At 37.9% G+C, this 144,179-nt stretch overlaps 3 protein-coding genes, 1 non-coding gene and 1 pseudogene across 18 annotated transcripts in view; 4 read left to right on the top strand and 1 right to left on the bottom strand.

Annotated features, from left to right (window-relative positions):
- Positions 1–22,131, top strand: part of FGD4 (FYVE, RhoGEF and PH domain containing 4) — a 206,440-nt gene extending 184,309 nt beyond the window's left edge. For 6 of the 7 annotated variants that reach the window (XM_027129272.1, XM_027129275.1, XM_027129276.1 and 3 more), the window contains 5 exons: positions 305–430; positions 4,972–5,112; positions 7,856–7,996; positions 10,114–10,291; positions 12,784–15,690. In XM_027129272.1, coding sequence (XP_026985073.1) covers positions 305–430; positions 4,972–5,112; positions 7,856–7,996; positions 10,114–10,291; positions 12,784–12,899 — 702 coding nt within the window. In that variant the 3' untranslated portion in view covers positions 12,900–15,690. Of the gene's footprint in view, positions 1–304; positions 431–4,971; positions 5,113–7,855; positions 7,997–10,113; positions 10,292–12,783; positions 15,691–21,733 lie in introns of those variants that run through there. The other variant, XM_027129273.1, reaches the window with a different exon arrangement.
- Positions 21,755–22,938, top strand: LOC113632298 (60S ribosomal protein L10a-like; annotated as a pseudogene).
- An 8,038-nt stretch (positions 22,939–30,976) lies between these two features.
- Positions 30,977–31,083, top strand: LOC113632444 (U6 spliceosomal RNA). Its single transcript, XR_003437813.1, has one exon. It is a non-coding gene; the product is annotated as a U6 spliceosomal RNA (small nuclear RNA).
- Positions 31,084–40,179: 9,096 nt separating this feature from the next.
- Positions 40,180–98,624, top strand: DNM1L (dynamin 1L). 7 transcript variants are annotated; one of them, XM_027129260.1, is made up of 21 exons: positions 40,270–40,443; positions 69,329–69,476; positions 73,274–73,312; positions 74,782–74,828; positions 75,237–75,308; positions 76,551–76,637; positions 79,740–79,902; positions 82,308–82,428; positions 83,819–83,950; positions 84,878–85,084; positions 88,593–88,713; positions 88,945–89,100; positions 89,348–89,437; positions 90,825–90,917; positions 93,613–93,669; positions 94,342–94,419; positions 94,715–94,747; positions 96,883–97,059; positions 97,218–97,327; positions 97,456–97,615; positions 97,909–98,624. In XM_027129260.1, exons 1-21 carry the CDS (start codon positions 40,342–40,344, stop codon positions 97,963–97,965), a joined length of 2,250 nt encoding a protein of 749 aa, XP_026985061.1. In that variant the 5' UTR covers positions 40,270–40,341; the 3' UTR covers positions 97,966–98,624. The 7 variants fall into 7 exon arrangements, with proteins under 7 accessions (XP_026985066.1, XP_026985063.1, XP_026985064.1 ...); XM_027129262.1 differs by lacking the exon at positions 73,274–73,312 and having other exon boundaries at positions 40,184–40,443; positions 97,909–98,163; XM_027129261.1 differs by lacking the exon at positions 94,715–94,747 and having other exon boundaries at positions 40,289–40,443; positions 97,909–98,163.
- Positions 98,625–98,927: 303 nt separating this feature from the next.
- On the bottom strand, positions 98,928–109,587 carry YARS2 (tyrosyl-tRNA synthetase 2). 3 transcript variants are annotated; one of them, XM_027129267.1, is made up of 5 exons: positions 108,728–109,587; positions 107,708–107,875; positions 102,237–102,392; positions 101,756–101,926; positions 98,928–101,146 (listed from the first exon to the last, which is right to left on the bottom strand). In XM_027129267.1, exons 1-5 carry the CDS (start codon positions 109,507–109,509, stop codon positions 100,987–100,989), a joined length of 1,437 nt encoding a protein of 478 aa, XP_026985068.1. In that variant the 5' UTR covers positions 109,510–109,587; the 3' UTR covers positions 98,928–100,986. The 3 variants fall into 3 exon arrangements, with proteins under 3 accessions (XP_026985068.1, XP_026985072.1, XP_026985069.1); XM_027129271.1 differs by lacking the exon at positions 101,756–101,926 and having other exon boundaries at positions 108,728–109,535; XM_027129268.1 differs by lacking the exon at positions 107,708–107,875 and having other exon boundaries at positions 108,728–109,535.
- Positions 109,588–144,179: the final 34,592 nt, after the last annotated feature.

Raw genomic sequence — 144,179 nt, 5'->3', positions numbered from 1 at the left:
TGCAGTTGCAGAAGATCTATCTAGTTATTTTGTTACCCAGTCTTTTCCCTTTGCATTGCCAAAACTGGCTATTTGGACAGGATCTCATTTCTTCTTAGATGAATACAATAGAGTGCCTTTTCATGCTGCTTCAATGTCTTTGAACTTTTTTTTTTCTCTCTCTTTTTCTGGATCTTGAGTTTCAGAACATGGTATGAGCAATGTTGTTAAAATTCTTTTTAAAATAAATAAATGAATGAACGGATGGATGGATGGATGGAAATGACAGTTTTTGCCATTAAAATTGAATCTCTTTCCTTTTTAGACTGCTGAGCTAGGAAAAAGAGCCCCAAGATGGATCCGAGATAATGAAGTTACAATGTGTATGAAATGCAAGGAGCCTTTTAATGCCCTGACGAGGAGAAGGCATCATTGTCGAGCATGTGGACATGTATGTGAGCTTTCTTGGTCATTAAGGTTGTTAGTCACTATATAAGTGTTGTAAAATCATTAACTTGGAAAAACACAAAGAAATCATTCAATAAATCACTTAGTTGATAAACTTTTGTTGGTGATAACTTTATGCAAAGCACTGTGCTGGGTCCTGGAGAAAAACTGGTAAGCAAAATGGTAGCCAGCTTCACAGAGCTCACATTCTAATGGAGAAAACAGACCAGATTAACAGACAAGCATTTCAAATGACTATAAATGCAATAAGAAATCAAGAAGTTAAAATGGGGAATAACGGTAATGGAAGAGGATTTGGAACCAATTTTAGTTAGAAAAATGAAGACCTATCTGAGGCGTTTGATATTTAAGCTGATGCCTAAAAGGTGAGAAAGAGCTAACCATAAGAAAGAAGGCAGGGGCTTCCCTGGTGGTGCAGTGGTTGGGAGTCTGCCTGCCGATGCAGGGGACACGGGTTCGTGCCCCGGTCCGGGAGGATCCTGCATGCCGTGGATCGGCTGGGCCCGTGAGCCATGGCCACTGAGCCTGTGCGTCCGGAGCCTGTGCTCCGCGACGGGAGGGGCCACAACAGTGAGAGGCCCATGTACCGCAAAAAGAAAACAAAAAAGAAAGAAGGCAGGAAGAGCATTCAGGCAGTGAGAGTTGTATGTCAAAAGCCCTGAGGTAAGATAGAGCTTCATCTATTCTTTTTAATTTTTAAATTTTTCCTTCCTTCCTTCCTTCCTTCCTTCCTTCCTTCCTTCCTTCCTTCCTTCCTTCCTTCCTTCCTTCCTTCCTTCCTCCCTCCCTCCCTCCCTCCCTCCCTCCCTTCCTTCCTTCCTTCCTTCCTCTCCTTTCTTTCTTTCCTTTCCTTTTCTCCCTCCCTCCCTTCCTCCCTCCCTTCCTCCCTCCCTTCCTGCCTTCCTTCCTTTCTTTTTGCGGTACGCGGGCCTCTCTCTGTTGTGGCATCTCCCGTTGTGGAACACAGGCTCTGGATGCGCAGGCTCAGCGGCCATGGCTCATGAGCCCAGCCACTCCATGGCATATGGGATCTTCCTTGGACCTGGGCATGAACCCATGTCCCCTGCATCAACAGGCGGACTCTCAACCACTGTGCCACCTGGGAAGCCCAATTTTTTTATTTTTAAAAATAACTTTATTTATTTATTTTTGGCTGCATTGGGTCTTTGTTGCTGAACACAGGCTTTCTATTTATTTGCAGTGAGTGGGGGTTACTCTTCGTTGTGGTGCATGGGCTTCTCTCTGCAGTGGCTTCTCTTGTTGCAGCGCATGGGCTCTAGGCATGCGGGCTTCAGTAGTTGTGGAACGTGGGCTCAGTAGTTGTGGCCCACGGGCTCTAGAGCACAGGCTCAGTAGTTGTGGCACATGGGCTTAGTTGTTGTGCAGCATGTGGGATCTTGCGGGACTAGGGCTCAAACCCATATCCCCTGCATTGGCAGGCAGATTCTCCACCACTGTGCCACCAGGGAAGCCCTGATCTATTCTTGAGACTGCCAAAAGGTCATGTAGCTGGAGCATAATGAGCAATCTAAGAAATAGAAAGATAAATAATAACCAAAGGAGTCAATGACTTTGAGAAAATAGGAGATGGAACCTATAGCTTAAGTAGAAGTTCAGACTTTTGATGGGGAGAGGGAAACTTCCCTCCATTATAACGGAAAGGATAAAGGGAAAGATGAGTGGAAATGTGGGTGTGTTTTTGATTTGGTGGTGGGAAATGAGGGAATTTAGGTCTGATAATATCTATATATTCATTGAAGTATGAGGAAGAGTCATCATCTGAAAGTGAAGGGGGAAGTAAGAGGGAGGGGGGAGATTTGAGAAAGAGAGCTAAGTATGTACTAGTTGTCTCTGGGCAGGAAAAAATGAGCCTACCAAAGAAACAAAGATGCCTATTAGAGGTTTATGGTTATAAATTTAAAAGGACACACTAGTCCATTTAATGGAATGAAATATCTCTAACAAGATTCAGCAACTCAAGCCAGCTAAGGCAGTTGACAGGTTTTCAGGGATTGAATTGTTTCATATGGAAAGAGTGAGAAGGAAGAAAGCATGACCTGAAGTTGGAGAGAAGTAGCAGTAGGTTTTGGAGGGCCTTGTAAACCAAGTTGAAGATTAATACTTTCTTCTAAAAAGCAACACATAAGCATAGAGAAGGGTAGGCATTGTAGTGTCATGACTGAATGTATTATTAGTATGCTTTCGTGCAACAGTTTTTATTGATAGTACATTCAGATTATTCTCAATTACATTGCAGATTTATTCTTCCTTTTTACCTAAGTTTTGACTCAGTGAGACAGTTTTATAATCAAAATCAAATTGATAGCAAACATCTTTTTTTCCCCCCCTCAGTGTAAGACTTTTTTAAATCTCTCATTGAGTTTGCTTGAAATGATTTCAGATATTGACATACTTGCTTTCAGTAAACAAACAAAAATATGAAGGTACTGTGACATACTTTGAAAATAAATATTAGTTGATATGAATTTGCAGTTACAGACATGTCTAATTTTAAATCCTAGTGTAATTTCATTGGAAGTATGAGAAAACAATGAACAATTTTTTATTATGAATTTTACATGATGTGAATCTAAACCGAAAGTTTTACTAATATTTAATTTCTTAAATATAGTTTGTCCACTATAAATGAGGGAAAATATTCTTCTAGAAGCAAGAAGATAATTTTATTTATTTATGTGGCTGCATCAGGTCTTAGTTGCACCACGCGGGATCCTTGTTGTGGCATGTGTGATGTTTCATTGCAGGACGCAGGCTTCTCTCTAGTTGTGGCATGTGGGCTCCAGAGCATGCAGGTTCAGTAGTTGTGGTGCACGGGCTCTCTAGTTGTGGCACATGGGTTCTAGAGTGCGCAGGCTCAGTAATTGCAGCGCGCAGGCTTAGTTACCCCACAGCACGTGGGATCGTAGTTCCCCCACCAGAGATTGAACCCACGTCCCCTGCACTGGAAGGCAGATTCTTAACCACTGGACCACCAGGGAAGTCCCCAAGAAGATAATTTTTTAAACTGCAAGGTTATTTTTTAAACAGGTACTATAAATAGCAAAATACACAAGGACAATTTCTCATAGAGCTTACAGCCTAGTTAGGGTGACAAACATTAATCGAAAAATCACACAAGTATATGATTACAAATTGTGATCAGTGCATGCAAAAAGCACACGGAGGGCTTCCCTGGTGGCACAGTGGTTGAGAATCTGCCTGCTAATGCGGGGGACACGGGTTCGAGCCCTGGTCTGGGAGGATCCCACATGCCGCAGAGCAACTAGGCCCGTGAGCCACAACTACTGAGCCTGCGCGTCTGGAGCCTGTGCTCTGCAACAAGAGAGGCCGCAATAGTGAGAGGCCCACGCACCGCGATGAAGAGTGGCCCCTGCTTGCCACAACTAGAGAAAGCCCTCGCACAGAAACGAAGACCCAACACAGCAAAAATAAATAAATAAAAATTAATAAACTCCTACCCCCAACATCTTCTAAAAAAAAAAATAAAAGCACATGGAACTTTAATAGCACAGTGATAAGAGATGGGCTGTATTCTGGAAGTTGGAGGAGTCTTCCTTGAGGAAGTGAAATTTGAGTCAGTATCTGAAGGATGAGCAAGAGTTAACTCACTGAAGCAGAGATGAGAGAGGGAGGGAACAGAGCACTCTAGGAGCTGTAAGAAGCCAGTGTCACTGGAGATAGAGTAAGAGAGGTAAATCATGCAGGACTTTATAGGCCATGGTTAAGAATTTGTTCCTTATCCAAGAGCAAAGGGAAGACTTTAAAGAAATTTAAATAGAAGAGAAATATATCAGATTAGCATTTTTAAGGAAGCATCTGATGCCATTTGGAAAATAGCTTGGAGGGGATCTTAGAGTAGTGGCCTGGACTCCAGTAGGAATGCTACAAGGACCAGTCGTGAGGCTATAATGGTCCAGACCAGGACATTGATAGCTTGGACTCAGGTAATTGTAAGGAAGATGTAGAAAAATGGACAGATTGAAAAAATATCTAGGAGATAAAATCAGCAGGACTTTATAACATGGTGAATCTATGGGGTGAGGTAGAGAGAGGTATTGGGATGACTCCTAGGTTTCTGACTTGCCATAACTGGTTAGGAGGCTGTGCTATTTCCAGCGATAGAGAGTACTCTGAGAGGGGAACAGGTTGGGAGGGACGAAGTGTGATAAGGAGAAAGCTGGGAGCAAGGTAGACCATGAATTCACTTGGGGAAGATATAAAACGTCCAGAGGTATGAAGTGTAATGGTCTGGACCAAGCCTTTGAAGAGCTCCTACCTTTAGGGCCAGGAAGAGAAGGATGAGCAAGCAGAGCCCATCACAAACAGCATTATAATACATGACAAATACTCCAAATGTTCATGGGGATATTGTTAGTCTGATAAAAATTTGCCCTTTACATTTAACTTTTTCTCATTTATTATTACCTATAACTGATTATTGCTTAAATCTTGTTATTTTTAAAATATGATTATTCACTCTTCTTTATTTTTTCTTAATTTAAGGTGGTTTGTTGGAAGTGTTCTGATTATAAAGCTCAACTTGAGTATGATGGTGGTAAATTGAGCAAAGTTTGTAAAGACTGTTATCAGATAATAAGTGGATTCACAGACAGTGAAGAAAAGAAAAGAAAAGGAATTTTAGAGGTATGAAATATTAAATATTGGATATCTTTCAGATTTTTATACTAGAAACAGAATTTTTTTAACTCTGAAGAATACAAATAATATATTTTGTTATTTCTCTTAGTATTTAATAATTTGGACTATGATGAGCAAGATTTATATTTTTGTTCTATTGCTGACTCTTGCGGTCATGCTCAGTTGTACAGAAAGATGAGGGACAGTGCTATGTTAACCAATGTGCATTTGAGAGTAAATCCAGTCCTTCCTTGGCATCTGCGGGGGATTGGTTCCTACAGGGGTTCCAGGACCCCTACAGATACCAAAATCCGCGGATGCTCAAGTCTCTTATATACAGTGGCGTGATACAGCCAGCTCTCCATATCCTTAGGTTCTACATCCACAGATATGGAGGGCTGATTGTGTATTGATTTTGTGAAGGTAGCTGTAGTCAAATATTAGAGTATTAATTGACATCTCTTCTAATGCCCAACTTACTACTATATATTTTTTTTTAAGAGGAAAGCTTTTCTCTCAGTTTCATCATATTGGCTTTGAAAATACTGTATGATGTTATTAAAATTTAGATTAAAGTCTTATTACCTGAAAAACTCTTCCAACTTATTGCATTAAAAGAATCATTTAATGGCCAGTGACAGTAATCTGAGAACTACGTTGAAATATTACTGAAATGTCTCACAAGTAAGTTTGATTCATGTTTTAGATAAATTCAGACCTCCCAAACCTAGGAACTGTAATGCGACTAGTATCTGAAATAAGTTTTACACCCAAAGATATTAACAACATAAGTAATAAACTACACAATAAGGGCTTTTTGACAGAAAGTTCAAGATAGCCTGGAATTATGTGAAGAATAAACTCATGATCAAAACTCTTATGTATCAAAAAAAAACTCTTATGTATCTAAAATCATAGACATACTTGGTTTATTAAGAATTTCTACAATTTATTTAAGAATCAATGAGTGTTTATTGAACCCTACACTGTATAAACATACAAAAAGTCATTTCTGTTAACTGAAGAAGGATCATAAACTTCAAGGTCCACTTGAGGTTAAAGTACAGGCCCACAAACTATAACTGTGCATTCTTCTAGGATATAGATGTTGCTTGTATGGCAGACCAGAGTGGACTTTCTCTGGCAGGGAAGGTGGAAAGACATGCTTCAGTAGCTTCCAGAAACACAGTCTCGAAAGACTGAACAGCAGCAATGGATGAGACTGGCGTAGAATAATGAGTCAAATAACTTGTTTTAAGAAGTGCATTTCAGGCTGTATCTATGAAATAAAAATCTCTAGGTAGTTTTCTAGAAAAACCTGTACTTAGAGGAAAATTAATCAATTACTTTTTAGGTTAACACATTTAATCAAATGTATTTATAGTGTGAAGTCCGTAAGTAGAAGATAAGTGTGGATGTGTGCATATGCACACACACATACATATATATTTGAAACTTACTCATAACAACTAGTTTGTTATGTCCTCTAGACCAAGGATCAACAAATTTTTTCTGTAAAAGGGCAGAGAGAAACTATTTTAGTCTTTGCAAGCTGAAAGGCAAAACTGAGAATATTACTTCTAAAACAAGAGAGAAAACAAATTTTCTCAAATTTTTATTGACAAATTTAAAAGTAATAATTTAGTATAATTTTTGTAATATGGTAATAAGAAGTATGGAATTCCTTTGGGGGAGGGGAGATAACATTTCACTTAGTTGGAGTCCAAAGTTTTCGTATTCTAGATCATCAGATTGATTTTAAATGGTCATCTGTAAAAACTCTGCTTACCTCACAGGCCATATAAAAACAGGTGGTGGGCTAGCAGTCCATTGTTTGCCAGTCAATGCTTCTTAAACTATCTGTGATGAAGGGCCAGTTTTACTTTCTAAACCATCACAGCTCAGTATTTTTGTAAAATACACAATTATGTGCTTGGGTATCATCACAAGTCAGATTGCTATAAAAGTTTCTAAATGCTTACTCTTGCTTTCTGTGCTTATCTCGAACTGGTAGCAAAGCAGTTTGCAAACCAGCACTGTTCAGTGGATGACACTGGATTTGAGAGATAGAAAATAGATGCAAACCAGTTGCTTTCCATGATATGTGTAATAGAAACCATCATTTAGTCAAAGGGTTTTGTTCCCTTTTTAGCCAGTGATTTACGTATTTGGAGACAAAGCAGAAAACCGTACATGGCTCCACAAAGAGTTATTGCAATTTAAAAAACTTTAAAATTATCTCAGGTATAGAACAAAGGTTGCTGGTAAGTATTTGCCTTTTTGCTATTGCATTCTTACATAGTGACGTTGCTATAGCATTGTGGCTAAGAGTTCAGACTCTGGGTCCAGACTCAAATCTGAGCACACCAATTCCTAAATCTTAGGAAAGCTATTTCATCTCTAAACCTCATAATAATGCAAGTAATAACGTTTTGGTGTTGGTGTGAGGATTAAATGATATAAGTAGTGAGCTAAGAAAAATGCCTTCATAGTAAGCAGTCAATAAATGTTTAATTTTATTTAAATTACAGGTCTGGTAATACAGTTAAAATTGACTTAATTCATCATGGATCTAGATGAATGTTTAAATAATAATTGCAGATGAACCTTCTCTAGACAATCCCAGGAGACATTTTATATAAACACATTGTAATTTATGAATGTTACCTTAAGTTGAATTACCTCTCTGTCTGGTTCATTTTGTGTTCATTCACTCTCTCTCACTGTTTCTTTCCATCGTATTTTCTAGATCGAATCTGCAGAAGTATCTGGAAACAGTGTGGTGTGCAGTTTTCTTCAATATATGGAAAAGTCAAAACCTTGGCAGAAAGCTTGGTGTGTGATCCCCAAACAAGACCCTCTTGTGCTGTACATGTATGGTGCCCCCCAGGTATCTAAACTTCATCTTTCTGAAGGGACGGAGGGAGGCCAGTAGACACTGAACTTAAAATCCTTCCATTACTTCTCTATAGAACAAGAGAATTCACACAGTTTCACTATTTTTCATTATAATTGAAAAATAATAAATAACTAAAATTCAAGTTTATTTAGACTGATTCCTTCTATAGCCAATAATTTCTTCAGCCTGTGAATCATTTGCCCCCTTCTCTCATTCCTATTTAGTGGGTTTGAGAAAATGTGAGTTGAATTAGGAAAGGGCATGGGGAGAAGAGGTTGAATCAGAGGGAGAGGCAAGAAGAAGGAGCATTTTTGATGATGGGAAATATTAGTAAGCCTTTTTTTTTTTTCCTGCATGGAGGGATACTTGAAAAAGAAAGGAATGTGAGAAGGTGAATTTAAATCAACCTTGGATTAACATTATCCAATAACAATTTTTTAAGACCTTATGTGAATGGATCTGAGATAAATATATGGGAACGGCAGACATGCACCAGGCACTATGGATTGTGTTGTGCTTAAAAAACCAACAACACTTAAATCAATTGTGCACTCACCTGGAAACATATAAAAATTTTCATGTACCTCTTGTGTTTTAGCCTATATCTACATTAAGTGCTAGTAAAACTTTATTTTAGAAATAGACTAAAAATGCTGAGATATGTGTGTGTGTGTGTGTGTGTATGTATTTTTAATTGAAATATAGTTGATTTACAATATTGGGTAAGTTTCAGGTATACAGCACAGCTATTCAGATATATATATATATATTTCTTTTTTAGATTCTTTGCCCTTATAGGTTATTACATAATATCGAGTATAGTTCCCTGTGTTATACAGATCCTTGTTGGTTATCTATTTTATACATAGTAGTGTATATATGTTGATCCCAGCCTCCTAATTTATCCCTCCTCCCACCCCCTTTTCCCCTTTGGTAACCAAAGTTTGTTTTCTGTGTCTGTGAGTCTCTTTCTGTTTTGGAAATAAGTACATCTGTTGTCTTTTTTTTTTTCTTTTAGATTCCATATATATCATAAGCGATATCATATGATATATGTCTTTTTTTAAATTTATTTATTTTATGATATATGTCTTTATATGGCTTACTTCACTTAGTATGATAATCTCTAGGTCCATCCATGTTGCTGCAAATGGCATTATTCCGTTCTTTTTTATGACTAATGTTCAATTGTATGTATATATACCACATCTTCTTTATCCATTCATCTGTTGATGGACATTTAGGTTGCTTCCATGTCTTGGCTACTGTAAATAGTGCTGCAGTGAACATTGAGGTGCATGTATCTTTTTGAATTGTGGTTTTCTCTGGATACATGCCCAGGAGTGGGCTTGCTGGATCATATGGTAGCTCTATTTTTAGAGCTGTTCTCCATACTGTTTTCCATAGTGGCTGCACCAATTTACATTCCTACCAACAGTGTAGGTGGGTTCCTATTTCTCCATACTCTTTCCAGCATTTATTATTTGTAGACTTTTTGATGATGGCCATTCTGACCAGTGTGAGGTGATACCTCATTGTAATTTTGATTTGCATTTCTTTAATAATTAGCGATGTTGAGCATCTTTTCATGTGCCTTTTGGCCATCTGTATGTCTTCTTGAAGAAATGTCTGTTTAGGTCTTCTGCCCATTTTTTGATTGGGTTGTTTGGTTTTTTATTCTGTTTCATTGTTTTTCCTACATTCTTTTCCTGTCCATAAGTAAATTGATGCATGAATGAATGAAACACCAAATAGAACTGCATTTGATAATGAAATCATCATTAACATTTGCTGGTTTTGTACAGTAAGATGACTATTCTTCCCTTTTACACTGAATGAAGAACTGAATGGGCTCCCTCACAGGGAAAGAGGTGTGGGGTCAATGAACTCTAGCTGATTTAGGTGTCAGCACTCATTCATCAATTCACTCAGGTGACGTTACGGGTGGCCTCATACACAAGCACTGTGCTAAAAGCACTGGATCCCCATCTCTCTCCATGGAGAGTTCACAGTGCGAGTCTGTGGAATGGTTGTAAGAAAGGGGGTTTAGTGGGCGCCGGATCACATCTCACCATGTTTTTTCTTTATGTACCATGCTTTTTTCTTAGGATGTCAGAGCCCAGGCCACTATTCCACTCCTGGGCTACATTGTGGATGATATGCTGAGGAGTGCAGACCTGCCACACAGTTTCAAACTGACCCAGTCCAAGTCTGTGCACAGCTTTGCTGCAGACAGTGAAGAACTGAAACAGAAGTGGCTGAAAATCATCCTTTTAGCTGTCACAGGTGAGACACCAGATGGCCCTAGTAAGCATCCAGCCACTTTGGACGATCATCCTGAACCTAAGAGAAAATCAGAATGCTGAGTTCCAGGGCCTACTGCAGTATGGAGGGGGGTCTCAAGATTTACAGCTCAAAACATTCTCAGCTCTCCTTTTTCATCTCTTAGCACTTTACGTTGAAAAATACAGGCTCATAAATGCATCTTTGGGGGGACTATTTTCCTATGTTTATGTACTCTTACTGAAATTAATGTGTAGAGCCATTCTACCCATAAAGTTTGAAATAATGTGAAAAATAGAGCATTTTTTAATGAGCTATTCCTTGAATATGTACTTTTGTCTTGGAAAAAACTGGTATCAATTCTATCACTTCAGGTTAGAAAAGGCCACTTACATTTAAGAAATCCTTTAATGTCTTCACTTACACATGTAGGATTTATAACAGTTTGAAAGATATACCTCCATGTTGCCAAAATAGATCCACGTTAAAAATAAAAAATACAGGGACAGTTTAGGCTATTAACTTATTTAATTTAGTTTATAAAGCTCAAGCTGCATAAATGATGTACATTCTTTTAAAACAAAAGAAAAAGAACAAATTGTTGGTATTCAAACTTTCAACTTATTAAGATACTTGTTTTGTAGAAATACTTCTAAGAATAAAATATCTTAAGTATATAGCAATTATGTATATATAGTATTAAATACAAATATATATATATATATATATATATATACACACATTATACATGCTTTTCTCTTCAACTTTAGGTTCATATTTGTCTCTAATTTATTTTTTAAATACACAGCATGTTTTATCTTGGAATTGACCAGTGTTCTAAACTTAAGAAATGTTTTTGGTGATTTATGTTTAACTGATTGACATCTAAGGGTCTTGATATTTTTATAATAAAAAGCTGTAATTTATGTGGCATGGGATATATTAGTGAATTCCAACAGTATTTTTAAAGTACTATTTTTCTTTGTTCTGTGCCTATTTAAAACAGTGCCTCTCTTTGAAGGTGCTAATAATACCTACTTAAATATAAGATGAGGGTTTAATTAATGCTTCAGTCTTGATTATTCTGAGATAAGTGCATTTTGGTCACTGGGATGGTCAAGTCATACAGGTTATTTTACCTTTTACAATCCTCTAATTGTTGCAGCAGTTAATATCAGCATGTACAAGATACCTGACCTTACACAGAACTGGGACATATGGAAACTACATTTATTGTTATGTTTTTCTTTCCCATAAGACTGTTAATTGTGGTTAAATGAGGACTATATATAATTAACACTTAAGATAACTGTGTGGGCCTATTCGTTTGTCAGATATGAAACAAAATTCACATGGGATAACCTATGATTGAGGGGGATGGATAGGTAATTAAGAAAGTTTATCCTCAACTCTTTAAACCACCTCATTAAAGAAGAGTGGGGAAAAATACAATATAAAAAAGCAATATTTTAATGGCAGGTTTTTCTGGGGGGTACAAGATGATTGACGACAGTTTGAGCATTCTTTTCCCTTTTATCCTCTGGGGAATTTTAATAGACAAAATGTGATTCCTTGTCACAAAGGCTGCTTTTTATTATATTGTAATTGTGATTAAAATCTCACATTAAGTTGGCTATTTAAGTTCATCCTTTCCTCAAAATTAGATCTCTCTCTCTTTTTTTGTTTTTCTCATTTACTCTGTCATTTTCCAAATATTGTCACTTTTTAATGCATCTGTCTGCTAGAAATCAACAAGAATGGCCCCACTATCCTCGGCCTTTGAGGATTACACCTTAAATGTAGATTAGCTTCACTCAGAATTTGAGATTGCCACACATCTATTCAGGCCCTGTTTTTTTTTTAAGATATATTTGAAGTATCTCTTTTCTTCCCCCCACACCCCTAAGGAGCAGATAAACTAATTATAGTGGGCATGATTAGGTTGCCTTCCTCTGTAAAAGGAACACCAGCCATGATCCATCAACATTAAACCAAATACTTAGAGCCAAAAAAAGATAAAGGTAGCTTCTTAGGCCCTATTAAATTAAGGACAAATTTTTAATTTTTTACATTGATTCTCTTTTCTAGTTGCCAACCGTGTGTGTGTTTGTGTTCAGGGGTGGTTATTGAGGTTGAACTACGGCTCTAGGTGATGCTTTGGTTTTCTTAATCTCAAGAAAAGAGAAGCAATAAAAATGTAGAATGATTAACAGGAGAAGGTGACTTCTGTAAATGTGGATAGAAAAATGGAAATGTAAAAGCCAATTAGAAGATTTACGAGCCAGATTGTTTTTGAAAACTATTTTGAACAACAAGAAGATTACACTTTCCCTACAAATAAGTTCTGCTGGAATGGAAGTAACATGAACACATTCAAGCTTTGGCTCAATAAATATCAAATGTTATTTAATTTAGATTATTTAAAGAATACTCATGTTAAGAGAATATTTATTATCATGCTCTTAACATTATCTTTAATTTGTTTTAAAAAATAGAAATATTAGTATTAGAAGAGAATTTCTGCTTGTCCAGTCACCATCTTCACATTCCACATGTTCTTTTGCCAAGCACAAAGAGAAGCAATGAAGCAGCCTTACCTGTTTCTTATTAAAGAATCACGAATGCTTTTACTTGGAGAAAGGCAAAGGAATACTCTTAGCCATTTAGAAGCACTCAACCAAAAGACCTCAAAATGTGATTGTCTGGTTACAAGAATAATCTGTCTTTTGCTTTCTGAGACACCTGAGCAGTCATGACAAATTGAACCTAGAAAAATAATTGGTTGTTTTACTATTAAAACCAACATTCCATTCTGGTCTTATTCTTTATTTTCTCTAAATCATCTTTTTTTTAAAGTGCCCTTTCTCTAAACTTAACAAAATACTTCTTTGATAAAACTGCTATTTTTTTATAAAACATTCCAGTTTTCTCAACATAAATTCTGCTTTATTGAAAGTCTACCAATGAAATGTAGTGCAGACTTATCTCCAGGTTTTAAGTGGGACCCAATAATGAAAAATGCCACCAGCCACTTTTGTAATAATGGCATCTATAATGCCATCATGTATGCAAGCAATAAAACTCTACAGGGTAGGTTTTACACTGAACTTTTAATGTGAATGTTCCTAGCCACAAGGGTATAGAAAATTAACTCCTAGGAGTGATACTGTGATTCAAATTGCTCAGTACAGGGAAAAGAACATATGTGTGGCGGGGGGTGGGGTGGGGGAGGGACAACATTATTCCTTGGATTCAAGTAACCATCAAAATCCTTTTTATTTTACTTTAAAGTTTTTTAAAGCCTTTTTTTTTTTTTGCAAAGGGTATGTATGGGTGGTTAAAAACAGTTAAAGCACATCTGCACTACACATTTCATTTTCCATGAAGTTTAATATAGCTTGGTGTACTTATACTCACTGGGTAAGCTACCCAAATTAAAACAACAACAACAACAGTTTTTTTAAATTACCACACTTTTTATTGTCTTTGTGGAAACAGGAAACAGATCTAAATTCCCCTATAAATTTTAGATCTCATTTCTGGTTATACTCAAAGCCTTAAGTTCTTATTCTGAGCATATGTAATAATGATTTTCCTGAGCTGGATATATCCTGAGGAAAAGACACCAACAGGAGCAAATAAACTTCTAGGGAACAAAGGTCTTTTTTTCTTTTTTTTTTTTTCTTTTCCAGGTATCCTTGCTATAATGCACAGTAGAAAATACATTAAATCTTTCTACATCACATAATGTTCCTGTTAGCGGATCTAAGATTAATCACATGGTATTTATAAGCTAAAATTAATTCAAAAGGCAAGAATGTCGTAATGTCTTCATTCTTAACTTTTGTATTCTTCAAGAATATATTAATATAAAATCTGTGGCTAACCTGTTCTTATTCTTAGGACTATACTGGACATCTGTAGTGGATCATGTTACTTTTTCATTCTCATCCAATTTTAGTAAAATCAAATTGCTTTTTATTTTCATATTACTATCTACTATACAGTCTCCAGATTTAGAAAATAGGAGTATGATATATAAAAGACCACTAGATATACTTTTAAAACCCTTTCTCTGACTTTATGCATACATGTATATATGTAAAAGCAATGTTGATTTCCAATTCTGTTTTTCCATAGGAACGAAATTTTTATAGAAAGTATTCTTTTTAACTTAAATATTTTAACATAAATTATATACATGGATTTTTAGTATAATTCATTCTTATGTATGCCCTGTAATCATGTTGTCATGAAAGGGTAACTTTGCTTTCTTTACTGATGTGGTAGAGAGGAATAAGATTAGGAACTGAAACAAGCAAGAACAGACAGAGAGGTGGACAGAAAGAGTCCCTTGGACTCCAAATCAGAGCAATATATGCTAAGATAAATGAAAAACACTTAAACTGCAGAGGGATATAAACTACAAGATGTAAATCTATGTAATTGCACACTGATGGGATCCATTACACCTGGGCCTTTCACCTTGCCCTCTAAATTATACCACTAGTATCTTGTCATTACTTTTTCTTTAGACCTAAAAAAAAGAAATAATTCTATTGGACTATTTTCTGCACTGTTTACTGACATAAAAAATCCCTCTAAAGTCAATCATGGTCTGTATTCTACTTTATGGACTGAACATTTGGCAGAAAATAGTGTCTTTTCTGTCTTTTGAGATGAAATAGCACATGGCTTCTACAAGATAGTTTTTAACTCATTGGGGGGTCACTGAGAGTTACATGATGTTTACCCCTTCCTAAAATTCATTATAGATTGAATTAGTGTGATTAGGTAGATTTAGTGAGAAATTAAATCAAGAAATATTGTAGCATATTTGAATAAGTAAATACCAAATACATAGAGTGAGATATATATATATATATATGTGTGTATATATATATATATGGGTTTGGGAAGAGACATAATAGTCTATGGGGACCATTATGATAACAGAATTACATTATATATTACACATTATATGGATGTTGAAATGTATCGCTTGGGGAGGGGTGTCTCCCTTCATTAGCAATCATGTCTGTATATAAAACTTTGGAGGTTCTTGTTTGTTGTACCAAACTAGCATTTCATTTTATGAGTGACAATTGACTGATATTCTTGAATAAGTGTTATCTGGGTTTTTGAATTGTTGACTGATCAATTTGAAATGTATATTAGCAAAATTTTAGAATTAACTCAAATGTGAGAAAGTATACACAAAAAGTAATTTTTCTCTTCTAGCTATATGAATGTAAAATACTTGCAGATAGTGTATATATTGTGTAACATATGTATATTTGGTCATAAAGGCAGAGAATTGGAAACATTGTAAAATTAAGCACTTTAATTCCTATTAAATATTAAATACTTGTATCTTGTAAATAAATACATCTTTAAATGAATTCGAAAGACTTAGCTGTTATTTGAGCTAGGATTATATATGTTCAGTTCACAATGATTTTGGTTGTCAGAAATTTTGGTTGATTCAGAAAAAAGTTACTCCTTAACGTACTGATGTTCCTTTCCACCTCCAATCCCACCAAAACCTGTGTAAATATTTCAAGAATAATATTATTCAGCATTATTTCATAAGTAAAATATTTCCAGAGATAATCCTTTTTAGACATTTATTACCTTTTTCAGGCCTTGAAGAACTATTTATTGATACTTACAAGCAGTTGACATCAGCTGTTGCCCTTGGTCCATCGATATAACTTGTTTGCATCCACCTTACACCAGAATGGAAATTGTGGCGGAGAGAGCCAGTGTGGCCTATTTCAGAGCTTCTAAAACTTTAATATACATAGAAATCACCTGAAGATCTTACTCAAATGCAGATTCTGATTTAGCAAGGTCAGTGATGAGGCATTTGTTGTTAACAAGGTCTCTGGTGGTGTTGATGCTCCTCAAATCATTCTTGGAGTAGCAAGCTTATAGTGGAAGGGACTTAGTCATAGACAACTGGCTAGAAATCCCTGGCTCTGTCACTTACTGTTTGTCACTTCAGGCACGAACTCCTCCTTGAAAAGTTGTGGCCCTTAAATGAGATAATACTATAGTATATTGCCTGGCCCATAGGAGACATTCAGTAAGTGATTGTTAGTATTATTAATAGAGATCATTTAGTTAACAGGCAAGTTTGCTACCCTGACTATACATTAGAATCACCTGGGGAGTAGTTAAACCAAGCCATGCTCCGGCCTCACCCTCAGAAATTCTATTTGTGGGGGTTGGGCTGTGGGCATGAGTATTTTCAAAAATTCCCCAGGTGATCCTGATGGGAAACCTCACCTGAGAAACTGATTGCATATTTACTCAGTGCTTGGTCCTATGTTAAGCATTCTATAAACACATTATCCCACGTAAGCCTCACAACAGCACTCTTAACATTTTCATATAAGTAAGCAGGTTTAGAGAGGTTAAGTAATTTGTCACTCAGCTCTTGATGTCCTCTCTTCCTCCCTTAACCCTCCCTTACAGTTCAGTCATTACAGTCACTCCTTTGCATTCAGTTCACTCTCTAGCTTTGTCTTAACTTGTTTGGCAAAACCAAAACCTGGTTGACTCAACTCTGTCTTCTCCATGCCTACAGCCATGCAGCTGAACAAAATGAACAGCTATACTGATTGGTCTCATTTTAAATTCATTACTAGGTTACCATTTCACACCTCCTTTCTCCTCAAACCTCCAACACCTTCTCCCTCATCCTCCACCCAGCTGATGACCTTCTTCCCTACTTTACTCAGAAAATTAAATTGTCAGGGAACTTCCACAGCCTCCCACAACCGAATCTACCCATCTACCAACACAGGTTCCACGTAGTCTATCTTCCTGCCCATCCATGTTCTTGCTTAAATCTGGTCTCTACTTGAGTGCCATATCCTACCCCCACGCACCTTCTCAAGGATGCTGCTCTGGCCATTATCCTTTTCTTATACGATATCAGTTTTCCCTCTTAACTGAATATGCCCATCAGCAAACACATCTGTTATAATTTTTCCCAACCTAAATAAACCTCTTCACTTCACTTCCCCTGCCAGCTGCCATATTCCCCTCCCTTTTGGAGCAATAGTTGAATTTTCTATATCTGTTTCCAATTCCTCTCTTCCCATCCTTTCCTGAATGTACTCCAGTCAGGCCAAACAACCGATCTTTCCCCATAAAACCTACTCTATCCATAATTTTCTCCATCTCAGTTAATTGCAGCTCTGCTTTTCAAGTTGCTTAGGCCAAAAGCTTTCATCTTTGACTCCTCTTTTTCTGAGACTACACAGCCAGTACATCAGGAATTTATATTAGCTCACCTTCAAAATATACCTAGACTCAGATTCTCTTTCACCAGTTCCTCCGCTATCTACCATTCTGGCCTAAACCATCATCATCTCTTGCTACATTATTTCAGTAGCTTTCTAATTAGTCTCAAGTCTTCCAGTCCTCCCTCCACCCTTCCATTGTTAAATAGGCAGTCAGGGAGTCTGTTAAAACACAAATCAAATTATGTTGCTTCGGGCTTCTTTGGTGGCGCAGTGGTTGAGAGTCCGCCTGTCGATGCAGGGGACACGGCTTCGTGCCCCGGTCAGGAAGGATCCCGCATGCCGCGGAGCGGCTGGGCCCGTGAGCCATGGCCGCTGAGCCTGCGCGTCCGGAGCCTGTGCTCCGCAACGGGAGAGGCCACAACAGTGAGAGGCCCGCGTACCGCCAAAAAAAAAAAAAAAAAATTATGTTGCTTCTTTACCCCAGTCCCTCCAGGGGCTCCCATTTCACTCAGAATAAAAGCCAAAGTCCTTTGCCCTCACATGGTTCTATGTCTCTGCCACCCCCCACTCTCCTACCCCGTACCATACATTTTGCTTTTACTGAAGCAAGCCAAGTACACTTCAGCCTTACATCACAGACACTGTTCTTTCTTCCTGCAGTGCTCCTTCCCCAGATGTCTGCATAATGAACAGCTTTTGCAAGTTAAAGCCTGCTCGGATCTCACCACCACCTCATTTAACTGCCTCTGCTGCAACAGCACCGAATGCTGCCCTAATCTGATCTGTTTTTTTCCCATAGCTCTTAACATCTTGTTATGAATTAGATAATTAGCTGTTTATTTTTTATTGTCTGTCTACACCTGCTAGAACATAAGCTCCATAAAGGTAAGGATTTTTATGTTTTGACCACTGATGTCCCCAATCCGCAGTACTTGGGGTTGCTTGGCACATTGTAGGCACTCAGTAAATACTTACGTGGTGGGACTTCCCAGGCAGTCCAGTGGTTAAGACTCTGCTCTCCCACTGCAGGGGGCACGGGTTCCATCCCTGGTCGGGGAACTAAGATCCTGCATGCTGCACAAAAGCTAGGTTATATAAAATTACAAAAATGAACAGAACTGTTCTTCCAAAACATCAAATTGTTATGGGTATAGACCTTTGGAATAGAGGCTGAGAGGAAAAGAAATCAACATTTTATATAGCTAAATTGTTTTAATAACAAAGCTAGATTCCTGATAGCGTTTAAAACATAGTCAAGGACTTCAAAATACAATGGTGAAAATCTTAGTTAACCTTCACACGACGGATTCTTGCTTTTTAAATAATGTCTCAGCCCACTCTCACCACCACTACCACCACCACACCTGGTCTGTGAGGCAATTAGAGGCAGCTGGTTACTGTTCCAGAGGAGCCAGAGGTGATGAAAGATACATGTCCTGAGGAAGTGGGGCCGGCAGAGTGGACCTGACACAGGGTTTGGATAATGAGCTCCCAGTCTGGAGTCACTCTTTTATAGAGGAAATGATTCATGTGTTGTTTTGGTCTTGTATTTAAGTAAAAACAAATCCAGGTTGCTTTGTCTTAATAAAGGAAACTCTGCTTTTATACAGTGAGATTGGACCATGTAGTCCATTATGGTGTTTTCACAAGAAAAATTATTTTTAGATCACTTACATATATGGTTATCATACACTGAACAAAATTAAGTATATTGTTTCTATATAGAATCATGTCCAAAGTTGGAAGAAACATACCTCATCCTAAAGATCATCTTGTAGTTTTTCAATATCTTTTCCATCAGTTTGTGTATATGTATGTCTGTGTGTGTGCTTCGGGAGTGGAAGGCAGGCAGGCACAGACTACAGGGAGAATGAACCAAAGGGTCCAGGCTCACAGTTGTAAATACAGGAGAAGGAACGCTCAATAAAGAAAAAATATTTGCTAAAAAATCTTGATACTTTTCTGAGTATACCTTTTTTGTTGAGTTTTGACTTTTGAGCCATCTTAGTGTTTTATATACACAAACACACATAATAAAAAATGAAAAAATCTGAAATGGGGCTTCCCTGGTGGCGCAGTGGTTGACAGTCCGCCTGCCGATGCAGGGTACACGGGTTCGTGCCCCGGTCCGGGAAGATCCCACATGCCGCGGAACGGCTGGGCCCATGAGCCATGGCCGCTGAGCCTGCGTGTCCAGAGCCTGTGCTCCGCAACGGGAGAGGCCACAGCAGTGGGAGGCCCGCATACTGCAAAAAAAAAGAAAAAAGAAAAAAAAATCTGAAATGGAATATAAATACAAATGAACATATGTCAAATAATAGCAAATGAATAACATAACCACTCTGAAGGTAAAAATTAGAACTAATACACACTTTTGAACACAGTATGTTGACTATACATGCTTAAACTAAAGGCAAATCGAATTATAAATACTGAATTCTAGGTCATTGGTTTGTTTTACCCAGTGGTATGACTTAGCATTTCTAACATTACTTTTACTGAGTTCAACTGAGCAAATAATAGGTTGAGCATAATGGGAGCCAAATTTCTCAGTGTCAGAGAAGGCAGTTTCAATATGGAAAAGGAGGAACGTGATACTAAATTCTGTGTTGTTGGACTAGAATTACAGGTATCAGTATGAACACATGATTTTATAAAGTTAGCTAGCTAACTGGGTATAGATAGTTATAATACATTTATAGACATATGTGTATGTGTGTGTGTTTGTGTGTGTACACGAGCATATATTTCCTAGCTGACTGCTGTGAGGGTCTAGAAGCAATAACAACCCTGTAGCAATGAGCATACCTATGTTGGTTTCTAAATACCACTTCCACTAAAAGGAACCAGAACTCCCTGAAAAACTAGCTGATTCTAGAGCTAGAGCAGAGAAAACTGAATTTTCTCTGCTCTAGCTCTAGAATGCCAGAAAGTGAAAAAGTACCCAAAGAATGATGGGGACATGTCAAAAGACCCAGGAGTCAGCTTGAAGAGGCTCCAGCTGGCAAAATCTGGGACAGTTGAACATGTCATTGAAGTGGGAGGGGGAAGGAGAAGGAACGATGGTAATTGATTAAAATCCATTGAATAAAATAGGAACACATGGATTCAAACTGATAATGAATGAATGAATGAGGAAAAATGAAAAACTCTTCCCTGGAATTTCCTGGCAGTCCAGTGGTTAGGACTCCGTGCTTCCACTGCAGAGGCCATGGCTTCGATCCCAGGTTGGGGAACTGAGATCCCACATGCGGCATGGGGTGGCCAAAAATCAGTCAATCAGTCAATCAACAAGTAAATAAAAATGTAAAAAGAAAAACTCTTCCCTATAATAGAATGCAAACAAGTAAATGTAGAAGGAATAAGAAAGTTAAAAAAATAGCATTTGACAAAACATTGTAATAATTCAGGTAAGAATCATCAATGGATACTATAACTAACGGGTAAAAAATTCTTGAAGACAAGTATATCTACATAGTCTCAAAGTTGTACCCACAAAATTCTTATTAATTACAGAAGGGAAAAAAAATAACTTTACAATGGAAAAACTTGGTGGACAGCACCTTAACCAAGTTAATATCATCAGTAAGGACAAACTGGTATCATGGGCCTCTTGATCTGAAGCACTAAGGACACAGCATCACTTCTGTGGTAATCCTGCCAAAAGTGAAGAACCTCAACCTAATCATAAGGAAATAACAGACAAACCCAAACTGAGAAATATTCTTCGGAATACTTGGTCTATATTCTTCAAAAATGTTAAGGTCATGAAATACAAAGACAGACTGAGGAACTTTTCCAGAATAAATGACTAAAGAGACATTACAGCTAAATGCAATGTGTATGTAATCCTGGATCGAACCTAGGCCAGAATATTTTTTTCTACTATAAAGTTTTTATTGAGGCCATTGGTGAGAAATTAATAACATCTGGATTAGATCATCACATTATATCTGTTAATTTTCTTGTTTCAGCAAGTTGCAATGTAGTTATGTAAGAGAATATCCTTGTTCTTGAAAATATTCAAGTATTTCAGGGTAAAAATGCATCATGTCTGCAATTTACTGTCAAATGGTTCAGAGATGAAAGAGGGAGAGAGAATAATTAAGCTAATGAAGTAAAATGTTAATAGAGAAACTAGACAAGGGTAAACTAGAGTTTTTGTAATATATTTCTAACTTCTGTTTAGGTCTACATGTACATCTGTGCTCCCAATGAAATGGGCACTGGTTCCATCCCTGGTTGGGGAACTAAGATTCCCGCATGCCGCTCAGCGTGGCCGAGAAAAACAAAACAAACAAAACCCACAAAACATGTACAGGTATTTCAAATAAAATTTTTTAATGTTTCTATGGAGTTTAACCCAGCTATTTTCCTGAGATGTTTTGTAAGCCAATTGCAACTTTCCTTTACTTCATCTCTCTTCATACAAATAAAAATTATTTCATAAAAATATATAAAGAAAAGCAACTTAAATTGTCCCAGGAAAAAACAATAGTATAAAGAGATAGTTTGTCTTGAGTCATTCACTCATTCAACATTTAAATATTGAGTGTTGCTCTTTTCCGGTTATCGTGGCACAAGGCACCATGAGCAGCAAAGTCTCCCATGACACCCTCTACGAGGCGGTGCTGGAAGTCCTGTATGGGAACCAGTGCAAGGGCCGGAAGGTTTTGGAGCCAGTGGCCCTTCAAATCAGCCTGAAGAACTGTGACTCTCAGTAAGAGGAACGCTTCTCAGGCACTGTCAGGCTTAAGTCCACTCCCTGCCCCAAGTTCTCCGTATGTGTTCTGCAGGACCAGCAGTATTGTGATGAGGCCAAGGCTGTGGATATCCCCCGCATGGACATCGAGGTGCTGAAGAAACTCAACAAGTATAAGAAACTGGTCAAGAAGCTGGCCAAGAAGTACGATGCCTCTTTGGCTTCAGAGTCTCTGATCGAGCAGATCCCACGAATACTGGGCCCAGGCCTGAATAAGGCTGGCAAGTTCCTTTCCTTGCTGACCCACAATGAGAACATGGTGGTCAAAGTTGATGAAGTCCATGATCAAGCTCCAGATGAAGGAGGTGCTGTGTCTGGCAGTGGCTGTTGGCCACGTGAAGATGACATATGAGCTTGTGTACAGCATCCACTTAGTTGTCAACTTCCTGGTGTCGTTGCTCAAGAAAAATTTGGCGGAACATCCAGGCTTTGTACATTAAGAGCACCATGGGCAAGCCCCAGTGCCTTTACTAAGGAACAGCTTAATATGCCATACTCCCACCATTAAAATAAATAAATAAATAAATATTGAGTGTTTCCTATATGCTGGTTGCTTATTGTATCAATATTTAAGGTCTACGATTACTTTGAATATACTGACAGTAGGTTTCTTTCTTTTTTTGAAAATTGTAAAGCACTACAGCATTTATTTATTTATAACATCTTTATTGGAGTATAATTGCTTTACAATGTTGTGTTAGTTTCTGTTGTATAACAAAGTGAATCAGCTATACGTATACATATATCCCCATATCCCCTCCCTCATATGTCTCCCTCCCACCCTCTCTATCCCACCCCTCAAGGTAGTCACAAAGCACGGAGCTGATCTCCCTGTGCTATGAGGCTGCTTCCCACTAGCTATGTCAATGCCACCATCTCACTTCGTCCCAGGTTTTATTCCTGTCCTGCCCCTAGGTTCTTTAGAACCGTTTTTTTTTTTTTTTTTTTTTAGATTCCATATATATGTGTTAGCATACAGTATTTGTTTTTCTCTTTCTTACTTACTTCAGTCTGTATGACAGACTCTAGGCCCATTCACCTCACTACAAATAACTCAATTTTGTTTCTTTTTATGGCTGAGTAATATTCCATTGTATGTATGTGCCACATCTTCTTTATCCATTCATTTGTGGATGGACACTTAGGTTGCTTCCATGTCCTGGCTATTGTAAATAGAGCTGCAGTGAACATTGTGGTATATGTCTCTTTTTGAATTATGGTTTTCGCGGGGTATATGCCCAGTAGTGGGATTGCTGGGTCGTATTACCATAAAAACTATTTTTAGTTTTTTAAGGAACCTCCATACTGTTCTCCATAGTGGCTATATCAATTTACATTCCCACCAATAGTGCGAGACGGTTTCCTCTTCTCCACACCCTCTCCAGCATTTATTGTTTGTAGATTTTTTGATGACAACCATTCTGACTGGTGTGAGGTGATACCTCATTGTAGTTTTTTTTTTTTTTTTTTTTTGCGGTTTGCGGGCCTCTCACTGTTGTGGGCTCTCCCGTTGCGGAGCACAGGCTCCAGACGCGCAGGCTCAGCGGCCATGGCTCACGGGCCCAGCCGCTCCGCGGCATGTGGGATCTTCCCGGACCGGGGCACGAACCCGTGTCCCCTGCATCGGCAGGCGGACTCTCAACCACTGCGCCACCAGGGAAGCCCTTCATTGTAGTTTTGATTTGCATTTCTCTAACGATTAGTGATGTTGAACATCCTTTCATGTGTTTGTTGGCAGTCTGTATATCTTCTTTGGAGAAATGTCTATTTAGGTCTTTTTCCCATTTTTGGATTGGGTTTTTTGTTCTTTTGACATTGAGCTGCATGAGCTTCTTGTGTATTTTGGAGATTAATCCTTTGTCAGTTGCTTCATTTATTTTCTCCCATTCTGAGGGTTGTCTTTTTGTCTTGTTTATGGTTTCCTTTGCTGTGCAAAAGCTTTTAAGTTTCATAAGGTCCCATTTGTTTATTTTTGTTTTTATTTCCATTTCTCTAGGAGGTGGGTCATAAAGGATCTTGCTGTGATTTATGTCACAGAGTGTTTTGCCTATGTTTTCCTCTAAGAGTTTTATAGTGTCTGGCCTTTCATTTAGGTCTTTAATCCATTTTGATTTTATTTTTGTGTATGGTGTTAGGGAGTGTTCTAATTTCATTCTGTTACATGTAGCTGTCCAGTTTTCCCAGCACCACTTATTGAAGAGGCTGTCTTTTCTCCATTGTATATTTTTGCCTCCTTTATCAAAGATAAGGTGACCATATGTGCGTGGGTTTATCTCTGGGCTTTCTCCCTTCTTCCCTTCATCTATATTTCTGTTCCTATGCCAGTACCATACTGTCTTGATTACTGTAGCTTTGTAGTATAGTCTGAAGTCAGGGAGCCTGATTCCTCCAGCTCCATCTTTCTTTCTCAAGATTGCTTTGGCTATTCGGGGTCTTTTGTGTTTCCATACAAATTGTGAAATTTTTCGTTCTAGTTCTGTGAAAAATGCCATTGGTAATTTGATAGGGATTGCAATGAATCTGTAGATTGCTTTGGGTAGTATAGTCATTTCCACAGTGTTGATTATTGCAATCCAAGAATGTGGTATATCTCTCCATCTGTTTGTATCATCTTTGATGTTTTCATCAGTGTCTTATAGTTTTCTGCATACAGGTCTTTTGTCTCCTTAGGTAGGTTTATTCCTAGGTATTTTATTATTTTTGTTGCAATGGTAAATGGAAGTGTTTCCTTAATTTCTCTTTGAGATTTTTCATCATTAGTGTATAGGAATGCAAGATATTTCTGTGCATTAATTTTGTATCCTGCTACTCTACCAAATTCACTGATTAGCTCTAGCAGTTTTCTGGTAGCATCTTTAGGATTCTCTATATACAGTATCACATCACATCATCTGCAAACAGTGACAGTTTTACTTCTTTTCCTATTTACATTCCTTTTATTTCTTTTTCTTCTCTGATTGCTGTGGCTAAAACTTCCAAAACTATGTTGAATAATAGTGGTGAGGGTGGGCAACCTTGTTTTGTTCCTGATCTTAGTGGAAATGGTTTCAGTTTTTCACTATTGAGAATGACATTGGCTGTGGGTTTGTCATATATGGCCTTTATTATGTTGAGGTAAGTTCCCTCTATGCCTACTTTCTAGAGGGTTTTTATCATAAATGAGTGTAAAAAGCTTTTTCTGCATCTATTGAGATTATCATTTGGTTTTTATCCTTCAATTTGTTAATGTGGTGTATCACATTGATTGATTTGTATATATTGAAGAATCCTTGCATTCCTGGGATAAACCCCACATGATCCTTTTAATGTGCTGTTGGATTCTGTTTCCTAGTATTTTGTTGAGGATTTTTGCATCTGTGTTCATCAGTGATATTGGCCTGTAGTTTTCTTTTTTTGTGACATCTTTGTCTGGGTTTGGTATCAGGGTATATATGCTAGTTGCTTATTGTGTCAATATTTAAGGTCTAGGATTACTTTGAATATGCTGACAGTAGGTTTCCTTTTAAATTTCTTTTAAAGTTTCTCTTAGCATACAAATAATTCTATCCCCATATTTTGTCATTCCTCTAATCAGAAGATATGTTCTTTGTAAACAAAATATTCTGGATATTTTTAAATATATTAGCCATACTGTCACAAAATATGTGTATGTCAACATTCACGAGGAAAATTTCTGACCCATCCCACACTTGTCATCTGTGATTCAACCTAATGTAAGATTTATAAAATGAAAAACAGGAGAAGCATCCTATTTTAATCAGAGTGGAAATTTGAACAAATCAATATCTAAAACGTTATAAAGTTACACATTGTTTCAAACTTATTAAAGGAATTATTATTGTTCCTGGTTGTTTTGATATTTATTAATGATTGGTTTATTTAAGAGATCCAAGAAATGCTAATGGAATTCGAGTAGGAAAAAATCATGTGAGAATAAAAGAGATAACAAGCTGATAAAATCTCTCACCTTTCCAACTTCCAGAGCTCCTTCATGCATTTGGTGTTCTCACAGAGAGACCAAGGGCTGCATCAGTGACCTTCATTAATGTATTTTCATTTATTTTATTATTATTATTTTTTAATTTATATATTTTTAATTTATTTTTGGCTGTTTTGGGTCTTTCTCTAGTTGCGGTGAGCGGGGTCTACTCTTCATTGCGGTATGTGGGCTTCTCTTTGCAGTGGCTTCTCTTGTTGCAGAGCATGGGCTCTAGGTGCGCGGGACTCAGTAGTTGTAGCTCGCGGGCTCTAGAGCACAGGCTCAGTAGTTGTGTTGCACAGGCTTAGTTGCTCCACGGCATGTGGGATCTTCCCGGACCAGAGCTCGATCCCATGTCCCCTTCATTGGCAGGTGGATTCTTAATCACTGCACCACCAGGGAAGACCTTCATTTATTTTAAAAGTCCTAAATTCCACAGAGGACCTGAGCTACTGTTTTCAAGCAACAATAGAAAAGGTGCAATAGAACAAGTTACACATTTCACAATTCAGAACCCAAAGCAAGAAAACCATGAAACCAGTATGAGATTAGAGCAGAAAATCAGACTTCAAGCAGCCAAAGCAAAGATCAATGTCTGAAATTTAAAAATAAAATGGAATCCTGGGTGATTTTTTTCCTAACTTTTCTTCTCTGTATTTTCCATTTTTTTCTGAAGCCTAAAAAATATATTTAGAAGTTAAGAAGAAACATGACATTATTAAGGAGCTACTGACATTCACCACCTGCCATCATTTACTAGTCGTGGCGGCAGCACGGCAGATTCAAACTTCCTCTGAGCTGCAGGGTATTATCTGGCAGTTAAGCTTGGCTCCACACAGAAGAGAGCATCCCCAGCTCCTGCATTTTGCATCACTATTTGTCACCTGAGCCCCAATTATACAACATAGGCTGCTTAGATCTTAGAATTCAAAAGTTTCCTTGGCCAACATAACAACCAGCTTACAACAAAGAAAAATTCTTCCAGTTTCTGCCAATAATCCTGATCTTTATGAGCTCTGAAGGAGGCCAGGGATGAGGGACCAATGGGATATACAGGTTCCCAGGTACAGTAATAATTTCGTGCCTCTTAAAATTAGTGCTACTGAAATGCTTGTTTAACATTTACTTAGAGAAGGAAGAACTGAGTAATAAGACTTTTGGGGCAGCTGGCAAACTCTTCTACTGTATTCTGGGTTCTTCAGTTTTGGCAAGAGAGTTGTATATATTGGGTTGGCCAAAAAGTTCGTTCAGGTTTTTCCGTAACATCTTACAGAAAACCAGAACAAACTTTCTGGCCAACCTAATACTTACTATTCACAAAATAAAAAGATGGAAATCAGCTGGACCCAGTTTCACTAAAAGCAGCTTAGAGACCATGTACTGTTGTTAAAGAGTGCCCCCTGGGGGTTTCGAGCTATGACAACTGATTTTAACCACATTCTGTTCCTAAGAGGAATTCTGGTAAATACAATTTTCTCCATATCACTGTTTTCCACCACAACAGTGCTCACTGATACCTTAGCATCCCCTACAATGGCAACATGGACAGCTCCCCTACTGGTCCACCCCTTAATCCAGCTCTGCTGGAAATAACAGTTGACAGTGCAGCTGCTCTATGGTCCTCCCAGTTGCCTTTGCCCCCTCAATTCTGTCCCCTTATTCTCCTTCCCTTAAAAACACCAGAGTAAATTCCTCAAATATGTCCACCCTGAATCCAAGGTATAGACCTTCACAGCTCATTTTTGATCCCCAAATTATAGGTATCTGTTTATAAAATAGGGACCCACTGTTTGTAGTCTGAGGTTTTATTAGCTTCATTTAACATCATGCTTTAAGCACTGGCATATATGGCTGAGTAATATTCCATTATCTATATCATACCACACCTTCTTTACCCATTCATTTATCAGTGGGCACTTAGGTTGCTTCCATATTTTGGCTATAATAAATCATGTTGCAATGAACAAAGGGGTGCCTATATCTTTTCAAATTAGTGTTTTCATCATTTTTCACTAGTTTGAATAATGATTCAAAAAAATCTTTAACTTGTTATTGAGGGCTACACCTCAATAGGTTATATATCACAGAAAACTTCTTTTTTTATATATATACAACAGGCTCTTATTAGTCATCAATTTTATACACATCAGTGTATACATGTCAATCTCAATCGCCCAATTCATCACCCCCGCACCCCCACCCCCCGGCTACTTTCCCCGCTTGGTGTCCATATGTTTGTTCTCTACATCTGTGTCTCTATTTCTGCCCTGCAAACTGGTTCATCTGTACCATTTTAAATAAAATTTAAAATTTAAATAAATTTAATAAATTTAAATAAAATTATTTTTAAATAAAAATTTAAAATACGGTATTTGTTTTTCTCTTTCTGACTTACTTCACTCTGTATGGCAGTCTCTAGATCCATCCATGTCTCAGCAAATGACCCAATTTCGTTCCTTTTTATGGCTGAGTAATATTCGATTGTATATATGTACCACATCTTCTTTATCCATTTGTCTATCACAGAAAACCTCTTAGGCAGGTGGTTCAACTGGAAGGAGAGAGTGGGAGGAAGTAACACCTGACTGTTACTCTGTGTGGAGTTGAAAACATGCATACCTATCCCACACCTTGCTGCAATTTTGATGTGCCTGATTCTACGTGCCGGAAGGTGGACAAGGATGTATAATTTTCTCCCAAATGATTCTGATTCTTCCCTTTCTTCCTGTACCTGCCCACCCCCCTTTTATGAACCACTGTAACCGTCAAAACTGAGGGAAGAACATTGGTCTTCAGTGTTGTGCTCAGGCCAGACACCACAAGCCCTGTCTAGAGGAGACCTCCGTCTCTGGGCTGCTCCCATGACCTCACACCCTCCTGCTCTCCTCTCAGCTGCAGACTTCACCAAGTGTCTCTAGGGTATGTCTTCAGCCTGTCCTGGGGTGACTAGAATGAAAACAGAAACAGCTATCCAGTTGGAAGAGAGAAAGGAATTAAGGTATCCATAAAAAGCCTTTCCAAAGCAGCAAAATATTTGTAAAGGAGAAAGGAAATTGGGGGGTGGCCAGGGTGTATTCCTATTCTTTGCCTACACACACTCCAGAACAGTGGTTCTCAACCTGGTTTTTTATCTCCTTTCTCCTCCCTCCCCAGGGACATTTGGCAAAGTCTGGAGACATTTTGTCACAACTGGGATAGAGATAGTGTTACTGGCATCAAGATTTTTTGGATAGATTTTTAATCAAACACATAAAGAACAGGAAATTTCCGTGTTTTTTTTTAACATCTTTATTGGAGTATAACTGCTTTACAATGGTATGTTAGTTTTTGCTTTATAACAAAGTGAATCAGCTATACGTAAACATATATCCCCATATCTCCTCCCTCTTGCGTCTCCTTCCCACCCTCCCTATCCCACCCCTCTAGGTGGAAACAAAGCACCGAGCTGATCTCCCTGTGCTATGTGGCTGCTTCCCAATAGCTATCTATTTTACATTTGGTAGTGTATATATGTCAATGCCATTCTCTCACTTCGTCCCAGCTTACCCTTCCCCATCCCCGTGTCCTCAAGTCCATTCTCTACATCTGCATCCTGCCCCTAGGTTCTTCAGAACCTTTTTATTTTATTTTTTTAGATTCCATATATATGTGTTAGCATATGGTATTTGTTTTTCTCTTTCTGACTCACTTCACTCTGTATGACAGTCTCTAGGTCCATCCACCTCACTACAAATAACTCAATTTCGTTTCTTTTTATGGCTGAGTAATATTCCATTGTATATATGTGCTACATCTTCTTTGGTTGTTTGGTTTTTTGATATTGAGCTGCATGAGCTGCCTGTATATTTTGGAGATTAATCCTTTTTAACCTGATTAAATTAGCAAAAGTAAAATTATTGATACTACCCAAGGGTGGGTATGAGGAAATGGGTACTCCTACATACTTAAACTAGCACACAATATCTATTTAGATTTTAAAGATGCACAGCCTTTGACTTAGCAATTTCATTTCTAGGAGTCTACTTTGCAGAAATATTAACATAATTATGAATACACAAATGTATAGGGATATTTTCTGCAACATTGTCCATAATAAAAAATTCTAAGTGATCTATCATCTACCAAGAGAAAAACTGTTAAATAAATTATAATATTCCTTATAAGAGACTACTATGCAGCCATTTGGAAGAATATTTTGATATTTTTATGCACTGGTATGGAAAACATCTGTAATACAGTAATAAGTGAAGAAAAACTATAATAAAAGGAACTTTTTCACTCTAAGTGAAAAAATAGAACTGTATGTATAGTATGATCTAATTTATATTATATGTTTGCATCTGGACAGTGAAAAGTATGAACAGAAAGACGCTATTAACTGTGGTACTCATCTGGAGAGTACGTTCTGCAGTGAGCTTTTTTATATTTTATATCATTCATTTAATGACATTGTTATGGGCTGAACTGTGCCTCCTCTAAATTCATATATTGAAACCCTAACCCCCAGTGTGACTGTAATTGGAGATAGGGCCTATAAAGAGTTGATTAAAGTTAAATGGTCATACTTGTGGGGCCCTTATCCGATAGGACTGGTATCCTTATAAGAAGAGGAAGGGACACCAGAGAGCTCTCTCTTTCCACATGTGTACAGAGGAAAGGCTACGTGAGAACACACTGAGAAAACAGCTATTGTGCTCACTTTGGCAGTACATATACTAAAATTGGAATGATACAGAGAAGATTAGCCTGGCCCCTGCACAAGGATAACACACAAATTTGTGAAACGTTGCATATTTTTTAAAACAAGATCAACACTTAAACACACACACAAAAAGACGACGAAGAAGACAGCTATCTGCAAGGTAGAAAGAGGGGTCTTACCAGAAACCAGCTCAAGCTGCTATAACAAGATACCACAGACTGGTTGGCTTGAGCAACAGACATTTATTTTCTCACAGTTCTGGAGGCAAGAATTCCATGTTCAGGGTACCAGCTCAGAAGAAATACATAACACCTCTGCTCATAGTTATTGCAGAACTAGTCACGTGACCCCAACCAAGTTGCAAAGGAAGCTGGGAACTATGAGAACTACATGAACATTTAAAGAATACCAAATATTTCTGTCATACTCCTTGTTATGGATTGAACGATATTCCACCAGTACCTCAGAAAATAATTTTATTTGGAAATTGAATGTTTACAGAGGTAGTTAAGTTAAAAATGCCTTCAAGTTAAAATCCTTCTTCTGTCTCCTCTTAAAATGAGGGCATTAGAGCGAGCCCTAATTCAATAAGACTGGTACTTTTTCTTTTTAAAAAATAAATTAAAAAAAAAAATAAATAAAATAAAATAAAATAAATTTATTTATTTATTTATTTTTGGCTGCGTTGGGTCTTTGTTGCTGTGCATGGGCTTTCTCTAGTTGCAGTGAGTGGGGGCTACTCTTCCTTGTGGTGCATGGGCTTTTCATTGCAGTGGCTTCTCTTGTTGCGGAGCACGGGCTCTAGGTGTGCAGGATTCAGTAGTTGTGGCATGTGGGCTCAGTAGCTGTGGCTCACAGGCTCTAAAGCACAGGCTCAGTAGTTGTGGCGCACAGGCTTAGTTGCTCCACGGCATGTGGGATCTTCCTGGACTAGGGCTTGAACCCGTGTCCCCTGCATTGGTAGGCAGATTCTTAACCACTGTGAAACCAGAGAAGCCCAAGGCTGGTGCTTTTATAAAAGGAGGACATTTGGACACAGAGACAGACATGCACAGAAGGGAGATGATGAGAACACATGCAGGGAGCAGATTGCCATGTGAAGATGGAGGCAGAGATTGGAGTTATGCTGCCACAAAACAAGAAATGCTTCGGGTCGCTAAAAGCTAGTGGAGAGGCATGGAACAGATTCTCCCTCACAACCCTTACAAGAGACCAATCCTGCTGACATCTTGATTTGGACTCTAGCTTCCAGAACTGTGAGACAATAAATTTCTATTGTCATAAAGCAACCAGTTTGTGGTACTTTGCCACAACAGCCCTAGGGAATGAATACACTTATCTATCAAACTGATGCAGAAAGAGACTTAATACATGGAATTAGACGCTTAAGAATCTGTTAGAATGACTGGAAAAACAGGCTCTAGTCTAGACATCCAGGAATTACTCCCAGAACAATTGGGACACCTAGGGTTACTGATATATGTACCACAATCAGGAGCTGGCTCTCAGGATCTCATCACTTCAGCCAGTATCTGAGAATCAGGAAAGCATTATCAGAACCATCAGCTCCAGAGCCACGTCATGCTTCCCAGGATCTGCACAAGCAAAATGGATGCCTTGTGTAACTCCATCCTCTCACAATTTAGTTCAGAATTTAAGCCGTGAGTGAATACATCTGTTTTATGGAACTAAAATTAATCTGGAGCACTTTGTTGCAAATATATTGGGAAATGTAGCCTTTAGTTTTTAGCTTCTGAAGCAAAAGAAAAAAATTAAAGAAAAAGCCCACGAGAAAGAGGTTGAAATACATTTTGAACAAGCTATTCTCTTTTACTTTTCCTTTTATCTTTTTGGTCACTATTTTATGATTTATTTCTTTAACATCCTTCTTCTGTCTCCTCTTAAATAATACTATTGCCCATTCTGCCCTTGGTAGTTTTTCTTCTTCTTTATGTTCTCCGGACAAGTGCATCTATCCTACATTTGTTCAGGTGTCTCCATCTCCGTCATTACCACCCTAGGATATATTACGATCATCTCTGACTTGAATTACTGCAGTACTCCCTATGTGGTTTCCTGTTCTCCCTTACTTCATCCCAACTCAGTGGGATAGGGGTGATCTTTGTAAAATTCATAAGATTATGTCTCTCTTTGGTCACTCTTCTGTTCTTCATTACCTTCAGGATACATCTCTAGCTCCTCACTCTTAAGAGTTCACCTCGGTCTGACCGGCTATTAGCCTTGTCACTCACCATTTCCTCACAGACCTCATGCCCTATACTTAGACACACGAAACTGTTTAAAGCATCCAGAATGTCTCATGTCCTTTCCTTTCTCTTCACTTTTGCACAGGCTGCTCCCTCTGTCTGGTCTGGAAGTTCTTTCCCTTCTTTTTGACAGGTCAGCTCCTATTCATCGTTTAATCTAGGAAGCCCAGGCTAAGTTCATCTCCTATGTGCTGACTTCCATATTAATTCTGGTTACTTGATGATTTTCTTCTTGAGAGGAAAGAATGAGAAGGGAATAGATTTGAGGAGTTTTGAGGAATGCCAATGAATGTGTTTTGATCACCTTTCTATCTTTAGTATTTAATATAGTAATTAATTCTTTTGTTTTCATTTTTGTTCTGTTTGCTTTTGTTTTTGCCAGTGGTGTGAACAGAGGCACACATTTAAGACTGCTGTAGGGATTTGGATGTATATAATTTTCTACCTTTGCATTAGTTTACTAGTACTGCTAATGCTGCTTAAAAACTTACTTTTGTTTTGGTAGTAGGTCACATCCTTAGTAGTTATGTTACTATTCCTATTTCATAGATTGAAGTTGGGAGTAAGGTCACAGCTTCTTAAAGAGGATAATTAATTCAGAACTTCTTCCCTCATGTTATACTAAGTCTAAAACAACACTTCTTAGTTCCTGACTAGCCCAGATGAAGTATATTTAATATGCAAAACATTTATTCATTCATTCATACATACATTTATCCATTTAGTCAAACATTCAGTAACTGAAGAGGAATGAGAATAAATAAAAGCCATCAGAAAGAAACAAAAAGTCAACTGTTGGATAAACCTTTATACATATTATATATAATATACTTAGTACTTTATGATATGCTGCCTTATTCACTAATTTTGCTGTGTCATTGATGTGTAAGTCTTATCATCCATCACAACTGTATAGCATTTCTAGAAAACTGGTTCTTTTTTTTTGTTGTTGTTGTTTTTTGCGGTACGCGGACCTCTCACTGTTGTGGCCTCTCCCGTTGCGGAGCACAGGCTCCAGACGCGCAGGCTCAGCGGTCACGGCTCACGGGCCTAGCCGCTCCGCGGCATGTGGGATCTTCCCAGACCAGGGCACGAACCCGTGTCCCCTGCATCAGCAGGCGGACTCTCAACCACTGCGCCACCAGGGAAGCCCCAAAACTGGTTCTTAAAACTCAAAATGACTCATGCTGCCCACTACTGGTTAGATGGACTGGTTGGGAATTAGAAAGGAGAGATGTTCAAAGTCTCTCCTAGGCCTGGCTGCTGAAGGAAGAAATCCTGAATAGGTGTCCCTTCTGTTTACCACAGTGTACCAGTGAGCCTTTGGATATGCAAAGGCAGCTAACCAAGGGCTGAAAAGCTATATTTCTCTTCGTCATAAAGTGTGGGCTCTGAGCTGGTATAGGGGAGATGAAAAGGAATCCTGAAAAACAGAGGAGAAAGGAGGTTTGAAGAGTTTCTAAGAATGCCAAACAACATTTTGGGAACCTGAAGTGCACATGTAAAAGAGGCTAATGAGAAATTCCCAGAGACAGGGTAGGTGAAGTATTTAAGAACAGGGATACCTAACATGTACTATTTTGTTGTTGGCATTATTGTGATGTAAAATCACTCTATTATCTCAAACAGTTAGTAAAATATGCCACATGTTTTGGGGGTGGGAGGATTAAAGGAAGGGCTAAGTTCCACTGGTGTGTGGGTGTGGAGTAAAGGGAAGAAAACAGTATAGGAAGAAGAAACAAGACTTTACTATTAATTGTGTTGTCACACTGCCCTCTAACGGGCTGTCAGTATCTTGCCAGATTCAACTGCTGGCTTCTGAACCACCTGACTCCGCCATCTGCCGACAGTTTCCCCGCACTTGTTGACAAAGTTTGTCTTAAGCTTGAGGCCTGGGGAATAGCGCAAATTGATTAAAGCTGCTTACCTTATTGTCTTTGCAAAATATGGACAGTTTCCAAAATATGACAAAGAGGCTTCCCCATCAGAGTTGTGTATTTTATATTAACATTAGATCTGCACATTCCACTATGATTTGACGGCACTAATGATGGCAGCTTTGCTACGATTGATGATCAAAATGTTGGCATAAAATGATATTGGATGCTTATGCTATTAAAAATAGTTTGAATGATATTTTGCAAGAACTATTAAAATAATTTCCAGTTATTAATTTAATTCAAAATAAACTCTCTCATTAGGGATTTTATAAGTTAGAGCAAAGCCAGCCTGCTCCCTAGCAAAGTAACTTGGCAGCTATCATGATGAGGAGTCCTATGCCAGGCCAGCTGCATTATGTTTTTGTTGGGTTTGACTGCAAATCCTAATTGCAATTGTACCTATTCAGAGCTGGTTAAATCCTTGCTATTCCAGCTTTTCCAAGTGAAAGAAAAGGAAAGTCCAAGTCCACTAGAGTGGTACTATGTAACAAGCATCAGACTAGGTTGTAGAGATAACTAGCTACATAAGACACCACTACTACCTTCAGTGAGCTCAGTGTTGGCTAAGGGGGAAAGGCATGTTACTGTCATGTCCACAGTACATGACAAATAGAGTGTCTGGCTAAGATCCATATGCCTAATGGTACTTGATGAATATGTGTTGAATAAATGAGGGAATGAATGAACAAACATATGTGTATAGGTTAAGAGTTTGCCAAATAGCCTGTTTTGATCCCAGCTCTGCCACGTACTAGCTACGTAAACGTACTACTTTACTTAAACCCCTTGAGCCTTAGTTTCTACATCATAAAATGCTTAGCACAGTGCCTCACATACAGCAAGTACTCAATAAATAATAGTTTAATAATATCGTGTGAAAAGGGCAACAAGGAAAAGAGGGAGTGATTAACTATGGAGATTAGAATCTAAGATTATGTACTATATATGTACATTTAGAAGTACGGAACAATTGTTGGATTTGGGGAATTTTTTTATGCTGAATGAGGATTCTACTTTATTCTCTAAAACCAAGTGGTAGGAAAAATGATCTCTGGAGTCAGTGACTCACATACTTACAGTTCCATAACCAGAGAAAGAGAAAATTACCTGGCTAACTCAAGTTAAAAAATTCTCAGAGAAGGCCCTCTTTGGGTCAGGTCAAAGGCCCTATTTGGGTCAGGTCCATCCCTAGACCAATCATCTTAACGTGGTGTGGCAGGCAGAATAATGGCCCCTCAGACATGTCCATGCCCTAATCCCTGGAACCTGTGAATTTTACATGGCAAAAGATAGGATTTGTAGATAGGACTAAAGGTACAGACCTTGCTATGGGGAGATTGTCCTGGGTTATCCAGGTGGGACAATCTAATCATGAGTCCTTAAAAAGCAGAGAACCTATCTTTGCTGTGGTTAGAGAGACATTTGATGACCAGAAGAAGGGTTAGGGTCAAAGAGATGTGACATTGTTAGCTTTGAAGATGTCGGTAGGGGGTCAAGAGCTAGGAATGTGAGCGGTCTGAAATCTGGAAAGGGCAAGGGTATTGACTCTTCCATAGAGGCTCCAGAGAGGAATGCAACCCTGATGATACTATGATTTTAGCCCAGTGAGATCCATGTTGGACTTCTGACCTACAGAGATGTAAGATAATACATTTTTGTTGTTTTAAGCCACGAAGTTTGTGGTAATTTGTTAAAACAACAATAGGAAACTCCTATGCCAGGGAAATAGGGTGGAAACTTAGTGTCAGTTCCTCCCCAGATTCCCTCAACCTCATCTGCCCTGAGGAAGCTTGCTCAGTGAGATCTCCCAACTGCCTCACCCACTGCCCACCCTCCTCATTCACAAGAATACAGGGGTTTGAGATAATGAGGTAGATGATGCAGAGAGAAGCAGAGATAAAAGGTAGAGAGTTCTGATGCTAACTGAGCCCCTAGTTCCAGTTATTTTTTGAGGCCAAGGCCACATCAGCACTATGGTTATACAAGTTAGTTAATTCCTCTTTTTGAGTTAAATTAGTTAGTTTGAGTTAAATTTCTGTGACTTGAAACTAAACTGTCTTTCCTAAATCATAAACCTAAAGTGAGGGAGGGATGGCTGAAGGAGAAGAATTTTTTAAAAAGCCTTTGGAGGGATTTCCCTGGTGGCACAGTGGATAAGACTCTGTGCTCCCAATGGAGGGAACTCAGGTTCAATCCCTGGTCACGGAACTAGACCCCACATGCATGCCGCAACTAAGAGTTCACATACCACAACTAAGGAGCCCGTGTGCCACAACTAAGACCCAGTGCAACCAAACAAATAAAAAGACTTTGGAGACAGAATCTGATAACAGCTTAACGTGATTTCATAGCAACCCACTCAAAAACACATTATTCTACTTTAGATGAGGAAAGACCTACTAATTGGCTAAGTGGCTTTCCCACAAGCAAGAGTGTTCTGAAATTAAAATGTGAAAATCCAAATAGGTTTGCTTTGTTTGCTTCCAATGAAACACATTGCACTTAGTGTGTCCTGCCTTATGTTAAAAAAAAGTCATCAAATTAGAGACACTCTTCTTCAAGGCATCGCCGCTTCCTGTTTCTGCAGCCTCAAACACTTTTCTTTCCTCTGTGAGTGATGAACTCAATGCTCTAGAGTCTAGACAAGTACTGGACAATCCTGCTTTAACCTAAGTGATGGTGGGGGTGACAGGAGGACTTTTGAGCACTGGCCATTTGATCATTCTTCCTTCTCCTAAAAAAAGAGAATTAAAAAGCAGTCCCTATTGTTCCTAAGGCATGTTAATACAAGGCTTTTTATGTTCCATCCCAACAGATATTTTATAATTTAAATGGAAATATATAATGCCATCCAAAATTCATGACATTTCGCTTTTTGAAATATATGTATGCTTGCTCTTTAAACGTTGCCATTAGCAAATTAAAAAAAGACTATGTCCTTTGGTGCCACAAATAAAGGAAAAGCAGTTGCATCGTTGTTGCCCCAGGGCACCTTGCCCCTATGAAGCAGTTACTGGTTATGCCCATGGAGCTTCACTGTGAACCCACCCTCTCCTTTTGTCTGCCTTTTCTTCTTGGAAGGAATATAGACTGCTCAGAGAAAAAGAAGAGAACAAAAGTTCCAGCAATGGAGGGCTGAGAAACAAAGTGGGTAACATCTGACTGTTATATAATATTATCTTTGGTAGAAAATAAAAGGACTTGGAATAAATCTCTTTGGTCTGCTTTCTGTTTTTGAAGTTCTGAAGTTCTTGTCTCATTTTTGTCTCTGAAATTAAAACAAACAAACAAAAGAATTAGAGAGAATGAAATGTTCATAAAACTTGATGCCAAAACACCACTAGTGGACCTTCAGGTCTTAGCTTAGATGACATTTAAATCATTTGTTCAAAAGTATTTATTGAGGGACTCCCCTGGTGGCTCAGTGGTTAGGAATCCACCTGCCAATGCAGGGGACACAGATTCAATCCCTGGTCCGGGAAGACCTCACATGCCACAGAGAAGCTAAGCCCATGTGCCACAACTACTGAGCCCACGTGCCACAACTACTGAAGCCCGCACACCTAGAACCCGTGCTCCGCAACAAGAGAAGCCACCGCAATGAGAAGCCCGCACACTGCAACGAAGAGTAGCCCCCGCTCACCACAACTAGAGAAAGCCCGTGCACAGCAACAAAGACCCAACACAGTCAAAAATAAATAAATAAAATAAATAAATTAAAAAAAAAGTATTTATTGAGTGTCTATCATGTGTTCTGTTGAACAAATCAAGCATATTCCCCAGGGCCACTGTGTATGGCTGTGCAGGTTAATGGTACCCAGTGAAGTTGTGCAGGGCACAACTTCCACTACTGGAGGTAGGCCTCACTCTCAAGGAGATTATATCTAGTGACTTCTAGGAAGTCTTGCTTGAACTTTCACTCCCCTCTCAGACTAGAAAAAGCACTCCATAATAAACCCAGTCATAGCACTTTATCCATTTGTCTATAATGGTGTCATCCTCTGTTAGATTGTAAGCTCAGAGGGTACTGAGTTTGGGACTATCTTGTTTGTCCCTTTCCAGGGGCTAGGGATGCATCAGTGAATTAAAGAGTCAAAAAATCCCTGGCATCTAGGAGCTGATAATCTAGAAGAGAGAGAGAGTAAACAAGTTCAGTATATAGCATGTTAGATGGAGATACACACTATGGAAAAAAATCAAGTAGGGAAGGGGTCTTTCTCCTCTCTTTCTTTGGATCTTTGCTCAGATGTCACCTTTTTTTATTTTGAGAGAGGAAACCTTTGGAGGTTCACAGTAGAGGAGAGATACTATCTGTCTAAAAAGAAAAACATTTAGGAATAGAACAGTAAGCACACTTAGCAAACAACTAGTAAGGCAGTTATCAGCTCTCCACTTTGCCAGGAATCAGGTCACAGTGAATAAAGACTTATATAGAATATAGAGAATGAGGGCCCAGCCTTTCCCCTCTAAAACTCTGACACTTTCAGATTCTTTCTAAACACATTTTTAACAAATATCCTGGAGAACCCTCGTGTTCTAACCTGAGCTGGTTTTGCATTGTTGCAAAACAGCACCTCACATCTTTTAGTATCAGCCTACAGACCTTTCGTACGTGGCTAGGGTGTCTGAGGCTATGGAGCTCTTCTTTAAGCCTTTCTAACCCACCCTACTTGAAAAAGTGTCCTTATCAGGAAATGACGTCCTGGATACCAAGAGACTCCGTTATACTTAACACATATCCGGAATTTTCACACTGGTTTTGCCTCGAGGATAGGCATAAATGTACCTCTTCCTTCCGACTCTCTGGGCTTCGCTCCCTAATCTTTAAACAGGAGCCAAGGAAGCATCCTCGCCCCAAGAACCCCTCTCTCCTCATAGGCCACTCGCCCGCGCCGCGCAGCCTTCTGGAAGCTGTAGGTCCCAGAGGTCCTCCGCGTCAGAACTACAACTCCCGGCAGCTTTTGTTTCCCCACACCTCCCTCTTGGCGCATGGCCTGTCGGGAGGGGGCAGGTAGCGGGGGGGCGGAGTCCAATGGGTGCTGGCTCCCGAGGAGAGGGCGGAGGAGAGGAGGAAGGAGGCGGGCTCTGGGCCGCGGCCCCATTCATTGCCGCGGCCGGCCGGGCGGGGGTTCGGTATTTTCCGAGTTATGGAGGCGCTAATTCCTGTAATCAACAAGCTCCAGGACGTATTCAACACGGTGGGCGCCGACATCATCCAGTTGCCTCAGATCGTGGTGGTGGGAACGCAGGTGAGAGACGAGGGTGGCTTCCGCCCAGGCCAGAGCCCGGGGCGCGGGCCTGGACGGGACTGCGGCAGCGCTTGCTCCCGGACTGGCCGTCGCGGCCTGTGGAAGGAGGGCGCTGTTGCGCCTGGGCGCCCGGGGCTGCGTTCCACTGGGGCTTGGAGTCCAGGGCCCGGCCCGGAGGCGAGGGGCGGAGCCGGCGCGGCGGTCCGGCGGGTCCCGGGGGCGGGACGGACGGGCGGGCGGGCCTAACTGGAGTCCGTCGGGACCGGGCGCGGCTTCGCTCGCGGGCCGCTGCTTCCAAGGGCGCCTGGGGGACGCGCGGGGCACTTGGGGCCGCACTGCGGGGCGGGTAGCCCCTTCTTGATTGGTTTCAGGGCAGCGGGGTGTTTTGTTTCCATCGTTGCCTTGCTCAGGGGCTGCGGAGTCAGTTTTGGAACTGCGGAGTCGGGGCCGAGAAGGCCGCTACTGTGTGCACCTGAGTGTTTTCCTGCAGTGTAATCCAGTTTTCGAGAACGCCGAAGCAGTTAAAAACAAAAAAAAACCAAACCAACTTGTACTTGGAGTTTGTGAGTGTTAGGAGGGGTATCCAATTTTTCTGCGTAGGCTGTGGTTTTTGTCGTCCATCTAAATTGGGCATCAAGGGTCTCTGATCCTTTCATGTTGGCATTTCTTATATATAACACATTTTTATATGCGGAAATATTGAAGAAATAAATGTTATTTCTAGAAGTGACAGAGAAGTATAAGTTTCATTTTTTCTGCCTGCTGCTTTTCTTGGTTGAAGAGTAATCAACCATAGGCCTTTTTTTTACTAGAGTTCAGAGAAACGCATTTTAGAGATTACTTAGTATATTGATTTTAGGTGCTTTCCTTTTTTAATGATGTTTTTTGTTGGAAAGGGGACGGTTTCCTCACTTTCCACGAGGTTCATCGCTACATCTTGCTACAAAATTGATGTGTAGGGTGTAACTATTTTGAGAGGGAACTTAATGTTAAAAGTATAATAGAGTATGTCCAGACACTGGAAACCTTGGAAACCATAGATATCCTAAGGTGGGCGGGAGGGACTTTTCAATAGTTAAAGCAATAGAAATTATTTCAGAAACACATTTCCTTTGTTGGCCATGGGATTGGTATAGATTCTGCCCAATCCTCCCTTAATATTTGTAATGACTAGAGACTCTGGATCATCAACATAATAAATTATGAGAAATATACTTTTTTGGTATATTTTGTTTACTGTTGTGTTCCTATTCCTAGCTCTTGGAACAGTCTGGGGTATGTAGGAGATGCTCCATAAATACTTTGAATGAGTTACTAGATAGTATTTTTAAAACACTGGGGCTTTTATCATCAAAACCGATCTGTTTTTGTAAATAAAATTAGAGATGATATAAATTAAATCTTCTTGGGTAGTAATTTGGAAGTGTTTCCTAGCTGTAGACCAGAAACTTTCCATATACTTTTAAGAGAGTCTCAATGCTTTTTAAGCATGAAGCAGTAAAAGAATCAGAGCTATAGTGTGTCAGTATAAATAGTTTAAAATCAAGAAGGTTTTTTCTTACATGAAATAGAATTTATTTCAGTGAGTACACCTGTTCGCAAAATTGGGGAGGGGACAGGGTAGAAAAGTAAAGATTTCACCATTGTGAAAACCATTAACATATGCCAGCAAAAACCATCCTAGTAGTGATAATTATATGCCACTTTTGCATGTTGATGATTGGAATTACTCTGAAGGGAAATATTCAGTTTTTAGACTTGATTTAATGAGGGTTATCTCCATTTGTGTCCTTATTAGCTGAAATTCAGTCCTTTATTATTCAGGTACAGAAGAAATAAGAATAGAAGCAATGTCTTTTCTCCCATAGTTTCCTCAATATGTTGGAAAAAAACCTCTTCTTGATTTGAATACAAGTACACCACTACTTTGTCATCTAGGCTAGTTAATGTTGTGTAACATGTATATATACAGCACCTCACATTCATATTTAATGGAGTAGTGTACAGTGAGTGAGCTCCAGATGTAGTAAATGTTCTGTACGTAGTTCAACTGGTAAATTTCTCAGTGGCAGTGATCATGTCTCTGTCTTACGCTTTACCTGTACTTTAAATGGCTACAGGTCGCATTTTTGGGAACTTTTTATAACAGTGATTCTCAAACTTGGGTGTATATAAGAATGACTTTGAAAATAAGTTTCCTGGACCCCATCCGCAAAGATTTTGATTTTATAAGTCTGGGGTGCTCCAGGCACCATAGCCAATTCTGATGCAGATGGTTCATAGATGTATATAGTATATTAGTGAGTCTTTGATTTTATAGCGCATGAAACTGGAAAAAGCAGGGAAGCCTAGTCTAAGGGCATACTGCTGTTAAGTAGTAGGTTGGTTTTGGTGGCATTCTTGCTCCAAAGTATCAACTTCCAGGCAACCTTTGCTGACCCCTAAATATTTTAAACTTTGATTTCTTAAATTGCCCAAGTAATACTGTTTTGGGGCCCAGAGAGTTGGAGTAGTTGAGGAGAGAGATGTTTACAGCTGTCGATCATTCACAGTTTTTATGATTTAGCTGAATAAATTGCTTTCCTTTTTCTCTAGCCAAGATCCTCTGTGTGGAAAGAACAGAAAATGGGGAGAGAGAAGGTTGATACTTTTAGACCTTGGTGTACTTTGCAGGTGGAGAAGGAGATAAGATTTCAATGACATTTGTGACTCAACTTGGGAAATTTAATCACTGTTTCTTAAGTTGAGAATTGGAAGGGGGAGCCCTCCAGGTATGTAATCCAAACCACAACCTAATATAGGAATCTCAATACAGATGACATTAACCTGAGACTCTGGCTCAGTGCTGCTAGTATTGTGCTTTTTTTTTTTTAATTTGTTTATTTATTTTATTTTTGGCTGCACTGGGTCTTTGTTGCTGTGCGCGGGCTTTTCTCTATTTGAGGTAAGTGGGGACTACTCTTCGTTGTGGTGCTTGGGCTTCTCATTGCGGTGGCTTCTCTTGTTGCAGAGCACAGGCTCTAGGCGTGCGGGCTCAGTAGTTGTGGCTTGCGGGCTCTAGAGCTCAGCCTCAGTAGTTGTGGCACACGGGCTTAGTTGCTCCATGGCATGTGGGATCTTCCCAGACTAGGGCTCGAACCTGTGTCCCCTGCATTGGCAGGCGGATTCTTAACCACTGCACCACCAGGGAAGCCCTGTGCTTTTCACTTTGCCTTTTATTTTGGTAATTTCAGCACTCTACTTTCAGTAATTCAGACAAATACGGAAGGAAAAGGAATCTTGGATTTTAAATGACCAATCTGCAAACCAACTGTTCAAATTTAACATTTAAAAAATTAAAATATAATTCATATAACATAAACCCTAACATTATAAAGTGTTCAATTCAGTGGTTTTTAGTATATTCACAAGGTTATGCAACCATTGCCACTATCTAATTCCAGAGCGTTTTCATTACCCCAGAAAGAAACTCTGTATCCATTAGAAGTCACTCCCCATTTTATGCCCCCCCGCCACTGCTCCTCTCGCCTGGCAACCACTGATTTCTGTCTCTATGGATTTGCCTATTCTGGACATTTCATATAAATGGAATCATACAATATGTGGCCTTTTGTGTCTGGCTACTTTTGCTCTGTTTTTTAGGATCATCCATGTTGTGGCATGTATTAATACTTTATTACTTTTTATGGATGAATAATATTCCCTTGTATAGATATGCCACAGTTTGTTTATCCATTCATTAGTTGATGGACATTTGGGTTATTTCCACTTTTTAGCTATATTGAATGATGCTGTCATGAACATTCGTTAACAAGTTTTTGTGTGAACATATGTTTTCAATTCTCTTGGATATGTATAGTTGACACTTGAGCAACATAGGTTTGAACTGCGCAGGTCCACTTACATGCAGATTTTTTTTTACATGCAGATACTACAGTACTACCAACTTATGAAGATTGTTTTCAATGAATACTGCACTACTACATGATCTGTGGTTGGTTGAATCTGTGGATGTGGAACTGTGGCTCCAGAGGGCCAACTGTATAATTATATGCAGATTTTTGACCACCCTGGAGTCAGTGCCTCTAACCACCTGTGCTGTTCAGGGGTCATCTGTACCTAGGAGTAGAATTGCTGGTTCATTTGGTAACTCTTATTTAACTTTTTAAAGAACTGCACACTTTTCCACAGTGGCTGCACCATTTTACAAACCTTTATCTGGTATATGAGGGTTTCAGTTTCTATACACCCTCACCAACTCTTGTTATTGTATTTTTTAGAAAGTGCTAAATTATTCTGGAATTCTTTATTTAAAAAAAAGCCCCCCCCATCCCCTCCTCTTGCATTCTGCAGCACTGTTATCTACATTTTATTAGCTCCTTCTGAAATCTTGCTCTGTCCTGCCTGATATGCCTACATTTGTCTTGTGTTTGTAGAGGTGATGGCTTCATTAAGTTTAGCAATTTGGTGCCAAATATTGATCTTAGTTTCATTCCTTCAGTGTTTTCTTGTGAGTACTCTTAAATAAACTTATGTTTTTCCCTTTCCTTTTCTTTTTTACTAGTTTTCTCTGTGTAGATCATGTGCTTCTTACTTAAAAAAAAATTTTTTTAAAGCATTGAAGTGAAACTGATATAACATAAAAATTAGTCATTTTAAAGGGTACAATTCCGTGGCATTTAGTACATTCATAATGTTGTGCAACCACCACCTCTTTCTAGGTCCAAAACATTTTCATCACCCCAAAAGAAAACTCTGTATCCATTAAGCAGTCATTTTGTAATTCTCCTTTCCCCCCCAGTCCCTGGCAACCACCAATCTTCTTTCCTTCTTTATAGATTTACCTATTCTGAATATTTTACAGAAACAGAATCATACAGTATGTGGCCATTTATGTTTGACTTCTTTCACTTAGTATAACATGGTTCATTCATATTGTAGCATGTATCAGTACTTCCTTTTAATTGCTGATTAATATTCTATTGTATATACATACCATGTTTTATCATTCATCTATTGATGGATATTTGGATTGTTTCTATATTTTGGTTGTTGTGAGTAGTGCTGCTGTGAATATTTGTGTACAAGTATTTGAATACCTCTTTTCAGTTCTTTCGGGTATATACCTACAAGTAAAATGCTGGGTCATATGGTAATTCTATGTTTAACTTTTTGAGGAACCACCAAACTTTTTCACAGTGGCTGTACCATTTTACATTCCCCCAGCAACATACTAGGGCTCCAGTTCTTTATATCCTTGTCAAAACTTGTCATTGTGTCTTTTATTATAGCTATCCTGATGAGAGTGTGAAGTGGTATCTCATTATGATTTTGATTTGTATTTCCCTAATGACTAATGATGTGAATACCTTTTTAGGTGCTTGTTGGGGTTATTTGTCTTCTAATTGTTGAGTTGTAAGAGTTTTTTATATATTTTGGATACCAGACCATTATCAGTATATGATTTGCACATATTTTCTCCCATTCTGTAGGTTGTCTTTTTACTTTCATGATCATGTCCTTTGATGCACAAAAGTTTTAAATTTTGATAAAGTCCAATTTATCTATTTTTTTCTTTTGTTGCTTGTGATTTTAGTATCATATCTAACACATTATCAAATCCAAGGTCATGAAAATTTATTATTATTTTGTGTTTTCTTCTAGTTTCAGCTCTTACATTTAGGGTTTTGATCCATTTTGAGTAAATTTTTGTCTTTGGTGTGAAGTAGGGGTTCACCTTCATTCTTTTCCAACTGCCTGTGCAGTTGATCCAGGACTATTTGTTGGAGACTATTCTTTCCCCCATTGAATGGTCTTGGCTCTGTTGTTGAAAATCAGTTGACTATAGATGTATAGGTTTATTTCTGGACTCTCAGTTATTTTCCATTGGTCTATAGGTCTGTTATTATGCCAGTACCACACATAGTTTTGATTATTGTAGCTTTGTAGTATATTTTGAAACCAGAAAGTATGAGTCTCCCAACTTTGTTCTTTTTTTTCAAGATTGTTTTTGCAGTTAGGAGTCCCCTGCCATTCATTCCATAGCAGTTTTAGAATTGGTATTTCCATTTCTGCAAATGAGGTTGTTGGGATTTTGGTAGGGATTGTATTGAATCTGTACATTGCTTTGGGGAGTATTGCCATCTAAATATTAAATCAGATCTAGAATTCTAGGTTGATAGGTTTTTTTCTTTCCAATCTTTAAGTCATGCTATTGCCTCTGGCTTCCAAGATTTCTGGTGAGAAATCTATTGTGTTATTATTGGTCTTATTGAGGATCTCTTGTATTTGAATTGATTCTCTGCTTCTCCCTTGCTGCTTTCAGTGTTTGTGTTTGTCTTTTAACAGTTTGATTATTATTTGTCTCCATGTGGATCTCTTTGTGTTTATCCTGCATGGTGGAGTTGAGTTCTTTAATATGTAGATTCATGTCACTTTCCCCATGTTTTCCTGCTTTTATGGAAAAAGTGGGAATTTTTATGGATATTACTTTTGCTTTTCAGTTATCCAGATCTCACTCTTTTAATTTATGTTCCAGATAGAACTGGGCCTGTATTTTATAACCAAGAAAAAAATTCCTCCCTAAGGACTGTTAGGTCTCTAGCATTTTAGCAAGTTTCGATCCTGGATAATTGAAGTGGTTTAAATTTTAGATTTATATTTTGCCAATAGGTGGAGTGTTAGAGCTCTGCAGTAAAAACTTGTTAATTTATTTATTTAAAATACCATTAAGTTAATATTTCTAAGGATACTCAGAAATATTTTATTTAAAATAAATAAGACAGGGACTTCCTGGTGGCACAGTGGTTAAGAATCTGCCTGCCAATACACACAAATTTTTAGCCCCTTAATATACAGGGGACATGGGTACGATCTCTGGTCTGGGAAGATCCCACATGCCACGGAGCAGCTAAGCCTGTGCACCACAACTACTGAGCCTGCGCTCTAGAGCCCGCGTGCCACAACTACTGAGCCCATGTGCCTAGAGCCTGTGCTCCACAATAAGAGAAGCCACCACAGTGAGAAGCCCACGCACCACACGAAGAGTAGCCCCTGCTCACCGCAACTAGAGAAAACCCATGTGCAGCAGCAAAGACCCAAAGCAGCCAAAAATAAATAAATTAAATAAATTAAAAAAAAGACAAATATTAAAGAAACCGTAAATCTAAAACTACTTCAGAATAAAAAGTTAAAAAATTAGGAAATGTACATATTTATCTGTTATATTAATATCAAATAAATAATTGAGAGGTCTGCTTTATACAATGAAAAGTAAAAATTTAGAAGTGAAAAACTGAATCAGCCTTGGTTAATGTGGCATCCATGAATATTTACAATGATCCCATTTTCAATTGCATCAAAAGAATACAACTCCCTGCTCCCAGTTGATGTTAGGTATCACAAAGAACTAAAAATATGACAAAACATTAAGGCTCCATCTCAAAATATAAATTCAAAACACTATAAATCTCAGTACAGTGCAATTTGGAAGAAACTAAAAGATGACACTGAAAGCATACACACAAACTTTTAGCCCCTAAATATACAGGATATTGAATTGATTTGGGGAGTATGTAGAGATGAAAAAAGCAGAAGACGTTGCAGTGCCAAGAGAGCCCTATTTTCAGAGCATGCTGGCTGTGACTTTTGCCACTTTGGAACTGCTGTAGCCACTCACCTTCCTGGAAAGAGTGCAGACATGGAGTGTTTAAATCACCAGGGAGAAACAAGCACTGATCTAAACAATTGTTGAAGAAACCTATGGCCATTTAGAATACTGAGGTGAAAATTGGGAGTGCACAGACATGTTTTGTTTGGTCTATGTGTGTTGACACATAAAATTTTTAAAAACTTGTGATATAATTGACATTATGTTAGTTTCAGTTGTATAACATAACGATTGACAAGTCTAAACATTGGGAAACAATCACCACAATAAGTCTAGAATGCCAATAAGTCTAGAGTACCAATAAGTCTAGTAGTCCATCACCACACATAGTTACAATTCTTTTATTTTAATATTTTTTTGGTTGCAGTGCGTGGGCTTCTGTCTAGTTGTGGCGTGCGGGTTTTCTCTCTCTAGTTGTGGTGCACAGGCTTTAGGGCACAAGGGCTGTATAGTTGTGGTGCATGGGTTCCATAGTGTGTGAGCTCTGTAGTTTGTGGCACACAGGCTCTCTAGCTGAGATGTGTGAGCTCGGTAGTTGTGGCATGTGGGCTTAGTTGACCTGTGGAATGTGGAATCTTAGTTCTCTGACCAGGGATCAAACCCGCATCCCCTGCGTTGGAAGGTGGATTCTTTACCCCTGGACCACCAGGGAAGTCCCAAAGTTCTTTTTCTTATGATGAGAACTATTAAGATTTACTCTCTTAGTAACTTTAAAATATACACCACAGTATTATTATCTCCAGTCACTATGCTATACATTACATCCCCAGGACTTACTTTGTAATTGGAAGATTGTACCTTTTGGCCACTTTTACCCATTTCACCCACCCCCCACCTCTGGCAACCACCAGTCTGTTCTCTGTATTTATAAGTTTGTTTTTTTTGCTGTTTGTTTTGTTTTTGTTTTAGATTCCACATATAAATGAGATCATGTGGTATTTGCTTTTCTCTGACTTATTTTACTTAGCAAGGTCCATTTATGTTGTTGTAAATAGCAGGATTTCCTTCTTTTTTTATGGCTGAATGATATTCCTGTGTGTGTGTGTGTGTGTGTGATGTACACACCACATTTACTTTATTCATCCACTGGTGAACTTTTAGGTTATTTCCATTTCTTGGCTTTTTGAAATAATGCTGGAACGAACATAGGGATGCATATATCTTTTCAATTTAGTGTTTTTGTATCCTTCAAATAAATACCCAAAGGTGGAATTGCTGGATTATATGGTAGCTCTATTTTTAATTTTTAGAGGAACCTCCATACTGTTTTTTATAGTGGCTGCACCAATATACATTCCCACCAAAAGTGTATGAGGGTTTCCTTTCCTCCACATCCTCAGCAACACTTATTTCTTGTCTTTTTAGTAATAGCCATTATAACAGGTGTGAGGTGATATCTCACTGTGGCCTTGATTTGCATTTCCCGGGTGATTAGTGATGTTGAGCATCTTTTCATGCACCTGTTGGCCATTTGTATGTCTTCTTTGGAAAAATGGCTACTTGGGTCCTAAGTTCATTTTTATTTTAATTTTTATTTATTTATTTATTTTGGCTGTGTAGCTTGTGGGATCTTAAGTTCCCCGACCAGGGATCAAACCTGGGCCCTCGGCAGTGAAAGCCGGGAGTTCTAACCACTGGACTACCAGGGAATTCCCTTAATTTCATTTTTAAATCCGGTTATTTGTATGTGTGTTGTTTTTTGTTTTTTGCTCTTTAGTTGTGTGAGTTCTTTGTATATTTTGTATGTTAGCCCCATATTGGATAAGTGGTTTGAAAATATTTTTTCCCACTCCGTGGGTTGCTTTTTCACTTTGTTGATGGTTTTCTTTGCAGTGCAGAAGCTTTTTAGTTTGATGTACTCCCCCTTGTTTATTTTTACTTTAGTTGGCTTTGATTTGGTGTCAAATTCAAAAAATCATCACCCAAACCAATGTCAAGGAGCTTACAACGTATGTTTTTTTCTTCTAGGAGTTTTATATTTTCGGGGCTTATATTCAAGTTTTTAACGCATTTTCAGCTGACTTTTTTTTTTTTTTTTTTTTGATATAGTGTAAGATAGTGGTCTAGGTCATGCTTTTGCATGTGGGCTGTCCAGTTTCCCAACACCATTTATTGAAGAGACTGTCCTTTCTCCATTTTATATTCTTGACCCCTTTGTTGTAAATTAATTGTCCGTATATGTGTAGGTTTATTTCTGAGCTCTCTGTTCCATTGGTTTATGTGTCTGTTTTTATGCCATTGCCATACTATTAGCTTTTTTTTTCTTGGCCGCGCTACGTGGCTTGTGGGATCTCAATTCCCTGACCAGGGATTGAACCTGGGCCATGGCAGTGAAAGCCCAGAATCCGAACCACTAGGCCACCAGGGAACTCCCAGATTATTGTAGCTTTTTAACAGTTTGAAATCAGGAAGCATGATGCCTCTAGCTTTGTTCTTCGTTCTCACGATTGCTTTGGCTATTTATTTATATATTTATGTGGTTCCATACAAATTTTAGGATTATTTGCTCTGTTTCTTTGAAAAATGCCATTGGAATTTTGATAGGAATTGTACTGAATTTGTAGATTGCTTTGGTTAATATGGACATTTTAACAATCTTTTTTTTTTTTTTTGTGGTACACGGGCCTCTCACTGTTGTGGCCTCTCCCATTGTGGAGCATAGGCTCCGGACACGCAGGCTCAGTGGCCATGGCTCACGGGCCCAGCTGCTCCATGACATGTGGGATCCTCCCGGACTGGGGCACGAACCCGTGTCCACTGCATCGGCAGGCGGACTCTCAACCACTGCGCCACCAGGGAAGCCCAATCATCTGATTTTTATCCTTCATTTTGCTTGTTTGTTTTTTTTGGCTGTGTTGGGTCTTCACTGCTGCATGTGGGCTTTCTCTAGTTGAGGCGAGTGGGGGCTACTCTTCATTGAGGTACATGGGCTTCTCATTGCAGTGGCTTTTCTTGTTGACAAGCACAGTCTCTAGGCACACGGGCTTCAGTTGTTGTGGCATGTGGGCTCAGTAGTTGTGGCTCACGGGCTCTAGAGCACAGGCTCAGTAGTTGTGGTGCACAGGCTTAGTTGCTCCATGGCATGTGGTATCTTCCCGGACAAGGGATCGAACCTGTGTCCCCTGCATTGGCAGGTGGATTCTTCACTGCGCCGCCAGGGAAGTCCCCTTCATTTTGTTAATGTGGTGTATGACATTCATTTGCAGATGTTGAGTTATCCTTGCATCCCTGGAATAAATCCCACTCGATCATGGTGTGTGATCCTTTTAATGTATTGTTGAATTCAGTTTGCTATAATTTTGTTGAGAATTTTTGCATCTATGTTCGTGAGGGATATCGGCCTGTAATTTTCTTTTCTTGTAGTGTCCTTGTCTGGTTTTGGTATCAGGGTAATGCTGGCCTTGTAAAATGAGTTTGGAATTGTTCCCTCCTTTTCTTTTTTGGAAGAGTTTGGGAAGGAGTGGTGTTAATTCTTCTTTGAGTGTTTGGATTCACTGGTGAAGTTGTCTGCTCCTAGACTTTTGTTTGTTGGGTGGTTTTAATTACTGATTCAGTCTCCTTGCCAGTAATTGGTATGTTTAGATTTTCTTTTTCTTCATGAATCAGCCTTGGTAGGTTGTATGATAGGAATTTGTCTATTTTGTCCAACTTTTTGGTGTATAATTTTTCATGCTAGTTTCTCATGATCTTTTCTATTTTTGTGGTATCCATTGTGATCTCTCTTTCATTTCTCATTTTACTTATTTGAGTCCTCTGTTTTCCTTGGTGAGTCTAGCTAAATGTATGTCCATTTTATCATTTTAAAGAACCAGCTCTTGGGCTTCCCTGGTGGTGCAGTGGTTGAGAGTCCGCCTGCCGATGCAGGGGACACGAGTTTGTGCCCCGGTCTGGGAGGATCCCACGTGCCGCAGAGGGACTGGGCCAGTGAGCCATGGCCGCTGAGCCTGCGCGTCTGGAGCAATGGGAGAGGCCACAACAGTGAGAGGCCCGCATACCGGGAAAAAAAAAAGAACCAGCTCTTAGTTTCAGTGATCTTTTCTAATTGTTTTTTTTTTTTTTAAGTCTCTAGCTCATTATTATCTGATCTGATCTTTGATATATCCTTCCTTTACTACTAACTTTGGGCTTGCTTTGTTTGTTTTTTAATAGTTCCTGGAGGTGTAAAGTTAGTTTCTTTTTTTTTTTTTTTGCGGTACGCAGGCCTCTCACTGCTGTGGCCTCTCCCGCTGCAGAGCACAGGCTTTGGACGCGCAGGCTCAGCGGCCATGACTCATGGGCCCAGCCGCTCTGCAGCACACGGGATCCTCCTGGACTGGGGCACGAACCTGTGTCCCCTGCATTGGCAGGCAGATTCCCAACCACTGTGCCACCAGGGAAGACCTAAAGTTAGTTTATTTGAGATCTTTCTTGTTTCTACATGTAGACATTTATTGCTGTGAACTTCCCTCTAAAAACTACTTTTGCTGCATTCCATAAGTTCTGGTATGTGGTTTTTCTATTTTTATTTGTCTCAAGATATTTTTTGATTTCTGTTTTGACTTCTTCTTTCATCCATTGGTTGTTCAGTAGCATATTGTTTAGTCCCGTGAATTTTCCAGTTTTCTTCTTATGATTGATTTCTAATTTCATACCATGATGGTTGGAAAAGGTGCTTTATACGATTTCAGTCTTCTTAAATTTATTAAGCCTTGTCCTGTGGCCTAACGTGTGATGTATCCTGAAGAATGTTCCATTTGTGCTTGAGAAGAATGAGTACTCTGTTGCTTTTGGGTGGAATGTTCTGTATATGTAAAGTCCATCTGGTCTAACATGTCATTTAAGGCCAATGTTGATTGATTTTCTATCTGTATGATCTATGAAGATCCCCTACTCTTATTGTATTGCTGTGTACTTCTCCTTACATGCCTATTAATATTTGCTTTATATATTTTGTGCTCCTATATTGCGTGCACAAATATTTGCAAATGTTATATCCTCTTGTTAGATTGACCCCTTTTTCATTACATAATTCCTTTTTTTCTCTTAATGGAGTCTTTGTTTTAAAGTCTATTTTGTCTGATGTAAGTATGGCCACCCCAGGTTTCTTTGGTTTCCATTTGAATGGGAATATCTTTTTCCATCCTTTCACTTTCAGTGTGTGTGTTTCCTTACATCTGAAGTGAGTCTCTTGTAGGCTGTGTAGAGATGGCTCTTGTATTTTTTTTTTTTAATCCTTTCAGGGTACTCTGTATCTTTTATTTAGAGAATTTAGCCCATTTACAGTTGCAGTAATTTTTGATAGGTATGTAAATGCTTATTGCCACTTTGTTAATTTTTTTCTGGCTGTTTTGTAATTCCTTTGTTTTTTTCTTCTCATTCTTTTTCTTTGTGATTTGATGATTTTCTGTAGTGATATTTTTAGATTCCTTTTCTTTATCTTTTACATTTCTACTATAGGTTTTTGGTTTGTGGTTACCGTGAGGCTTACTTAAACCAGCCTTTATTTATAACAGTCTATTTTAAGTTGATAACATCAGTACAGTGCATTCTAAAGCTCTACATTTTACTCCCCTACCTTGCACATTTTGTTTTTGATGTTATAACTTACATCTTTCTAATCTTTTTTTTTTACATCTTTCTAATCTTATGCATCTATTAATAAGTACTGCAGTTATAATTATTTTGACTACTTTTGTCTTTTACTCTTCATACTAGATTTATAAGTGATTAACCTACCATCTTTATGTTATATTATCCTGAATTTTACTAAATATTTATCTTATTTATGTATTTATTTATTTATTTACTTTTGGCTTTATTGGGTCTTTGTTTTTATGCGAGGGCTTTCTCTAGTTGTGGCAAGTGGGGGCCACTCTTCATCACGGTGCGCGGGCCTCTCACTATCGCGGCCTCTCTTGTTGAGGAGCACAGGCTCCAGACGTGCAGGCTCAGTAATTGTGGCTCACGGGCCCAGTTTCTCCACGGCATGTGGGATCTTCCCAGACCAGGGCTCAAACCTGTGTCCCCTGCGTTGGCAGGCAGATTCTTAACCACTGCGCCACCAGAGAAGCCCTACATATTTATCTTTACTAGTGAAATTTATAGTTTAATGTTTCCCTGTTACTAATTAGCTCTCTTTCATTTCAGCTTAAAGGAATCCCTTTAACATTTCCTGTAAGGCCAGTCTAGTGGTGATGAACTCCTTCAGCTTTTGCTTGTCTGGAAAACTCTTATGTCTCCTTCCATAGTGAAGGAAAACTTTTCTGGGTAGAGATTTCTTGGTTGGCAGTTTTTTTTCTTTCAGCACTTTGAATATGTCATGCCACTCATTCCCTTCTGGACTGCAATGTTTCTATCCAAAAATCTGCTGATTGCTGATGATTTTAGGGGGGATTTTCCTTATACATAACAAGTTGTTTTTCTGCTGTTGCTTTTAAAGTTCTCTCCTTGTCTTTAACTTTTGACATTTTAATTATAAATGGTGTGGGTCTCTTTGGGTTCATCTTTTTTGGAACTCTCTGAACTTCCTAGATCTGAATGTTATTTTCCCTGGGTTAGGGACATTTTTAGCTGTTATTTCTTCAAATAAGTTTTCTACCCCTTTCTCTTTTTCTTCTTCTGAAACTCCTATAATGTGAATGTTGGTCCACTTGATGTTGTCCTATAAGTCCCTTGAACTGTCTTTTTACTGCTGATTAGATGAGTTCCAGTGCCCTCTCTTCAAGTTCACTGATCCTTTGCTTCATGTAGTCTGCTGTTGAACCTCTGTTTGGTACTTTCTTGTATTTTCTTTCTGTTGAAAGTCTCTTTGTTCACTCATTTTTTTGAGCTTGTTTAGCATTTTTATGACTGTTAATTTGAACTTTATCAGATATATTATCTCCATTTCATTAAGGTTTTTTCCTGAAGTTTTACCTTGTTCTTTTGTTTGGAATGGATTCCTCTGTTTCTTTATTTTCCTTGACTCTCTGTGTTGGTTTGTATGCATTAGAATAAACAGCCACCTCTCCAAGTCTTGTAGGTGTTGTGAGTTCCCTCGTAATTGTGGGTCACTACATTTGGGGTGAGGTTTATGGTGAGATTGTGTCTCCAGCCTGTTTCGATATGGGTTTTTGTCATTTGCCTGATATGTAGGAGTTGCTCAGCTAATTTTTTAGTTTCTTTCAGAGGGAATTGTTCCATTTCTAGCTGTAAATTCTGTGTGTCCATGGTAGGAGGTGAGTTCAGGATCCTCCTATGTTGCCATCTTGAACTGGAACTGATACACACAATATGTTTAAAAAAAAAAAGAGTTGTCAGTGTTTAAAAATTGGTGGATTTAATGGAAAGGGCCAGGTTTCTGGTTTTTCCTTTAAAAAAATCAGAAAATCTGATAACACTACACCCACATTTACAATGGATTTGAAAAATGCCTGCTTTAGATGGGTCAGGCTGTATTTAGTTAGCCTTCCTTCCTTATCATAATATATGTGTTGCTCTTTTTTATAGTTTGAAGACGGCAATGAAATGTTAACATGTTTTCATGTTTCTATAAAAAGGGGAAAGTTAAAGACTACCTGGGAAATGTTCTTATATTTTTACTATTCCTGAGAGACAGTCTTTTATTTTGTGAGATGTGAGATCTTATATTTTTAATACGCAAACAGAATGTCAGAAGAATACAATCTGATGTCATTTTGACTGAAGTCTGAGTTGATTTACCCATTCAGGTTATCTGCTTTGTTTGTGGGGGCAGTTGAGTTTGTAACCCATGTTTGTTAGTTTGCTAGGGCTACCATAACAAAATACCACACAAGACTGGGTGGCACATAAACAACATGTGCACAGAAGCAACAGAAATTTATTTCCTTACAGTTCTGGAGACTAGAAGTCCAATATCAAGATGTAGGAAGGTTTGATTTCTTTTGAGGCCTCTCTCCTTGGCTTGCAGATGGCTGCCTTCTCTCTGTGTCCTCACATGCTCTTTCATCTGTGTGTCACATCCCTAATGTCTCTCTGTTGTCCCCAAATTTTCTTTTTTAGTAAGGACACCAGTCAGATTGGATTAGGGCCCACCCTAATCACCTTGTTTTAACTTAATCACCTATTTGAAGGTTGTATCCAAATATGGTCACATATTGGGGTATGAGGTACACCTTCTAAGGGGGTTAGAGCTTCAACATATGAGTTTTGGAGAGACGCAGTTCAGTACACAATAACACGTCTTCAAAAAAAAACCTATATGTAGATACATAAAAACGTACAACTAACTGAAAATTAGTAGCCATAAAGGAGACTAAGGTAGATAATCACAGTAACAAAATGAGGTTAATACAGGATTTAGGAGAGAAATTTAAAAAGTATTTTTTGTTTATACCTATACTTTGTATTGTCATATTTAAGAAGAAAGAACAAAACGGCATAGTGGATGGGGGTGATGGGGAACAACAGTCACAGTAACATTGTTGAAAACCTAATTTATGAAATAGAAAAACAACTTGAGGAATTCTATTAAAAGACAAATCAAAACCGTATGTTATGAAATTTATTAGAGATGAGAGACTTGATGGTGAGAGCTAAGAGAGCCAAAATCCTTTCATAGTTGATTGAGAAAGAACACTTGGATGGACAAAGAATAATCAAACAGTGAGCCAAAGTCCCCCACATCTTCAGATTTCAATTGCTGGGCACAAATATTGAAAGGATTGACATACCCTGGGTAAATTTCTGAAATCCAAACTTTTACAAAACCCCGGAATTCTCCAAGTGTCAAAATAGAAGGAAGGAGGAATAAAAGATTTCCTAAAAGGGAAAGAGAATCAGACTGGCATCAGACTTTCAATCTGCAACAGCAAATGTTAGATGCCATGGAGAAATATTTAAAATTTAGAGTTCTCAGAGGGATTCATTGTGATTATAAAATTCTATATTCATCTATACTATAACCATTATTTAAATGCAGTGAAACATACTGAACAAGAGAGAACAGAAAAAAATTTTTTTAAAAATTCCTTCATTTCCCATCCAAGATATTGTGAAATAAAATTGAAATATTACCTGAATTGCTTCCAGATCTCTGTTGTAGCTTGAATATAGTACTTGGAACTTTCTAGCAGAGTTGGACACCTAAGCTAGTATAAATCACTTGTACAGAAGGCCAGGGTGGACAAAGGGACTAGTCCGTAACCTATATCCAAGCCGTGTGTGGCTATACCAGGTGTCTGCTTAGGGTATGGGAGGGTGGTGGAAATGGAGCTTCTTTAATTACCTCATCAATATGAAATCCCGTACCACATTTGAGGCATTAAAAATTATTTTGAAATATTGAAAACATCGAAAAGGTACAAAGGATAATATTAGGACACCATTGTATCTACTTCCCAGTTTAAGAAAAAAAATATTAACTATCTAGATGAATTTTCCTTCTTCCCACAGAGACATAACCAATTTCCTGAATTTAGTGTTTATCACGCCTATGCATTTCATTTTACATATAGTACATATGTAGATAACATAAGTAGTATATATCGTTTTACATGTTTTACACTTACCTGAAGTAAGTGACGTCAAATAGTACATATTCCTCTTCAGTGTTATTTTTACACAATCATACATGTGAGATTTATCCATACATACACATATATATTCCTAGTTTGCTCACTTATACTGCTGTAATCTAGTATATGAATATATCAAAATTTCTCCTCTCCTTGAATATTTGAGTGTTTGCCCTTGTTTGCTATAGCAGTTTTAGTAAACAACAGTGCTGGAAACATTCCTATGAATGCTTCATTGTACACGTTTGAGAATTTCTCTAAAGTATCAAGTAGTGGAATTACTAGACTGTAGGGTATATGTATTTTCATTTTTACTTGATATTCTTACTTGCTCCTCAGAATGTTTGTAACCATTTACATTCCCATGTACAGAGTGGAGTTTGTTTATTTGTTTATACCTATACTTTGTATTGTCACATTTTAAATTTATGGTATTTCATTGTCCTTTTTATTGCAGTTCCCCGATTACTAATAAGTTGGAGCAACTTATTTCTTGGCTCTTTGTGGTTCTGTTGTGAGTTTCTGTTCATATCTCTGCACATGATTTTCTATTATAGTATTCATCTTTTTCTTAATGGTTTGTAAGAGTCACTTTTACATTTTGGTTGCTAATTCTTTGTCAGTTACATGAGTCAGAAATATTTTCCCCCAATTATTGGGGCTTCCCTGGTGGTGCAGTGGTTGGGAATCCACCTGCCAATGCAGGCGACACGGGTTCGAACCCTGGTCTGGGAAGATCCCACATGCTGCAGAGCAACTAAGCCCGTGCACCACAACTACTGAGCCTGCGCTCTAGAGCCCACGAGCCACAACTACTGAGCTCACGTGCCACATCTACTGAAGCCTGCACACTCTAGAGCCCGTGCTCTAGAGAAGCCACTGCAATGAGAAGCCCGTGCACCACAACAGAGTAGCCCCTGCTCACCGCAACTAGAGAGAAAGCCCATGCACAGCAAGGAAGACCCAACGCAGCCAAAAAATAAATAAATAAATATTTTTAAAAAAGAAATATTTTCCCCCAATTATTTTGTATGAGTAAAATAAATTTTAATTTTGCAGTAGTTGAATTAACAATCTTTTCTTCTCTAGTTTGTACTTTCTATCTCAAAGTCATGAAAATATTCTTATGTTCTCTAATGTATAAAGTCATGATTTTTAACAGTTGTTTATAATTGTTCTGGAATTTGTGAAATGTATAGTTAACTGGTTTTTACCATGTCCATAGAGTTGTGCAACCATCACCATGATCTAATTATATATTGTATCATCCCCAAAGGAAAGCTTGTATCCATTAGCAGTCACTCCCTACTCTCCTCTGCCCCCAATGTTAGGCAGCCACTTAATCTACTTTCTTGCTTCTTCTGGACATTTCATGTAAACAGAATCAAATAATATGTGGTATTTTGTGACTGACTTCTTTCACATAGTATAATGTTCCATATTATAGCATGTATCAGTACTTTATTCCTTTTTATGACTGAATAATATTAAAAAACTTACATAAAGCTAAACATTAGTCTGAGTATTTCAAAGTGGGTTAAATTTCTTTGTTGGGGATTCTGGGAAGATGACAGCAGTGGTAGAATAGTTTCCTAATCCTTGTATGACTTTCCCATAAAAACAGAACAAATAAAATAGGAAAACTCAAAATCCATGAAGAACATTTAGAAGAAAATTAGTTGAGCATGTTTCTCTCTACAAACACTCAAACACCAGTAGTTTGGGGATAGACCACTAACAGCTCCAAGACCTGTGTATTATTGTGTATGAAAGAAGACTAAGGAAGCAATGGAACTTCAAATGAATGTGAGAATTGAAAAATAGCCAAAAGGCAATCACTGGAAAGCCTGGAGGGCCAGTTTACGAATACCAGCTGAAACTAGGAGGAATTTTGCACACACTGATAATGGGTGAGTGAAAGAGGTCTTTTGTAAACCCTTAAGGGACTGGAGGACCTTGAAACTTCTAAAACCAACCAAAGCTACCTTCCAGGACCAATCTGCACATGAGAAGGAATTGACATTACAATTAAACATCCCCTGAAGAATACAAAGAAAAGAGAAGGTCCAGATAAAAGTGGTAGAGAGGAACAGAATCAAGATATCTCAGAAAACAAAGAACTTTATTTCCAAACACTGTACAAAAACAAGAGGGAGTTTTAGAGTGAAGTTAGAATAGCTATTCTAGGCCAAAACTCCTTCTGAAACTTCAGGAAAATGAACTTCATTTAAATATCAGCAATATGAAATGATTGTTGTCAAAAGTTTACAAAGTATCTGAAGAAAAATGGGACTCTAAATAGCATTCCTATAGACAATGAAAGCACACCAGAAAGACGTCCACAAAACAGATGAAAACCATTAGATATTAAGACAAAAGGCAAGACAAAAGACATTATAATCAGAATAAGGCATTTCAAAAAACAAAGTTTGCATAAGAAAAAATTTTTTTAAATGCTAGGTGGTAGAACTTTGTGAAATATTAGAATTGAAAGAAAATTTATTTTAGAAATGACAAATTAGAAGAAAAACACCAGGGCATATAAACATAACAGATAATACCTTTGAAAGAGAAAGATGTTGAAAAGGAGGAAGACATTTTTAAAGATGGGATAAAAAGGAGCTGTAAAAAGAATTTGATAGAAATTGACATATTGAAAACAGGCAAGGAAGATCCAACATATGTATAATAGGAATCCCCAAAGAAGAAAAAAATGATGGCAAGGGAGCAGAACAGATACGAAAACTTACAATTTAACTGAATTAAAAACAGACTTGGAACTCCATTTTGAAAGAGCTCAGCACATGCCTGAGAACATTGACACAGCAAGACCAACACTAAGACATAGTCTAGTAAAATTATTGAACTTTAAAGGAAAAATAAAAATTCTTCAGGCTTCTAAGCAAAATCAGGGAAGGAAAATCAGATTATTATATTTTTCAACAGTAAAAATTTATGAGAGAAGATCTGTTCTTATTATGAGAGAATTTATGAGAAAAGACACAATTTATTATGGAATTCCATATTTAAGATACTCAAGAAAGCACGAGCCCAATATTTTACATATAACCAAACTGTTTTTCAAGTACAAAAGTCACAAACTGTTATCAGTGTGCTAGAACTGAAGAATATTGTTCCCATTGGCTCTTCCTGAGGAATCTTCAGGAAGAGAATCAAAATGACTAGAGAGACATTAATATAAGGACTGACAGTACTATACATATACTTGTAGAACCAAGACTTAGTGGGGTTAAAAAAAGGAGGAAGTACAGTCTGTAAACAGATGAGAAGGAGAATAGAGGAATCATGTGCAAAATATTTAAAAAACTATTTTCAGTAATCATATTGGTGGTAGTAGTATTGGTATTATGATTTGGAGACTGTGTGTAATGTGAAATAAAAAGCAAATGAGTGTTTTCTTTTAATTTGGCCACAAACTGTGTCCTTGAGAACCAAGATTCTCAGTATAGAAGAAAGAAGATAGAGATGACTCATACTGAGAGATGTATGTGTGTGTGTAGGGTGGATGGGCCAAATAACCCTCTTCCCCAGAAAACAAATCCAGCAAGAAGAAATTAACAGTATTAAAAATAAATAATTACAAAATGAAATCAATAAAATACAGATTTGACCAATAAAATCAATATAATAGTCAATTGGGAAATCTGGTCAGAAAAAAGAACATAAAGATAAAATATTAGAGGACCTAGAGACTGTCATATAGATTGAAGTAAGCCAGAAAGAGAAAAACAAATATCATATATTAATGCATATATGTGGAATCTATAAAAATGGTGAAGATGGGGCTTCCCTGGTGGCGCAGTGGTTGAGAGTCCGCCTGCCGATGCAGGGGACACGGGTTCGTGCCCCGGTCCGGGAAGATCCCACATGCCGCGGAGCGGCTGGGCCCGTGAGCCATGGCCGCTGAGCCTGCGCTTCCGGAGCCTGTGCTCCACAACAGGAGAGGCCACAACAGTGAGAGGCCTGCGTACAGGAAAAACAAAAACAAACAAACAAAAAAAATGGTGAAGATGAACCTATTTGCAAAGCCAAAATAGAGACATAGATGTAGAGAACAAACGTGTGGACACCAGGGGGAAAAGGGGTGGGTGGGTGGGATGACTTGGGAGATTGGGATTGACATATATATACGCCTAGGTATAAAATAACTAATAAGGACCTGCTGTATAGCATGGGGAACTCTACTCAGTGCTCTGTGGTGACCTAAATGGGAAGGAAATCCAAAAAGGAGGGGACATGTGTATACATATGGCTGGTTCACTTTGCTGTGCAGCAGGAGCTTGCACAACATTGTAAAGCAACTATACCCCAATTAAAAAAAATTTTTTTTTAAATGGGGGAAAAAAGATAAATACTAGAAATAAGAAAAGTGAACAATTTCTAAGAATATTATAAGTATTTATGCTTATAAATTTGAAAATCCATGAGAATTACTTGACTTTTCTGGATAGATTTTTAATCAAACACATAAAGAACAGGAAATTTCCGTGTTTTTTTTTTTAACATCTTTATTGGAGTATAATTGCTTTACAATGGTATGTTAGTTTCTGCTGTATAACAGTGAATCAGCTATATGTATACATATATCCCCATATCTCCGCCCTCTTGCGTCTCCCTCCCACTCTCCCTATCCCACCCCTCTAGGTGGTCACAAAGCACCTAGCTTACCCCTCCCCATCCCTGTGTCCTCAAGTCCATTCTCTACGTCTGCATCTTTATTCCTGTCTTGCCCCAGGTTCATCAGAACCCTTTTTTTTTTAGATTCCATATATGTGTGTTAGCATACAGTATTTTTCTCTTTCTGACTTACTTCACTCTGTATGACAGACTCTAGGTCCATCCACCTCACTACAAATAACTCAATTTCGTTTCTTTTTATGGTTGAGTAATATTCCATTGTATATATGTGCCACATCTTCTTTATCCCTTCATCTGTCAATGGACACTTAGGTTGCTTCCATGTCCTGGCTATTGTAAATAGTGTTGTAATGAACATTGTGGTACAGGTCTCTTTTTTATTTTTATTTTTTAACACCTTTATTGGAGTATAATTGCTTTACAATGGTGTGTTAGTTTCTGCTTTATAACTAAGTGAATCAGCTATACATATACATATACCCCATATCTCCTCCCTCTTGTGTCTCCCTCCCACCCTCCCTATCCCACCCCTCTAGGAGGTCACAAAGCACGGAGCTGATCTCCCTGTGCTATGCAGCTGCTTCCCACTAGCTACGTCAGTGCCACTCTCTCACTTCGATCCAGCATACCCTTCCCCCTCCCTGTGCCCTCAAGTCCATTCTCTATGTCTGTGTCTTTATTCCTGCCCTGACCCTAGGTTCTTCAGAACCATTTTTTTTTCTAGACTCCATATATATATGTGTTAGCATATGGTACTTGTTTTTCTCCTTCTGACTTACTTCACTCTTAGTCCATCTACCTCACTACAAATAACTCAATCTTGGATTCCTTTTATTTCTTTTTCTTCTCCGATTGCTGTGGCTAAAACTTCCAAAAGTATGTTGAATAATAGTGGTGAGAGTGGGCAACTGTGTCTTGTTCCTGATCTTATAGGAAATAGTTTCAGTTTTTCACCATTGAGGATGATGTTGGCTGTGGGTTTGTCATATATGGCCTTTATTATATTGAGGTAGGTTCCCTCTATGACTACTTTCTGGAGAGTATCATAAATGGGTGTTGAATTTTTCTGAAAGCTTTTTCTGCATCTATTGAGATGATCATATGGTTTTTATCCTTCAATTTGTTAATATGGTGTATTGCATTGATTGATTTGCATATATTGAAGAATCCTTGCATTCCTGGGGTAAACCCCATTTGATCATGGTGTGTGATTCTTTAAATGTGCTGTTGGATTCTGTTTGCTAGTGTTTTGTTGAGGATGTTTGCCTCCATGTTCATCAGTGATATTGGCCTGTACTGTTCTTTTATTGTGACATCTTTGTCTGGTTTTGGTATCAGGGTGATGGTGGCCTCGTAGAATGAGTTTGGGAGTGTTCCTTCCTCTGCAATTTTTTGGAAGAGTTTGAGAAGGATAGATGTTAGTTCTTCTCGAAATGTTTGATAGAATTCACCTGTGAAGCCATCAGGTCCTGGGCTTTTGTTTGTTGGAAGATTTTGAATCACAGTTTCAATTTCAGTGCTTGTGATTGGTCTGTTTATATTTTCTATTTCTTCCTGGTTCAGTCTCGGAAGGTTGTGCTTTGCCTTTTTTTTTTTTTTTTGAAGGTTGTGCTTTTCTAAGAATTTGTCCATTTCTTCCAGGTTGTCCATTTTATTGGCATATAGTTGCTTGTAGTAATCTCTCATGATCCTTTGTATTTCTGTAGTGTCTGTTGTTGCTTCTCCATTTTCATTTCTAATTCTGTTGATTTGAGTCTTCTCCCTTTTCTTCTTGATGAGTCTGGCTAATGGTTGATCAATTTAGTTTATCTTCTCAAAGAACCAGCTTTTAGTTTTATTGATCTTTGCTATTATTTCCTTCATCTCTTTTTCATTTATTTCTGATCTAATCTTTATGATTTCTTTCCTTTTGCTAACTTTGGGGTTTTTTTTTGTTCTTTCTCTAATTGCTTTAGGTGTAAGATTAGGTGGTTTATTTGAGATTTTTCTTGTTTCTTGAGGTAGGATTGTATTGCTATAAACTTCCCTCTTAGAACTGCTTTTGCTGCATCCCATAGGTTTTGGGTCATGATGTTTTCGTTGTCATTTGTTTCTAGGTATTTTTTGATTTCCTCTTTATTTCTTCAGTGCTCTCTTGGTTATTAAGTAGTGTATTGTTTAGCCTCCGTGTGTTTGTTTTTTTTTTTAAGTTTTTTTCCTGTAATTGATATCTAGTCTCAAAGCGTTGTTGTTGGAAAAGACACTTGATACGATTTCATTTTTCTTAAATTTACCAAGGCTTGATTTGTGACCCAACATATGATCTAGTCTGGAGAATGTTCCATGAGCACTTGAGAAGAAAGCGTATTCTGTTATTTTTGGATGGAATGTCCTATAAATATCAATTAAGTCCATCTTGTTTAATGTGTAATTTAAAGCTTGTGTTTCCTTATTTGTTTTCATTTTGGTTGATCTGTCCATTGGTGAAAGTGAAGTGTTAAAGTCCCCTACTATGATTGTGTTACTGTCTATTTCCCGTTTTGTGGCTGTTAGCATTTGCCTTATGTATCGAGGTGCTCCTATGTTGGGTGCATAAATATTTACAATTGTTATATCTTCTTCTTGGATTGATCCCTTGATCATTATGTAGTGTCCTTCTTTGTGTCTTGTAATAGTCTTTATTTTAAAGTGCATTTTGTCTGATATGAGAATTGCAACTCCAGCTTTCTTCTGATTTCCATTTGCATGAAATATCTTTTTCCATTCTCTCACTTTCAGTCTGTATATGTCTCTAGGTCTGAAGTGGGTCTCTTGTAGACAGCATATATACAGGTCTTGTTTTTGTATCTATTCAGCCAGTCTATGTCTTTGGGTTGGAACATTTAATCCGTTTACATTAAAGGTAATTATCGATATGTATGTTCCTATTACCATTTTCTTAATTGTTTTGGGTTTGTAATTGTAGGTCTTTTCCTTTTCTTGTGTTTCCTGCCTAGAGAAGTTCCTTTAGCATTTGTTGTAAAGCTGGTTTGGTGGTGCTGAATTCTCTTAAATTTTGCTTGTCTGTAAGGTTTTTAATTTCTCCGTGGAATCTGAATGAGATCCTTGCTGTGTAGAGTAATCTTGGTTGTAGGTTTTTCCCTTTCATCGCTTTAAATATGTCCTGCCACTCCCTTCTGGCTTGCAGAGTATCTGCTGAAAGATCAGCTGTTAACCTTATGGGGATTCTCTTGTATGTTATTTTTTGCTTTTCCCTTGCTGGTTTTAATATTTTTTCTTTGTACCTAATTTTTGATAGTTTGATTAATATGTGTCTTGGTGTGTTTCTCCTGGGATTTATCCTGTATGGAACTCTCTGTGCCTCCTAAACTTGATTGACTATTTCCTTTCCCATGTTAGGGAAGTTTTCAATTAAAATCCTTCAGATATTTTCTCAGACCCTTTCTTTTTCTCTTCTTCTTCTGGGACCCCTATAATTTGAATGTTGGTGCATTTAATGTTGTCCCAGAGGTCGCTGAGACTGTCCTTGATTCTTTTCATTCTTTTTTCTTTATTCTGCTCTGCGGTAGTTATTTCCACTATTTTATTTTCCTGGTCACTTATCTGTTCTTCTGCCTCAGTTATTCTGCTATTGATTCCTTCTAGAGAATTTTCAGTTCCATTTATTGTGTTGTTCATCATTGTTTGTTTGCTCTTTAGTTCTTCTAGGTCCTTGTTAAAAGTTTCTTCTATTTTTTCCATTCTATTTCCAAGATTTTGGATATCTTTACCATTATTCTCTGAATTCTTTTTTAGGTATAGTGCCTATTTCCTCTTCCTTTGTTTGGTCTGCTGGGTTTTTACCTTGCTCCTTAATCTGCTCTGTGTTTCTTTGTCTTCTCATTTTGCTTAGCTTACTGTGTTTGTGGTCTCCTTATCGCAGGCTTCAGGTTCATAGTTCCTGTTGTTTTTGGTGTCTGCCTTCTTTGGGTGAGGTTGGTTTAGTGGCTTGTTCAGGCTTTCTGGTGGAGGGGACTGGTGCCTGTGTTCTGGTGGGTGGGGCTGGATCTTGTCTTTCTGGTGGGCAGGGCCGTGTCTGGTGGTGTGTTTTGGGGTGTCTGTGAACTTAGTATGATATTAGGCAGCCTCTGTGCTAATGGGTGGGGTTGTGTTCTTGTCTTGGTAGTTGTTCGTCATGGGGCATCCAGCATTGGAGCTTGCTGGCCTTTGGGTGGAGCTGGGTCTTTGTGTTGAGACAGAGATCTCTGGGAGAGCTCTCACAGATTGATATTGCACGGGGCTGGGTGATCTCTGTTGGTCCAATGTCCTGAACTCGGTCTCCCACTTCGGAGGCTCAGGCCTGACACTAGGCTGGAGCACCAAGACCCTGTCAGCCACATGGCCAGGTACGTGGAGATTTTCTTGCCTTTTGGGAAGTCTGAGGTCCTCTGCCAGTGTTCAGTAGGTGTTCTATAGGAGTTGTTCCACATGTAGATGTATTTTTTTTGTGTGTGTGTGTGGTATGCGGGCCTCTCACTGTTGTGGCCTCTCCCGTTGCGGAGCACAGGCTCCGGATGCGCAGGCTCAGTGGCCATGGCTCACGGGCCCAGCTGCTCCGCGGCATATGGGATCTTCCCGGACCAGGGAAGGAACCCGTGTCCCCTGAATCGGCAGGTGGACTCTCAACCACTGCACCACCAGGGAAGCCCTGTAGATGTATTATTATTATTTTTTTTATGCGGTACGCGGGCCTCTCACTGCTGTGGCCTCTCCCGTTGAGGAGCACAGGCTCTGGACGCACAGGCCCAGCGGCCACAGCTCATGGGCCTAGCCGCTCCACGGCATGTGGGATCCTCCCAGACTGGGGCACGAACCCGTGTCCCCTGCATCGGCAGGCAGACTCTCAGCCACTGTGCCACCAGGGAAGTCCCTGTAGATGTATTTTTGATGTATCTGTGGGGCAGAAGCTGATCTCCATGTCTTACTCCTCTGCCATCTTGAAGGTCCCCATTGCGTGTTGTTTAAATTATTTTAGAGTACAGAAAAGAAATGGGGGAAGCACCCATTTTACTTATGAGAGCGGCAAACCTGGACTCCAAAACGTAGCAAAACCGGATGTGCCACATAATCTTAAATTTGACACTCCTTATCCACTCAACATTAGTTTTCTCCATCATAGGGGACCTTTCTGGACAATAGGAATGTCCTCTGCCTATTGGGTTTGGAAATAGGGAGCCTTGGCAGGACTTAGAGAAAGGAGGAGACTAAAGTCTGGGTATTTATTCCCCTGGCTTACTTCCTATGTGTAGGTGCCTTTGGCTGGCTCTCTAAAAGTTCTCATCCATCTTTTGGAGCTTGTGAGTGATAAGAGCTGCTCTGTCATTACCAGCCCACGTTATTGCACTATCCCTTGTGATCCCCCTCTTCCAAAACTTTGTAAATAGTCCACTTGTAAATAAACTTTCCTTAAATTATTCTAACTTGAATGGGCCATCTGTTTCTTGTAGACCCTTTCTGATACAGTAGATGAGTTTAGGGTGTTTGCTTTTGTAGAAGTATGAAATTAGAAGATGTACTAGTTTTGACTAAGAAAAAATACAGTAAGGAAAACATTCTGTTACAGAAAAATATGAATTACAAAGTTGAAAAAATAGAAAATTTGTAAACATTTATGTATAATATAAAAATGCATAATAGAGACAAGTTTATATATTATTTGATTATGTACTGTTTATTAGTATTGTGTATATGTTAAATTTCCTCACTGTGATCATTGTAGTGTGGTTATATAGTAGAATGCCCTTATTCTTAGAGATATGCCACTATATTTAGGGATGAAATGTCATGACATATTAACCTGCTCTCAAAAGGGACAGCAAAAGAAAAGATGTGTGTGTGTAAGAAGAGACATAAAGCAAATGTGTCAAAATACTAATAATTAGTTAAGGTATATGGTACTTTTGTTGCAGTATATGGGTATTCACTGTTAATATTCTTGCAACTCTTGTGGCTTTGAAATTTTCAAAATAAAAAGTTGGGGGAAAATACTCAAAACAACAAAAAATAAATACTTATATGGATAAAGATCTTTATAAACTAATAAGACACATAATACACCAGCATTTGAACAAGCAAATCACTGAAGGAGAAATACAAAAGGCCCTTAAACAAAGTGATACTAGGCTGAATAATAAAGAAATGCAAATTTAAATGAACTGTCAGTGTTTATCTATCAAAAAAAAGTAGCAAAGACTCAAAAAAGTGGTAATGCCCAATGCTGATGGGGATGCAGCAGATTGAACATAAAGCATAGCTTGGTGCCCCCCATCTTGTAGTGTGCAGTCTGGTAGTATCTGAATGCGTAAAATCTGTATGCTCTTTAATCACAGCAATTTCATTTAATGAACTAAGTAAATCTAATGAGGTAATAGGATAAGTGAGTAAGGTTATATGTACAAAGTATGTTTATTGCAGCATTGTTAATAGTGGCAAAGACCATTTAAATGTCCATCAGTTGGGGTTTGGTTTTACATACAGAATACTATTTAACTATTAAGCACAGAAGTAAATATATTGATATGGAATGATATCCCTGATTGTTATATTAAAAATAAAAGTGGGTTAGAGAAAAATATACATAGTACTACTATCCCATTTAAAGTAAAATATCTACATATTCTGGGCATAATTTTATGTATACCAATATTATATAGGTTTTGAAAATACCTAATATTATATGGTTGAGAGTATCAGAAAAGGTAGGAAAATTATGGGGAATTGGGGCTTTCATATTGTCACTCTCTTTTGTTTTGAGTTATAAATTTTTATATATCCCATGAAATAATCATAGATATTGTTACCACATAACTAATTGATTTTGCACTAGGGTATATATTTTCTCTTTTTGTACTTTTTTATTTTAAAGAAATAAAGATCATATAATAGATAATAAACTTCATTTTAAACTTTCATTTTAAAAGACTTGGCAATAATTTTTTTTAAAGTAATTATATAGCATAGTCTTACTGAGTTACAAAAAAACCTGTTAAGAAACTCATTTTGCTCTTGTGTATTCCGTTTTCAGAGCAGTGGAAAGAGCTCAGTGCTAGAAAGCCTAGTGGGGAGGGACCTGCTTCCCAGAGGCACTGGTATTGTCACCCGGAGACCTCTCATTCTGCAGCTAGTCCATGTTTCACCCGAAGATAAACGAAAAACAACAGGAGAAGAAAATGGTAAATTTTAGAATTGGAATATAAATTATTTAAAAATTCTTCATTTTTGGTCCAATCTTCAAAAGATATGAGCTAATTAGAAATTAGTGGCTGTAGCAAAATCAGGAGTCTTGTGAAGAAAAGTGGTATGCGTCTTTTCTCATGTTAAAAAAGAGTAATTTTTGTTGTTTTTGAGGACCGTGAGTCAACTTGTTTGAAAAAGAACCTTTTTGGTAATTCAGTTTAGTAAACTGTTGTTAATGCTATTTAGTGGGGGATCTAGTGAGCTACTTGGTAAATGAGAATCAGTTATTTTTAAAAGTTTTTGTGTCTTTTGGAGTGTTTTAAACTTTTTTTCCTTGTGTTTAAAACAATGTTTTTGCTTTTTCACTTTGTTTTAGAATTTAAATATTTTCTTTTTTTTGCCACGCCACGCGGCACACGGGATCTTAGTTCCCCGACCAGGGATCAAACCTGTGACCCCTGTAGTGGAAGCGCAGAGTCTTAACCACTGGACCACCAGGGAAGTCCCTAGAATTTAAATATTTTAGATTCTAGTTTAAATATTTACTTTTAAATAAAATTAAAATGATTTAGCTTTTCAGCATGACAATGTTATCTTACCTTCCCTTTTCTGGTCTTGCCATGTGTCTGCTAATTTTGAATCTTTGGCCCTTCAATCTAAGATGAATATTATTATTTATTTATTTATTTATTTATTTTGCAGTATGTGGGCCTCTCACTGTTGTGGCCTATCCTGTTGTGGAGCACAGGCTCTGGACGCGCAGGCTCAGCGGCCATGGCTCACGGGCCCGGCCGCTCCACGGTATGTGGGATCTTCCCGGACCGGGGCACAAACCCGTGTCCCCTGCATTGGCAAGTGGACTCTAAACCACTGCGCCACCAGGGAAGCCCTAAGATGAATATTATTTTTAGAAAGAGTTTTTTTTTAAAAAATTATTATTATTTTTGCCACTCCACGTAGCATGAGGTATCTTAGTTCCCCGACCGGGGATTGAACCTACGCTCCCTGCAGTGGAAGCATGGTGTCTTAACCACCAGACTGCCAGGGAGGTCCCTAATTATTATTATTTTTTTTACTATCCTTCTCTTGCTAAGGCTTACCTATATAGCACATACTTTTTAGAGTCCTCCCTCACCCAAATAGTAAACGTGGAGTATCATGATAAGAAAATATGCACCATCCTTTATAGCAGTTCTTCTTTGGTTCAACTGAAAATATTTTAAGACACACTACCTTTTTTTTTTTTTTTTTTTTTTTTGCGGTATGTGAGCCTCTCACTGTTGTGGCCTCTCCCGTTGCGGAGCACAGGCTCCGGACGCACAGGCTCAATGGCCATGGCTCACGGGCCCAGCCGCTCCGCGGCATGTGGGATCTTCCTGGACCGGGGCACGAACCCGCGTCCCCTTCATCGGCAGGCAGACTCTCAACCACTGCACCACCAGGGAAGCCCTAAGACACACTATCTTTATTAGCATGTTTTAAATTGCCTATTAAATATGTATCCTCTATTAATCATACTTTTACATTAGTGAGGTTTGGAATATTTGATGAGAGTAATATGTTTAATCTTCAGTGTTTGGTTCACATTTTGTCTTATTTATAAAAGTCTATAAAATGTTCTAAGTATTAAATTGCATTTGCAGCAGAGTACCATGTTTGTTTCTCATTCTGCAGAGATCTGTTTTCAGTGAAGTTTCATTCTGTTTCTTATATTCTAATCTAAGATGGGATGATAATTTGATGCAATTGGAGTTACTTTAATTTCTGTATCTGATCTTTTCCTTTACTTATTATAGGAGCATTGTTGTGATAGTTTGATTTTTTTTTTTAAAGGGGAAAAAAAAAAGACCTGTCATGAGCATCTACAATGACTACAGAAAGTTAATCGCTAAAGCAAGTTAATGAAGTTGTAGATGTTAACATATAATGATATAATGATAAATATTTTTGGTATGATAAATATGATAAATATTTTGGAATATGTAGGAGTCTTTTAATTATATTAGGTAGCTTCTTGGTATATTATTCATCGCTTTGCTTTTCTGTAATATTTCTTTATTATTGAAATTCTGAACCTTGAATTTAATCATTTTGGACTAATTTATGGTCCAGCTTCAAATGTATAGAATAACTCTTTAAAAATTTCATTCTCACTAACATCATCAATTTTGCCAAATACCTTAAACTAAGACTTCAAGAAACTGTATGGTGTTAAGTCTGTTGCTTTTAACTCTTCATTTTCTTCAGTCACCTTGAAAAGGGCAGATGATATCCTGTCTCTCAGAAACTATTTGCAGATGTGGGCAGTGTTTCTGGAAGGGGTGTACATTTCAGCTATAGAAGTGTCAGTTCCTTGGTATCTCTTTGTTTGTATGTCCACTCTGTTTTGTTGATGTCTCTTCTTGGTGGTTGGTCAGTAAATCTGCATATCTTTACCTATATATATATATATTTTTTTTTTTTCCCCAAGCTTAGTGCTTATTTTTTATATTAAAAAACATAAAACCTCACTTCAAATGACAACTCAGCCACCCAGAACACAAAATAGATTTTGTAAATTTTGAGTACTAAATGTCATATATATTATTAATAACTAGAATAGTTCTTTAACTTCTCATCAGAGCCCATTTATCCTTAGGATAAACAGTTCTACCTTACCACAAATCATTCTACCCTAGAGGAAATTAGGAACAGTGAAGCAGGAGACAGCCAGAAGAGTATGAACTACCTGACAGCCTGGCAACCATACAGGAGAAAGGGGAGGAAAACATAAAGACAGGAGAACTTCAAAAAAGAAAAAATCAGTGTCTAACCATTTTGTATAGGGATTTGTAGCCTCAAAGGGCTCTATTATGTAACAAAGGCATAAGTTACCATTAATAGGTAAGTTTAAGAGCAGTGGATTCTAACATGACATGGAGCAGTATAATCCATTTTAAATATAGGTCCATCAAAACTGGCTAAACTATTTAAGTATTACTATGTATAATTCAATTATCAGGAAAATTTATATAACATGAGATCCCTCATTCTGCCAACTACATAGGATAATTGAGGTGTCAATATATAGATTTATAGTATTTTTCATCTTGCCCCCCACTTCTGCCAATGTAAAAGAATTTTCTGATAAAATCTTATTAAAAACAAAAACTGTTTTCAAGTGAGATGGTGATTTAGTTTGAACTCTATGATTACCTTTTATATATTTATAAGAAATAAATTAAGTTTTCCTCAGATCTCCTTGTAGACTAAATCCAAAAGTAGCATGCTGACTAAAGACCAAAATTGTTTCTGTGGTGTTCTGTTAAATTCAATATATATTTCAAAGAAAATAATCCCTTAGAAGGCTCAATTGGTAAATACGTTCATATTTACTTTAAAGGTTTTGAAAGATGTGTTTGATATGTTTTGTAGATTTTTTTCCACTAGGTAATTTATCTTTACCCATAGTTATCAGATGTCTAAGACAAATTTTTGAATAGTAAATTAATTTTAATCCACTTTGTTAGAATTAGAAACCAGAGGTGATATAATTAGGTGTAATGGAAAATAAAAAATAAATTATGGCACACTATATACTTCATTTGTGTCATTTAAAATATTATATAATCCCTCTAATTATAACTAATTGTAATGGAAGTTTTATAGTTGTAAATTTGGAATAATTGAATGCATTTGAAATGGCATTTGAAATGTGTTCAGGTTTTTTGCACACTTGATTTTTTAGAAGGGTTTCAAATATTAGGGATAAGCACTAAACTTATCATTCTGTGCTGTTTCTCTTTAACTACAGACCCTGCTACATGGAAAAACTCAAGACACCTTTCTAAAGGTTTCCTTTATCCATTTGTTTTTGGCCCTTCTTTTCCTATTGTGCCTGCATGTGTGCTTTTGTACTCTTACAGGCTGTGTGCATTTTTTTTCTTCCATTTTTATTTGCCTATCCACATTGATTGATTGCAGGTGTTAGTGGTTCTTGTTACCTTTTGGCATTGCATCAGAATGCAGGCTTTTTTTGGTGGTGAATGTAATTTATTTTATTTTTATTTTTAAAAACATGCTTGTGAAGCCAGGCCTCTTCTATATGATAAGGTAAATTAAGAACACCCCTTTGGTATATAGTACCTGCCTCTGAGTTCTATTCATCTAGATTACTCCAGTTCTCCAATGAGACTTCTTGGAAGAAGGTACTAAGCTTCAAGTAGGTGAGCATTTTACTTGCAAAAAGGATCCAGTTTCTTTACCTTTATCCCACCAAAGAAATTGATCCACCTTTTCCTCAGTAAATATTTATTTGAATATCTTACAGTCATTTTAATTTGATCTCAGGTGGCTGGTATGTGTTATTCATAAACTTAATCATTAAGACGTTTGAAACTCTGAATTTGGCAAAAACAGAATAGCTGTGCTTCGGGGAGGCAAAGTTAGTTTACCTTTCTACAATTAAGCATTTCTAGCTTTTCTGGGAAAATCAGAACAAAATTTGCTCTCCAAGTCTCAGATCACTCAAAACAGTACCTGCAGTGAATAATTTTTCCTTTTTTCAGCAAGTGCAAGAGGAGCAGACCTATTATTGGAAACTACTGGCGAGTAGCAACTCCATACAGGGCATATGCCAGGTTCCCCACACCCCATGCCATTTCATTTCTTACCTACCTTCAGTTCCAAGGGAGAACATAATCTTGTTCCTGGGGGGGAAAAATCACGTTGAAAATGCATATAAATTATGGAGTAGCTTCACACTACTGAGAGAGCTCTTTAAAGTAACGACAAATTGTGACTTTATGGGTTACCAACAAGAAACCAAATTAAAATAAAAACGACAAAACAGAATGAAAAGTTAGCTGTTTCATTCACATATTGCAAATTTTTATGAGTTACATGTAAATCTATTATATATGCTTTTTGCATTATTATTCAGTATGACTCATAAGTTTTCTTCTTTTAGCCATTAACTTGAGTATTTTCATCAGATAAACTGCTTTTTATGTGTAAGATATTTAAAAATAAAGTATACATATTTTACTATAATATGAGGAGAGGTAAACAATTTTATTTGTTGAAATCTAGATTTCAAATAGTGGGAAGACCTGTGAGCAACTCTGAAATTAGTCGTTTCTGAAATACCTGGTACAATTCTTAAAATGTGAGAGTATAATTTAGCAGATCTTAAAATATACGTTAACTTGTAGTTAATGGCAAAATAGGAAAAAATAATATTGTACTGCCTTTTTGAATTCCTAAATAAAGATAAAAAGTAATTTCCATAGTTTCCAATAAATGGAGTTTTTCTTTTTCCAGGGGTTGAAGCAGAAGAATGGGGTAAATTTCTTCACACCAAAAATAAGGTAATTGTAGAAGAATATGGTGAAGAAGTAACATGTTGAAAACATTTTTTGGGGGTACAAGTAGTTGATAATTTAGTTTCTTATGATTGGCAATGTAGCATTGTTATCTTGAAGCAGCTGTTCCTTATAAAATAAATCTTAACATTTCTAACCATAGTAGTTTATTTGGAAAACATTTAAGTTGAGACCTGTTCTCTCTGAGACTCTTAACTGTTGTGGGCTCAGGCAGCTTTGAAAAACTGATATAAACTATGACTCTTTGGCTCAGAAAAAATATATGTGTATATTAGAGTTTGTTTACTAATTCTCTGAAGCAGATCCATAGACATCCTTGAAATTTATCAAACCCTGCTTAAGAACTTTTAATCTTATTTTGAATACCGTGTTTTTTGTTTCAATAATTTTTAGCTTTACACAGATTTTGATGAAATTCGACAAGAAATTGAAAATGAAACAGAAAGGATTTCAGGAAATAATAAGGTAGGCATCTCTTTAGAGCTGGAAATTATACCCATTGATAAATATATCATCAAGAGTATTCTGGTCTTTGAAACTAATGGAGTATTTTCCCAAATATATAAAAACTTTATTTAATACCTTTTGTTTCTTAGAGTTTTTATATGCTATCAGATATTTCATTTAGGTGTTTATTCTTGATCGTGAGATTTATATATCACTTTATTATGTAACTTTTTAATTTAATACTTCCTACAGTGTTATCTTTTTCTGCTGGATTGACTGTATTCTAATTTAAGAAGCAATATATAACTTACAAGATCCATGTATTTTGAAGAGCTCTTTTTCTTACCTGAGTAAGGCTAGATTTACTTATGAAAGCAAACGGGAAATTAAGGGGTTTTTTTTCAATGAAAATGAAAAGTAATGTTAACAGCTGAATTGTCTTCTCAGATTCTGAGAATTTAAAGTAAATTAGGTGTCTAAGATACGATTAATTTTGACACGAGGCACTATCACTGACTCCCTTAAATGCTTCTGTTTTCTCTCTCTTCTTTCTTTATTCTTATTACTTTTCTGTTCCCTTCTCTTTTGTTGTTACCTACATTCTTGTATGGGTACGTTTAATCCCACAAGTGGGCCTTAGCTAAGTATTAATATTAAAAAATACTTATTGAGTCCTTTTATCTGCCGGATGCTGTGCTGGAGAGGTTTTTCCTGACAAAAAGGCATTTTTGGAGCCATGTTAATTTCTTTATGCCTATTCAGGATATTTGTCTCTGTTTTAGTGATTGACTAAGCTTTGTTTATTATTGGTCTCTGGGCAGGTTACCTTTTAGTTACTGCTGCTGCCGCCATACTTCCCTGATTTGGATAACTTGTTACCTATGTCTCACTCCCTGAACTCAAGAACTTCATAAATTTGGATAGTGATACATTATTCTTTTGTTCAGCACTAAGTCTATTAAACATATTTAAGAAACGTTATCTGCTGAGAATCCAGAGAAAAGAATGTGAAATAATATAGGGGAAATAAATTATGTATATTAATAGTATAAGGTTGGATGGGATTATAACCTATGGCTAGCTGCCTTATTTCCTATATGTTTCATCGGGTTTTGATTGTTGAAATGTTTTAGAAATCATGGTTTATTTAATATTTAAAAGCATCTAATGTATAATACTGAAAATGAGGTTTACTTTAGCATTTTTATTCATTGAAGTTTTAATGTGATTTTAATATGATATTTTAAAACTTATTTTTAGGGAGTAAGCCCTGAACCAATTCATCTTAAGATTTTTTCACCCAATGTTGTCAATCTGACACTTGTGGATTTGCCAGGAATGACTAAGGTAAAGAATAGTTGTTACTCATTGTGGGTATGGTCATGTTTGTTTTCACTTGAACAAATGTAGTTTTTCCTTAACCTCATATAGATTAATCAGCTTTTTTTTTGCAACTACCTTGATCTATTAGCAGCATTTGACATAGTTGAGCCCTTCTTTCTCTTTGAAACACTTTCTTTACTCTGCTTCCAGGATACCACACTCTAGAGGATTATTTCTGATCTCACTGGTCACTCCTTCTCAGTCTCTTTTGCTGGTTTCTTGTCTTCCCAGTGTCTAAACAGTGAGTGCCCCAAAGCTAAGTTTTTGGACCTCTTGTCAAAGGGGTACACCTAACCTCTTGATGATTTTATCCAGTCTTATGACTTTAAATATGAGTGTCTGTATGCTGACAACACTCAAATATCTCCAGACTTGTATATTCATCTTGTATATCCACTGTCTACTTGACATACACACTTCAGATGTCTAATAGGCATTTCAAACTTGATGTGTCTAATACCAAATGCCTGATCTGTCCCTCAACCTGACTTGATCTTTCTACAGTCTCCTCCATCTTAGTAAATGGCAACTCTGTTCTGCCAGTTGCTTAGCCAAAAAGTTTGTAGTCATCCTTGATACTTCTTATCCTACACCCTACTTTCTCTGTCAGCAAATCCTCTAGCTCTCCTTACCTTTAAAATACAGGCATACCTTGGAGATATTGCAGGTTTGGTTCCAGACCACGACAATAAAGTGAATATTGCAATAAAGTGAATATCGCAATAAAGCAAATCACACAAATTTTTTGTTTATCCAGTGCATATAAAAGTTATGTTTACACTATACAGTCAACCCTTGAACAAGGGTTTGAACTGCATGGGTCCACTTATATGTGGATTTTTTTCAGTAAATATATTGGAAAATTCTTCTGGAGATTTGTGACAATTTGAAAAAAACTTGCAGACAACTGCATAGCCTAGAAATACTGAAAAAATTAATAAAAATTAACTTACAAATCTATTATAAAAAGTTAAAATTTATCAAAACCTATGCACACACAGACTGTACATGGTGCCGTTTGAAGCAGAAAGAAATGTAAACAAATGTAAAGATGCAGTATTTAATCATAACTGCGTAAGATGAACTGTAGTACATACTGTACTACTGTAATAATTTCATAGCCACCTTCTGTTGCTGTTGTGCTGAGCTCAAGTATTGTGAATAGCCTGTTAAAATGCCGTGTGATGCTAATCATCTCTGCTTGAGCAGTTCATCTCTCCAGTAAATCATGGTAAAAGGTGATCTCTGTGGTTCTTGCATATTTTTCATCATGTTTAGTGTAATACCGTAAACCTTGAATTAACACCATGAGACCCATATGAAGTGCCACTAGTGATGCTGGAAGTGCTCCCAAGAAGCAGTGAAAAGTCATGATGTTACAAGAAAAAGTTGAATTGCTTGATATGCACTGTAGATTGAGGTCTGCAGTCGCCCACCATTTCAAGATAAATGAATCCAACTTAAGAACCATTGTAAAAAAAAAAGAAAAGGAAATTCATGAAGGCAGTGCTGCAGCTATGCCAGAAGGCATGAAAACCTTGCACTTTATGTGCAATGCCTTTATATCTTGTATTGAAATTTCAACTTTTATGTGTGTGCTGGATTGCTGTAGGAAAGGCATACCTATAGACTATAACGTTATTTGAGAAAAAGCAAAGTCAACATATGACAACTTAAAGCAAAAGGAAGGTGAAGGATCTAAAGCTGTATAATTTATTGCCAACAAAGGATAGTTTGATAATTTCAGAAAGAGGTTTGGCTTAAAAAATATCAAGGTAACAGGAGGCAGCAGACAAGTTCTCAGATGCTATTAAGAAAATCATTAAGGAGAAAGGATATCTGCCTGAACAGGTTTTTAATGCAGATGAAAGTGCCCTATTCTGGAAAAAAATGCCACAAAGGACATTTATTAGTAAGGAAGAGAAGCAGGCACAAGGATGTAAGGAAGGAAGGGATAGGCCAGCTCTACCGTTTTGTGCAAATGCAGTTGGGTTCATGATCAGGACTTCCCTTATCTATTAAGCTGCTAACCCCCAAGCCTTGAAGGCAAAAGAGTCAGCTGTCAGTCTTTTGGTTGCCCCAAAAGAAGGCCTGGACAAAGAGAACCCTTTTCCTGGACTGGTTCCATCAATGCTTTGTCCCTGAAGCAGGAAGTACCTTTCCAGTAAGGGACTGCCTTTTAAAGTTCTTTTGGTATTAGACAGTGCCCCTGGCCACAGGTGTTGAAGTGGTCTACTTGTCTCCAAACCCAATGTCCCTTATTCACCCTCTAAATCAGGGGGTCATATGGACCTTTAAGGCTTATTACACATGGAACTCTATGGAAATGATTGTCAATACTACGGAGGAGAACCCTGTTAGAGAGAACATCATGAAAGTCTGGGAGGATTACACTATTGAAGATGTTGTTATTGAAAAAGCCATGAAAGGCATTAAGTCTGAAATAATAAATTCCTGCTGGAGAAAGCTGTGTCCAGATGTTGTGTAAGACTTCAGGATTTATGACAGAGCCAATCAAGGAAATCATGAAAGAGACTGTGGACATGTCCAAAAAAAAGTGGGTGGGTGGGTGAAGGGTTTCAAGATATGAATCTTGTAGGAATTCAAGAGCTAAAGTAGACAGTGCATGGGAGGAATTAACAGAAGATGAGTTGATGGAAATGAGTACTTCTGAAACAGTGCCAGATGATGAGGAAGAAGATGTAAAAGAAGCAGTGCCCGAAAACAAATTGACATTACACGATCTGTCAAAGAGTTCCAATTATTCAAGACTGATTTTGACTTGGTGGAAGAAGGATTGGCACCATATAGAAACATTTTTAGAGTGAAAAAACAAGAGTCAGACAGAAATTATGATGTATTTCTGTCAAGCTACACTGAGTGTGCCTGCCTCTCCTGCCTTCCCTTCTGCCTCCTCCACTTTTTCTGCCTCTACCACTAGTATATAATTACATTTTAATTATCTGTAAATGGAGTAATACCTATATTCTTTGGATTAAATGGAGGAAAAAAAAAAGCAGAGTTGATTTTTATTACTAGTTCCTTGATCATCTCTTTTTGGTCCAGGTGCCTGTAGGTGATCAACCTAAGGATATTGAACTTCAAATCAGAGAGCTCATTCTTCGGTTCATCAGTAATCCAAATTCCATTATCCTCGCTGTCACTGCTGCTAATACGGATATGGCAACATCAGAGGCACTTAAAATTTCAAGGGAGGTAGATCCAGATGGTAAGGACAGATGTTAATTTTTAATGAGATACTTGGTTAACATGGTAAATCTACCCTCGAGAGGAGTTTTTATTTTTAAAAAGAATAGCTATTTTAAAAATAATGCTTTTCTATTTTACTTATATTATCAACTAGAAATTTTGGTGGAAATGGATAAATTGCTGTACAGGCTAGGCAAAAATACTTCACATGATGTCCATATTTGTAATGATTACCTAATGATTTTAAAATAAGAAGATGGCTTCGCAAAAAGTTTGTTTTGTATAAATAAAATGATTTAGGTTTTTGAATGGCTGATTTCTAAGAGTAACTGTCATGGTAGATAATCATTGTAGACTATTATAGTATAGTAGGTAATTATGGTATCTACATTCTGCAGAGGTTCAAGGCAGAGGGGATTCTTCGAAATATAGTTCATGCTGTGAGTCAGTATATGATACCTGACTAATGCTGCAGTGTGCATCTTATATAAGATGCCAGACTGTAAGTTATTATTGCTGCTAATAAATGTATGCTTTGCTGTATACAGGAGCCATTTTTTTTTCATCTGAGTATTGAGGGTCTGTGGGCAGTGTCATGTTTCTTATTTCCTACTTTGAATAAAAATTTAAAATAAAAATTTGGTAGGAAATGTTAATGCTAAGACTGCTAATTAAAATTCCTATAAACGGCGTCATTTCTTAAAATTTTTTATTTCAAGTTTTTAAGAAACTTTTATTATATGAGTAATTAATGTTCATTTTAGATTAAAAGATAAACTATATCAAAATGTTTATCTAAATTTTACTTTTATTATATAAAGTAAACTGTTAGGCATTTTATATACATTAATTCTATTTTAAACTGACCCTTGAGCCATAAATATAATCGTACTTTTGATCTAGTGATCTTAATCTAGTAATATAGTATAAGGAAATAATCCAATCCAGTATTATTTATAAAAAATAAGAATCAATATATGGCCCACAGTAGGAATGATAAGATAATAATAGAATATGGAATCATTAAAAAGGATGATTTTATAGATTTGGACCAAAATACAAAAATGCTTCTAATTGAAAAATGCCATATGTAAAATTGGAAATTATGCAGAGCAGCTGGAACTCTCATACATTGCTGGTGGGAATGGTATAGCCACTTTGGGAAAAAGTTTCTCAGTTTCTTAAACAGTTAAATCTGTAATTCCACTCCTAGGTTATTTACCGATGTTAAATGAAAACCTATGTTCATATAAAGAACCTGTATGCAAATATCTATAGTAGCTTTATTCTTAATCTCCTAAAACTGAGAACAACACAGATGTTTCTCAAATGGGGAATGAATAACTAGACTATAGTGTGTCCATACTGTGGAATACTACTCAGCAATAAAAAGGAATGAACTATTGATACGTTCAACAAAATAGATGACTCTCACAAGCATTATGCCAAGTGAAAGAAGCCAGACTCAAAAGGCTATATATATGATTCCATTTATATAGCATTCTGGAAGAGACAAAACTAGGAATGGGATAGTACAAGGAAATTTTGGTGGGGGTTGGGGGGCAATGGAACTGTTTTGTTTTGAGGTAGTGGTGACATTGCATTTGTCAAAACTCATAGAACTGAAAAAAAGCCATTAACCAAGAGATGTTTAAACTCTCATCCCTGGATCCTGTCCACGCTGCCATGGTGAATAAATTCTGGCATTTTAGTGGCAATGAGAGGAGCCAGCAATTCATTGAGCACTGTATCCGGGCCTTCCCTACCTTCTGCCTGCTGGGGCCAGAGGGTTCCCCTGTGTCCTGGTCCCTGATGGACTAGACAGGAGAAGTGCAGTTGGGGGTCACCCTGCCTGAGTACCGGGGCCAGGGTCTCGTCTCCCATATGTTGTTTGTCCACACCCAGGCTCTGGACAAACTCGGCTTCCCTGTATATAACCATACAGAGCCAACAAAGTCATACAGAAAATTAGTCACAGTCTGCATCATATCCCATGCCCTGTGATTGGAACCAGTGGAACTGTGTACCTCTGTGAAGCAGCCCTGAACCCAAGACAGTGTTGGGTGGGCTGGTTATGTGGCAAGAGATGCCGAGGGGTGGGCAGAAAGAAAGAATAAATTGTAATGAAGAAAAAAAAAAAAAATTCACTCACTAGGCATGAGTGAATTTTAAACAAATTTTTTAAATGCTAATAAAAAAGTTAGCCCGAAGAGCTAATAAAAAATTATATGTGAAAAATTTTTTAAATTAAACATGATGATTAAAAGTAGTTTTTAAAAAGTATTTGTAAGCAAAGGTTAGAAAAACATTACCAAAATGATGTCAACGGTAATGTTAGGTGGGATTATAGATTAGGATTTTCCTTTATTAATACTTAATAGCTTAATTTAATGGGTCATTTCTTTTCTTTTTTGCATTTACCAGGTCGCAGAACCCTAGCTGTAATCACTAAACTTGATCTCATGGATGCGGGTACTGATGCCATGGATGTATTGATGGGAAGGGTTATACCAGTCAAACTGGGAATAATTGGAATAGTTAACAGGTTAGCAATCAAGAATGGGATAAGAATTGCAGCATTCTCATTTCAAAGCAAATCTGAATTTTTTGAATCAGTCTGAAATGTGATAGTGTCCCTACTTTTTCCCCTTTTACTATAATCTTGGTATTGCTAAAGAATTCATTGCTGTAAAGGAATAGATTCACTAAAGCCTCCTGTAGATATTTTTAAACAGAAAGTGTTTCTAAAGTAAGCAGTGCCACAAAATGGAAGAAAATTTAATGGCTAGGCTTAAAAAGTCCCTGTCTATTACATTATGTATGAGGAGGGCACTGGATAAAAAAACGTATTATTTAGTTTACACCAGTCAAGTGTTCTTAGGGTGGTAGTATTTTAATAGATCGATTTAACCCCTAGCATTAGTGATTCTACATAACTGCCAGGAAGTGACTTGGAGAAATTTTATTAAACGTATCCTAATTATAAGTAGGTGAAATAAAAAATTGTGGAAAGGAAACTAACTACAGTTGAGTGTCTACTTAAGTTTTAGATGCTCTACTGTGAAAAATGTTTAAGGGTATCTCTTTGAACCCTTACAACGTCCCTGTGAGATATGTATATTGGTCTGTTTTATAATCAGAAAACTTGTTATACATTTACCAAAGTCACATGGCTGGTGAAAGCAGAGCCAGATTCAAATGGAGATCTTAGTCCAAAGCCTTTATAAAATAGGAAGCACTGAAATTGTCATGAGATCTGGGTTCTACTCCTAGTTCATCTACAAACTAGATATAATGTGGGTTTAAATGGCTCCTAACATCTTTGGTCTCAGACCTTTTAAAATGAAAATGTTACTAAGTGATGTCTTTACAGTTGTCTGCTTCTAATCACATGTCCTTCTCCCTCACCCCTACTCTTTTTTTTAAAAATTCCTATTATCTCTTTTCATGCAAGCAGGTGGTATAAAACTATTTGTTGTATTTGTAGATGGCTACTCAATTTAGTTGCCTGTCCATGGATAAAATATACAGTTGATTAAGACACACATATATTTTCACCTGTTTATCCCTGTTACTTAAAGAGTACTGCTTTTGACTGTAGTTAATGGTAATGGTAATAATGTAATGGTAATAATGAGGCCTAAATTATTCAGGCATTGCTTACTTAAAAGTCACACAGTTTGAATCTTGGCTGAACTACTTAATATGTGACTTTGGGTAAGTTAGTTAATCTCCCTGGGCCTTAGTTACTTTGCTATAAAATGGGATAATACCTATTGCATAGACTGATTGTGAGAATTAACAATTCATGTCAGGCATTATAGACAGTGCCTCGTGCCATCATCATTATCATCATTATCATCATCCTCATTATCCAGAGTACTTAGTACCACACTTGACTTTAGTTGAACAGTTTTGTTATTTTTCAACCTTAGGAGCCAGCTAGATATTAATAATAAGAAGAGTGTAACTGATTCAATCCGTGATGAATATGCTTTCCTTCAAAAGAAATACCCATCTCTGGCCAATAGAAATGGAACAAAGTATCTTGCCAGGACTTTAAACAGGTAACATTTTTTACCTTTTGGAAAATGAGATGTTTCTGGGTTGCCAATAGGTGTCTGAGACCTTTGATTATCAGTTCCTTACATTTTTATAGTGTCCTTGTCTGTAAAATTTCACTTTTTGTTTCTTGTATAGTAGGTTCTTATAATGTAGATATTTATTTTTATTGAGGTGGTTGGCATTAAATCATCGTGTAGTCTAGGAATGCTCAAGTGAATTTTAAAATACCTTAATCATGAAATTCTTGACAGTCATTTTACTTTTGATGATAGAACTAGATGGCAGATGACTTCATTTCCATTTTGTATTTCAGGAACTGAATTAAGATTTATAATTTTCACATAACCTATTCTTAATTTAGGATGTCTTCTGTTCCTATTCATAAAAAGAATGTAAACTATACACCTTGAATTCTGAGTATGCACTGATGGTAGAGGGATTAGAAGGCCTTTCTAAATAATTTATAAATGACTGAAGTAAAAGCTATTTTCTTTTACTTTTGGCTTATTCCCTAAATAAATTAAAGGCTGATGGATATGTATCTTAACAAGATTGATTTTCACTATGCTGAGTATCCATTGTAAAAGATAAGTCGGAAACCAAAATAATGTAGGTGGAATTGGATTGAGTAGCTTACATTCTTTGAGGTAACTGCAATAATATAAAAATTTTTTTAAAATTTATATTTGATTCTCTAGCAGTTGCTACAATTTGATGGGTTGAAGGCACATTTAAAAAGCATTTACTAAGATGGTTTCCTTCATGTCATTTTTTTCAGGCTACATATTTACCTTCTAGTCTAAGATTGCATTATTTCCTACCAGGGCAAATTGACAGGTTTCCCTATTATTTGCATTTTAAAATTTGACCTGCCTGGGTCTTCAAAATACACATTTACTTTAAAATTCTTCCTTTCTCACCTTTGTTAGGCTACTGATGCATCACATCAGAGATTGCTTGCCAGAGTTGAAAACAAGAATAAATGTTCTAGCTGCTCAATATCAGTCTCTTCTAAATAGCTATGGTGAACCTGTGGATGATAAAAGTGCTACTTTACTCCAGCTTATTACCAAATTTGCCACAGAATATTGTAATACTATTGAAGGAACTGCGAAATATATTGAAACTTCAGAGCTGTAAGTAAGAAATTTCTCTATGGATTTGGTTACCTGGATTGATAGGTTAGATAAAGATAAAAGATAAAGATCTTTAGTTACAGTGACTTAACTCTGAGATTATCTGATTGTAATTTATTATCTGTAAAACAGGAATATCATTTTGTAGAAATGATAATGTCTCATATGTATGTAAAATGCTTTATAAATTATGTAAAGCACGGTAAAAGTTTCAGGGCTTTCTTTAAAACAAGACTTTAATTGATAAGCATTTATAAAATTTTCATAATTAAAATATGTTTGTTGTTTCTTTAATACACACAATATAATTGTTCATGAAAAAATACAAAAATGCATATAAGTAAGAAGAGTAAAACATAAGGACAAAATTGCTTTTAATTACATCATTAAGAAATAATCCCTGTTACTTTGGCATTAATCTAGACATTTTTCTATGCTTCTATAAAACATATAACTGCCTGTAATACACATCTTTAGAAATCAGATGCTATGGAATCATTTCTTTAAATCAACATGTCACAAACAACTAGTAGTAATTGTATATTTGTACTCTCAGTCTTAAGATTTACATATTATTTTACTTTTTAGACATACACTCTTATTTGTTCAACCAGTCCCCTACTATTGATAGTTTGCTTTCAGTTATACACAAATATAAACAATGTTGTGATGGACTATCTTTGGGCCATGTATCCAAGTAAACCCTTAGGTTAAATTTCTAGAAGTGGAATTACTAGATGAAAGGGTATATGACATCCTCAAAGTCTCTTATTATTGCTATGCTATTAGTAGATTGTATTTTTTAAAATAAATTTATTGATTTTATTTGTTTATTTTTGGCTATGTTGGGTCTTCATTGCTGCGTGCAGGCTTTCTCTAGTTATGGCGAGCGGGGGCTTCTCTTCATTGCAGTGTGTGGGCTTCTCATTGCCGTGGCTTCTCTTGTTGCAGAGTACGGGCTCTAGGTGCGTGGGCTTCAGTAGTTGTGGCTCATGAGCTCTAAAGTGCAGGCTCAGTAGTTGTGGTGCATGGGCTTAGTTGCTCCGCAGCATGTGGGATCTTCCCGGACCGGGGCTTGAACCCGTGTTCCCTGCATTGGCAGGCGGATTCTTAACGACTGCACTACGCGGGGAAGCCCGATTGTATTTTTTTTGTTGTTTTGTTTTGTTTTTGTGGTTTTTTGCGGTACGCGGGCCTCTCTCTGTTGTGGCCTCTCCCGTTGCGGAGCACAGGCTTCGGACGCGCAGGCCCAGCGGCCATGGCTCATGGGCCTAGCCGCTCCGCGGCATGTGGGATCTTCCCAGACCGGAGCACGAACCCGTGTCCCCTGCATCGGCAGGCGGACTCTCAACCACTGCACCACCAGGGAAGCCCCGATTGTATTGTTTTACTACTAGCAATATAAAAGAATATCCATTTCTCTAAACTCTCACCTTTAAAAAAATCTTTTAATTTTGAAAAATAATTATAGACTTATAGGAAGTTGCAACTAAATGTACAGGGAGGTCCCATTCACCTTTCACCCCATCTCCCCCAGCGTTGACATCTTGCATATCTGTAGTACAATAAAAAGCAAGAAAATGGACATTGGTGCAATCCACACAGCTTATTCAGATTTCTCCAATTATACACATACTTCATGTCTGTGTGTTTGTATGTATATATATAAAGTTCTATGTACTTTCGTGTGACCCAGGTAGCCTTCTATGTGAGTTAATACTGTAGAATATTTAACAAACTAATTACTGAATGGTTTTAAATGTATGCATATTAAGGGAAGTAAAGATTACTAAGATAAACCTTTAAAGAGTTCAGTGGGTAAGGTAGGTCAGGGTAACACAAGGGTTGATTAGGTGGCAAAAGGAGTATAATTTTTAATTAAATACTTCTTATTAAATATAATACATAACCAGAAAAGTGCATATAACATATGGACAGTTTTATAAGTAGTTAATTAAGCAATATCTTTGTAATTACCTAATCAAACCTTATTAGAACATTGAAGAGAGACCACTTTCATTTCTTTCAAGGATTGGGAGAGCTCCATAGTTAGGAATGCATTTGGGTTGGGTTCTGAATAGAATATGGGAAGGCAGTAAGTAGAAGGGTATTTTAGGCTTTGGAACAAAAAAGATTAACGCAGGGCGAATTTGGAGAATGGCATATACAATGATGGGATGTAACAGGAGGTAAGGCAGGAAAGGTGTCTAAGAACAAGACTGTGGAAAGTCTAGTATCTTCAGAATTTGAAGAACTTCCTACTATAAAAAAATAAAACACTTTTGGTCACAGAAGTAACCCATTTTAGAAAGATATTCTGGTCATTATGGAAACTATTTGGAGAAGGGAAAAGTTGGAGGCAGAGAGACCAGTTATTGGTAATTTTAACTATTTTAAAGTATAATATGTAACACTAAGTATATTCACAGTATTGTACAACCATCAAATAGTATCTATTTACAAAATTTTTTATTATCCCAACAGAAACTTTGTATCCATATAAGCAATATCTCTGTGTTCCCCTCTTCCCCCAGCCCATGGTAACCTCTGACTTACTTTCTGTCTATGAATTTCCTTGTTCTAGATATTTCATATAAGGAGAATCATACAATATTTGTCCGTTTGTGTCTGGCTTATTTCACTTAGCATAATGTTAGGCTGGTATCTTCTGCCTAGATCACTGTAAGAAAGTAGTGAATAGTGATGGTGAAAACAGAGAAGATGGGATGATTTGGGGAGATATAAATGTATTTGTAAATTTTCAACTAGACTTGAATGAAAAAAATAAAAGATAATAACCAGGGTTTCTAGTCATTAAGATAGGAAACACAAGGTGTCCAGTATGTAGGCCCAGAGATTTAATTTGTTTAAAGCAGGGATAGGCAAACTATATATAGCCCATTGACTAAGAATGACTTTTGCACTTTTAAGTGGTTGAAAAAAATTCAAAGAGGAATATTTTGTAATGCGAAAATTATATAAAATTCAAATTTTAGTGGGCATAAGTTTTATTGGAACATAGCTGTGCTTATTTGTTTACATACTGTCTGTAGTTGCTTTTGTGCTCAATGGCAGAATTGGTGAGTTGTGACAGAGTTGTGAAAAGTCTAAAGTATTTATTATCTGGCCTTTTACAGAAAAAGTTTGCTGATCTCCAGATTGTGAATAAATAGAAATAAGACATTGTTTCTTATCTTTAAGGAGCTCATAGTCTAGTTGAAGAAAACTAGGGCAGAGAAAAATGTTTAGTAGTTCTTAGATAACTGATGTTTTCTGAAAGAACAGTTACTCAGTGTGCACGTGCATATGTGAATGCCTTTTGTGAAATGACTCCTTTCCCCATTAAAAAAATTAGAGAAACTGGTTCATAATGGATTTGAGAACACATGGAAATGGTCTAAGTGTGATTGTTCATCTGAGACAGTCTTAAAGCTTACAGTGAGACTTCTAACTTGTAGCTTCCTCCCTTTTAGTAATACTAGAAGTCATATACTTCATTGCCTTTCAGATGCGGTGGTGCTAGAATATGTTATATTTTCCATGAGACTTTTGGGCGAACCTTAGAATCTGTTGACCCACTAGGTGGCCTTAACACTATTGACATTTTGACTGCCATTAGAAATGCAACTGTGAGTATGCTTAACTTTTAGAATTTTTTGAAATGAGGTTAAAGATTATTTTTTAATCCATATAACTCTTATTTTTTTTAATGAATTGTACACTTTGTTATTTCGCTCTCATTCTTGAAATTACGAAGTGCTTTTTTATGAAAAATACCAAAAACGTGATTTATTTTAAACTTAAGGAAGAACCAAAATTATATGTGGCTATAATAAGAGCTCATAGTTTTATTTTTTTAGGGTCCTCGTCCTGCTTTGTTTGTGCCTGAAGTTTCATTTGAGTTGCTGGTCAAACGGCAAATCAAACGTCTGGAAGAGCCCAGCCTCCGTTGTGTGGAACTGGTTCATGAAGAAATGCAAAGGATCATTCAGCACTGTAGCAATTACAGTACACAGGTAATTGAGAAATGTAACAGGTTTCAGATTAAGTAGTAAAAGACATGAGGTGGTGGTTTCAAGGGGAAGGAGGAAATATAGAAGATGGGCTAAAAGTTAAAATGTAGTTCCCTTATCTAAAAGTGATTTGAAATAGTATAGTTAAATGTAGCTTCCAAATCTGATTCAGTCCAAATCTGATTCAGTACTTCAGAGATTATTTAATTTTCCTTTAAACAAAACAGACTGTTTCTTCCACTACATGTAGGAGTTGTTGCGGTTCCCTAAACTTCATGATGCCATAGTTGAAGTAGTGACTTGTCTTCTTCGTAAACGGTTGCCTGTTACAAATGAAATGGTGAGCTATTATTTCATAAATCATTGTAATCACTGTTAATAAGTTATTTTGTACAGCTTTATGAATTTAGGCATAATGATTCCCAGTGTATTGAAAAGAAAAAGAAGCAAGTTTGTCTTATTTCAAAGGAAACTTCAGTAATTCTGGTATAAAATGCATTTTTCTCCATATTTTAATCATTGTTAGCCTGCAGCCACAGATTTTCCTGAAAATGGAGTTATTGTTGAGGATTGTGAGTAGTTTTGCTTTATTATATAGCAGCACTGATTTAATGGAAAGTTAGTTTTATCTTTAGCCTCAGTAAACTGAGCCTTCATATAGCAAGCTCTTTTTTTTTTAACTCTGATGTACATCAGGGTAATTTGGCCATTTGTACAGTTTCCTTGTTTGATGACCTAATACCATAATATCATGGTTGCTATCCTTAAAAATAAAAATCCTGAAATTGGCAGAAATATGGAATAAGCATTTGAAATTGTCCGTATGCCTCTAATTGTTGGCTGGTTTCTTTTTTTCCTTTCTGGTCTCTAAAAGTGCATTTGGGTCTTTGGCTCCGGATGGTGAGCCCCAATGGACATTTACTTAAAGAGTACAAAACCATCCTTGGAAGTATAGAATGTAAGTGCTGCTGCTTAGTTGTTTCCCTAGCAAGCATAACCACCAGATTGAAATGAGTAAGAACATGGTTAGCCTGATCTCAGACTCTACCTACTGATATCAGAATCATTGGAATTTCATTTAAATAAATAATTTTCACTGGTTCTTGATCTTTTAGTGCTGTTCTGATACCTAAGATTTGTAAGGACAGTGCAAATGAAGGAGTTAGTTTAATCTCTCTACAACGCTAGAGAAATTAATTTCAACTTTCCTTTTTGATTATTGTCCCAATTGTCCCAATTGAACCACATATATTTAAACTAGGTGCTTCATAATTAAGGCTAATCAATCATTATCTCAGGTCGTTAAATGTATCCTTTACCCAAATAAAGTTAAAATCTTTAACTTACATCTGATTATGAAATGTTTTCTTATTGTTGAACCTGAACTTTTGACATGGAATAGTGGATGGTCTAAGGTTTTAATAGCAAAGTTGCTTGGAAGTTAGATATGCATCAGGTAGATAACTTTTTTTTCCCTAACAAATACTTCTAACTACTTCAGTGTCAGAAATGCAATCTTAGATGCTAAAATATAGATAATTCAAAAGATAGAGCAAATTGTTATTTGGTATAAACTCTGTCAATTGGAGTATAATTATCAAGTATTTATTTAGGCATCAGTTTCCTGTACTGTCTTTTAGAATTATCTGTTTAATAAGTTTATATGTTTCCTTAAGTAAAATTAGGTTGGCATATTTTGTATATAGCCTAATTTTATTTTTTTCTAGGTCCATAACTTAGTGGCAATTGAATTGGCTTATATCAACACAAAACATCCAGACTTTGCTGATGCTTGTGGGTTAATGAACAATAATATAGAGGTAAATACAATTCGAATTTGTCTTTTTTTTGAGAGAAAATCTGTTTTAGCTCAGTTATATCAAATTTACTGGGCAAGGAATAACTAACTATAAGACATATATGCACCATATTATTGTCTGTTATATGCTAAGAAGTATGCTGAGGGCATTACATTGTTTTCTTAAATTTAATTCTCAAAACCACCTGGAGGCATTGTTCTCATTTTCTGCTTGTGAAACTGTAACTCGGAAATGATCTGGGACTCATTGTTTTAGTGTTGAAGGACTGCCTGGCTCCATTTCAGTAACTATTGTTGCAGTTTATTAGACTGAAGTATGTAAAACAAAGTGGATGTTTTTTTTGTTGTTGCTGTTGTTTTTCTGCGGTACGTGGGCCTCTCACCGCTGTGGCTTCTCCGGTTGCGGAGCACAGGCTCCGGACGCGCAGGCTCAGAGGCCATGGCTCACGGGCCCAGCCGCTCCGCGGCATGTGGGATCTTCCCGGACCGGGGCATGAACCCGTGTCCCCTGCATCGGCAGGCGGACTCTCAACCACTGCGCCACCAGGGAAGCCCAAAGTGGATGTTTAAAATTGTTTTCATTTGACTCTGAAAGCTGTGAAGGAAACATTCCAAGAATTACCTAAATTATAGTAAATTTGGAAAGACAGTACTGTTTCACCATTACTGTGGTTCCTGCATTTCATGGATCCTTTTTTTTTTTTTTCCATTTGAGGCTAACGTTGTAGGTTGCATAATAGCTCAGCTGGAGCGAAGGCTGGTGGATAGAGTGATTTATCTGGATGCAGTTTTTTCTCTGTCACTTTTATCCAAAACAGTAAAATTTTCTGCAATTCCACAGTCCAGTAAGACCTGAGTCCCTTCTGTATCAAATTTCCTCTTATGCATATGGGTGGGGAGAATATTGTAAACGTGGAATTTGGGAACTGGAAGGGACCCTGGGTTTAAACTGGAAGGGACCCTTTGGTTAAACAGATGAGGAACCTGAGATCCACAGATGATAACAGCTGTTACTTTAGTGCTTATTTTGCTGGGCATCTGCTCTGTAACAGGTACAGGGAACTGTTTTTTAGCTACATAGTTGAGGTGACTCCTACTGTCAGAAAAAATTCCAGGGAATTGCCATGGCCCAGGTTCAGTCTCTGGCTGGGGAACTAAGATCTTGCAAGCTGTGTGGCACGGCCAGAAAAAAGAAGAAAGAAAAAATTCCAAAATGCATATAAGTAACGCACTTTAAAACACTCAGAAAGTGGACTAGATAATAGTTATTATGTTAAAAATTAGCATGCAGACACTATCTCAAGATAGGAGTTAGTTCTTGTAACATTGAAGCCTTCATGGAAAATTTGTGTCTGGAACAGTTTTTCTAATACTGACAAGGTCATTTATGATATGATTTCAGATCAGTATTTTTCGTACAAATGAATGTCTCTGGTTTTAAGACTATGTGTCAAAGAACTTTATGCGGATATTCTCATTTAATCTTTATAGCAACCCTATGAGGGTAATGTTAATAGACTAGGAAACCGGGGATTAAGAGTTGGTAACCCATACAGTTAACAAAGCAAGTAAGCCAGGTCTTCAGGGCCAGCTAAGGTCATAAATGGTTGGTAACAGACTAGGGTGAGAATTTCTAGTCTCTAGATTCCTTTGTGTCCTTCTTCAAAATGTATATTTAAATGCTAACTTTTTATTCTGCAGATTGTTAAAATCCATATATTTTTATTATCTATATTTTTTTATCACTGGATAAATGAAAAGTGGGTAAAATTTCTGTTAAAAAATTTTCTTACCCAGAAACATCATTGTGAAGCTTTGTTAATTTTACACCTTTTTGCAAGTTTGAGTGTTCATGAAATGCTTTCTGCTCAGGAGCATTTTGACTTCATTTAATGTAAATACTTTCCTACTGTATTTGATGCTGCCTGAAGAGCCACTATTGGCTCTTGAGAGAGCCACTATTAATACCTACATCTTTCTATATTTTCATAGTCTTGCACCTATCATGGTGCTTGACATACAGTAGGTGTTCAGTACCTATTAATTTGAATTTACAGTTGCTTTAGCTCAGTATCAGAATTACATTGCTAATATTAGCAGATTAGAAGAGTGGGCAGGTGATCAGTCTGTAAAATTAGCCAGGTTACAGAAAGGACTGTCAGTTTTCAACATTACATTTATTTCCTGGAGATAGTTAAGGATAAAGAAAACAGAACACTCTTATAGATATTTCTTATGGTTTTGTGTGTGAATTTAACACAAATGTGTGCAGGTTAGAATGATTTTTAAAGGTTTTGCTTACTTAATTTTTCTGTGATCTGTGTACTTCAAATTCTGTATGGTATGCTGAAGGCTTATATACACTTTGATATGGGAACAGTTTAAATCAGTGATTCTTAACTTGGTGGGAAAGGCAAAGATGATGTTGGTCCGCTTGAGAACCCCTGGTACAGGAAGCCAATGTTACTGACGTTGTATTATATCCCTCAGGTGTGTTGGGGCAGAAAAAAAGATTGAGAAGCATTGGGTTAAATGATTTGTTTGTTTTAAAATATAATTATGGCATGAGTCCGAACAGTGAGAGGATATACTGTAAGTTATTCACACTTTTCAATTAAGCTGAAAATTTTTTTAAAGTAGGCTTACATCTCTGTGTTCTGATAATCATGAATCTTCTGCTTGGTTGTGATTTATAGGAACAAAGGAGAAACAGGCTTGCAAGAGAATTACCTTCAACTGTATCACGAGACAAGGTAAAAAATGTTTTTAAAGCATATTCCCAATATGCAAAGATGGACTGGTAAGCCTCAGAATATTACTCAGTTCTAGGAGTAATTTTTTCTTCTTACTTTAATATTCCATTGGCACTATTTCATTGTTTGAGTAAAGGTACGCAAGTTTAAAAATAGGCTTTGAGTAATTTAAAGATAAAATATTTTGAATACATAGGAATAAATGCTTAAAGGTGGATTTTAAGTATCAAGGGTTTAACAGAAATTCAATGACTTTATCAACTTTGTAAAATTAGTTGAAATGACTAATGACTTTACTATAACAAGGTTTTTTTGGAGAGGGAAGATGACATTATGTACATACCAGGTTTTAGTTACCTGTAATAGTTGCAGATATTAAAATTTTTGTGTAAAAATCTGTTACCTTGAATTCTTTACCAGAAAAGATTTTATCAACTTCCAAAAATCAAAATGAAGTTTTTGGATTTGGATTTTTCTTAGGAATTCATCTGAAGAAAGCCTTAAACAAAGGTGACAATAGTACAGGAAATAAGGCAAAATAAACATTAATTTTATGTCCCATTACTTTTGTTTTTCATGTTATTATACAGAGGGGAAAATTCATATTTACAGAATGTTTCTGAATGCATTTTTGGCATCCTTGATTTTTTTCCCTGCATTTTTTGCCTTTAGTCTTCTAAAGTTCCAAGTGCTTTGGCACCTGCCTCCCAGGAGCCCTCCCCTGCTGCTTCTGCTGAGGCTGATGGCAAGGTCTGTTCTGATTCTTAATCTAAGCCTGCATGCCTAGTTTGGTGCAACATAATCATCTGGAAACAAGACACGGAACAGCAGAATATTAATATGGGATATTGTGCTAAGGTCAAATTTTAGTCTAACAGAAATTTAAAATCATTTAACAATGTATACTTCATAAATTATTGTTGACATGCTTTTGCTTGCAATATAGACAATGCACACAGAAAAAGAATTTAAAGAGGAAATTTTCAAGCCATTGGTATTTAAATTTTGCTTGTTAAACTGCATGTTTTAACGTATCTTTTAACAGTTAATTCAGGACAGCAGAAGAGAAACTAAAAATGTGAGTCTTGCTTCAGAATGAAAACGTTGGTACCTTTGGTTCTCACCAAAACACTGTCTTCAAAACCACTAAAGAACTTGTTTGTAACAGTGGCATCTATCTCTTGTTGTCTGTGTTATGTTTTTAATGTTTCTCTTATCTAACTAACTTCTAAGATGGTATTAATTCTAGTTTCAACATTGTTTTAAATAGTAACAACAGCCTTTCCCACTGTTTTCTATTACCTTCAAGAATAGTGTTGAATTTAATATTTTGGTAGGGAATTAAAATTCTGGAGATGGAAACTGTACTTTTGGACTTTTCCTCTTTAAAGGTTCTGAGATCTGTCCAGTGCTAATGGAGAATCCTCTAAGGCTTCTTTCTTATGCTTTCATTCAGTTTGCTCTTTTCACCCTAAATATATTTAGTAGTTTAACATGTGCCTCAACAGCTTAAGCAAATTCAGAACAAACAGGGGGACTGTGAGAGTTTGAGACTGTTGCCAATTCTTGATAACCTTTAAAAAAATTAATCTGTAAGTTATTCAGATCCATTCTTATTTTTAGCTTTTTTTTTTGCCATTTAGCTCCTTTCCTTACTTATTGTCCAGGTTTAAGATTCTGAACCTCAAATAAAACCTTATAAATGTCTTATCTTCTCTCAGCCCACTGTGCTAAGGTCTTAAGAGAACCATCTAAATCACTGCTTTTTATTTAACTCCTGGTATCACTCTGAATTTGCTCACTTTCCTTAAGATTTCATATGATCTATCATTCATGTATAGTTAACACGCATTTTAAAATACACTCATTTTAAAAGTAATGTATAAATATACTACTTGTATATTGATATACATTATCTTAACTACATTTTAGAGACAAATTTTGTCCAGTGTTTTGATTCAGAATGATACCCCAAACATTTTTTAACAATTGCTGTAACACTCCTCTGTTAAATTTATATAAGTCATTTTTATTTCTATCTATAATTCTGGATGCCATTTTATCTCCATTTTAGATTGTAAAACCTTAAAGAACATCTAAAAACATCTCTTAAATGTTGATGAATTACTGTTTTCCCCATTATCCTAAACAGTTATTTTTCTTTTAGAAATCAAGACTAACAGATATCCTAAAAAAGAAGGTGCAAGAGCACTTGTGATTAATGGTAGCACTAGATTTTTTTCAGTAGATCCTTTCTCAAGTAAAGGATTTCTACTTTTATCCTATGGTATTGACTATTAGGAACATAAACTGATTTGAGAAATATATAAAGTCTTAAGTTTTGGAGAATGAGTTCATTGACCTTTCAGAGAGATCATAGTTCAACAGTGTTTAAAGTTACTTCGAAGAAATAATGTGAATAGCAGTTCTGGTTTTTCTTGTGCTTTTAATGAGCAGTCCTATTTTAAAGGGCAGCTTCTACATTTTCCACAATCTCTAATGTTAGAGGAGTTGGAGAAGAGGAAAAATTTTGAGAAGTTAGCAAATAATAAAAAAGGAATTTAAAATATACTGGCTGAGGCCTTGCAAACAGTTTACAACAGAACCTCTTATTTATTTATTTATAAACCACAGTGTTACTTCTGCCATTCTTTATTTTCTTTACAAATACACTTTTTTGGGGCTGTGTTGTGTCTTCGTTGCTGCGTGTGGGCTTTCTCTAGTTGCAGCGAGTGGGGGCTACTCTTCGTTGCAGTGCACGGCCTTCTCACTGCGGTGGCTTCTCTTTGTTGTGGAGCACAGGCTCTAGGCATCATGGGCTTCAGTAGTTGTGGCACGAGGTCTCAGTAGTTGTGGCTTGCGGGCTCTAGAGCTCAGGCTCAGTAGTTGTGGCGCACAGGCTTAGTTGCTTCGCAGCATGTGGGATCTTCCTGGACCAGGGCTCGAACCCGTGTCCCCTGCATTGGCAGGTGGATTCTTAACCATTGCACCACCAGGGAAGTCCGAACCTCTTATTTAGACAGCTCAGGGTTCCAGTTATACGTGCCACCCATCATGTCTTTCTGACCCTGCCATCTCTCTGAATAGATTAAACTCCAGGTGGTTACTGGATGTGTATTCTCCTTGACTGCTGTCAAAGGAAATTAAATTAACTTTGTTTAGTTAGTATCAGTTTGATATGGTTGGTATAGGTTTTGGAATATGTTTTTTCAGGTTGCTTCTGGAGGTGGTGGGGTTGGAGATGGTGTTCAAGAACCAACAACAGGCAACTGGAGAGGAATGCTGAAAACTTCAAAAGCTGAGGAGTTACTAGCTGAGGAAAAATCAAAACCAATTCCAATTATGCCAGCCAGTCCACAAAAAGGCCATGCTGTGAATTTGCTGGATGTGGTAAGCTGCAGAATTTGCTTGAGGACAAATAACCAAATTACCAGGAAAACACTTTAAAAGACAAAAGGAACTGAAGTCTCAAAAACTTATTGAATGTTAAATGTTGTCATTTCAAAATGGCACAAAAGTAACTTTTTTCTCCCCCTCACCCCATTTAGCCAGTACCTGTTGCACGAAAACTATCTGCCCGTGAACAGCGAGACTGTGAAGTTATTGAAAGACTCATCAAATCTTATTTTCTTATTGTCAGAAAGAATATTCAAGACAGGTTAGTACTGTTATATAAATCAGACTAGAATACTGCGAGATGATTTCATAATCTGTTTTGAAAATACAAATATTTTTAAAAATTTACGTTTTTATTCTAAATCAAATGGATTATCTGATGTTTTGCAGTGTGCCAAAGGCAGTAATGCATTTTTTGGTTAATCATGTAAAAGATACTCTTCAGAGTGAGTTAGTAGGACAGCTGTATAAATCATCCTTATTGGATGATCTTCTGACTGAATCCGAGGACATGGCACAGCGCAGGAAAGAAGCAGCTGATATGCTGAAGGTAATTACTGTGAATTTTTTTGAATTTTCTTACTTGGGTTGTAGGTATAAACATTTATTGTTTAAAATGCATTCTGATCCTTGGAGATACATATATATAGTCTTTGTGTGATGGCTAATCTTTTTTTCTTTTGGCACTTGATTAGATTCAAATTTCAGAAAAGACACTGGTTAGTATAAATCAACCACATATAAAGTGGAGAGGTTATCCCACATTAATTCAGATTCTTTCTTTGATATTCCTTGTTATTATAACTTAAGCATTTATAATTTTTATAATTTTCTTTAATGCAGGCATTACAAGGAGCCAGTCAAATTATTGCTGAAATCCGAGAGACTCATCTTTGGTGAAGAGAACTATGTAATACTGAGACTCACTGACTTGCTAGTTACTGCCTACTTGAGTAGAATTTTATTTATGAACTCCTGTGTATTGCAATGGTATGAATCTGCTCATGTGAAGACTGGCTATAAACTGAAAATTATACTCTGTATTGCAGAACGAATCACACATTTAATCCAAATAATAAATGGCTGTTTCTAAAATTTCCTAGTATATATAAAATACATCGTCTATCTTGTGACAGTTTCATCTGAACTTAAAAAGAACTGTTAATAATTCTAGTTGTACAAGCAGTTTGTCTGTGGATAAGATGACCTGTGTAATCTGCTAGTAGTCTTAAAGCTGCTGCCATAGCCCTTCAAGAAGAATGCACCAAGACACCATGTCATATGACTATAATGCATGCACTATTATTTAAACCGAACTGGCTTTGAAAGAGGTGGGTTGACAAGTTACTCAGTAGTCAGTCACTATTCCACCTGTTCTTTGATTTAGTTTTATTGAGCTTCTCTGAAACCTTTGATGTGTTTGTAAGAAAGCTGAACACACGAGAGGATCTGTAACATTGACAATGATGTGATGTGCATAATGTGTAGCTACAGTCCTTCCACTTCTGGATCCACATTCCCCTGGTGCGTTAAAAATTACAATATCATCTTTGATCTTACTTAAACCTGGAAGCATGAGTTATGTTTTCCTGCATTAAGAACATCTAGCCTTGATTATCTAGTAAGACTTGGTAATGACCATCTTTCCTTTTAGTTTTCAGAAGTCCTAATAAATTCCCCTTGGTTTTCAAATATAATAGTAATAATTCAGATACATTTTTAAATTGGAGCCCTCAGACCATGCTTCAAGATTCACTTGGAGGTGGGACTTAAAACCAAATACTGTGGTGATTTTAAGTGTATCTTCTTCCTATTAGTTGTTAATAGTTACTTTTGCTTCACACCAACAAAGTACATTAGAATAGAAAGTAATGGTGGGGCTTTATTATTTAAGGAAAAACATCCTGACACACACACATACTCTTAAAGGCTTTCAGGGGTTGGGAGTAAGGTTTAGAACATATATACATTTTACCAAAATTCCCCAGGTGATTCTTGATATGAATTACATTATAAGTTTTAAAATGATAAATTACATATTACAGATATTAAAGTCTATTTTTAAGTTACGACATTTATGAAGGACTATTGGCAGGAACAGATGAATATGTCTGTTACTCTTGGCTAATGGCACCCATTTACTGTACTAAGACACAAGAGACTCAGCAACTGATCTCAAACATAAAAAAACAGATTCAGTCTGATATGATATGGTACTACTTATACTTAGCAGTACCATCTTCATAGAATACATGCTTCCAGAATGTTTATTAGCATACTTTAAAATCACTCTGCCATTATTAAACCTCAGTTTTGAAATTATAGCCATCCATGATTTACTTATTTCAGATAGATCAGATGACTTCCATTCTAGTCTAGCTTTTTTAATTTGTAAGAGGGGGAGAAAACTTACAATGCACCTTTCTCTAGCAAATTTCAAATTGAAAACATTACCTGCTATGATAATGCACTTGCTAGTACTATACACCGTGTACAAAGAAAAACAGAGAAAAGAGGTACGCAAAGAGAAAACCTCCTTTTGTTGACACTTAAACTGAGTAAAGTTCTGAAATGCAGAGATGATCTCTGACATTTATAATGGATACCTGTATGTTCTTACTATGTAAATAAACTTGCTGGTATGAAGTGACATTAAAGTTTGTCAATAAATGAATTCTTCCTAACTTTACTCCCAGAAGAAGGTTTAGATAAACTATAGCTTTTTTAACATATAAATCTACTTTGGAACATAGCAATACAGCTTACACTGTATGAAAGTTTTATGACTTTCTTCTTTTTAGATTTTCATAATTGACTGAGGTATTATTACATCTCCATGTTTTGCATATGAAGATAATGACTTGCTCCAAGTAATCCAGGTAGTAAATAGCTAGAATTTGAACTCTAAAGCCATGCTTTGCTGCCTGTAAGATTTTTCTAGAACACATCTGATTGCAAGCCATTTTGTGTTTATGTTTGTGCTTCACTTGATGCTCAGGGCAAATAGGGGTGCTATTACCTTCAATATTTCAGATGTTGGGAATAGTTCTGGAGAATCAACTTGCCTAAAGAATGTAGAGCTTAAGTCTTGATTCCAAATCCTTTAAATCTGACCTGAAAACTTCCCTTACTGGAATGTCTTTTGATATTCTCAAATGATTAGATATTTAGTGTATATATTTTGCCTCTATTTTATCTTGTTGGTTACTTAACTTTTCAGTTCATCTCAAGCTGCAATCTGCTTGGGGACATAAGTTGAAACTTAAAACTAATTTAAAAGTTGATAAATTTATAAGACATTGCTACCTTTTTTTTACTGAATTTTAGAAAACAAGGCTATGAGTAAATTTAATTTTATGGAAACACAGTCAAGGGACTGGAAAACTGAATTAGAAACTTTCTGAAAAGTCAAGTACTGACTTTTCTTTTCCTTGAAAAGAAACTATTTCTACTGTAATTTCTAATGCCAGCTATGGCTTCCTCTAACTTTTCTCCCTTTTTACGGAGAGCTGTATTTGCTTCCTAAACAACAAAAAACCTCTAATGAGATACACACCTGATATAAAAGTATCCACGATTACTTATACTACCTCTTTTTCATTGTTCCTCCTTATCTCCAAAACAGCAAGGACAGGATAGGAAAGACAGCATTTAGTTTTTCATAAAGCGTAATTATTAAAATAGAGATTAACCCTAGAAATCATGCTTTTCTGTGGTAGTCCTTAATGTTTAAGGATCAGGAAATAAAATATCCCACTATTACACAAACTTATCCAACCTATATAAATAATGAAATTACTCACACTGTGAGGCCTAGAGTACACTCCATTCTTTGTCTTTGAGTTGCATAAGTGAAGGTATAAATTCGTACATCTTGAGAATGAATGATGGATAAGTTTGAACCACTGGAAGGAGTTTTCATCATAGCTGAAGCCATTTTATAATGTAGAAGTTCCTTTTTCCTATTTTAAGTAACGAAAGCCCATTCTTAAGAATATGTTGTCCAACAACTAAAACACTCTCAGGATTTGTTACTTGTCTGTGATTTATACTGACTCCACCTTCTGTTATCATCCGATACCTGAAAAATAAAAATGTTCAGTAATTAGATAAATCTAATCACTGTTGACCGCTCCCAATAATACAGATACATCATTATTTCATTTAATTTCAAAGGCTCTCCTATTGAAACCATTTAGCACTAAATTGTTATCTTCATGTTTATTAGATTCTGCCTCCCCTTTAACGTTCTAAAGGAGAAATTCAACTAATATTTTAAATAGGTTGGGCAACCCCACTACTCCCCAGAATAAAGAGGATACAGACTGAATGTGAGAGGGGTGTGTGAATCTGTTTACTTAGGGCCTCTGTTCCTGTGATCTTCTCAAATTGTGACAATCCCTAAGCTGACTGATCCCAGTGTATTTATACAATAGTGGTCACTTAAACGTAAGCCTTTTCCAATGCTGGAGAAAAAACTGACCAGGTTAGACTAATTAGAGAGAGTATAGTAATACTAGATTTTAAAGAAAATTTAAGGTATTTTCAGCAGTAAGTACTCAGTTTTCACTTGATTCTCAGACTAACTTAACTTCTACAAGGAATGAGATGCCATTATCAGGAAAAACACCACCTCTAGAAACACAGGTTGTGAATTATAACTGTGAACCTAAAAGTTAAACAATCTTACCCTCGGGGACCACTTGGAATGGCATTTGCTTTGCGGCACGTATCTAGGACACTTGTTCCAGGGTCAAGAACTAATTCAGAAAATGAAGCTTCTTTAAACAATTCTTTTAACTCTTGATCAGACATGACCTCCAGTGCCTCTATGCTGCTATGATAAAGGGCTTGTGTACACCTGAAAAACACATTTTGAGAGCCACATCATGTTGAGTGCTTACTTAGACATGTGTTCTAACACCCAAAAACCAGTTATGAAGTACCCATTATGTTCCAGATGGAAAGTTTTTCAAACAGCAACATTGATCTTGTATAATTTATAAGCTTAATTCAGGATAATCTTTCTTTCTAGTAAATGTAGGCTAGTACTTTAAAGCAGTTAACGCTGACAGTCCTTGTTAGTGGTAAAAGATGACTAAAACATTGGCTCCAAATGTCCTCCAGTCTCTTAACTAATTAATCAAGTGTTCATTATTCTAAGAGGCCACCTTTTAGCAGAGTCCAGCCCTTCTTGTCCATGAACAAGCTTTGTTACTTCTGTAGCAAGTCGTTTCTGAGGACCCCGCTTTTCTGGCTCTTTGACATGCAGCTGCATTATGTGGTCAATCTCTGGAAGGGGCAGAAAAGTGAAGAGCTTCAGGTACCTTTGGGACAAAAAAAAAAAAATCCCGTTAGATTTATATAACATACCTAATTTTTATCTCCAGCTCCCTTACCCTTTAAAGAACATCCTGCTTACTTTAGAACTTATTTTTAATTATGAAATATAACATACAGAAATGTACTGAAAATGACAATAATACACACACCACCCTGACTGAAGATGTTACTATTTTGCCATCTTTGTTTCAAATCCTTCCTTTTTAAAAAAGTCATAAAATAGTATAGATATAGATGAGGGCCCCATCCACCTCAGATATATTCTCTTTCTTGCCCCAAAGACAACCACTAATCTAAATTTGTAGGCATCCTTCCCAAGCATGTTTTTATATTTTTGTTTTCTGTGTATGTACTCATAAATAAAAACTGTAATTTAAAAACTGACAAATATTTTATATGTATCAACTTTTAAAATCTTATCTTTGGTGAAAAGCACAGAGAAATACACAAACAACAGACATAGTTTAATGAATCATAAAGCAAATAGCTGTGTAACTATCGCCTGTCTAGGTATACAACACTGCTCCTACCCAAATCCCCTCACCCCTCCAAGGTAACCGCTCTTTGGACTTTTCATGGTAATTACTTCCTTGTTTTTATATTTTTACCATCTCAATATGCCTCCCTAAACAGCATCACTTAGTTTTGCCTCTTTTTAGACTTTATATAAACAGAATCATACAGAATATATATCTTTTGGTTACTCTGGCACACCATTATGTTGGTGATTCACCCATGTTGCTGTGTGTACAGCTGCTGAGTACACATTCCATGTTATGAATGCTTCGTAATGTATTTATTCTAGTGTGGATATTTGTGTTGTTCCTACTCTTGGACAGTGGTTGATGGTGTGCACATGTGCACTCATCCGTTAGGGATGTGCCCAGGGGGAGGGACTGCTGATCACAAGTCATGAGTATTTGACCTGAGTAGGCAGAGCCACATATTTTTCCAAGTGGTTCTATACCTGTAATGTAAGTGCTTGACATTAAGCTTTTGATTGCTTAATGCCAAGGTATCCATTTCAAAGACATCGATCTCGAATAAGCATACTGCCAAATGTATGACACAGCTAGTACCAAACCAACCAGATAAGGAACCAGGCTGCCGCCACTCATGAAAGTCCCCTTTCAGAAAGCCCTGGGTAGCCGAGATAACTCACTGCTTGAGTGACCCCTCTTCACCTTTCCCACTCCCTAATTCTCACTCTATGTTTTAAATTAGCCAGTGAAGAGTGAACCTGCGAAATCCTAGGCACCCCAATAAGGACAGAGCTCCGGGCCCATGCTCCCTCCTTCCCCATCCCTGACTCACTGTGTGGCCCCTGTAGTGCCATGTGCCCTCCAGAAACTGTAAGTAACAAATCTTTTTTTTAAAGTTCCCTGATGATTATTGCTGAGCTGTCTCTTACAATCATAAGGACCACAGCACTGGTCCAGCCACAAGGTTGGCTCTGGCCCAGGAAATGTCTGTGAGGGCTCCTACACAGTATGGACCGAGGTGAGCACCCCCAGGCATTTCTAGCTCATGGTATCACTACCAACAGGCTGAGGCCCACACAACAACTGGCAATGGCATAGTTGGCAGGACTGCATGATTGCCCTTTAGCTTTGACTAGTTTACTAACTGGCTAACCCAGGTGGGCAACACCATTTGGGAGGACAGCAATGCATGCTGGAGGTCTATAATTCTATGCCTTTTGCATATTGCCTCTGCTGTGCTGCCAGCGGTATCCATCCCCAAACGTCACTGCTGCCATAATTCAATGATCTCCGCAGAGCAGTGTGATCAGTGATCAAGGCCATATGGTCTAATGAGATGATCAGACCACAAATTATACAGACGTTGATTGAGTACATGAGTACATGAAGGTCCTCCACATCTCAAGGCCAAGGAAAGCTAACGAGGGTGGAATGGACCCCAAGGCTACTATCACTGCCCAAGCTGAGGCTCTGAGCTAAAGGCAAGAGGAAAGAATAATTCCCACAGGTAAGAAGGAGGGAGACCTCCCCCTGGGACTGGTGGGTCATAATGGGATTACACTTCCTAACCTGGATGAATGGAACAGCCTTGTATCAGGAAACTATTGGCAGAGCAAAAGGGGAAATACAGTCGAGTCTTGCTGTCACTCTCTGTCCCCCAAACTCGATGGGATATCGTGGGTCCAGTACCTGGTATGATGTTGCTAAACAATGGACAAATATAAATGTCCTGAACATCTTGTGCCAATGCCTCGTAAGACCCCTGAGGAGGTACACCAGCTCCTCGATAATACAGAACCCCTATGGATGCTTCCTGGATGTTGCTTAGTGTCGCTGAGTACCAACATTCCAAGGCTCACAGTGAATGGAAAACATGAGATTAGGCCTGTCTCCTGCTGTGCAAAAGTGGCATGGTCCAGTGGGTTTATCACTTCTATGACCAGACTCACTCAAGTGACCCCCTCTTCATTCTAACCCTGAAGAAGTCCCATTTGACCCTGAGTCCAGAAAATTCTTTTTACAAAGTGCTCCCTCTAATCACGGGGTAGTGCTCCTACATCTTACTGGGACTGTCAAAACCATTCAAAAGGCACTGGAGAGCACTGACAGTGTTCCTATACATGGAGGAAATTACTCATTAAACCACCACTGTACTCAGATATAACAGGTAACAGGCCTTTTCATGTTCTGCAGGCAACGCCCTCACTGCTCACTAATTCTTTGCCACAATCACAATCACACGCAAGTCTGCCACCTTCCACTGGGGTGAGGCACAACAATGTGTTTTGGAAGCTGCCCAGCAGGCAGTCCAAGGAGCCCTACCTTTAGTCCCACCTGGCTCCACATTCCAAGTCAGTGCTTGACCATATCTGACTATGCCCCCTTGGAGTCTCTGGACCAAACATAAGTCTACCTGATTTCCTATGGGGTTTTGGATTAAGTGCCTAACCCCAAAGGATTCTACAGGGTTCTTTTAGAAACTGAGGCCCTAACTGGCCCCCAATCAATACTACTCCCTAACGCCCTGGGTTAGAGATGCCTCTGGCAGAAGCTTAACACCACAACTGATGCCTCCTTGGTAAAACGAAAATGGTACCTTCAGGAGAGGGCTAACCTTGATGTCAAAGCCTTTAAATATTACAGGAGGGGGCTTCCCTGGTGGCGCAGTGGTTAAGAATCCACCTGCCAATGCAGGGGACACGGGTTTGAGCCCTGGTCCGGGAAGATCCCACATGCCAGGGAGCAGCTAAGCCTGTGCACCACAACTACTGAGACTGCGCTCTAGAGCCCGGGAGCCACAACTACTGAAGCCCGTGCACCTAGAGCCCGTGCTCCACAACAAGAGAAGCCACCACAATGAGAAGCCCATGCACCGCAACAAAGAGTATCCCCTGCTCGCCACAACTACAGAAAGCCCATGCACAGCAACAAAGACCCAACACAGCCAAAAATAAATAAATAAATAAAAAGTAGGGAAAACTATATTATGATTCAGAGTTATATATCTGAAAAATCAAAAAAAAATTATAGGAGGGTGTAGCTTCCCTCATGATCAGCTCCTTCCTCTTCCTCTGGCTGCTTGGGGAGCCCGTTGGAACCAACTGTCTGAGACGGACAGGGAATCCATATTCTTCACCAATGGCAGCACCACCATGTATGCACTGCAGCTTGCTGGAGGGCTGTAGCATTCCCCCGGTCTCAGGCACCTCTCTAATTGAAGAAGGCAGTCCCGGCTCAGCCCCATTGGCAGAACTTGTAGCTGTTCACTCAGCCCTTAGAGAGCCATAAAGAGGCCTCTGGCAGATCCACATTTTCACAGACTCCTGGGTTATTGCTAATGGCCTCACGGTTTCGTCTGGCCAATGGCTAAGGGACAATTTTCTCATATAAGACAAGCCCATTTGGCCCAGACATGGAAGGAGTCCCCAGTTCCTATCATTGTTAAGTCTTATGTTTCCGCTCAGACTACCTGCTCTATGCTGGAAGCCATTTTCAACAGTACTGCAGATTCCCTCACTAAGCCACCACACTGCCCAGCACAGACCCTTCCTACCAGCTTGAAAAATGGGCCCACACAACCTTGGGTCACCAAGGAATTAATGCCTTAACAGTTTGGGCTTAATTGAGGGGACTTCCCATCTCCTCAGCAGCAGCCAAAGTTGTGATAGACGACTATTCTCTGCTCCCAAACCAAACAATAGAGGATATCCAGATGGGGACATATTCCCTGGGGAGACCAACCATGCTCCTACTGGCAGGCTGATTTCACTGGCCACTGCCCCCTTCTCCTGGGGCCTCCAGATACACCTTCACAGTCATTAATACTTACACGGGACTCCTTTGGGCAACTCCCAAATCTCTTTCCTCACTAAATTTATTCTCGTTCCCTTTGGATCGCCAGACATTACTGACTCTGACCCACTTTACCTCTCCAGAGATTAAACAAAGGGCTCTCCAACATAATATTCTTTGGAATTTCCATCTAGGCTATAGCCCCAGGCAGCTGGCCTCACTGAGCATCACTGGCCTCCTTAAAGAGACACTCCTGAAATTAGTTTTAGGCAAGTGGTCCCCCAAATGGACTGAACTCTCGCTCCAGGCCCTCATCTTGTTTAATTCTTGCCTCCTGGGCCTTCCTACCCTATATACCAACTGTTATGCACACATCCAAATCCCACTTTTGGTCACCTCTGGCAATCCTCAAGCGTTTACCCTCCAAGAGAACTCTCCATTCATGTAGCGTTCTTTATTTTTGCTCAATAGTGGTTTGCAATGTTCTGCAGGCAAGTATTATACATTTAAAAATTTTTAAGAATTATTCCTAAGTTATTTTGATGATAGTTATGTCAAATGATATTTTTTTGAAAAATTCACTCCTTTGTTGCAGGTGTATTTCTCATTAATTTATATTCTTCTAAGAGTTTAAGATATTGTGAATTAATAAGAAAATCACTTTAAAAAAGGACCTTCAAAAGGATCTTCTTTTATGTTAAAGAAAAGGAACTTTAGAGACAAAGGTGAAATAAAAGTCAAGATGAAAGGAGTAAAAAACTAGAATATGCAAGCAATAATGTCCTAAGAACCTGCTAGATGTAGATGACAAACTTGGCTCTAAGTTTTCTAGCACCCACAGTGGTTTTCTGCTTTAACCAACAAAAAGTGTTTAACTACAATGTTCTGTGATGTACTAGCCTTAAATAGAATCTACGTTAAAACAAAACAAAAAAACTATGAAGGGTACAGGGAGATTCAATGGCTAAAACTTATCATGAGTTTTAATGAACTTAATTTTTCTCAGCACACAATTAAGAACTCACCTTTCTACCAAATCATCTTGCTGCCTGACAAAAAATTGATACAATTCAAAAGGAGATGTCTTATCTCTGTTTAGCCACACAGCATTGCCAGCAGACTTTCCCAGTTTTGCTCCAGTTGTACTTGTAATTAGAGGAACAGAGATTCCAAATACATCTTCTCCAGTCAACCTATGCATAAAGAAGAACTTTATTATGTGCTTTAAGCTCAAGTGGTGGTAGGTTCTGCTAATCATTCTCAGATTTCAGTCTGGTTTCTTGATCTAAGAAAACCTCCTTGACCTCCTAAACCTGGATTCCTGTCCATCTTACTGCTTTCACAGCACTCTATTGTGACATTTGTCATTCTGAGCTGCAATTGAACCAGTGACTCTGGGCAAGCCAAAGGGAAGTGCTGCATAACTGGGGCCTAGACATTTTTAAAGGTTGGGTAGGAAGGGGAGAGAAAACTGGGTAAAGAGGAGTCAGGTAGAGACACCAAAAGAGGTGTCTTAAAGGGATTTTAAAAATCAGTAGCACATGAGCTAGTCCTGTAGTTCATCTCCCTCAAGCAAGTGCCACTGAAATCTACATTATTCGCCAAATATTTGGTGCTGAAAAAAATTTTTTTGAGATGCCAACCAATGACTAACACTTAGCTTCACGGAAGGTGCAGAGCAAAGCAGAGACTACTCAAAGAGGCCCAGTCACGTTCAGGTTATAAATGAAGACAAGCAGTCTTTCAAATCAGAAACACAGAAAAAGCTTCTTAAAAGCAGCAAACACATACAATCCGAATCCTGACTAGGAGGGTCTATTTCCTGCAGAGCTCTATAATATGTCCCATACCTAATACCATTACTTCAGCCCTTTAGTTCTCATTAGCCAGTGATATTAAATTAATTCCATTACGGACCCTTAATGGAAATAGAACCAACAAGGGCAGGAACGAAGGGCGTCATTCCACAATGCTAACAATGCAACACAGGCTATTCGTGTGTAAATTATTTGGTCTAGGATTTCTCCAGGTCTAAAGGCGCTTACTTATGGATGAACTCGTATCCGGACATGATATTGCCCAGCTGATCAGATCCACCCAGCTGGACCCGGCATCTATAATGCTGGAACAGGTAGTAGAAATCATAGGCCTGGAGCACCTGGTATAGAAACTCGGCCAAACTCATGCCTTCGGAGCTCTTGAGCCGAGTCTGCACGCTCAGCCGGCTTAGCAGCGTGCCCATGCGGAAATGGCCGCCCACTGCCGCTAGGAAGTCCACCAGGTCCTGCTTCTGGTACCACGCCGAGTTGTCCAGCACGGTGAAGCTGCCCCAGGTCCGCCCATTAGCGAAGAGCTGCTGGTGATTAGCCGCCAAGGCTTTGAGCCCTTGGCGCAGGGCGCGCGCGTTGCTTTGCACGCGCTCTGCTTCCAGCGCCTCGCGCTCCTTGGTACGGCCGCTCGGGTCTCCCAGGCGCGCCGTGGCACCGCCCACCAGGGCGATCACGTTGTGGCCCGCTCGCTGGAAGTGAAACAGGCCCAATAGTGCCAGCAGATGCCCCACATGAAGCGAGTCGGCCGTGGGGTCGAAGCCGCAGTAGATGGTCTGGGGAAAACTGCCCGCCGTGCCACGGTCGAAGAGCTCTGGGAGCTCTGTCTTCGTACCCCTCTCAGGGAAGAACTCCTTGAACAGACCCCGAGCCTTCTGCATCGCCAGCAACCCCTGAGCGCCCGAGTGGGCCTCACGCAGCCCCAGGGATAAGACTCCTGACTGGCCTGGGGTACCAAGCCCCTGGCCACGGGAAATGCACCGCAAGATGGGCGCCGCCATGTTAGCGGCGGCACGAAGGGAATGCTGGGATCTTAGAGGCCCACCACAACCCTCAGTGCCCGCCTCCTACAATTCCTACGGAATTTACTTGTGCTTTTTTTCTGCGCATGCCCACGTAGGGCAGGGCGGTTAGTTACGGAGCTCCGCAGCCTTGGAGTTCTGACTACCTCGGTGTAGTTACTGCTTAAAGTCTGGTCACCGTAAGTACACTAAAACTTAATTTCCTCATCCGTAACTTGGCTATGTTTATGATAATAGTTCCTATCTCAGATGAATGTTGTGAGAATTAAGAAGGCACCTGGCACATATTGAGCATTCTAAAATATTAGCTTTTGTTTAAACTTTCACGTAAAAATAAGTTGTGTTGCGCAAGTTGTTTGAAATCTCAGTCCTATGCAAAAAATTGTTCACAGAAGTTGTGAGGGGTCAGGAATTGGTTTAACCTCATGGAGAGATACGGGGTTGGCGTCGAGACGCAATTTCGTAATACTGATTTCCAAATGGATGAGAACACCTCAGCCCCCAGTATTCATTAGCCTCTCCAGGAGGTGGCAGTCTTGTCCAAGCTATAACGAGATAAAATTCAATAAATGCAGAAAGCCCAGTTTTATTAATTTATTTCAATTACAGGTAACCAGGTGGGACACAGCTTTGGCATAAGTGGATTCAAATTAGTTATCACATTGGTACAGCAATAGCCAGGTGTTAACAGTTCTCCAAGCACTAGGGATGGGGGTCTGTCTGGCAGCTGGCTGGCAGGGATCCAACTCCAAAACTCCATTTTAAAGTCTCATTTCTGGAATCACTTGCAATGCTAACTGTCTTAGATAGAGTTTCCTGGGAAAGAGACTCGAGTGGGAGATTTGTGTGCAGAATTATTGGGGTGTGCCCTTGGAAACGACATTTGTACTGAAGTGATGGAAGCAGGGTTGGGCAGAGGGAGGGGTTGCTCTATGAACACTTTCTTCAGGCAACTCCATAGGGAGCTCTGGAGCTGGGATTTCCTTTCAGAGTCATCCTGATTAGAGGCAAGGGGGCATGCCTTTGTACCCTGTTATTGGCCTGTCCTTAAATGTGGAATGCCCCGCTGTGAGTCATCGGCAACCAGTACTCTCAGCGGCTGGGAGATTAAGTGCATTGGTCCTGAAGCCGGCATCTGGGCCATGCTCCAAACTGTTCCCTAAAGGATCTTTTCCATTTCTTAACATTATAAAGTGACTTAACAGAATGAAATATTATTTTTAAAAATTAGTTTCTTTGTATATGTGATTATCAGTGAGTTTCTCATTGCCAAACAGTAACTTCAGTAGGAATTTTAGATACTTATTCATCAGGCTATGTATTTGTATCCCAAATCCCATAATTTTTTTCCCCAAAGCACATAAACTGAATGATTTAATTTAATATCAGCAAGAGCCAAACTATATCTTGATAATGAAAATGAAGACACAGCAATATTTTCCTCCAGAAAATGAACATTTGAAGGAAGAAACATTTCTTTAAAAAAAGTTTATTTGTAAAAGACAGCCTCTTGCAACAAGGTTTTGTATTTATATTTTGATTCTGTGAATTAAAGTGATATTTTAAACTGCATTGAATGTAATTCATTGAATGTCTATCATTATCTTCCTGCCTCAGTTTAAAAGATGCTAGATTAAAAAATATTTACAGTTCCTTCTGGTCCTGAAGGAACTAAGCAGGGCATGTTCTAACTCTCATGTTGCTATTCAAAATATCTTAAAATTTGCCATCATAACCAGTTTAGCTGCAGTCTTGTTTCACACCACTTTGATCAGGGACATATTTCAGTATGTGTAGCAGGAAAGTCTCCTGAGCACACAGCAGATGGTGCTTCCTATTTAGTATCTAACACACAGGAAGATTTTAACATTTTCAAAGGAGTATCTTTCATTCTTGAGGTTTCTGGTTAATATGACAAGTAACTATCTGTGACTTTTACAGGTATGTTAGTAATTTTATACCAGAATCTATGACTTCATATTGTGGTTTAGTTACTTAGTCACTTCAGGAGATCATACTTCTTATAGAACTCTCCCTGTTTCACCATTCCTTGATTGCCTGTGCTTAATGGAGAAGAACTTTTGTGTACAATGAAAAATAGAAAAATTTTATCTGACATTAGAACTTATTATAAGGTCTTTATAGATTTGAGTTCTGCTTGGTGTCTTCTTAAACTTAGTTGTATTTCATGAACCGGTAGTGAACTCTGGTACAGAAGGTAATATCAGAACAAGTGCTATGTGAGACTTGACAGTGGCTCAATAACAGCAAGTTATTTCCTTTTAATAATTTGTCTTGGTGTAATAGGAAGAGTGCAGCTTTGTCTAAAAAATGGAAGCAACTGAAGAAGGTGGGACTTTAAAATCTTTGGAATTATATACATGGCTGAAATTTTATGACGCTGGAACTTGATTTGAGCCTGGGGTAAGTAAAGTGGCACAAGTTGATTCTTGCTGGGTTTTTTGGCTTCAGAAGTGAATGAACAATGTTAAAATGTATTTTAGAAAATATGGTTTATCTCAACTGTGATAACTTGAGGTTAGCTAACCTTGAATTAGGGGGACATGTATTTCATAATTACTCTTTCCTGAAACAAAATGCCATATAAATATTCATTTTGAAGGGATCTATATTTTATATGGTTTGATTTTCAAAATGTAAACAATTATAAATATAATAGCATTTAAAAAGCATAAAAAGAGTAAAGATTAATAGTGTTTTAACTGGCCTCTCACAAGTTATGCCCTACAGTTTAAAGTTAGGCACTCCTACTTAATTCTGAAGTGTTTATCTGTAACATGGTACATATTCAGACTATAGCAGAGATCTGCCTGGGGCTGAAATATGAGCTTATCTAAAGGTCACAGCAAAATGACAGCAGAAAGGAGGATGAGGAATTCTGATCATTATAATTACTATAAAATATTGTTCTGACTTGTGTTTCCTTTTTTCTCCTGGAGACTGCAAGTATACGTTTGTTCTGGAACATAAGTGGTGACATAGGATGCAGAAAGAAGTGGCTAGGAGTAAGGAATAGAAATTGTATTTAGTGATGGCCTTCCTTCCAGATAAAGTATTTCCATGATATTTCTATTTCCTACTACCTGAGAAAAGAAAAAAATAATTTCTAAAGGCTGGTTTTGAGCCTTTGTATAATAATTAATGTCAGTCTGCCTCATAATTTCATCTTCTCTCATGGCTTCACTGTTGCAAATATTCTTGAAACACCATAAATCCTAAAGAATCCTCCCACCCTGTCCACCCTTACCTGTAAGCCAACCCTTCCCATTTCATTCCAAACAAATTCCTTCTAGGAAGTTTCCTTTGCATTAGGTGGGATGTTTTCACTATCCAAGTTTTCATGTCCCTAAAATATATTAAAATGTGAAATTAGTAATGCTCACCCTTCTCACAAGAAAGTCCATTAAATTTGGTTAAAAGTATAAATTTATGCAGATCAAGTGCCTTGAAACCTAGTCTACATCCTTTTATTGAAGTGGCTCTGATGCTTTTTGAGTTGGTGGTCATCTTAACATCCAAACATTTTTCAGAAGAGATTAGTTCTTTGAAGCTGTTGGTTGCAGGAGCATATTAGACCAAAAAACAAACCCCCCAAAAACCTGTTACTAAATGTGAATTTTCTTTCTGTACTGGAGTTTAAAGGACACAAACAGGTGTTCATTCTTTGTTATGCTACTTTTGTAGTCAGTGGAATAACCTATAGGGTTCACAGTTGCTTTAAGTATATGCACCTGATCACATACCGATGTGGCTGGATAATGTTTTGAGATATTTATGTTTTTTTTTTTTTAATCCTTCATTTTCCCCTTTCTATTCTATCCATTTAATCTGACAGAAAGTTCCATGTGTCAGTGCCTGGGGGAAGTCAGGGAGGAATGCAGAATAAGTCTGGAATTTTTGTGACTTTTATTTCCAAAAGTCAAAAACCTAGGGACAGGCTAAAGTTTGAGGAAATAAGCTTGGAGAAAGTGACAGGATTCTCCTTGTTAAGGAGGGCCCTAATCCTGGGCAGGAGAGCCTGGGTTGTTGGCCCTGTTTGCAAGAGGAGCTATGCAGTGCTGCCTGGCCTCAAGGAGATGGTCCTGATGTACCTCAGGCCTGGGGTTCCTGGCCTCACCAAAGATGCCTCTGCTCCATTTGAGACAGGGTAGTGCCTCAGCACTAACTGGAGGCCTCAGAGAACTGCCGTGGGCTTGACCAACAAAGATGGCTAGAGTGATCAGAATAGGTTGGAGATTATTATTTCCTGGGACTCATGAAGGATGATCAAATTTTGATGAAAACCTGGAAGGGGAGAGAAAGAAGCCCAATGATGATGGAGAAGCAATTTTCCACCATTCTAGTTGTTAAGGACTCAGAACTTTGTTCATTCACTTAACAAATTTTTATTAAAAGTATTCAATGAATCAGGCACTGTTCTAATGTCTCAGACACATTCAACCAAAGAAAGATCCCAGCCCTAGTAGAGATGAAATTGCTTATGAAGTTATGTTTCACTGAGTGGTCCTATTCTTCACCAACTTCCTTTTTCTGACCCAGGGTCCTTTTCCACCCCTAGGCCTTGGAGCAGAGAGAGGGAATGACTCCAAGGTTATTGTTCCAGGAACATGCAAGTTAGGATGGGGCTATGGGAGAGAAGCATTGTGGAGAATATGACAAGAGAAGGACACCCCTTGTGGAAGAGTGATGTAGAGTTAAAGGGATCCTGGGCCAAAGAATTCAAACTGATCTTCCCCTTTCGATCTGCAGTTATGTCTTCCTTCAATATTGCAGCGTTGAATTTTTTTTCCTAAAATAACTCTTTCCCCAACACCTTCTTTTCTGCTCTGAGTTTGGTGATAGCTGGTGCAGTCCACACCAACATTTTGTTTCACAGGATCATGCTTCAGGGGTTATTGGCAAGCCACGGGAGCTACTTATTTGTTTGACAATGTGATGGAATCTTGGAGACACCAGTTTTGATTGTATTTTGAAAAGATTAGTGCAAAAAAATAATGTCTTCAGGCAAGATAATTTTTGAATTTTCCTATTTCTCAATTTACCTTAGTAATTTTCTGTCTCTTTGACATAGTGTGCAAATGAGACAATCAACTCATCATTGTCTTTCCATCATGGCCAACTGAATTTATGTCTCCATGAGAGAAGAAGTAATACAATAAGCAATCAGTCTATGTTTTGTAGAGCATTTCCATTTTGATTCAATCTATTTTTGTATTTTTCTTTTTAGTGTCTTCCGTATAGGCTTTATGTGCTTCTGTGTAAGCACTATGGCCAATTATCGAATAAGAAGCAAGTCAGGAAACATCTTCTAACTATTCTATAATGAGAACAAATACCTTACATTTACTTGTCTCAAACAGAAAAGTCAAACATCACTTCCTTTATCCTCAGAACAACAAGAAAACGTGGTTCTGATTTGTGGTACAAAGGACTAGAAGCCATAGAACTGGGTAGTTGTCTCAGCTCAGCCTCCACTAGTTGTACTCCTTAGATAAGCCACTTAACACTATAGGCCTTAGTGTCCTCATTTTACAGATAAAAGGGCTAGAGTAGGTTATCTCTAAAATCCCATCCAGCTCTAAAATTCTGAGATGCCTGTTTGCTATTAGATTAGTCAAAGTTCTAGTTTATTGTTTCTTAACTTTATCTTCATTATTAAAGCTGCCACACAAGAGAGGACGTCAAAAGTGTGTTCATCTATCTCCTCCCCTATTGATTTACTGAAGTAGTAGAAGCAAGTTTAAGTCAATGTCTACATGGCTGTAATTAGAGTCAAATTGTTTTATGATAACATTTGAAAAATGAAGATTTAGAAAGTGACAATTAACCAATGAAACATGGATCATATTTGCAGAAATGTTTAGTTTTAGTCCACAGTGATCTCATTCAGAGCTGTCCATGGATGAGAAATCAAACTGGAAGGGTCTCACTAACAGAGAAGGCAAATGAGAATGACTCCTCTGTATGCTCAGAGCTATTTTTTCTGAAACCAGAGGAAATCTTGAGTACCCATGCCCCTCTTCATTATGCATTTTATGAAACTTTTCTCCAAGCATGGAGTTTAAGGAAGATTTAAGGTAGCGGGAATCAGGGACACTTTTGTTGGTGTCAGATTGTGACCAAATACATACACTAATTGAGACACCTTCCCTATGAACTCCTAATTATTACTTTATACTACACACTTGAGAATGCATCCTGTAAGTAGGTGACCATAAGCCCTGGTTTAGAGGCCTCTTGTCTCAGCCTAATTCTTTCTCTTTCTCTCTCTTTCTTATTGAAGTACAATTGACCTACAACACTGTGTTAGTTCCTGGTGCACAACATAGTGATTTGATATGTCTATACATTTCAAAATTATCACCACAATAAGTCTAGTTACCATTTGTTACCATACAAAGTTATTACAACATTATTGACTATATTCCTCACACTGTACGTTTCATCCGTGTGACTCATTTATTTTGTAAATGGAATTTTGCACCTCTTAATTTCCCTCACCTATTTCATTCATCCCCCACTCCCCTCTCCTCTGCCAACTACTTGTTTGTTTTCTATGTGAGTCTGTTTCTGTTTGTTATATTTGTTCCCTTGTTTTTTTAGATTCCACATAAAAGTGAAATCATATGGTATTTGTCTTTGTCTGATTTATTTCACTTAGCATAATACCTTCTAGGTCCATCCATGTTGTTGCAAATGGCAAGATTTTATTCTTTTTTAAGATTCCATCACACACACACACACACACACACACACACACACACACACACACATTCCACAGTTTCTTTATCCATTCATCTATCAATGTGTACTTAGGTTGCTTCCAAATGTTGGCTATTGTAAATAGTGCTGCAATGAACATAGGGGTGGGTATATCTTTTTGAATTACTGTTTTCCTTTTATTCGGAAAAATACCCAGGAGTGGAATTCTTGGATCATATGATAGTACAATTTTAAATTTTTTTAGAAACTTCCATGCTGTTTTCCATAGTGGTTGCACCAACTTACATTCCCACCAACAGTGTACAAGTGTTCCTTTTTCTCCACATCCTCACCAACACTTGTTATTTCTTGTCTTTTGGATAATAGCCATTCTGACAGATGTGAGGTGATATCTCACTGTGGTTTTGTTTTGCATTTCCCTGATGATTAGTGATGTTGAGCATCTTTTCATGTGTTTACTGGCCATCTGTATGTTTTCTTTGAAAAAATGTCTATTCATGTCCTTTTCCCATTTTTTAATCAAGTTTTTTTTTAATGTTGAGTTGTATAATTTTGGATATTAACCTCTTATCAGATATATGGTTTGCAAATATCTTCTCCCATTTAGTAGGCAGCCTTTTAATTTAGTTTCCTTTACTGTGCAAAAGCTTTTTAGTTTGATTTAGTCCCATTTGTTTATTTGTGCTTTTGTTTCCCTTGCCTGAGGAGACATTTCCAAAAAATCATCACCAAGATCAATGTCAGGGAGCTTACAGCCTATGTTTTCTTCCAGGAGTTTTATGGTTTCAGGTTTTACATTAAGTCTTTAATCCACTTTAAGTGTGTTTTTCTGCATGGTGGGAGAGAGTAGTCAATTTGATTCTTTTGCATGTAGATGTCCAGTTTTCACAACCCCATTTATTGAAGAAGCTGTCTTTTCTGCATTGTATTTTCTTGCCTCCTTTGATGTAGGTTAATTGCCAGTCTAAGTGTGGGTTCATTTCTGGGCTCTCTATTCTTTTCCATTGATCTATGTGTCTGTTTTTGTGCCAGGATCATACTGTTTTGATTACTGTAGCTTTGTAGAATAGTTTGAAGTCAAGGAGCATGATACCTCCAGCTTTGTTCTTCTTTCTCTATATTGTTTTGACTACTGGGGGTCTTTTGTGTTTCCATACAAATTTCAGGATTATTTGTTCTAGTTCTGTGAAAAATGCCATTGGTATTTTGATAGGGATGTCATTGAACCTGTAGATTGCCTTGAGTAGTAGGGTCATTTTAACTCTATTAATTATTCCAAATCCATGAGCACAGTTTATCTTTCCATTTCTTTTCTCAATGTCTTTTCTCAATGTCTTATATGATTTATTCCTAAGTATTTTATTCTTTTCAATGCAATTATAACTGGAATTGTTTTGTAAATGAGTCTTTCTGTACTTCCTAGACCTGGATGTCTGTTTCCTTTCCCAGATTAAGTAAGTTTTCAGCTAATATTTCTTAAAGTAAGTTATCTGCCCCTTTTTCTCTTCTCCTTCTGACCCTTACAATGTGAATATTAGTATGCTTGATGTTGTCCCAGAGGTCTCTTAAACTGTCCTTATTTTTTTTTATTTTTTTGCGTTATGCGGGCCTCTCACTGCTGTGGCCTCTCCCGTTGCGGAGCACAGGCTCCAGACACGCAGGCTCAGTGGCCATGGCTCACGGGCCCAGCCGCTCCACGGCATGTGGGATCTTCCCGGACCGGGGCACGAACCAGTGTCCCCTGCATCGGCAGGTGGACCCCCAACCACCGCGCCACCAGGGAAGCCCCATGTTCTTATTTTTTAAAAAATCTTTTTTAGTTTTTCTCATCAGCTTGGATGAGTTCCACAACTCTGTCTTCCAGTTTGCTGATCTGTTCCTCTGTATCATCTAATCAACTATCATCTAATCCTTTTTCAAATTATTCCCTCTGTGCTGGGTCTTGAGTGTGTGAGAATTTCATGTGAGGTTTTGTGTGTGCCTTTAAGAGTGGAGTCTCTGATAGCACAGGGAACTCTACTCAATACTCTGTAATGGCCTATGTGGGAAAAGAATCTAAAAAAAAAGGAAAAAGAGAGAGAGTGGATATATGTGTATGTGCAACTGGTTCACTTTGCTGTACACCTGAAACTAACACAACATTGTAAATCAACTATACTCCAATAAAAATTGAAAAAAAAAGGAGTCTCTGTTTTCTATAGCCCTCCAGCTCTCCTGTATCTAGCGCCCCCCACCCCACCTTCCAGCCTTCAAAGCCAGCTTTCCCAGGGGGCTCATCCTCCTGGTGCAAAACCCCCAGGTTGGGGAGCCTGATATGGAGTCTGAACCCCTTGCACCTTAGGGAGAACGTATGCACTTGTGATTATCCTCTCGTTTGTAAGTCACTTACCCTGAGGGTGTGGGTCTTAACTATACCATGTCTCTGCCCTTCCTACCTGTCTTGTTGTGGTTCCTTCTTTATGTGTTTAGGTGTGGAAATTTTGTTCCTGCTAGTCTTTAGGTTGTTCTCATTGATACGTGCTCTGTAAATAGTTGTAATTTTGGGGTGCCCATAGGAGGAGGTCTTCCTACTCTGCCATCTTGGCCACCTCAGACTAATTCTTAATATGTCCCTTTTACTCTCAAAAGTGTGCTGTTTTGACAATAAATTATATGGTATTTCTATCTAAAGTTTCTACCCTGGAAAACAGTTAATCCAAATTTATTTTATTAGGAGTTTTTAATATATTTTTTGGAGGATTCTTGGATATGAATTTATTCTCCATATTAATATGAGTTTTTAATAGTCAAAATAGTAGGGTGGGGCTTCCCTGGTGGTGCAGTGGTTGAGAGTCCGCCTGCCGATGCAGGGGACACGGGTTCGTGCCCCAGTCCAGGAAGATCCCACATGCCGCAGAGCGGCTGGGCCCGTGAGCCATGGCCGCTGAGCCTGCGTGTCCAGAGCCTGTGCTCCACAACGGGAGAGGCCACAACAGTGAGAGGCCCACATACCACAAAAAAAAAAAAAAATGGTAGGGTGAATGGGCATACAGAACTGGTTAGTAGGTTAGTCCTACAGTACTGAAATGGCAACATGTATAAAGAATAATGAGGGACTTCCCTGGCAGTCCAGTGACTAAGACTCTGTGCTCCCAACAGGGGACCAGGGTTCAATCCCTGGTCAGGGAACTAGATCCCACAGACTGCAACTAAGAGTTTGCATGCCACAACTAAAAAAAGGTCCCACATGCTGCAAAGAAGATCCCGCATATGGCCATGAAGATCCCGTGTGCCACAACTAAGATCCGGCAAGGCCAAATAAATAAATAAATAAATATTAAAGAATAATGGAATGTTTATGTATTTTGGTCTTGATCATATGGAATACAGGAGGATGGGCACAAGGATTGAATCAGGTTATTATTTTAATAGTGAACTGTTGGGAGAAAATGAAATATCTAAAGATGGAGGACTGATTAATTATATTAATTATATTACAGCATAAACCCTACTGGTATGTTTTGTAGCCACTAAAATTATGGTTATAAAATATTAAGTAAAATCAGAAACAAAAGTATACCTATTTTGGGACTTCCCTGGAGGTCCAGTGGTTAAGACTCTGCGCTTCCTCTGCAGGGGGCATGGGTTTGATCCTTTGTCGGGGAACTAAAATCCTGCATGCCATGCGTACTGCAAACAAAAAAAAAGTATACATATTTCATATTAAGGTGGGAAAGAATTCTCTAAGATTAAAAATAATGGTGGGAACATACATGAAGAGGTTAAGAATTTATGTTTGTAAAAAAATACAATGATAAAAATAAAAATATAATGCATACAAGAAACATCTAACTTATTAAACATATCTCAGATATGTAAAGAGTGCTTAGTAATTAATGAGAAGAAGGCTAATACTCTTAATAGGTAAATGAATAAGGAAATCACAGCACACATACACAGAAAGCCCAGTGGCCAATAAAATAATTTTAGAAAATGCTCAGGCTCACCAGTTATTAAAGAACTGTAGTTTAAAGCCATATTTTCCTCATATAAAATGTTTTGGTGTTTGAAGTGACTGACTGACTTATAAGGCAGCAGGAGTTGATCTTATAAAACTAAAGATATAGAAGATTTAAAGCATATCTCTATATAAATAAGCCTACAGTACTACTCAGATGAGCGATTGGGCAGCCTTGCGAGCACAGAGTAAAAGATCCACAAGGAGAGCCTTGGTAATGCTCACTCAGCCACTGTCCAGGGAAGACAGGGAGGTATAGCCTTCTGACTTGGAATACATCCATGATGATGACTGGCAAGTTGATCCATAATGTAGAGTTAGGTAAAAGGGGCAGGAATAATAATAATGATATACCAATAATAACAACAAACATTGAATGCTATGTACTAGGCCTTGTGGTAAGTGCTTTACATGCATTTTTTAATTCTCACCAAAAACTCTTGAGAGAAATTTCATTATTTGTATTTAGTTCACAGATGAAGAGACATCAGTACTTGAATCCAGATCTTTCTGACAACAAAGAACATATAAGATTTTTAAGTAGTTTTTCACTCAAGAGATATGTATTAGACCTGTATTAGGTTCATGAGAACTTAACAGAGGGGAAGACAGATGACTCTTGTCCTTATAGAGCTTTAATTCATAAAAAAGTCTTTAATCCATTTTAAGTTGATTTTTGTGTATGGTGTAAGATAGTGGTCCAGTTTAGTTCTTGTGCATGTGGCTGTCCAGTTTTCCCAATACCATTTATTAAAGAGATTATCCTTTCCCCATTGTCTATTCTTTGAAGCCATCTTTCTGATGCTGTTTCTGCTGGCAAACAAGCCATGGAAATGTGTCAAGAGGTGAAAAGCGTGACTGTAGGGGCCAGACTCAGTGTTCTGGTGTCTAGTGCTGAGAGGCAGTTACGGAAGTAGTAGAAGCAGCTATGGTTTGCTGGTTCCAGCTTTCTGATCCCCCTATTACTGAACCAGAAGCTCCAGTGGCAGCCCCTTTACTCCTACCTCTTTGTTCCTTCCAACAGTCATGATTCCTTATTAAATCCCTTGTCTTAAATACCTGGGGTTGTTTGTTTCCTGCACTGAATATTGACTGACATCTCAATTCTCATTTGACTCACTTCACTCTCCTGGTTCTAGTTTCATGCTCCCTAAGCAGCCATCCTATCATGATTTGATAGGCAGTCTGTGTAATGGCTAAGTATAACCTCTGGAATCAGATTTGGGATCAGATCTTCTACAATGATCATAGGCAAGTCACTTAACCTTTAGAAGTCTCAGTTTCCTTACTGTAAAATATTAATAGTGATGCTAATGTACCTCACAGGGTTGTCACGGAGATTAAATGCCACCTTGTATAAGTGTACATAATAAAAGTTGATAAATGACAGTTGTGTTATTCCTATAGTTATTGTTATTGATATTACTAATATGTGTCTGACTTTCACACACTTTCTTTGGACTCTCAAAGCAGAGGACAGGCCCTCATGACCTAATCAAAGCCCTGTTCTTAGACATCACTGTTACTATATATCTGTAAGATGATATATTTTGTAGTCGTTAAAATAATTTTTAGAACAATTTTCCACAACATACATAATGGGTGACATTCACATGCATGAAAACCACATGACCTTTGCTTTTACCTCTCATTCCAGAAAGCATGTTAGAATTCACCATGAGCAAAAATGACATTGTTATTGCAATACATCTATGTATGTATTTGTAATTTCTGCTATAATTTGTTAAATAAAAGCAAAATGATTCACAAACTTTTATACATTTCCATTTTCTCACTGCTCAACTGATGATGATATTTTCTCAACTTTCCTGAATAATTTTCTCTCTTTACCTGGTGACAACTGCTGTTCTCTGGTTGGACCCCCCTCACTATGCTGTGGACTGGAAAATGTATACAGGCAGAAAGCAGAGGTGATTGTAGGGCTTGCTTCATTTTATTCTCTTCTCTCAGTGATCAAAGTCCTGGAGTGTCTGTTGTCTCAGGTCTAAAGCCAGTTGTTTCACATATTTTTGTTTAGTTTTCTAGTTGTTTACAGTGGAAAGACAAGTCTGCTACCAGTTGCTTCATCTTGGTGGAAGTAGAAGTGCCTCTATAAATATTTTTGATTGAATCATAAAATGCGAGAGGAATTATTAGAACATAATCTCTGTTCTTCTACCAAATTTCTTTTGTGGCTCCTCAGGCACTGAAGATGGCTCTTCCTTTGAGTCTAAAATGTCAAGATTATAATTCTTTTCCCTTTGATCTTTTCCCTGCAGGTCTTGGATCCCAAATCACCACCAGGATGACACTAAGTTTCTTAGGATAAAAAACAATTTTAAATTTACCACACATAGTAGTTTTTAATGGCATTTTAGTTTCTTAAGGCATACATGTAATCCTTCTTACTTCAAGCCTTAACTAACTTAATCCTTGATTTTTCTCATTCTTTTTTGACTTCTTTTGCTCACTCTTCTTATTAGCAGTCTACTTTTTTCTTTATTGGAGTATAATTGCTTTACAGTGGTGTGTTAGTTTCTGCTTTATAACAAAGTGAGTCAGCTATACATATACATATGTTCCCATATCTCCTCCCTCTTGCATTTCCCTCCCACCCTTCCTATCCCACCCCTCTAGGTGGTCACAAAGCACTGAGCTGACCTCCCTGTGCTATGTGGCTGCTTCCCACTAGCTATCTATTTTACATTTGGTAGTATATATAAGTCCATGCCACTCTTTCACTTCGTCCCAGCTTACCCTTCCCCCTCCCCATGTCCTCAAGTCCATTCTTTATGCCTGCATCTTTATTCCTGTCCTGCTCCTAGGTTCTTCATAACCTTTTTATTTATACATATTTTTAGATTCCATATATATGTATTAGCATACGTTATTTGTTTTCCTCTTTCTGACTTACTTCACTCTGTATGACTGACTCTAGGTCTATCCACCTCACTACAAATAACTCAATTTCATTTCCTTTTATGGCTGAGTAATATTCCATTGTATATATGGGCCACATCTTTATCCATTCCTCTGTCGATGGACACTTAGGTTGCTTCCATGTCCTGGCTATTGTGAATAGAGCTGCAGTGAACATTGTGGTACATGACTCTTTTTGAATTATGGTTTTTTCGGGGTATATGCCCAGTAGTGGGATTGCTGGGTCGTATGGTAGTTCTATTTTTAGTTTTTTAAGGAACTTCCATACTGTTCTCCATAGTGGCCGTATCAATTTACATTCCCACCAACAGTGCAAGAGTGTTCGCTTTTCTCCATACCCTCTCCAGCATTTATTGTTTGTAGATATTTTGATGATGGCCATTCTGACTGGTGTGAAGTGATACCTCATTGTAGTTTTGATTTTCATTTCTCTAATGATTAGTGACGTTGAGCATCCTTTCATGTGTTTGTTGGCCATCTGTATGTCTTATTTGCAGTCTTATTTTCTCTCAGGCAGTCTGTTTTCCATCACATTTTAACATTTAAAGACATGTATTTACATTGAATTTTGTTTTGACCACGCCCCATCGCTTGCAGAATCTTAGTTCCCTGACCAGGGATTGAACCCGGGCCCTTGGCAGTGAAAGCATGGAGTCCTAACCACTGGACAGCCAAGGAATTCCTGCACTTACATTGGTTTTACAAAATATTGTTCCCAGAAAAATTGACAGGATGCACATGCAAGCAAGAAGGGAATGATTTCTTTTAGACACCACTGGGATTCAGCACAAGATGGAAAGGACCTGGAAGCCATTCAAAGACTGGTTAAATTGCCAATTGGCTGGAACATTGGAAAGTAAATTGGGATTTCCCACATGTAAAAAATATTAAAGAGGCATGAATAGAAATAAGACATCAATTACTTTTCACTAGAAACATAACTATTATTTTTAATTTTTTCACTAGGAGAGAATTTTTTTTAAAAGAGTCATTTTAAACTTTATCCTCCTTCCCAAGCAGTGCAGACACTTGTGGATGGTTAACAAATGTCATTACCCCCAAATTTGGGATTTTGCCAATCAATTTTGACCTCTTCTGAAAAAATGGTTGGTAGAGTGTGTTATATTACTGTTCTACTTTCAAAATCTCCTCACTAGCTTGTTCGTTAAGTCTGTCTGTTTCATTTTGTACTTCATCAATACGTTCAATTGCTTCTTGCAGTTCTTTTTCTTCCTTCAGCAAGTTCAGAGAAGCAGACGTTTCCTCTGGCCTGGAGGCAGGAGTCAGTCTCGGTTTCTTTGCTTGGGGTGGAAGTGAAGACTGGTGTTTGGGGACCATGCTGAGAGAAACGCCAAGAATCCACCCAAGGGAAGAGGCATGTACCAGGAACTCTGAGAATGAGAAAGGTAAATCTTTAATACATAATGAGACCTATGACCTCAGCCATTTGGCCATCATATCCCAGGATCAACATCAAAAGCCTATGGATCAGGGCTTCCCTGGTGGCACAGTGGTTGGGAGTCCGCCTGCTGATGCAGGGGACACGGGTTCGTGCCCCGGTCTGGGAGAATCCCACATGCCACGGAGCAGCTGGGCCCGTGAGCCATGGCCGCTGGGCCTGCGTGTCCGGAGCCTGTGCTCCGCAACGGGAGAGGCCACAACAGCAAGAGGCCCGCGTACTGCAAAAAAAAAAAAAAAAAAAGCCTATGGATCAAATTTGAGGCATTTAGATAGGTCCAGTTTTCTTCCAGAAGACAACCATTGCTTTAAGTTTCTTTTGTATCTTTTCAAATACATCATATATAACACTAATAATGACATGCTATACAGACTGTTCTGCATCTTTCTTTCTTATTTAACATTATATCTTGGCAAAGTTACTAGTCAGTACGGGAAGAGCACCCTCATTCTTTTTTATAATCTCATGAAAAGCTGTAACTTTATTTATTTATTTTCTGTTTTAGTTGAAATATAATTGACATATAACTTTATATTAGTTTCAGGTATACACATAATGTTTTGATATTTGTATATTGTGAAATTATTACCACAATAAGTTTAGTTAGCATCCGTCACCATAGTTACAAAGTTTTTTTCTTGTGATGAGAACTCAAGATCTACTTACTTAGCAAATTTCAAATAAGCAATACAGTATTTTTTTTAATTAAAAAAATTGTTTGTGATAGTTTTTCTTTTTTCTTTTTTAAATGTTATTTATTTATTTTCTTTTTTTTTGGCTGCACCAGGTCTTAGTTGAGGCATGTGGGATCCTTGTTGAGGCACGTGGGATCTTTTTTGTTTCAGTGCGTGGGCTTCTCTCTAGCTGTGGTGCATGGGCTTCAGGGCACGTGGGCTCTGCAGTTAGTGGCACATGAGCTTTCTTGTTGAGGTGCGCGAGCTCAGCAGTTGTGGTGCTCAGGCTTAGTTGCCCCACGGCATGTGGGATCTAGTTCCCTGACCAGGGATTGAACCTGCATCCCCTGCATTGGAAGGTGGATTCTTTACCACTGGACCACCAGGGAAGTCCCCACAATACAGTATTATTAACTATAGTCATTTGCTGAACATTACATTCCCATGACTTATTTATTTTATTTTATTACTGTTATTATTTTTTTATTTGGCCGCACTGTGTGTCATGTGGGATCTTAGTTACCTGACCAGGGATCGAACCTATGCTCCCTGCAGTGGAAGCATGGAGTCTTAACCACTGGACCACCAGGGAAGTCCCTCATTCTTTTTCTTATGGCTGAATAATATCCTATTTTGTATATATACCACATTTTCTTTATCCATTCATCTATTGATAGACACTTAGGTTGCTTCCATGTCTTGTCTTTTGTTTAATTTGTTTAACCAATACTTACTGATGATCAATAGCACTAGTCTTTAGCTAGTACAAATCCTGCTGCATGAATCAAATCCTGCTGCATGAATCATCTTACACATGCTATTTGATATATGTACTAATGCATCTGTAGTATGAATTCCTAGGAATTCAATTGCTGATCAAAAGATATGTAATTTTAAGTTTTATAGGTATTGGCAATTTTTACCAGGAATATGAGAGTGAATAATGTGTCCTTAATAATACTGGGTATTGTGCTTTATAGTTAGGAGGAACTCACGTATTCATTTGTTGATTCAATTAACCTCCAATTAACCTTTGTAAAATCACATAAAGCAGTATATGTGGTGGAAATGTGAAATATATAATTTTTAAGACTAAAGCATTATGATTATTCTCAATAATAAATTCAAAATCAGCTCCTATTAGACAAATGAATTTATGGGTTTATTGCTTCCTTGTCCTGGCCTGGGCACAGTGAGATGACAGAAGTGAGCCTTCCATCTAAACTTCACCCTAAGCCTATAAACTTGCATCATACTAACTGCAATGGCTTTGGCTTCAAAATATATTCACTTTAAGATAGAAGAGTAATGTTAGGTTTTATAAACCAAAAAGCAAGAATAAGTCATTTTCATAGGACTTGTTTGTTCAGATGAAGAACAAAGCTTCCAGGTGTGCTTCTTTGGATAAAAAGATATTCCTGTTAATGCCTCAAATGAAGTCACCCTACTGAGCAAAGATATAGTTCAGTGTTCTCTCCAGTTGAAAACATTTAGGGTGTAAACGAAGTCCTATTGGCAGGGAAGATGGCAACAGTATGTCCAGAGCTCTGAACTGAAAATATACAAAGGCTAAAGAGTGGACGGTGGTTGCAACTATTGGGCAGGAGGGTCCCTCAGGCAACCACCCCTGTGGGCACAGGGCCAGGAGTTGCTCCTGCCCTGCATTCCCTCCCTCTGCCTTTCACTTCCCAGCTGCCAAGATCGTGGAAGCTTTGAAGCTCAGCAAAGAAGGTAAATCCACTGAGAACAGCCTGTAAATGTCCTAGAAAAGCATCCAACAGTTTGTTCTCAACAAATACTGACTGAATGAATGAAGGAGTGATATCAAGCAATATCCAGATATTACCTGCACTCTGCCTGTCCCCTGCCTGAACCTGGGATTCTTGCACTGAGTGAGTGGTCCTGGGTCCCACATTGGCATTGCTCATTTGGTGGATGAAGACAGTTGACAGAGTTGTTGTTGCTGTGTGGCTGACAGGGTCTTGGTGCTCCGGCCTGGCGTCAAGCCTGAGCCTCTGAGGTAGGACAGCCAAGTTCAGGACATTGGACCACCAAAGACTTCCCAGCCCTACATAATATCAAACGATGAGAGTTCTCCCAGATATCTCCGCCTCAATGCTAACACCCAACTCCAACCCGTGGTCAGCAAGCTCCAGTGCTGGACACCCTATGCCAAACAACTAGCAAGACAGGAACACAACCCCCCTCCATTAGCAGAGAGGCTGCATAAAATCATACTAAGTTCACAGATACTCCAAAACACACCACCGGACACGGCCCTGCCCACTAGAAAGACAAGATCCAGCCCCACCCACCAGAACACAGGCACAGTCCCCTCCACCAGGAAACATACACAAGCCACTGAACTAACCTCACCCACTGGGGACAGACACCAAAAACAATAGGAACTACGAACCTACAGCCTGCAAAAAGGAGACCCCAAACACAGTAAGTTAAACAAAAAGAGAAGACAGAGAAATACGCAGTAGTTGAAGGAACAAGGTAAAAATGCACCAGACCAAACAAATGAAGAGGAAATAGGCAGTCTACCTGAGAAAGAATTCAGAGTAATGATAATAAAGATGATCCAAAATCTTGGAAATAGAATGGAAAAAATACAAGAAATGTTTAACAAGGACCTAGGAGAACTAAACAGCAAACAATGATGAACAACACAATAAATGAAACTGAAAATTCTCTAGAAGGAATCAATAGCAGAATAACTGATGCAGAAGAATGGATAAGTGACCTGGAAGATAAAAGAGTGGAAATAACTACTGCAGAGAAGAATAAAGAAAAAAGAATAAAAAGAATCGAGGACAGTCTCAGAGACCTCTGGGAAAACATTAAACACACCAACATTCAAATTATAGGGGTCCCAGAAGAAGAAGAGAAAAAGAAAGGGACTGAGAAAATATTTGAAGAGATTATAGTTGAAAACATCCCTAACATAGGAAAGGAAATAGTCAATCAAGTCCAGGAAGCACAGAGTCCCATACAGGATAAAGCCAAGGAGAAACACACCTGGACACGTATTAATCAAACTATCAAAAATTAAAAATGAAGAAAAAATATTAAAAGCAGCAAGGGAAAAGCAGCAAATAACATACAAGGGAATCCCCATTAGGTTAACAGCAGATCTTTCAGCAGAAACTCTGCAACCCTGAAGGGAGTGGCAGGACATATTTAAAGTGATGAAAGGGAAAAACCTACAACCAAGATTACTCCACCCAGCAAGGATCTCATTCAGATTTGAAGGAGAAATTAAAAGTTTTACGGACAAGCAAAAGTTAAGAGAATTCAGCACCACCAAACCAGCTTTAAAACAAATGCTAAAGGAACTTCTCTAGGCAGGAAACAAAGAGAAGGAAAAGATATACAATAACAAACCCAAAACAATTAAGAAAATGGTAGTAGGAGCATACATATCGATAATTACCTTAAATATAAATGGATTAAATGCTCCAACCAAAAGACATAGACTGGCTGAATACATACGAAAACAAGACCCATATATATGCTATCTTCAAGAGACCCACTTCACACCTAAGGACACATACAGACTGAAAGTGAGGTGATGGAAAAAGATATTCCATGCAAATGGAAATCAAAAGAAAGCTGGAGTAGCAATTCTTATATCAGACAAAATAGACTTTAAAATAAAGACTATTACAAGAGACACAGAAGGACACTACATAATTATCAATCCAAGAAAAAGATATGACAATTGTAAATATTTATGCACCCAACATAAGAGCACCTCAATACATAAGGCAAATGATAACAGCCATAAAAGGGGAAATCAACAGTAACACAATAACACTAGGGAACTTCAACACACCCCTTTCACCAATGCACAGATCATCCAAAATGAAAATAAATAAGGAAACACAAGCTTTAAATGACACATTAGACAAGATGAACTTAATTGATATTTATAGAATATTCCATCGAAAAACAACAGAATACACTTTCTTATCACGTGCTCATGGAACATTCTCCAAGATAGATCATATCTTGGGTCACAAATCAAGTGTTGGTTAATTTAAGAAAATTGAAACCATTATCAAATATTTTTTCTGACCACAATTCTATGAGACTAGCTATCAGTTACAGGAAAAAACTGTAAAAAATAGAAACAAATGTAGGTTAAGCAATACACTACTAAATAACCAAGAGATCACTGAAGAATTCAAAGAGGAAATCAAAAAATACCTAGAGACAAATGACAATGAAAACACAATGATCCAAAACCTGTGGGATGCAGTAAAAGGAGTTCTAAGAGGGAAGTTTATAGGAATACAAGCCTACCTCAAGAAACAAGAAGAATCTCAAATAAACAATCTAACCTTACACCTAAAGCAATTAGAGAAAAAAGAACAAAAAACCCCCCAAAGTTAGCAGAAGGAAAGAAATCATAAAGATCAGATCAGAAATAAATGAAAAAGAAATGAAGGAAACAATAGCAAAGATCAATAAAACTGAAAGCTGGTTCTTTGAGAAGATAAGCAAAATTGATAAACCATTAGCCAGACTCATCAAGAAAAAAATGGGAAAAGACTCAAAGCAACAAAATTAGAAATGAAAAAGGAGAAGTAGCAACTGACAATGAAGAAATACAAAGGATCATGAGAGATTACTACAAGCAACTATATGCCAATAAAATGGACAACCTGGAAGAAATGGATAAATTCTTAGAAAAGCACAACCTTCTGAGACTGAACCAGGAAGAAATAGGAAATATAAACAGACCAATCACAAGCAATGAAATTGAAACTGTGATTAAAAATCACATTCCAACAAACAATAGTCCAGGACCAGATGGCTTCACAGACGAATTGTATCAAACATTTAGAGAAGAGCTAACACCTATCCTTCTCAAGCTCTTCCAAAATATAGCAGAGGGAGGAACACTCTCAAACTCATTCTACGAGGCCACCATCACCCTGATACCAAAACCAGACAGAGGTGTCACAAGAAAAGAAAACTACAGGCCAATATCACTGAAGAACGTAGATGCAAAAATCCTCAACAAAATACTACCAAACAGAATCCAATAGCACATTAAAAGTATCATACACCATGATCAAGTTGGGTTTATTCCAGGGATGCAAAGATTCTTCAGTATATGCAAATTAATCAATGTGATACATCATATTAACAACTTGAAGGACAAAAACCATATGATAATCTCAATAGATGAGAAAAAGCTTTTGACAAAATTCAACACCCATTTATGATAAAAACTCTCTATAGAAAGTAGGCATAGAAGGAACATACATCAACATATTAAAAGCCATATATGACAGACCCACAGCCAACGTCGTTCTCAATGGTGAAAAACTTAAACCATTTCCTCTAAGATCAGGAACAAGACAGGGTTGCCCACTCTCACCACTATTATTCAACATAGTTTTGGGATTTTTAGCCACAGCAATCAGGCAAGTAAAATAAATAAAAGGAAAACAAATCAGAAAAGAAGAAGTAAAACTGTCATTGTTTGCAGATGACTGATACCATACATAGAGAATCCTAAAGATGCTACCAGAAAACTACTAGAGCTAATCAATGAATTTGGTAAAGTAGCAGGATACAAAATTAATGCACAGAAATCTCTTGCATTCCTATACACTAATGATGAAAATTCTGAAAGAGAAATTAAGGAAACACTCCCATTTACCACTGAAACTAAAAGAATAAAACACTTAGGAATAATCCTACATAAGGAGACAAAAGACCTGTATGCAGAAAACTGTAACACACTGATGAAAGAAATTAAAGATGACACAAATATATGGAGTGATATACCATGTTCTTGGATTGGAAAAATCAACATTGTGAAAATGACTATACTACCAAAAGCAAATTCAATGCTATCCCTATCAAACTAGTAATGGCATTTTTCACAGAACTAGAACGAAAATTTCACAGTTTCTATGGAAACACAAAAGACCCCGAATAGCCAAAGCTGTCTTGAGAACGAAAAACGGAGCTGGAGGAATCAGGCTCCCAGACTTCAGACTATACTACAAAGCTACAGTAATCAAGACAGTATGGTACTGGCACAAAAACAGAAATATAGATCAGTGGAACAGGATAGAAAGCCCAGAGATGAACCCACACACATATGGTCACCTTATCTTTGTCAAAGGGGGCAAGAGTATACAGTTGAGAAAAGACAGCCTCTTCAAGTGGTGCTGTGAGAACTGGACAGCTACATGTGAAAGAATGAAATTAGAACACTCCCTAACACTGTGTACAAAAATAAACCCAAAATGGGTTAAAGATCTAAATGTGGGCATCCCTGGTGGCGCAGTGGTTGACAGTCCGCCTGCCGATGCGGGGGACTCGGGTTCGTGCCCCAGTCTGGGGAGATCCCACATGCCACGAAGTGGCTGGGCCCGTGAGCCGTGGCTGCTGAGCCTGCGTGTCCGGAGCCTGTGCTCCGCAGCGGGAGAGGCCACAGCAGTGAGAGGCCCGCGTACCACAAAAAAAAAAATCTAAGTGTAAGCCCAAACACTATAAAACTCTTAGAGGAAAACATAGGCAGAAAACTCTATGACATAAATCACAGCAAGATCCCTTTTGAGCCACCTCCTAGAGAAATGGAATTAAAACCAAAAATAAACAAATGGGACCTAATGAAACTTAAAAGCTTTTGCACAGCAAAGGAAACCATAAACAAGACAAAAAGACAACTCTCAGAATGGGAGAAAATATTTGCAAACAAAGCAACTGACAAAGGATTAATCTCCAAAATATACAAGCAGCTCATGCAGCCAATATCAAAAAAACACACACCCCAATCCAAAAATGGGCAGAAGACCTAAATAGACATTTCTCTAAGAAGATATACAGATTGCCAACAAACACGTGAAAGGACGCTCAACCTCACTAATCATTAGAGAAATGAAAGTCAAAAGTACAATGAGGTGTCACCTCACACCAGTCAGAATGGCCATCATCAAAAATTCTACAACAGTAGATGCTGGAGAGGGTGTGGCAAAAAGGGAACTCCCTTGCACTGTTGGTGGGAATGTAAATTGATATAGCCACTATGGAGAACAGTATGGAAGTTCCTTAAAAAACTAAAAATAGAACTACCATATGACCCAGCAATCCCACTACTGGGCATATACCCTGATAAAACCATAATTCAAAAAGAGACATGTACCACAATATTCATTGCAGCACTATTTACAATAGCCAGGACATGGAAGCAACCTAAGTGTCCATCGACAGATGAATGGAGAAAGAAGATGTGGCACATATATAAAATGGAATATTACTCAGCCATAAAAAGGAACGAAACTGAGTTATTTGTAGTGAGGTGGATGGACCTAGAGATTGTCCTACAGAGTGAAGTAAGTCCGAAAGAGAAAAACAAATACCGTATGCTAACACATATATATGGAATCTAAAAAAAGGAAAAAGAAAAAACAGTGGTCAGAAGAACCTAGGGGCAAGATGGGAATAAAGATGCAGACCTACTAGAGAATGGACTTGAGGATACGGGGAGGGGGAAGAGTAAGCTGGCACAAAGTGAGACAGTGGCATGGACATATATACACTACCAAATGTAAAATAGATAGCTAGTGGGAAGCCGCCGCATAACACAGGGAGATCAGCTCGGTGCTTTGTGACACCAGAGGGGTGGGATAGGGAGTGTGGGAGGGAGGGAGATGCAAGAAGGAAGAGATATGGGGACATATGTATATGTATAATTGATTCACTTTGTTATACAACAGAAACTAACACACCATTGTAAAGCAATTATACTCCAATAAAGATGTTAAAAATAAAAAAGAAACGAAATTGAGTTATTTGTAGTGAGGTGGATGGACCTAGAGTCTGTCATACAGAGTGAAGTAAGTCATAAAGAGAAAAACAAGTACTGTAGGCTAACACATATATATGGAATCCAGAAAAAAAAAAAAAAGTTCTGACGAGCCTAAGGGCATGATGGGAATAAAGATGCAGTCGTAGGGAATGGACTTAAGGACACAGGGAAGGGGAAGTGTAAGCTGGGACGAAGTGAGAGAGTAGCATTGAAATATATACACTACCAAATGTAAAAAAGATAGCTCTTGGGAAGAAGCTGCATAGCACAGGGAGATCAGCTCGGGCTTTGTGACCACCTAAAGGGGTGGGATAGGGAGGGTGGGAGGGAGACGCAAGAGGGAGGGGATAAGGGGATATACGTATACGTATAGCTGATTCACTTTGTTCTACAGCAGAAACTAACACGAGATTGTAAACAAATAAAGATGTTAAAAAAAAAACTGTTGGGTAAGAAAACTGGTGCTCTTGCATTTGGGTTTGCATATAATATATGTTAATTTGCAATATTTGTACCTTTACTCCAAATGGTGCAGATTATTATAAATGTCATCTCTTTTATGTTTACATCAGCTCCATTAGAACTAAGAAGGCTCTGCAGAAGACCAAATCTTCTTCTCTTAAGGGAATACACAGAACCTTGCCTTGATTTGATAGCTAAACACACTGACTTGGCTGTATTCACCCACATATAACAACTTAAAGTGAGAGCATAGGACAGAAAGGCCCTGTCCTTGGGGTAGTGAGTCAGTCCTGACCAATGTTACTCTTCTGTGGATACCCTCTATTTTTAAAGAGTCTGTGATGCTGATCCAAACAGGTCTAAACTCAATTCTATTCCTGTTTTTTCAGAATTGGCTTAAGCCTTATGTCAGCCTGGACATTTCACTCCACAATACTTAACTTAGGCTGCTGCATGCTGATTTCTTATCCATGATCCTAGTCCTAGGGGCTTTAATTCTTCACTCTGGCCTGCTAACACAGGGTTTGAATTTTGCAGGGGCCTCAGGCCAGGGGAAGCTCAATACTTACTTTTTAATCTCTGCTTTGCTGTTGGAAGTCAAGGTAACCTTGTGCTTCCTTTCCATGAGAGCTGGTGCATGCTGACCCTGTAGCCTGTGTCCTGCTCTAGCAGCTTTCCTGGCAGAGTGTTCTGATTAGAGTCCCTGTGAATCAGGGGAGCCATATAGTGTGGTTAAGAAGACAATCATGTTCTTAAATCTCAGCTTAAATTCTTTCTGGCTGTGACTTTAAGTTACTTAGCCATTTTGAGTTTCAGCTTTCTCACCCGTAATAAAGTGGGAGTAGGTTCTACTTCCTGAGGTTTTATTGACAGGACTGGAAGCAATAATGTGCATTACACTTTTGGTGAAAGACTGACACATTTTATGGACTCTATTATTTTATGCACTTTATTATCTTATGCAGCCACATTTGACCAGAGACTGCTTTTCCCCTCCAATCTATGAGGGCTGTGGGCAGTCTTGATGACATGTATGCCTGTAAAGAGACATACAAGTCATCAACGGAAGCATTCCTTTTTCTTCTCTTCTAATATGGCAGCCGTGTGGACTCTTTCTCTTCATGATCCTGAGTAAAAAGACAAAAGTTTTCTCAAGCCCCCTGTTGGGGTGTGGCCCAGTCAGTCCTCTCATAAGTCAAGAGAGAAGGTCTTCTATGGGAGGTCTCAGCCTGAGTTTTCTTTTTAGTGCTAGAAATAGCCTTTAACAAGGTTCTTTGTGGCTGTCAAAATGCAGGCTTTCAGCATGGAGCTCACACACCAACATTCCTTATCATTATCTTTTGTATTCCATAATACAGTAGTATAAGGGGGAAGCAGATTAGAAATCACTTTTTCTTCATGAATATCCTTACATTGAGAAGGCCAATAAGCATCAGTTAATATACAGACCAAGAAAACTACAGATAAGAACATCAGACTATTTTGTGTAAAGGGTCATAAGGAAAAGTAGCAGGTGTATTTGCTAACACTGAGCATTCAAAAACATTTCTTGTTCTGTACCCAAGAGAGATTCAAAATTGTTACTGTTTTGGCAAAAACATTTCAAGTCTGAAGACCATTATTAAGGCTACATTCTGCCATTTCTTACAAAGCTAAATGATTGTAATTTTTTCCAGTTTTATTGAGAAATAATTGACATACATCACTGTATAAGTTTTAGGCATAGAGCATGATAGTTTGATTTACATATATTGTAATATGATTACTACAATAGGTTTAGTGAATATCCATCTTCTCATAAAGATACAATAAAAGAAAAGAAAGAAAAAAAAAGAGAAAGGGGAATATTTTCTTTTTGTAATGAGAACTCATAGGATATACTCTTAACAACTTTCCTATACATCACACAGCAGTGTTAACTATAGGCATCATGTTGTACATTACATCCTAGTACCTATTTATCTTATAACTGGAAGTTTATACCTTTCTACCACCTTCCTACAGTTTCTCTCCCTTGAACCTCTGCCTATGGTAACCACAAGTCTGATTCCTTTTTTCTATGAGTTTGTTCTTTTTTATATATAAAATATATATATAATGAATATATAAAATATAAAAAGATTCCACATACAAGTGAGATCATACACTATTTGTCTTCCTCTGTCTGACTTATTTCGCTCAGTATAGTGCCTTCACCATCTGTCCATGTTGTTGCAAATGGTAGGACTTCCTCATTTTCATGGCTGAATAATATTTCATACTATATATATATATAGTATCTATCTATCTATCTATCTATCTATAGTATATATCTATATATCATGACTTCTTTATCCATTGATCCATTGGTAGACATTAGATTGTTTACCTGTCTTGGCTATTGTACATAATGCTGCTATGAACATGGGGTGCAGATATATTTTTGAGCTAATGTTTTCATTTTCTTTGGGTATATTCCCAGAAGTAGAATTGCTGGATCATACAGTAGTTCTGTTTTTAATTTTTTGAGGAGCCTCCATACTGTTTTCCATATGAGCTATACCAATTTACATTCCCACCAACAGTGCACAAATGTTCCCTTTTCTCCACATTCACACAAGAAATTCTTATCCCTTGTCTTTTGATGATGGTCATTCTAACAGCCATGAGGTGACATCTCATACTGATTTCTTTTTCTTTTTTCTTTTTTTTTTAAAACCAGCTCCCCTCAAGACAGTTCTCTTTTTTTTTTTTGGCTGCCTTGGGTCTTCGTTGCTGTGCATGGGCTTTCTCTAGCTGTGGCGAGTGGGGGCTTCTCTTCGTTGTGGAGCACAGGTTTCTCATTGCAGTGGCTTCTCTTGTTGTGGAGCATGGCCTCTAGGTGCATGGGCTTTAGTAGTTGCACCACGTGGGCTAAGTAGTTGTGGCACATTAGCCTTAGAGTGCATGGACATTACAGTGGTAGCGGCACATGGGCTCAGTAGTTGAGGTGTGCAGGCTCTAGGGTGCAAGGGTTTCAGTAGTTATAGCACACAGGCTCAGTAGTTGTGGCTCTTGGGCTTTAGAGTGCAGATTCAGTAGTTGTGGCACACGGGGTTAGTTACTCTGCGGCATGTGGGATCTTCCTGGACCAGGGCTCGAACCTGTGTTCCCTACACTGGCAGGAAGATTCTTAACAACTGTGCCACCAGGGAAGTCCCCTGATTTCTTTTTCTTCCAGTTTTATTGAAGTATAATTGACATACAGCACTGTATAAGTTTAAGGTATACAGGATAATAATTTGATTTACATATATCATGAAGTGATTATCATAATAAGTTTAATGAACATCCATCATCTCATATAGGTAGAAAATTAAAGAAATAGAAAAAAAATTTTTTTATTCTTGTGATGAGAACTGAGTATTTACTCTCTAAACAACTTTCTTATTTTACATACAGAAATGTTAATTACATTTATCATGTTATAAATGATATCCCTAGCACTTATTTACCTTGTATCTGGAAGTTTGTACCTTTTGACCACCTTCCTCCAATTCCCCCTCCTCCCACCCCCCTGCCTCTGGTAACTACAAATCTGATCTCTTTTTCTATGTTTGTTTTGAAGCATAATTGACCTACAACATTATGTTAGTTCCTGATACACAACATAGTGATTCGGTATTTCTATACATTTCAAAGTGATCACCAGAATAAGTCTGGTTACAATGTCACCAAAGATATTATATAGTTATTGCCAATATTCCCCACACTGTACATTTCATACCCATGACTCATTTCCTGTGCAGCTGGAAGTTTGTACCTCTTGATCTCACTCACTTATTTCTTTCATTCTCCCTACCCGCATTCCCTCTGGCAAACACCCGTTTGTTCTCTGTTATCTATGACTCTATTTCTGTTATGTTTGTTCATTGTCTTATTTTTTATTGAGGTATAGTTGACTTATGATATAAATTCCAAGGGTACAACGTAGTGATTCACAATTTTGAAAGATTATACTCTATTTATAGTTATCATAAAATATTGGCTATAAACCCTGTGCTGTACAATATATCCTTGTAGTTTATTTATTTTATACATAGTAGTTTGTACCTCTTAATCCCCTACCCCCATTTTGCCCTTCCCCCCCACCCTTCCCCACTGGTAACCACAAAATTGTTCTCTATATCTGTGCATCTGTTTCTTTGTTGTTATATTCACTAGTTAGTTTTATTTTTTAGATTCCAAATATAAATGATAACATACAGTATTTGTCTTTCTCTGTCTGACTTATTTCAGTGAAATAATATCCTCCAAGTTCAACCATGTTGCTGCAAATTTCATTCTTTTTAGTGGCTGAGTAGTATTCCATTCTATATATATATCACATCTTCTTTATCCATTCATCTGTTGATGAACACTTAGTTTGCTTCCATATCTTGGGAACTGTAAATAATGCTGCTATGAACACTGGGGTGCAAGTACCCTTTGGAATTAGTGTTTTCTTTTTTTTTCAGACATATAGTCAGTATATATGGTAGTTCTAGTTTTAGTTTATTTAGGAATTGCCATACTGTTTTCCACAGTGGCTGAACCAAGTTACATTCCCACCAACAGTGTACGCTGTTCCCTTTTCTCCACATCCTTGACAACATTTGTTATTTTTGTTCTTTTTGATGATAGCCATTCTAACAGGTGTGAATAATATCTCATTGTGGTTTTAATTTGCATTGCTCTGATGATTACCAATGTTAAGCATCTTTTCATGTGTTTATTGGCCATCTGTATGTTTTCTTTGGACAAATGTCTATTCATGTCCTTTTCCCATTTTTAATCAGGTTGTTTGTTTTTTTGATGTTGAGTACTAATTATCCTGATTCTAATAACTAACACAAGTTTCTACAAAAGTGATAAATACCCATCATATGTAAAAAATACTGTTTCATGTGCTTTTATTACAAGCCTAATCCCAATGACAATATTCCTTCACACAGGCCAAGAAATAATCATTTCAAACTGACATTGGAGCACCATCCAAACCCTTAAATTAATGCTCAGCTTCAAAATAGATTACTTCTCAATAATATATGTACTAGTAGCATTGTTTATTACATGATCTATCATAGAATTCTCAATATGATACATACATTTAGATCCTTACATTAATCAGTTCTTCAAATACCTACTCCTCTTCCTCATTACCATACTAATCTTTGTTACTGCCAACAATCTCTTCCAGCTTTTCACTGGGTGAGAGGGAGTCGGAATCATATCTTTCCTACTCATCGGGTGATGATATGGACGAGCAGACGCAAACACAGCTGCCCTCCAAGCAATCTTATATAACTGCATCAGGGTTATCGGATTCACTGTATCAATAGCATGATTTCTATCTAACTCAAACGCATGAGACGTACAACAAAGTTTTATACTCGACCTACTCTTTAAACCTCCCCCTTACAGGACTTGTATTAGCCGCAGCCGGAAAATCAGCTCAATTTGGACTTCACCCCTGACTCCCCTCAGCAATAGAAGGTCCCATGACCGTATCAGCCCTACTCCACTGAAGCACAATAGTCATAGCAGGGGTCTTCCTACTTATCCGATTTTACCCCCTAACAGAAAACAATAAACTTATTCAAACAATAACGTTATGCTTAGGAGCCCTTACCACTCTATTCACAGCTATATGCGCTCTCACCCAAAATGATATTAAAAAAATTATTGCTTTCTCTGCCTCAAGCCAATTAGGCCTAATGATGGTAACAATCAGCATCAACCAGCCCTATCTAACCTTCTTGCATGTTTGCACACATGCTTTCTTCAAAGCCACACTATTCATGTGCTCTGGATCTATTATCCACAGCTTAAACAACAAACAAGATATTCGAAAAATAGGAGGCATATTCAAGACCTTACCTTTTACTGCAACAGCCCTTATCATTGGATGCCTAGCACTGACAGGAATGCTTTTCCTCACCGGTTTTTATTCTAAAGACCTGATCACTGAAACCGCCAACACGTCTTATACCAAGGCCTGAGCCCTATTAATAACTCTAACTGCCACCTCCCTCACAGCCATCTTATAGTACTCACATTATCTTCTTCGCATTACAGGGACAACCCCGCTTTTCCCCCTCAGCTCCTATCAATGAAAACAACCCCCTCCTAATTAACTCTATCAAACGCCTACTAATCGGAGGTATCTTTGCTGGATTCATCATCTCCAACAACATTCCCCCAACAGCCATCCCCCTAATAACCATACCTCTGCACTTAAAACTAACTGCCTTTATAGTAACAACTCTGGGCTTCGTGCTAGCACTCAAAATTAACCTCAACACACAAAACTTAAAATATACCTACCCCTCAAACTCCTTTAAATTCTCGATTCTCCTAGGATATTCCCCCACCATTATACACCACCTACCCCCTTATCTAAACTTATTAATGAGCCAAAAATTAGCATCCTCTCTTCTATATTTAATCGGATTAGAAACTATCTTACTAAAAACCACATCCCTCATTCAACTAAAATCCTCCACGCTAATCTCAAACCACAAAGACCTTATTAAACTATACTTCCCATCATTTCTCATCACCCTCACCCTTAGCATACCCTTATTTAATTACCCCAAGTAATCTCCATAATAACCACAACATCAATAAACAGTAACAATCACTAAGTACCATAAATATATAAGGCTGCAATCCCTATAGCCTTCTCACTTAGAAAACCAGAATCACCAGTATCGTAAATAACTCAGTCCCCCAACCCATTGAACTTAAACACAATTCCCACCTCCTCATCCTTCAAAATATAAAATACCATTAAAAACTCTACTATTAACCCTAAAAGAAATGCCCCCAAGACAACCTTATTAGAAACTCAAACCTCAGGATACTGCTCAGTGGCTATAGCTGTTGTATAACCAAACACGACTAACATTCCCCCTATATAAATCAAAAACACTATCAGACCTAAAAGTGAGCCACCAAAATTCAACACAATCCCACACCCAACACCACCACTCACAATCAACCCTAAACCCCCATAAATAGGCAAAGGTTTTGAAGAAACCCCCACAGAACTAATCACAAAAATAATACTTAAAATAAATACAATGTATGTCATTATTATTCTCACATGGACTCCAACCATGACCAATGACATGAAAAATAATCATGGTCATTCAACTATAAGAACACCAATGACCAACATTCGAAAAAACTACCCGCTGATGAAGATCGTCAACAGCACATTCATTGACCTCCCAACCCTGTCAAACATCTCGTCATGATGAAACTTTGGCTCTTTACTAGGCATCTGCCTGATCCTACAAATCCTAACAGGCCTATTCCTAGCAATACACTACACACCAGACACAACAACTGCCTTCTCATCAGTAACACACATCTGCCGAGACGTCAACTATGGATGAAATATTCGATATATACATGCAAACGGAGCTTCCATATTCTCTACCTGCCTCTACACTCACGTAGGACGTGGCCTATACTATGGGTCCTACACCTTTCAAGAAACATGAAACATTAGAATCATCCTACTACTTAGAGTCATGTCTACCGCATTCATAAGTTACGTACTACCTTGAGGACAAATATTCTGAGACGCACAGTCATCACAAACCTACTCAGCAATCCCATATATTGGCACCACCCTTGTCAAATGAATTTGAGGTGGCTTTTCTGTAGATAAAGCAACACTCACACGGTTCTTTGCCTTCCACTTCATTCTCCTTTTCATCATCACAGTGCTAGCAGCCGTCCACCTACTATTTCTTCATGAAACAGGATCCAACAACCCCACAGGAATCCCATTCAACACAGACAAAATCCCATTCCACCCCTATTACAGAAGCAGATATCCTAGGCGCCCTACTACTAATTCTAGCCTCACTAATACTAGCCCTATTCTCACCTGACTTGTTAGGAGACCCCGACAACTACACCCCAGGAAACCCACTCAATACACCACCTCATATCAAGCCAGAATGGTACTTTCTATTCACGTATACAATCCTACTATCAATCCTTAACAAACTAGTTGGAGTCTTAGCCCTATTACTCTCAGTCCTAACCCTGGCATTTATTCCAATACTCCACACATACAAACAGTGAAGCATGATATTCCGACCTTTCAGCCAACTCCTATTTTGAATGTTAGTAGCAGACTTACTAACACTAACATGAATCGGAGGGCAACCGGTAGAACATCCATACATTATCGGACAACTTGCATCTATTTTATATTTTTTTTTAATCCTAGTGTTAATACCAGTAACTACTATCATTGAAAACAGATTTCTAAAATGAAGAGTTGTAGTATAACACAATACCCTGGTCTTGTAAACCAGAAAAGGAGAATGACACACCTCCCTAAGACTCAAGGAAGAAGCCCTAAACTTCACCACCAGCACCCAAAGCTGAAATTCTATATAAACTATTCCCTGAAATATATTATAAGACATTCATAAAACTACAGTACAATGTCAGTACTAAAACAACCCATTTTATCACATACATGTCATATATTTTGTGCATGTCTGCACTGTCACATCAATAAATACATGCATTCCATACATACATATATAAATTGTATGTATAACCGTGCATTACATTATTCACCACATGCCTAATAAGCATGTACATTAAATCATTGGTATTGCATCGTACATATAATTTATTGGTCATACATAATACATTAGGTTAAATCAGTCTCGACCAATGTACCTATAATCCTGTCCATTGGACCACGAGCTTGATCACCAGGCTGCATGAAACCATCAACCCTGCCGAGTGGGTTGATGTTCCTCTTCTTGCTCTGGACCCATAACTTGTGGGGGTTTCTATTGGTGAACTTTATCAAACATCTGGTTCTTACTTCAGGGCCATCTCACCTAAAATCTCCCACTCTTTCCCCTTAAATAAGACATCTCAATGGACTAATGACTAATCAGCCCATGCTCACACATAACTATGGCTTCATGCATTTGGTATTTTTTAATTTGGGAGGGGGGATGCTTGGGCTCAGCTATGACCCTAAAAGTTCTTAACACAGTCAAGCAAACGGTAGCTGGACTTAATTAAAATTATTTACTAGCATGAACAACCTTCATTGTGCAATTCAATGGTCGCAGGATATAGCACTCCATTCTCCCCCTTATTTAAAATACTTACCTATCAGAATAAATTAACCTTTAACCCCCCCTCTATCATACCAATGAGCTACTTAGATATTCACCACCCATATAGACAGACAAATAGATTCGACAGCCATTTTATCAAAAATTTAATACTAAATCTGACATAAACCACACAACACAACCATACAAATACCACCTATATATAACAAGTTAATGTAGCTTAAACACTTCTTAAAGCAAGACACTGAAAATGTCTAGATGGGCTCACTGTCCCCATGAAAATAAAGTTTTCGTCCCAGCCTTTCTATTAGTTTTTTTTTTTTTTTTTTTTTTTTTGCGGTACGCGGGCCTCTCTCTGTTGTGGCCTCTCCCGTTGCGGAGCACAGGCTCCGGACGCGCAGGCTCAGCGGCCATAGCTCACGGGCCCAGCCGTTCCGCAGCATGTGGGATCTTCCCGGACCGGGGCACGAACCCGTGTCCCCTGCATCGGCAGGTGGACTCTCAACCACTGTGCCACCAGGGAAGCCCTCTATTAGTTTTTAATAGAATTACACATGCAAGTATATGCACTCCCGTGAGAATGCCCTCTAAATCACTGAGATTCAAAGGAGCAGGTAACAAGCATGCCACACCAGCAGCTCACAGCATCTTGCTCAATCACACCCCCACGGGAGACAACAGTGACAAGAATTAAGCCATAAATGAAAGTTTGACTAAGTCATATTAATCAGGGTTGGTAAATTTCATGCCAGCCACCGCGGCCATACGATTGACCCGAATTAATAGAATTATGGCATAAAGCATGTTAAAGAATTATACAAGATAAAGTTAAACCTTAATTAAGCTGTAAAAAGCCATAATTAAAGTAAAAATAAACTACAAAAGTGACTTTAACATATCCTGATCACACGATAGCTAAGATCCAAACTGAGATTAGATACCCCACTATGCTTAGCCCTAAACCCAAATAATCATAAGAACTAGACTATTCACCAGAGTACTACTAGCAACAGCTTAAAACTCAAAGGACTTGGCGGTGCTTCACACCCCTCTAGAGGAGCCTGTTCTATAATCGATAAACCCCGATAAACCTCACCAACCCTTGCTAATCCAGTCTATATACCGCCATCTTCAGCAAATCCTAAAAAGAAGCAAAAGTAAGCACAATTATAATGCATAAAAATGTTAGGTCAATGTGTAACCTATGCAGTGGGAAGAAATGGGCTACATTTTCTACACCAAGAATACCCTTTATACGAAAGTTTTTATGAAACCTAAAAACTAAAGGAGGATTTAGTAGTAAATTAAGAATAGAGCGCTTAATTGAATAAGGCCATGAAGCATGCACACACTTCCTGTCACCCTCCTCAAGTGCTATGACAAAGCCACAGTTCATTAACATAAGCTA

The sequence above is a fragment of the Aethalodelphis obliquidens genome, unplaced genomic scaffold (genome assembly GCF_003676395.1).
Source record: "Aethalodelphis obliquidens isolate GAN/ISIS:26980383/991018 unplaced genomic scaffold, ASM367639v1 scaffold36, whole genome shotgun sequence".
Classification (NCBI taxonomy): domain Eukaryota; kingdom Metazoa; phylum Chordata; class Mammalia; order Artiodactyla; family Delphinidae; genus Aethalodelphis; species Aethalodelphis obliquidens.
This window is presented reverse-complemented; position numbering and strand designations above follow the sequence as displayed.

Bases quoted from the DNA above. Each gene is read 5' to 3' on its own strand.
- YARS2 (XM_027129267.1), bottom strand. From the start codon at position 109,509: ATGGCGGCGCCCATCTTGCGGTGCATTTCCCGTGGCCAGGGGCTTGGT. The intron at 102,393-107,707 runs GTGAGTTCTTAA...TTTGTCCCAAAG, and splicing joins CAAGATGATTTGGTAGAAAG to GTACCTGAAGCTCTTCACTT. The intron at 101,927-102,236 runs GTGGCCTCTTAG...TGTGTTTTTCAG, and splicing joins GGGCTGGACTCTGCTAAAAG to GTGTACACAAGCCCTTTATC.
- DNM1L (XM_027129260.1), top strand. From the start codon at position 40,342: ATGGAGGCGCTAATTCCTGTAATCAACAAGCTCCAGGACGTATTCAAC. The intron at 40,444-69,328 runs GTGAGAGACGAG...TTCCGTTTTCAG, and splicing joins TCGTGGTGGTGGGAACGCAG to AGCAGTGGAAAGAGCTCAGT. The intron at 93,670-94,341 runs GTAAAAAATGTT...TTTTGCCTTTAG, and splicing joins CAACTGTATCACGAGACAAG to TCTTCTAAAGTTCCAAGTGC.